Source organism: Bufo gargarizans, chromosome 3, assembly GCF_014858855.1.
Source record: "Bufo gargarizans isolate SCDJY-AF-19 chromosome 3, ASM1485885v1, whole genome shotgun sequence".
Lineage (NCBI taxonomy): Eukaryota > Metazoa > Chordata > Amphibia > Anura > Bufonidae > Bufo > Bufo gargarizans.
Window position 1 is genome coordinate 412,292,727 of NC_058082.1, and position 144,179 is coordinate 412,436,905.

The 144,179-nt window shown below is 43.6% G+C and overlaps 1 protein-coding gene across 1 annotated transcript; it reads left to right on the forward strand.

Moving 5' to 3' along the window:
* The first annotated feature begins 2,264 nt into the window (after positions 1–2,264).
* Positions 2,265–104,852, forward strand: LOC122933397 (polymeric immunoglobulin receptor-like). The gene is made up of 11 exons (XM_044288367.1): positions 2,265–2,362; positions 45,199–45,298; positions 48,350–48,694; positions 70,237–70,569; positions 71,053–71,379; positions 71,488–71,805; positions 72,324–72,402; positions 79,846–79,955; positions 85,628–85,747; positions 90,741–90,763; positions 103,812–104,852. The coding sequence occupies exons 2-11, from the start codon at positions 45,244–45,246 to the stop codon at positions 103,887–103,889; spliced, it is 1,788 nt and encodes a 595-aa protein (XP_044144302.1). The 5' UTR covers positions 2,265–2,362; positions 45,199–45,243; the 3' UTR covers positions 103,890–104,852.
* The last annotated feature ends 39,327 nt before the right edge of the window (positions 104,853–144,179 follow it).

Here is a 144,179-nt window from a genome sequence, read left to right on the forward strand (position 1 = left end):
GGTGCCAGCGCCATATTGTAATGGCTTCACTATTCAAGAATGATATCCACATCTCTATCAGCTATAGCGCCAAAGGCTGTTGTTAGCGCATTCATAGAGTATTGCTCATAGAAACCCTCTGCTCCTTCTAAAGTGATGGTGATTACAACTGAAAAACTGGTGGAATAAATCCTGTGTAGCAAAATAATTTACTGTTATTGTTTTTCTGAGGATTTACAGCCTTGAAAAAAATCCTTATGATAGGAAAATTGCTTGTTTTTTATAGCAACAGCACAATTCACACAGCACAAAATAATGCAAATTTAAAGGGCCACCCATACTGACACCCTCATGATAAGCTGTTTTAGGCAACCTGTTGGCACAAGAATCCTGTCAGTAGATGGAGCAGGAAGCTTACTGTGTGTTCATGTGAATGGGAGGTGAGCTGCAGAACCCTGCCACTCAGCCTTTTCACAATGGAAGGAGCCTTCTGCTTCTGGCACTCATGGCTGGTGTAGACAACTGGTTGGTGGGGATGCGGGAATTGGTTCCCCCACAATCAGGTATTAGTGATCTATTCTGAGGATAGGTCATCATAATATACAAGGTGGAAAACCCTTGATCTCCTTCCTGAGGTGGCCATTTTATGTTTTTTTTTTTTATTATTATTTCTTTTTTACTCCCTGCATTCTAGAAGCCATAACTTTTTAAATTTTTCAGCTTACATAGCCATTTGAGGGCTTTTTTTTAGGACAAGTTGTACTTTTTAATGGCACCATTTAATATTGCATACAATGTAGTGAGAAGTTGGAAAAAAAAGGAATTCCACCATAGTTTATGGGTTTTGTTTTTACAACGTTCCATATGTGGTAAAACTGATTAAAGAGCTGTACTAATGTATTGCTATTATCCATATTGCCATTATTTTTTATCACATTATACACGGATCGTTACCGGGGTTATAACCACCGATGCGCCATAAATATGAGGTGGCCCATGCAAGAGCTGCTGCGCATGCGTGTTGCTTTCACGGTTCCGACCACCAGAGAAACCAGAGCTTATTCCTATAGTGTGCAAACACGACAACTGCTGCTGGATTGAAGGGTAGTCGTCACCCGTGGAAACGTCATGTATAATGTCGTGGAGAAATGAATTGAGTCAGCAAAGGAGGCAATATGAATAATCTCAATACATTAGTAAGTGCTTTCTAATTTTCTCTACATGATAAATGTAATTTGCTGAAGTGAGACAAACCCTTCAAGCCTTTAATGCAATGAGGGTGTCACCATTTCACCATGCAGTGACAAAACAGTGAGAGGGGCTGGCCACAGAAAGTGACATGTGACAGTGTTATCTCTCTTATCTTGTGACAAAGGCCATTGAAATCAATTGAAAAAAATCAGTTAACAGTTTCTTGCCATGTTTGCTTAACACTTTAACCATCAAGTTTAGCTCAGCTGCATCTGTATGTGTCTATGCAGTTTCATAGGGAGGTTGCTGGTGATTCCCTTTAACATGCAATCGTCTAATTGCTTTCTCCATAAACTGCAGTGATTTATCATTTCAGTCTATGGGAGAATCAGAGTGATCTTATTAAGCTCTGTCACAAGCTATGGCAGGCCTGAAAGCCTTCAGATGGTCTGAGGCTGCCATAGTAGCCTTGGTTGTTCTGTAACAGAATGCATAGCCCACAGGTGGTCACCCTGGAGTTCTCATAAGCACACAAATGAAAAAAAAGGTGGTAGCACTCCAGTCCCTCCCGGTAGGGAGAGTAACATAGTAGCAAGAGCTAGCCTTGGACCCTAAATCTTTTGGTTATGTACTTTCTAGAGAGGATCAGTTGGCAGGGATGCAGGGGGTGCATAGGTGGCACGCGCCCCAAAACTCTTGAGTTTGAGGATCCAAAAGGCCCTCTGCCATATAAGAAGCCACCAGTATTGTAAATTGCTCATAGAAGTTGTGATGCCCCGTTGCTTGATTTTTGCCATGGGGCCCATGAGCTTCTGGTCAGCTGGAGGACTGGCAGGGGACTTTGTGTTTCCCTTACTTTTCCTCTAAACTAATAAAGTAGAATTCAATCTGGTGACAATAGCCTGTGGGATCTCAGCTGACCAACTTTAATGCAGAATGGAAATTCTGTGTGCAGCATCCCAAATATTACTACACACACAAACCAAAACCCAAATCTACAGTTGTGGTGTTGGGTGAAGGACAAAGGAAGTGGTTAAGGTTTGTTATACCTGTGAGTGGCATCATGAGGAAGGCGTACCTGGGCACACAAAAAAAAAAAAGGGCTTGATGCACTTTCACTTCTCAGAACAGACAGGGCAGAGGAGTGCAATAGTCATTTTGTTCTCCTGGGAAGCAGAAGCAAGTGTCCCTTGTAAGTAAATCTGTAGCTTTACAGTGTTCTTATGTAATGTTCACTATCTGCAATGTAATACTTTTTATTTACTGCCAGTATCATTCCTTATGACCTGTGTTTCTTTGTATTACCAAATGTCGAACTAAGAGCAGAAACTTTCTCTAAATCTAGATGTCCCAAACAGTGCCACATTTTGGAAACAATTTAAAGCAAAATTTAAGGGCGCCCCATAGTGTTTAAAGGATTTTTTTGCAAAACCCTTTTTTGTTGGGTAATGTTTTTCAGAAGTTTTATCTATAACATGCAGGGGTATATCAAACCCAGTGCCACCTAAAAAGACAGCAGTGTAATAAATGGCACTTGGCAGGTGGGAGCCCTATTATGTATTTGGCATTAATAAATATTCAGTATGTATATATATATATACATATACATACATACACACAGAGTATATCTCTCTCTCTCTCTCTCTATATATATATAAATATATATATATATATATATATATATATATATTGTTACTGTTGGAATATAGCCAGAGTATATTGTTACCATCTTTGCCACGTTTTCTGTAGGTAAGAATATATACAGGTCCTTCTCAAAAAATTAGCATATTGTGATAAAGTTCATTATTTTCTGTAATGTACTGATAAACATTAGACTTTCATATATTTTAGATTCATTACACACCAACTGAAGTAGTTCAAGCCTTTTATTGTTTTAATATTGATGATTTTGGCATACAGCTCATGAAAACCCAAAATTCCTATCTCAAAAAATTAGCATATCATGAAAAGGTTCTCTAAACGAGCTATTAACCTAATCATCTGAATCAACAAATTAACTCTAAACACCTGCAAAAGATTCCTGAGGCTTTTAAAAACTCCCAGCCTGGTTCATTACTCAAAACCGCAATCATGGGTAAGACTGCCGACCTGACTGCTGTCCAGAAGGCCATCATTGACATCCTCAAGCAAGAGGGTGAGACACAGAAAGACATTTCTGAAGGAATAGGCTGTTCCCAGAGTACTGTATCAAGGCACCTCAGTGGGAAGTCTGTGGGAAGGAAAAAGTGTGGCAGAAAACGCTGCACAACGAGAAGAGGTGACCGGACCCTGAGGAAGATTGTGGAGAAGGACCGATTCCAGACCTTGGGGGACCTGCGGAAGCAGTGGACTGAGTCTGGAATAGAAACATCCAGAGCCACTGTGTACAGGTGTGTGCAGGAAATGGGCTACAGGTGCCGCATTCCCCAGAAACAGCGGCAGAAGCGCCTGACCTGGGCTACAGAGAAGCAGCACTGGACTGTTGCTCAGTGGTCCAAAGTACTTTTTTCGGATGAAAGCAAATTTTGCATGTCATTCGGAAATCAAGGTGCCAGAGTCTGGAGGAAGACTGGGGAGAGGGAAATGCCAAAATGCCTGAAGTCCAGTGTCAAGTACCCACAGTCAGTGATGGTCTGGGGTGCCATGTCAGCTGCTGGTGTTGGTCCACTGTGTTTTATCAAGAGCAGGGTCAATGCAGCTATCTATCAGGAGATTTTGGAGCACTTCATGCTTCCATCTGCTGAAAAGCTTTATGGAGATGAAGATTTCATTTTTCAGCATGACCTGGCACCTGCTCACAGTGCCAAAACCACTGGTAAATGGTTTACTGACCATCGTATTACTGTGCTCAATTGGCCTGCCAACTCTCCTGACCTGAACCCCATAGAGAATCTGTGGGATATTGGGAAGAGAAAGTTGAGAGACGCAAGACCCAACACTCTGGATGAGCTTAAGGCCGCTATCGAAGCATCCTGGGCCTCCATAATACCTCAGCAGTGCCACAGGCTGATTGCCTCCATGCCACGCCGCATTGAAGCAGTCATTTCTGCAAAAGGATTCCCGACCAAGTATTGAGTGCATAACTGAACATAATTATTTGAAGGTTGACTTTTTTTTGTATTAAAAACACTTTTCTTTTATTGGTCGGATGAAATATGCTAATTTTTTGAGATAGGAAATTTGGGTTTTTGTGCACTGTATGCCAAAATCATCAATATTAAAACAATAAAAGGCTTGAACTACTTCAGTTGGTGTGTAATGAATCTAAAATATATGAAAGTCTAATGTTTATCAGTACATTACAGAAAATAATGAACTTTATTACAATATGCTAATTTTTTGAGAAGGACCTGTAGACTTTGAGGGAGATTTACTAGGACTGGCATTACAAATGCCAGTTTTGGTATAAAATCTGTAGGTACAGAATGCATAAACTTTAATAAGAAGTACATTCCTCAAAACATTTTAAAGCACGTTCAGAATTAAACTGATGATGACGACTATGAGCTGACTTAGATTTGACGTCAGTTTCAGGCATAAATGATAGTAAATTTGTCAAGCTGACGAGGACCATGTCCCTCCTGCTAAGCACGTCCATTTGTCTCACCACTGGTAAAAGAAATGAAAGGTTGCAAATTACAGTGTAAATATGGTGTCTTTTTTTACACCACAATAGAGGCGTAAGCTATTTGATAAATGTCCCTTACTGTTTTCTTGCTAGTTCTACCTGAATCTGTATTTAGTAAAGGAATCCTTGGGTACTTTGCTGTAAAGTGCCATATAGTGTGAGGGTAGTGGTATGAATGGTGGTAGTCAGGGAAGCACCCAGGAATTTTGTCTAGAGGGGGTCCGAAAGGCAAAAAATCTGGCGCGTGCAGCGCGCTGTGCCAATTCTTTTGCCCACCCATTTTTCAAAGCCCCCTTCATATTTAAAAATGCGGCGCACGTAGTGTGTTGCGCTGATTTTGCCTAGCCATTTCTAAAAGCTCCGTAGGAGAGGAAAAATGCGGCGCGCGCAGCACAACATTTTTAGCGCCGCCCATTATTAAAAGCCCTTCCTACATATAATAGGCCACTCCCAACAAACACTGTACAGCTGAAATTCTACTGAGGCCTGTCTCTATACATCATACGGAGAGGGGAGGCCTGCCCTGGCTGCACTGCCTGCTTCACATTATACAATAAACAGCAGGCTACAGCCAGGAAGCTCCTCCGCTCTCCTCCCTCCCCAGATCCTACTCAAGTCCTGTGGTTCCCCCCACCATCTGCCACCTGCCCGTGGCCTGCTGCCACCTTTGGCCGTCCTCACGCAGCTCTGAATCTTCCTTCTTCAAATGGCATGGGGAGAAGCCGGAGCATCTCCTCTCCTACATAGCGCCACATACCTCTTATATCCAGTGATGTCACCTTTGTTGTAGACGTTCTATTTCCTCATCTTCTCCATTAAGATCAGACAGCCATGATGATTTTTCAGCCATCTTCCATCTCTGGAGAGATTGACAAACAGACATTAGTTTCCCACATTTCCATCATCTTCACATCTTCTGAACACCCTTTCCTGCCACCCCCATTACTATACAGCAGAAACAGCCCCCCTGGAAATACTAATTCCACACAGATAGTGCCCCCTTCAACAATTATTGGCACACAGTGCTCTAAAAAAATAACAGCGCCCAGATACTAATAGTATAAACCTAACGTCCCCCAAAAATAATTGTGCTAAGCTGATACTGTGCCAGGGTGCCCCCCAAAGTTACAGTCCTCCCCAAAATCCCACCAATAGAAATAATTCTCTGCCAGAGCACACTTAGTAGTAATAATGCCCCTATAGTGCCCATACTAGTGATCATGTTCCTCATAGCCCCCCAGTAGTAGTAAAGCTCCCCAGAATACCCCCTAGTAGTAATAGTTCTCCTTATAATATGATACATGGTACATGAAATACCCCCGCTTAGTGCCCGCAGTTGATCTAATGTCTCCATAAGTATGCCAGTATAAAATACCCCTATATAGTGCCCCAGTAAATGCTCTCATAGTGCTCTTTTCCCACTTCCCCATAATGTCCCCCATAATATGCCAGTTAAAAAATGCACCTTCTTAGTGCCCCCCAGCAGATGCCCTTATAGTGCTCCTCTCTCCCATAATGTGCCAGTAAAAAAATGCCCCTTCTTAGTGCCACCAGATGCCCCAATAGTGCTCCACTCCCCCATAGTGCCCCCAAATAATGCCTTAGTGCTGCTCTCCCCTATAGTGCCTCCAATAATGTGCCAGTAAAAAAAATGCACTCTTAGTGCCACCAGATGCCATAGTGCCCCCATAATGTGCCAATAAGAAAAAAGGCCCCTTTAGAGCCCCCACTTCCCCATAGTGACCTCAAATAATGCCCCTATAGTGCCACCAGATGCTCCATAGTGCCGCTCTCCCATATAATGCCCCCCATAATGTGCCCATAACAAAAGCCCCCTTAGAGCCCCCATAGTGTTCCTCTCTCCCATGGTGCCCCCCCATAATGTGCCAGTAAGAAATGCCCCCATAGTGCCCCCCCAAAATGGGCAAGAAATAAATTCCCCCAGAGTGCCACCCCCAAAAAAATGGGGCTGTAAGAAATGCCAGATGCCCCTATAGTGCCAGCTTTCCACCCCCCCCCCCCCCCAAAAAAAACAAAAAACACTATTACCTTCATCAGCAGTGATGCAATGCAGGCTTCTTTCGGCCTGTGTCCCTGCCTGCTGTGTGCTGCCTGGTTTAGGCGGCGCAATGATAATGACATCATTGCCCCGCTCGAGCCGGCCTCTGATAGGCCGCAGGCATTTGTTCCTGCGGCCTATCAGAAGAACAGGGAAGAGAGACTCCTCTCCCTCCCCTGCCCTTCTGGGCCGCTGAAGCACAGTCATTTGTATCGTTGTCCTGAGGACGGCGATACAAATTAATATGTAGATGAGCACTTCCACAATGGAAGCGCTCATATCCCACTGCCCCCCACCACCACCGCCGGCAAATAGAACCAGGGCCGCGCTGCGTGTGGTAAGCGGCCCTGAGGGATGAAAAAAAAAAATATTTGCTGGTTGTATCCTCTTCCCTTGCTCCCAGGTCTAGCATAGTGGTGAGGGGGCTGCAGATAGGAGTAACACTTGTTTCCCTCTGGTGAACAACCTGGTTGGAGTCTCCTGCCATTGGTGTTGCTGAGCATGTAAAGGACTGGAGAAGTTCCAACTGAACAAGGTGTCTTTACTGAAGTACAAAGCTACCAATGCTTCCAGATATGATGGAGGGACAACAGTTCCAGCTAAACCATGGGTTGTCTCCAGTTCCCTCTGAGATGCAATTTCTCACATACCAGTCTAGATGAGGAGTGCACTTAAATTCAATTTCTTCCACAAAGTCTGCAATTCTTAAAGGGGTTGTCCGGGTACAGAGCTGAACCCGAACATACCCATAATTTCACCCAGGCAGCCCCCCCTGACTTGAGCATCAGAGCAGTTCATGCTCCGATGCTCTCCCTTGCCCTGCGTAGGATCGCACAGAGCAAGGGCTCTTTTATTTACTATAACACACTGCCAAATGGATGCTTCCGCCTAGCAGTTTGTTTGGTGACGTCACCGGCTCTGATGGGCAGGCTTCAGCACTTCCCTAGCTGTTTTACAGGCTGGGGCAGCACTAAATCCAACCCATCAGTGCCGGTGACATCATGGCCCATTGACCGTCTAATATACCTCCGGCCACAATCACTTGATCATTTATGTACGTTGAATGCATAATTTTTGGGGACTGTAATCTAACTGGCCAACAGTAAAATTGTTATACGGTGACCGCCTAATGTACCTCCATCCACATTATCAATTGTTCTTTTCTGTCCGGTGAATGCCTAATGTTTGGGGCCTGTACTACACTGGCCTGCAGTAAAATTGATATTGAATGACCTTCTAATATACCTGCAGCCACATAATTACTTGTTCTTTTCTGTTCGGTGAATGCCTAATGTTTGGGACCTCAGGGGAATTCAACACCTGTGACAACCATGTGTTATCGAATTTCAACTATTATCTTTTTTTTTTTTTTTCAAGAGGGGGGATTTCGTTAGCCATGTTTTTAATCCAATTTTATATTTTTAGTTCTTTTAAACATATGTATTTGACATCTATTTGTACTGACCTGTAGTAAAATTGATATCTAATGACCGTCTAATATACCTCCAGCCACATAATTACTTGTTCTTTTCTGTCTGGTGAATGCCTAATGTTTGGGGCCTGTACTCCACTGGCCTACAGTAAAATTGTTATTCACTGACCGCCTAATATACCTCCAGCCACATAATCATTTCTTTTCTGTCAGGTGAATGCATAATTTTAGGGGCCTGTACTCCACTGGCCTACAGTAAAATTGTTGTCCAGTGACATAATCACAATGCCTAATTTTTGGGGTCTGTACTCCAGTTGCCTAAAATAAAAAATTTCTAGGCTCCAGCTGGGCACATTTTTGAGTTTCCCTTTAAAACGCATAAAAATAGCCCCGGATTAAAATACATATTTTTTTGTGTGAATTTTTGTCATTGATCCCCCTCTGGTATGTCACTGTCCATGTTGTGGGACTATTTGTGCACTTCCAGTTAGTATTTGGTGGCTGAAAATATGACCTGAAGGTTTTTCAAGTTCACCTGCTATTAAAGTGAATGGGGCCCGCCGTGAACGCGCGTTCGCGAAACGTCCCGGACGATGTTCGTCCATCACTAATTATTACACTACAGAAATACATCCAGGCCCCTCTTGAACTCTTTTAGCACATTCACCATCACTACCTCCTCAGCCAGAGAGTTTCACAGTCTCACTGGTAAAGAAACTTCTTCTATGCTCATGGAGAAACCTTCTTTCCTCTAGCTGTAGTTGATGTCTCCCTCTCACGGTCACAGTCCTGGGTATAAATAGATCATAGAAGAGTTGTTGGTATTGACCCTTTATACACGGTTATAATATTCCCCATATACTGTATTTCTGACTGAGTTTTTCTGCTATAACATAATATAAAAGTCAGCAGTGTCAGCGCTACATTTTTATTTATTTTTACTTAAAGGGGTATTCACATCACAGACAATGGGGGCTTATAGCTAGGATATGCCCCCGTTATCCAATAGGTGCGAGGTCCCAGACAAAACACAAAGAATGGAGCGGGGAAGGTGGTGGAGGGCGCACTGCGCATGCACTGGCTTGGCTATTTCCGTCGGCGCCATAGAAATTATGGGAGCGGTGGTCACACAAGGGCGGTGCATTCCAATTTACTTGTTTAGGGAATGCACTTGGCGGTGGCCAGACCACAGGAAAACCCACCACCACTCTCCCTGATCTGTTCTCGGCCACCTCTGGGACCCACATCTATCAGACAATGGGGGAATATTCTAGCGATATTCCACCATTGTCTGTGATGGGAATACCCCTTTAGGGAGGACCTGTCGTTAGATTTTACAATACAAATTGAATACTTTGTTAAATAGACATCTTAGACCTGATGAGGCTGGTGTGCTTAGTTTGGCAATCCATATCAAAATGGCTGAATATATATATACAGTTGCCAGAAAAAGTATGTGAACCCTTTGGAATGATATGGATTTCTGCACAAATTGGTCATAAAAAGTGATCTGATCTTCATCTTTGCGAGTGCCGGTCTTTCTTCCTTTATTGCAAGTTTTGGGACGCCACCCCATCGACTCGTGCACCGCTCACATCTAAAGCAGTGCCGACCCTTTTCTACAAAAAATAAAAGTAAAAAATTATCTTCATCTAAGTCACAACAATAGACAATCACAGTCTGCTTACACTAATAACACACAAAGAATTAAATGTTACCATGTTTTTATTGAACACACCATGTAAACATTCACAGTGCATGTGGAAAAAGTATGTGAACCCCTAGACTAATCACATCTCCAAGAGCCAATTGAAGTGAGTTGTCAGCTAACTGGAGTCTAATCAATGAGATGAGATTGGAGGTGTTTGTTACAGCTGCCCTGCCCTATAAAAAACACACACCAGTTCTGGGTTTGCTTTTCACAAGAAGCATTGCCTGATGTGAATAGTGCCTCGCACAAAAGAGCTCTCAGAAGACCTACGATTAAGAATTGTTGACTTGCATGAAGCTGGAAAGGGTTATGAAAGTATCTCCAAAAGCCTTGCTGTTCATCAGTCCACGATAAGACAAATTGTCTATAAATGGAGAAATTTCAGCACTGCTGCTACTCTCCCTAGGAGTGGCCGTCCTGTCAAGATGACTGCAAGAGCACAGCGCAGACTGCTCAATGAGGTGAAGAAGAATCCTAGAGTGTCATCTAAAGACTTACAAAAGTCTCTGGCATATACTAACATCCCTGTTAGCAAATCTACGATATGTAAAACACTAAACAAGAATTGATTTCATGGGAGGATACCACAGAGGAAGCCACTGCTGTCCAAAAAAAAATTGCTGCACGTTTACAGTTTGCCCAAGAGCACCTGAATGTTCCACAGCAGTACTGGCAAAATATTCTGTGGACAGATGAAACCAAAGTTGAATTGTTTGGAAGGAACACACAACACTATGTGTGGAGAAAAAGAGGCACAGCACACCAACATCAAAACCTCATCCCAACTGTGAAGTATGGTGGTGGGGGCATCATGGTTTGGGGCTGCTATGCTGCGTCAGGGCCTGGACGGATTGCTATCATCGGAGGAAAAATGAATTCCCAAGTTTATCAAGACATATTGCAGGAGAACTGAAGGCCATCTGTCCACCAGCTGAAGCTCAACAGAAGATGGGTGTTGCATCAGGACAATGACCTAAAGCATAGAAGTAAATCAACAACAGAATGGCTTAAACAGAAGAAAATACACCTTCTGGAGTGGCCCAGTCAGAGTCCTGACCTCAACCCGATTGAGATGCTGTGGTATGACCTCAAGAAAGCGATTCACACCGGACATCCCAAGAATATTGCTGAACTGAAACAGTTCTGTAAAGAGGAATGGTCAAGAATTACTCCCGACCGTTGTGCACGTCTGATCTGCAACTACAGGAAATGATTGGTTGAAGTGATTGCTGCCAAAGGAGGTTCAACCAGTTATTAAATCCAAGGGTTCACATACTTTTCCCACCTGCACTGTGAATGTTTACATGGTGTGTTCAATAAAAACATGGTAACATTTAATTCTTTGTGTGTTATTAGTTTAAGCAGACTGTGATTGTCTATTGTGGTGACTTAGATGAAGATCAGATCACATTTTATGACTCATTTGTGCAGAAATCCATATTATTCCAAAGGGTTCACATACTTTTTCTTGCAACTGTATATATATATATATATATATATATATATATATATATATATATATATATATTTTTTTTTTTATCCTGCCTAAAGGTAAAATGGGCATTTTATGGGCCCAACTAGACTGTCAGAGCTAATTAGTCAAAGTATATTTGTGAGGTAAAGCTATTCTCCACCCCACTAGCCTTACTCCCTGCAGGTTGTATTGAGCAGTGTGAGTTTTGTGCAGCAGAAGCAGGGAAGGAGGTACACTGAAAAGAGCCTGTCAGTCAGGCTAGTTGAGAGGAGAGTAAGTTTACCTGGTGAATACATCAGACTCATAAGGTCTCTTACTCTCAGGATGGACTCATAATATATTGCTTTTAATGACAGCTGGCAAAACTTTCCAAAAGCTTATACAGCTATTCTGACATGGATTTCTAAAGTAAGTACACCAGCTTCATCAGTTTTAAGATATCTAATTGAACCTTTGTATTGTGAAGTATTGTGACAGATCCTCTCTAAAAGAGAAATAGTGCTCAGAGTTGGAGTAACACCTTAGTTATGATTTTTATGAAAATATATTTAGAGAGCATCTTTTGAAAACCCAAAAAATTCCCAGACAGCAAAATGAGAATTAACTTTTAATTAAGAGTGATAACAGGAAAAACAGCTAAACTGAATGTAATTCTTGGTACGTTGTGCGACTTGGTGATGGTGATATTTGGTCACATTTAGAGATGAGCGAATTGCATATTTTGAAATTCGTTCATGCTTCGTTTACTAGTAAAAGGCGAATTGCGTTATGGATTCCGTTACCACAGACCATAACGCAATTCCATGACGGAATGCATAACGGAATGCCATTAGAGGCATTCCGTCATAATAGAAGTCTATGGGCTGCAAAACTGATCCGTCCCATTTCCGTTATGTAGGGGAATCCTCTCCTGCATAACAGAAACGGGACGGATCCGTTTTGCAGCCCATAGACTTCTATTATGATGGAATAAATAACGGAATGCCTCTAAAGGTAACGGAATGCCTCTAAATGGTTATACATTCTGTCATAGAATTGCGTTATGGTCCGTGGTTACGGAATCCATAATGCAATTCACTTTTTACCAGTAAACGAAGCGTGAATGAATTCCATAACCTGAAATTCGCTCATCTCTAGTCTCTTTACATCTCAAGCGAATGTCTGGAATTCTGTGACTAAATCACCTCTTATTACAATATTATCATTTCAAGTTTTAAGTCTTCAAGGTTATGTTTGCCAATCACCATATCAACAACCTATTTGGACATATCTGTGAAGATATGGCTTTGCTAGGGCTGCAAAACAAAATATTGCTGCAATCCAACAGACGCCAGTTATAAAGTTGTTTGCTTAAATCTTTTTGGCTGGCCTACATATTTACAGGGAAACCAGGAAGAAGATGCTGCCAATGCAAATTTATATTGCACCCAGATATGGACTGGATTTAATGTGTATACGGAGGAACATCAAAGTAGTTTACTTGGCTGAAATGAAACCTTTAAACACAGTGTAAGCACATTACAGGATGTTAAGTAACATTACAAAACTTGCACTATACCTATGTAGTTATACAATACTTTGTTAGATGTACCTTGTCCTGTTTCTGCATTCATTAACACAACTACAAAGAGATAACAAACCATTTGGCCATGTAACCCTAGACTAAATGCCAGGGCAAAATTGCAGATATGTATTATTTGTATTGACCTTTAGCCACACATTACTAAGGGGCTTCTTACACAGGCTAAACATCATGCAAGTAACACCTCTCCTGACAAGTCTGTCTTAGAAACCAATTGCATTCTCCATGTAATAACAAGAGCATCTATTCTTATGACTCTATGTTGCGCCATTCTGCAGTTATGACCAGTGGCGTCTCTAGCTTTAAAGTTTATGGGGGGCACACTGGGGGCCAGGACAAAAGTAGGGGGGGGGGCAGCTATAACAATGATACATTTACACAAGTATGCTTAGAAATGCTGCGATACTTTACCCAATACCTAAAACCGCAACAGGGAAGAAAAGTCCTGCTGTCTGTGGTTTAAAAAAAAAAATTTCAACATGTCCTAGTTGCCTGTGGATGACACTGTTATAGGGAGGGGGATCTGTGGATGACACAGTTGTAGGGAGGGGGATCTGTGGATGACACTGCTATGGGGGGGGAACTGTGGATGACACTGTTATGGAGGGGGATCTGTGGATGACACATACGGTATATAGCCTCTTATGCTATATGTGTCATCCACAGATCCCCCGCATAACAGTGTCATCCACAGATCCCCCTCTCTATAACGGTATATAGATAAAAAGAAAGAGACAGGAGGCAGCGCCTCGTGTGTAAAACCGTATGATATTTTTTATAAAAACACCAATGCATTGATTACGCTTACCGTATCGGGTTGTGATGAGTCACAACTCCTATGAATCACTTATGCTGGTAAAAGGCCCATCCAGCTTGCGGGGGTGACTGCTGCTGCCCAAGTTCTTACTCGTAGCCGTGGGGTACGGTGTCTGGGTATAGGTAATGGTAGATAGAGGTAAAAAAATTGAACCTTATATAAAGCGGCGCTGCTGCAGAAGACCGCTATTTATTTGCAGCAGCGCCGCTTTATATAAGGTTCAATTTTTTTACCTCTATCTACCCTCTCTATAACAGTGTCATCCACAGATCCCCCTCCCTATAACAGTGTCATCCACAAATCTCCCCTCACCGCCGCTCACAGGAGGGTACATTTGACATTTCTAAACTGTAATCCATATACTGCAGTAACTTTAACTTTAAATCAAGATTCAGCAGCCGCTCATCTCTACTAGTACCATAACCTTACACCACTCAGCTATCTTCGGTAACAGGGCCAGGCTACAGCCTACAGGCACTGCCTGTTAGTTGTTACCGAGTGAGCGCTGTCACTATCTTCTCCCCCCTCCCTCCCTTGTCACTCTCTTCTCCCCCCTCCCTCCCTTGTCACTCTCTTCTCCCCCCTCCCTCCCTTGTCACCCTCTTCTCCCCCCCCCTCTTGTCACACTCTTCTCCCCCCCTCTTGTCACACTCTTCTCCCCCCTTGTCACCCTCTTCTCCCCCTCCCTCCCTTGTCACCCTCTTCTCCCCCCTCCCTTGTCACCCTCTTCTCCCCCTTCCCTTGTCCCTCTCTTCTCCCCCCTCCCTTGTCACTCTCTTCTCCCCCCTCTCTTGTCACTCTCTTCTACCCCCTCTCTTGTCACTCTCTTCTACCCCCTCCCTTGTCACTCTCTTCTACCCCCTCCCTTGTCACACTCTTCTCCCCCCTTGTCACACTCTTCTTCCCCCTTGTCACACTCTTCTTCCCCCTCCCTTGTCACTCTCTTCTTCTCCCCCCTCCCTTGTCACTCTCTTCTCCCCCCTCCCTTGGTCACTCTCTTCTCTCCCCTCCCTCCCTTGTCACTCTCTTCTCCCCCTCCCTCCCTTGTCACTCTCTTTTCCCCCCTCCCTCCTTGTCACTCTCTTCTCCTTCCTCCCTCCTTGTCACTCTTCTCCTTCCTCCCCCCCTTGTCACACTCTTCTCCCCCCTTGTCACACTCTTCTCCCCCCTTGTCACACTCTTTCCCCCCCCTTGTCACACTCTTCTCTCCCCCCCCTTGTCACACTCTTCTCCCCCTCCTCCTTTGTCACTCTCTTCTCCCCCTCCCTCCTTTGTCACTCTCTTCTCCCCCCTCCCTCCCTTGTCACTCTCTTCTTCCCCCCTTCCTCCCTTGTCACTCTCTTCTCCTTCCCTCCTTCCTCCCCTTGTCACTCTCTTCTCCTTCCTCCCTCCCTTGTCACTCTCTTCTCCTTCCTCCCTCCCTTGTCACTCTCTTCTCCTTCCTCCCTCCCTTGTCACTCTCTTATCCTTCCTCCCTCCCTTGTCACTCTCTTCTCCTTCCTCCCTCCCTTGTCACTCTCTTCTCCTTCCTCCCCCTTGTCACTCTCTTCTCCTTCCTCCCTCCCTTGTCACTCTCTTCTCCTTCCTCCTCCCTTGTCACTCTCTTCCTCCTTCCTCCCTCCCTTGTCACTCTCTTCTCCTTCCACCCCTCCCTTGTCACGCTCTTCTCCTTCCTCCCTCCCTCCCTTGTCCTCTCTTCTCCTAGCCCTCCCTTGGCCACCACGTTTTTCCCCCCTCCCTCCCTCGTCACTCTCTTATCCCCCTCCCTTTGCACTCTCTTCTCCCCTCCCTTGTCACTCTCTTCTCCCCCTCCTTTTCCTCTCTTCTCCCCCCTCCCTTTTCACTCTCTTCTCCCCCCTCCCTTGTCACTCTCTTCTTCCCCCTTGTCACTCTCTTCTTCCTCCCTTGTCACTCTCTTCTCCCCCCCTTGTCACACTCTTCTCCCAAAGCGGCGCTGCTGCAGAAGACCGCTATTTATTTGCAGCAGCGCCGCTTTATATAAGGTTCAATTTTTTTACCTCTATCTACCCTCTCTATAATCAGTGTCATCCACAGATCCCCCTCCCTATAACAGTGTCATCCACAAATCTCCCCTCACCGCCGCTCACAGGAGGGTACATTTGACATTTCTAAACTGTAATCCATTTACTGCAGTAACTTTAACTTTAAATCAAGATTCAGCAGCCGCTCATGTCTACTAGTACCATAACCTTACACCACTCAGCTATCTTCGGTAACAGGGCCAGGCTACAGCCTACAGGCACTGCCTGTTAGTTGTTACCGAGTGAGCGCTGTCACTATCTTCTCCCCCCTCCCTCCCTTGTCACTCTCTTCTCCCCCCTCCCTCCCTTGTCACCCTCTTCTCCCCCCCCTCTTGTCACATTCTTCTCCCCCCCTTGTCACCCTCTTCTCCCCCTCCCTCCCTTGTCACCCTCTTCTTCCCCTCCCTTGTCACCCTCTTCTCCCCCTTCCCTTGTCCCTCTCTTCTCCCCCCCTCCCTTGTCACTCTCTTCTCCCCCCTCTCTTGTCACTCTCTTCTACCCCCTCTCTTGTCACTCTCTTCTACCCCCTCCCTTGTCACTCTCTTCTACCCCCTCCCTTGTCACACTCTTCTCCCCCCCTTGTCACACTCTTCTTCCCCCTCCCTTGTCAATCTCTTCTCCCCCCTCCCTTGTCACTCTCTTCTCTCTCCTCCCTTGTCACTCTCTTCTCCCCCCTCCCTCCCTTGTCACTCTCTTCTCCCCCCTCCCTCCTTGTCACTCTCTTCTCCCCCCTCTCTTGTCACTCTCTTCTACCCCCTCTCTTGTCACTCTCTTCTACCCCCTCCTGTCACGAGGGTGTCAAGAGCCACGCCTGACTCTGTTGTACCCGGGGTCAGGAGGTCGCAGCGGTTGGCTGCACGCTCTATGTCAGATAGGGAAGTTTCCTTATTGTAGCTTTCTGGGTTTGCTTTACAAACCCTTTTGGCTCACTCAGGGATCCGTAGCTCCTTCTCTCAGCTGTTCCTTGTCCAGCACTCCCAATCCTCCTTATATTCCCCTCTCACACTTCTCTGGTTGCCAGATATAGAGCTTCCTGCCTGGACATCTATTCTGACCCACTGGAGCTGTGTTGCTGCGTTCTCTGAGTGTTGCCTTAGAACGCTACCCTCCGGATCCCTGTTGGACCTTTGTGGACAATTGTTGCCGTCCACCTGGGTGTTTGTGTTTGTCTGTGTTTGTCTGTCCTCTCCCTGGTGTTTCCCTCTTAGTGCAGTGGTGAGGACTAGCGATCCCACCGGCCCGTTCATTATCTAGGGCTCATTTCAGGGAAAGCCAGGGTTTAGGCACGTGATCGCCGCACGGGTGAGGAACCCGTCTAGGGACGACAGGGCAGGCAGGTACCAGCTGCAAGGTGAGTTAGGGGTCACCACCTTTCCCTCTCCCTTGTGCAGGGCTTTCCCTGTTTTCCTCCCTGTGTGTGTTGCCGGTCATTACACCTCCCTTGTCACTCTCTTCTACCCCCTCCCTTGTCACACTCTTCTCCCCCCCTTGTCACACTCTTTTTCCCCCTCCCTTGTCAATCTCTTCTCCCCCCTCCCTTGTCACTCTCTTCTCTCTCCTCCCTTGTCACTCTCTTCTCCCCCCTCCCTCCCTTGTCACTCTCTTCTCCCCCCTCCCTCCTTGTCACTCTCTTCTCCTTCCTCCCTCCTTGTCACTCTTCTCCTTCCTCCCCCCCTTGTCACACTCTTCTCCCCCCCTTGTCACACTCTTCTCCCCCCCTTGTCACACTCTTCCCCCCCCCCTTGTCACACTCTTCTCCCCCCCCTTGTCACACTCTTTTCCCCCCTCCCTCCTTTGTCACTCTCTTCTCCCCCCTCCCTCCTTTGTCACTCTCTTCTCCCCCCTCCCTCCCTTGTCACTCTCTTCTTCCCCCTTCCTCCCTTGTCACTCTCTTCTCCTTCCTCCCTCCCTTGTCACTCTCTTCTCCTTCCTTCCTCCCTCCCTTGTCACTCTCTTCTCCTTCCTCCCTCCCTTGTCACTCTCTTATCCTTCCTCCCTCCCTTGTCACTCTCTTCTCCTTCCTCCCTCCCTTGTCACTCTCTTATCCTTCCTCCCTCCCTTGTCACTCTCTTCTCCTTCCTCCCTCCCTTGTCACTCTCTTCTCCTTCCTCCCTCCCTTGTCACTCTCTTCTCCTTCCTCCCTCTCTTGTCACTCTCTTCTCCTTCCTCCCTCCCTTGTCACTCTCTTCTCCTTCCTCCCTCCCTTGTCACTCTCTTCTCCTTCCTCCCTCCCTTGTCACTCTCTTCTCCTTCCTCCCTCCCTTGTCACTCTCTTCTCCTTCCTCCCTCCCTTGTCACTCTCTTCTCCTTCCTCCCTCTCTTGTCACTCTCTTCTCCTTCCCCCCTCCCTTGTCACGCTCTTCTCCTTCCTCCCTCCCTCCCTTGTCACTCTCTTCTCCTTCCTCCCTCCCTTGTCACACACTTTTCCCCCCTCCCTCCCTTGTCACTCTCCTATCCCCCTCCCTCGTCACTCTCTTATCCCCCTCCCTTGTCACTCTCTTCTCCCCCCTCCCTTGTCACTCTCTTCTCCCCCCTCCCTTGTCACTCTCTTCTTCCCCCCTTGTCACTCTCTTCTTCCCCCTTGTCACTCTCTTCTCCCCCCTTGTCACACTCTTCTCCCACCTCCCTCTCTTGTCACTCTCTTCTCCCCCCTCCTAAAATGCCCATTCATAGTGCCCCCGTAGATGACCCCATAGTACTCCTCTCCCCCTTCTCCATCGTACCCACCATAATGTGTCCCAGTATAAAATGCTACTGTACAGAGCCCACCATATAAAATACCCCTTCTTTGTGGCCTCAGTAGATGCCCCTACAGTGCCCACCAAAATTGTGCCAGTAGTAAGTGCCCCCAATAACGTGCCAGTAATAAGTGCCCCCAATCATGTGCCAGTAACAAGAGCCCCCATCACGTACCAGTAACACAAGCCCCCCATCATGTGCCAGTAATAAGAGCCCCCCATCACGTGCCAGTAATAAGATCCCCCATCACGTGCCAGTAATAAGAGCCCCCCATCATGTGCTAGTAACATGAGACCCCCATTATGTGCCAGTAATAAGCCCCCCATCATATGCCACTAATAAGCCCCCCATCATGTGCCAGTAGTATGCCCCCCATCATGTGCCAGTAACAAGAGCCCCCATCATGTGCCAGTACCAAGATCCACTCCATGTGACAGTAACAATAGACCCCCATGTGCCAGTAAGCGCCCCCATCATGTGCTAGTAACAAGAGCCCCCATGTGCCAGTAAGATCCCCCATCATCTGCCAGTAACAAGAGCCCCCCGTCATGTGCCAGTAATAAGCCCCCCATTGTGTGCCAGTAATAAGAGCCCCCCATTGTGCCAGTAACAAGAGCCTCCATCATGTGCCAGTAATAAGAGCCCCCCATCACGTGCCAGTAATAAGATCCCCCATCACGTGCCAGTAATAAGAGCCCCCCATCATGTGCTAGTAACAAGAGACCCCCATTATGTGCCAGTAATAAGCCCCCCATCATATGCCACTAATAAGCCCCCCATCATGTGCCAGTAGTATGCCCCCCATCATGTGCCAGTAACAAGAGCCCCCATCATGTGCCAGTACCAAGATCCACTCCATGTGACAGTAACAATAGACCCCCATGTGCCAGTAAGCGCCCCCATCATGTGCTAGTAACAAGAGCCCCCCATGTGCCAGTAAGATCCCCCATCATCTGCCAGTAAAAGAGCCCCCCGTCATGTGCCAGTAATAAGCCCTCCATCGTGTGCCAGTAATAAGAGCCCCCCCATTGTGCCAGTAACAAGAGCCTCCATCATGTGCCAGTAATAAGCCCTCCATCATGTGCCAGTAACAAGAGCCCCCCATCATGTGCCAGTAATAAGCCCCCCATCATGTGCCAGTAACAAGAGTCCCCCTAATTTGCCAATAACAAAAGCCCCCCTACATGTGCCAGTAATAAGCCCTCCCATCAAGTGCCAGTAATAAGCCCTGCATCATGTGCCAGTAATAAGCCCCCCATCATGTGCCAGTAACAAGAGCCCCCCAATTTGCCAGTAACAAAAGCCCCCATCATGTGCCAGTAATAATCCCTCCCATCAAGTGCCAGTAATAAGCCCTGCATCATGTGCCAGTAAAAAGCCCCCCATCGTGTGCCAGTAATAAGAGCCCCCCATTGTGTCAGTAACAAGAGCCTCCATCATGTGCCAGTAATAAGCCCCCCATCATGTGCCAGTAACAAGAGTCCCCATCATGTGCCATTAATAAGCCCCCCATCGTGTGCCAGTAATAATAGCCCCCCAATGTGCCATTAACAAGAGCCCCCCCATCATGTGCCAGTAATAAGCCCCCCATTATGTGTCAGTAACAAGAACCCACAATGTGCCAGTAAGAGCCCCCCATCATGTGCCAGTAACAAGAGCCCCCATCATGTGCCAGTAACAAGAGCCCCCACAATTTGCCAGTAACCAAAGCCCCCCCATCATGTGCCAGTAACAAGAGCCCCCCATGTGCCAGCAAGAGCCCATCATGTGCCAGTAACAAGAACCCCCATCATGTGCCAGTAATAAGAGCCTCCCCAATGTGCCAGTAACAAAAGCCACCCCCATCATGTGCCAGTAATAAGCCCCCCATCATGTGCCAGTAACAAGGACCCCGCATCATGTGCCAGTAACAAGAGCCCCTCCATGTGCCAGTAATAGCCCCCCATAATGTGCCAGTAAGAGCTCCCCCATCATGTGCCAGTAACAAGAGCCATCATGTGCCAGTAACAAGAGCCCCCTAATGTGCCTGTAAAACTATTGAACATATACAAAAAAACAAAAAAACACTTATACTTACCTCCATGTCAGCGATGCGATGCAGGCCTCTTCCGGCCTGTGTCCCGTTCTGTATGCCTCAGGCGGCGCGATGACGGCACTAGGCCGGCAGCCTATCAGAATAAGGGGAAGGGACACGCCTCTCCCTCCCCTGCCCCTCCGTACTAGCTCAGGCATCTGTATCGCTGTCCTGAGGACGGCGATACAGATTACTATGGAGATGAACGCAATGGAAGCGCTCATCTCCCTGTGCCCTGCGGCTGCCCACTCCCCCGAGCTGCTCAGTTGGGGGGCACATGGGGGGCACAGCATGATGTAGGGGGGCCGTGGCCCCCTCTGGCCCCCCTTGGTGACGCCACTGGTTATGACTTTTAGAAGCAGCAGTATGCAAGAAATGATCAACGGGGTGTTACCAGTGCATGTGTGTGTGTGTGGGGGGGGGGGGGTGTCCCTGCACAGTCTGATATTATCAGACTGTACAGGGACAAACTCCCAACAGGTAACACCCAGATGGACCTTTATTGCACATACCTGGCAATTCATTCATAAACTTCTAGTAGGGATAATAGAGTGGTCTAACAGATTTATATGAAAATATGCCCCAGAATTGGTATTAGATTGGAAATTCAATTACAGTAGTTATTAAAACAGACATGTCAGGAGATGTGACTGGTCTTCTTTAAAGTGAATCTGTCACCTGGTTTGAGCATATTAAGGTGTTACTACTGCCATGTACAATAAAATACCTTATTTCTTGCTGTAGTCTTCATTTTTTGTTTCATGGTTTCATTAGCGATAAAATCCACTTTTTATGTTATGCAAATGAGTGTCCAAGGTGCCCAGAGGGGCGTTATTATCCTAATCTGGAGCCCAGGAACTCCCCCATACAGTGCCCAGCCTGCCTTACTTTAGAGCCCAAACATGCCTCTTCCAGCATAAGTAACTGCCTAAACCCGAACTCTTTACCACCGCCCCCCTCCACTATGTGAAATCACATGCAGGCGCAGTATCGTGGACTGTCTGCGCAATGTAGAAGCTCCTGATGGCAACAGTTTCAATTGTGTCACTAGGCATGCGCCGAACCTAGTGATAAATTTAAAGCTATTGCCCTAAGGAGCTTCTACATCGCTCAGGCACAGGCAGTCCATGGTACTGTGCATGCGTGAGATTTCACATAGTGGAGGGGGGCGGCAGCAAAGAGTTCGGGTTTAGGCAGTTACTTATGCTGGAAGAGGCATGTTTGGGCTCTAAAGGAAGGCAGGCTGGGCACTGTATGGGGGGGTTCCTGGGCTCCAGATTAGGATAATAACGCCCCTCTGGGCACCTTGGACACTCATTTGCACAACATAAAAAGTGGATTTTATTGCTAATGAAACCATGAAACAAAAAATGAAGACTACAGCAAGAAATAAGGTATTTTATTGTACATGGCAGTAGTAACACCTTAATATGCTCAAACCAGGTGACAGATTCCCTTTAATAACTAAACCAGGATATTGAAACCTCAAAGGGCGGATCCATCAGTTGTGAAATGTACATGGCACTGAGACACTAGGATATTTCATGGTAACTGATGGACATGGTGCCAGGATGAGCTTATTCAATAATCCCCATTTATATTGTTTTACACTTAGGCTGGAGCTGGGCAGCGACTTTAGCTGTGAAACACAATACATGGCCCAAGAAGCCTGGCTGCATCACAAAAACAAGCTTTGACATTTTTAAGTTATCACAATTTGACTGTCACAAGAAATAGAGACCTTTTAGATTCCTTGCGACTGTCAGTTGTTACTGCGGCAACTTGCAGATCGTAACATGACCCAATTCATTTTCCGTATGTTGCAATGCCGCATGCTACACTGCTCTTTGGTTGTGTAATGTGCATCAAGGCCAAAGTTGCCATGCAGCCAGAGTCTTAGATTTAACTCTTATTTAGATTACATAGTTAATGCGGTTGAAATAAGACATAAGTCCATCCCAGAAGGAAATGAGACTCAGATTTCTACACATTTTCATAAGCATTAATGATGTTTACTTTTAAGAATTAATCTAAACCCTTTTTAAAACTGCCCACTGTTCCTGCTGTGACCACATCCTGAGGTAGACTATCCCACAGCTTCACCGTTCTTACAGTAAAGAAGCTTTGACGCTCCTAGAGACTGAACTTTTTCTTCTCCAGTCACAGAGATTATTACTACCAAGATGCATAACTTTACATTTATCCACATTGAACCGCATTTGCCAAGTTGATGCCCAATCACTCAAAGTCAGCTTGTATTTTTAGGAAATTCAACCAGAGTTTACTGCACAGCACAGTGAGGTAAACTTATTAATTCTGGTGTTCTTTCCCTTATAACTGATGCACTAAATAATACAGAAAAATATACACTATATTAGGGTAGGATTGTAACAAGTAACCATGGGGCCTAAAGTAAAATCCAAAACTTGGCCCAAATCTACCTTGAGTTCATAGCATGAAATATTATGATTATTCTGATTCTATTGGTATTTTCTTTATGCACAAAGTAAAAAGAATGCTCCAGCACCAGAACGAACGTAATGAAAATTCCCGTGAACCTTATTTCAGCCCTCAACATGTCAGACGCCTTAGATCATGACTAAGAACACCATCGTTCGAAACGCGTAGATCTTGGGGATAAAGTGGGAGTCAGTATCACTGTTTGCTGTGTCCACCTGTATCTTGGTGATGAAAAAAGACCGGGAATTTTCATTACGTTCGTTCTGGTGCTGGAGCATTCTTTTTACTTTGTGCATTACTTCTGAGGACTGGCTTGAGTCCGCCCCGTGCACCGCCATACAGGACAAGAAGGTGAGCTGGCTGTAACTTTTCTACTACGTATTTTCTTTATGTACAAGTATAATGTGCAGTACAACTGATGCACATAGAGCAGTTAGCATGCTTCACTTGGTAATGTTGTAATAAGTGGATGATTAATTCAGTGAAGTTACACACACAGGACTAGTGTTGATCGAGCACTGTAGTCCTCGGGTGCTCAGGCCGAACACAGAGATGTTCGAGTGCTCGGTATAATAGAAGTCAATGGGGGAACCCGAGCATTAAACCAGGTACCCCCTGCTCTGAAGAGGGGAGGGTGCCTGGTTCATAGGAAAAGGTCAGAAATTGATGGAAACACCACCGAAATGGTTCTGGAACAGCATGGGGAGGATGTCTGGATGCATCTTGTACCCTCAGGTCGCTGCTGGGAATGACGTTGTCCGAATAGTACGCCACTTTTATAGACTGAGAATAATACGCACAAAACCGAAGAAAAAATCTATTTTAGTGGAAAATTTGATAGGAAACATTCTTTCCTGTATATTTTAATAAGCAAGCGCTGCCAAAAATTACAAGGAAGAGGCACTCTGATACAACCTGCATATCACATAAAGGAGGGCCTCATTCACATTGTGGTACAATTGTTCAGGTAGTGGGACTCCTACACTCATAAAGCCTATGAACTAAGTGAAAGGACTGCCAAAAATTACAAGGAACCGACACTCCAATGCACTCTTTATTACACATAAAGGAGGGCATCATACACACACTTGAAAAATTATGGTTGATGGCCTGCTGGTGACCCTCAAAAACATTTGGCGCAAGGGCCTTATGATCTGACCATCTAAAACATTATGGGCGAGGGCCTGCTGCCGCTTTGGTGATTCTAGATAACCTGGGGACAATCGCACGTCCCCCATGACGGCAACGATCCATTCAGATATCTGCTCTATCAACTTTCGATGTTATTTGCAGCCCAAACCACAAAGACCATGGGTAACGTGGGAATCATGGTTCGATTCCGGAGAGGGAGCCTGAGAAACAGCTGCGGCTACCACATCCAAGCAAGGCATGTGCGCAAATTACCTATTAAGTATAATTAGGTGAGGGCCTGCACGTGGCCTGACCCTGTAAAATATTTTGGATGCAGGCCTGCAGGTGAGCTGACCCTGTAAAAGATTTTAGGTGCGGGCCTGCTGGTGAGCTGACCCTGTGAAAGATGGCAGCAGGCACTGTTTCTCCGCGCCCAGGGCCACGGACTCTGAGTGCACCATCAGCATCACGGCCACTTCTCCGTCCCTTACTGCTCACCTTCTTCATTTTAAATGTGATATATGCTTGAAAGTACAGTATGTCACACGTACAGTAGCATAGGATTTGGAAGTGTATGTGCAAAAAAATTTACAAAGGTATTTGTGACGAGGAAACGTTATACAGGACAGGTACCACAGGTATTGTCACAGTTCGCAGTGTCTACGGATAAAGTGTACTGGATGTCAGTGATATTTTAGGGATGTGCACACTTTAAACAGGAGACGTGGCGCAGATAAATTAAGTGTCTGCAGCGGACACCGTCTACGGAAAAAGTGCACTGGATGTCACTGATATTTTAGGGATGCGCACACTTTAAACAGGAGATGTGGCGCAGATAAATTTACTGTCCGCAGGGGACACCGTCTATGAAAAAAGTGTACTGGATGTGCATTAGATATTCAAGTGACCTTTAATATACATATTTATAATGCACTTTAATCAATAATTGTACCAGATTGATATGGTGATAGCCCGATTTAACCACAGGCAGCTATCACACATAGGTTCCTGAATTGACATGGGGATAGCCCGGTTTAACCACATGCAGCTATCACACATAGGTGTCTGGGGATATGAACTGTAGTCAATAGAAATGATCCAGTACTTTACCCTTCCTAGACTACAGTAGTATCCATATTTATCCCCGGTCTGTCTCTTCTTTCATACACCTCGACACTCACAATAAACGTAGAAACACGGTGTGTTCTACTTATATATATCGTAGCAAACAGCGGCTGCACCCACCTATCGGTTTTGGAACGAGGTGCTCACCTCTAGAGGCCTCACCCCACCCCAGGGTCTGGAGCATTCAGAAGAGAGGATGGTGTGCGACAATTACCTGTCTAAGAAATAGCCTAAGCCCAGCCAGGACCTCCGGCAAGAAAAGTCAGCTGACCGACAAGGAGAGTTACTTCCGCATCACGTGACATACCGCGCCGACGCCGGCTTCGTCACCACGTGGGACGCTGCGTAAAGGGCGAGAAGCGGGACAGAGGAGGACGCCGTGAAGCGGGAGGCCGGTAAGAGACGCCAACTACCAGGAGGCGGGCAAGGGGCACACCAGAGAGTCCGGTAAGAGAAATCTATATCTCATAGCGCACTTTACAGCCGGCTGGCTGACACATTCAGCGCAATAGATTTACGGACCCAGGTAACCCCCATGTTGATACAAACACAACTGGATCACCACACATCGGGGGCTGCATTGAATGTCTGCACCCCAAATGACATTGTTGCACTTTAAGGAAATTTGGATATCAACTACTACTCCTTGAAATATAGCACAGCAATCTGTATTCAAGGACATAAATATTCCTGACAAGGAATGATATATATATATATATATATATATACATATATACTAACAGTGGACTAATTTGATATTTGTCTTCCATAAGTTCAACTGCATTTTATAGTGTGTTATTGATTGATGTGGTTTTATTACTTTGTGTGCAGATATTTTACTATTTTAATATTTTAGGGATTGCATATTCTTTGTTATTATTCTGCAGTGTAGTTATTAAATTTATCATAATTAAACCATATGGTCCATGTGTGATCCCTTATGTAGAGAGTGCCCCTCTTAATTTTATACACATCGTTTTTTCTCTACTTATATATAGTTATCTCTAAGATATTCAGGGACTATAGTGTGGGGTGTGAAGTTTTGATTAAGTTTTCTAGATACATTACCCTATATTGCTCTGTACTCAGTGAATTTCGAAGTGGTCATTAACCCTATCAACACTGAATCAAGAGAAATCAAGGAGACTGTTCGATTCCTCCACCAGTCTCCCTGATCTCCTGACATCAGTCACCTGAGGGACCGTGAAAGTACCCCCCCTTCTACGGGTGACCTTTGGGCACCCAGGACCGACCTCATGAGGATGGGCTCTGTGAAAGGTCTTCACCAGACGATTCACATTAACGCCGGATGCTGGAACCCACATCCTCTCCTCTGGTCTGTAACCCTTCCAGTGGATGAGATACTGGAGGGATCTACGGAGAACTCAGAAGTCAACAATCCTGCCAAATTGAAATTCTAAATTACCGTCCACCATGACAGGACAGGAGTGGGAGGCAAGGAGGATGGCTCAACAGGCTCAACACATTTCTTCAACAACGACTTATGAAATACGTTATGAATTTTAAAAGCCTGAGGAAGTTCAAGATGGAAGGCTACAAGGTTAACAATGGCAGTGATCTTATATGGACCAATAAATCTTGGGCCCAACTTTCAAGAAGGTACCTTAAGTTTAATGTTTCTTGTGGATAGCCACACAGAATCACCCACTCTCAGGTCCGGACCATTCATACGTCTCCTGTCAGCCACACGCTTATACCTTTTGCCCATCTTTTTCAGGTTATTTAGAATTTTCCGCCAAATCGAAGACCATGAAGAGGAACATTGTTCCTCCTCAGGAATACCGGAAGTTTGAGAACCAGAAAATGTGCCAAACTGCAGGTGGAATCCATATGCCCCAAAAAACTGTGGCTTATTAGTGGACTCCTGTCTACGGTTATTAATGGCAAACTCAGCTAATGACAAGAATGAAGACCACTCCTCCTGGTTCCCAAAACAAAACATATCAAGTAAGTCTCCAGATTTTGATTGGTGCGCTCTGTCTGTCCGTTCAACTGAGGATGAATAGCCGAAGAAAAGGACAATTGTACCCCAAGTACAGAACTCTTTCCAGAATCTAGAAACAAACCCCGCGATCAGACACCACATCAGAGGGAATGCCATGCAGTTTCACCATATTAGTCGACAAACACCTGTGCAAGAGTTTTGGCATTAGGTAGAGCAGGCAATGCTATAAAATGCGCCATTTTGCTAAACCGATTAACTACCACCAGGATCACAGTTTTTCCCGAAGAATTCGGTAAATCTGTGATAAAGTCCATGGACAAATGCGTCCAAGGTCTGGACGGGATGTGTAACAGAAGAAGTGATCCAGAAGGCCGAGTATGTGTCACCTTAGCACGGGCACAGGTACAACAGGCTGACACATAGTCAACACACTTACGTAGCCCCGGCCACCAAAATCTGTGCGAGATGAGATCGACAGTGGATCTATTCCCAGGGTATCCAGCCAAGACAGTACAGTGATGTTCCTCAAATACCTTGTGACGTAAGTCTGAGGGAACAAATAATTTCCCTGGAGGACAAGAGTCAGGTGCATCCTCTTGGGCCTCCAACACCTTAGCCTTAGATCAGGATATAGGGCAGATATGACTACCTCTTCAGACAAAATAGGATCTTTAGAATCAACCCCCCCCCCCAGGAAACCTATGTGACAAAGCATCCGCCTTGACGTTCTTAACCCCAGGGCAGTAGGTGACTATGAAGTTAAATCTGGTGAAAACCAACGACCATCTGGCCTGCCTTGGATTCAGTCGTTTAGCCGATGCCATTCTTCAAAAGCCAACTTAATGGCCAGCAGTTCCCTATTACCCATAGGGTAAGTCATAATTTCTTTCAGCAGTCGAGAGTTTTTTTTAGAGAAAAAAGCACGTGGGCCCCATTTACTAGGTGAAGGACCTTGCGACAAAACTGCTCTCGCCTCTGCCTCAGCTGCGTCAACCTCTACAGTGAATGGCTGAGACACGTCCGGTTGCACCAGAATAGGGGCTGAAGCAAAACATTCCTTCACAGCAGAAAAGGCTTGTAATGCCGCCTCAGACCAAACAGAGAAATCAACCCCCTTCCTAGTCATGTCTATTAAAGGCTTAACCACAGTTCAAGATAAATTTATGGTAGTAGTTGGTGGATCCCAAAAAACGCATAAGCGCTTTCAGATCTTCGGGTCGATCCCAGTCCAACACCGCACTGACTTTCTCGGGATCCATACGAAAACCTGAGGATGAGAGCAGGTAACTCAGGAATTGCACTTTCTGAGCAGCAAAAACAAATTTTTCCATCTTCGCACACAATTTATTCTCTCTTAGGATCTGTAACACCTGTCTCACATAAACCTGATGAGTCTCCATGTCTGGAGAATAAATTAGTATGTCATCCAGATATGCAACCAGAGGCGTATCTATCACGAGGCAAACAAGGCATTTGCCTAGGGCGGCAAAATGCCTTGTTTGCCTAGTGATAGTTAACTTACACAAAATGTGCCAAACTTTTTTCCCCTTTGTCCGATGTTTGCCGATCTGAATCTGATCCTTAACTATGCGAGCAGCATTGCCGGCGCCGCATAGTGAAGGAGTGACCCTCCTCCCGAGTCCTCCTGACTTCCTCCCAACCTCAGGTGTTCCGTTATTTTCACATACCAGGAATTTTTGGCTACCCACGTCACTTCCGTTAGTGACGTGGGTGGTGTGTCTCTCACCTCGGCTCCTGATTGGCTCTGCCGGGGGTTTGTCGGCGCAGGCGTGGAGGACTCCCCCGTGGTGTGAACATGCCGAAGGTAGAAGAATATTGTGGGCCACTGCGCATGCGCGAAAAAAGACAGCTCGGACCAGGCACAGTAGGAGCCAAAGGTAGCAGAAAATTCCGGCCCACTGCGCGTGCGCGAAGCCGGAATTTTCTGCTACCTTCGGCTCCTACTGCGCCTGGGCCGAGCCATCTTTTTTTGCGCATGCGCAGTGGGCCGGAATATTCACAACACAAACGGCAGCCACGGAAAAAGTCTCTCCAGACCTCCCTCCTCACACGGTCACAAAACAGAGTTGGCCACTTCGCCTGACTCCTGCCCTGCACGGAGTGTCCATGTCCAGTCCAGGCAGAGGAACAGGAGTGAGTGAGACGAGAGTTAAAAAGCAAATAGTGCACTGTGAGAGTGAGAGAGAGAGAGACTCATAAATAAAGGTGGTATGTAGGACTGTCTATGGTGGCCCTGGCCTCTCCTTGAGGCTGGTTCATACAGACTGTATGGGGCAGACTCAAGGCGAGTCCAGGGCCACCATAGACAGTCTGACACACATGCCACCTTTATTTATGACACAGTGCAGATTGCACTATTTGCTTGTGGCAGCCCCCATACAGTTTAGTGTCTCCTTGTGGCTGCCCCCAGCCCCTGCCCCCATACAGTATAACGTCTCCTTGAGGCTGCTCCATACAGTATAACGTCTCCTTGAGGCTGCTCCATACAGTATAATGTCTCCTTGAGGCTGCCCCCATACAGTATAACGTCTTCTTGAGGCTGCCCCCATACAGTATAACGTCTCCTTGAGGCTGCCCCCATACAGTATAACGTCTTCTTGAGGCTGCCCCCATACAGTATAACGTCTCCTTGAGGCTGCCCCCATACAGTATAACGTCTCCTTGAGGCTGCCCCCATACAGTATAACATCTCCTTGAGGCTGCCCCATACAGTATAACGTCTCATTGAGGCTGCCCCCATACAGCACAACATCTCCTTGAGGCTGCCCCATACAGTATAACGTCTCGTTGAGGCTGCCCCCATACAGTATAACGTCTCCTTGAGGCTGCCCCCATACAGTATAATGTCTCCTTGAGGCTGCCCCCATACAGTATAACGTCTCCTTGAGGCTGCCCCCATACAGTATAACATCTCGTTGAGGCTGCCCCCATACAGTATAACGTCTTCTTGAGGCTGCCCCATACAGTATAACGTCTCCTTGTGTTTTTTTCTTTTAAATGGGTATTTATTGCGATATATATCGTTATCGCGATACATTTCTTAATATCGTTATGCACTTTTAAATACAGAAAAGAATATGTGAAGCTCTAACAGGAAAGGGTGGAGCCTAAAGAGGAAGGGGTGGGGTTTACATAGGAAGGGGTTTGGCCATGACAGGAAGGGGTGGGTCAAATTTATATTAGGGGGGTGCTAGAGTTTAGTCTCGCCTAGGGCAGCACAAAACCAAGATACACCACTGTATACAACAACAAATCTCCCCACCAGATGATGAAAGATGTCATTGACAAAGTGTTGAAAAACCGCTGGAGCATTGGTTAACCCAAAAGGCATTACCAGATTCTCAAAAAGACTCTCGGGGGTATTAAAGGCCATCTTCCATTCGCCCCCCTCTTTGATCCTTACAAAATTATATGCCCCCTTCAGATCCAATTTAGAGAACATCTTGGCACCGACAATTTGATTAAACAAATCCGGAATCAAAGAAAGGGGGTAAGGATCATGGACAGTAATACGGTTTCAAAGAAAAACCCAGCAGCCACTGGGGATTTGGATGGTCTGTTATATCCCTTGGCCAAGCTCTCGGTGATATACTCGCAGCCTTTCTTTCAGGCTCCAAAAGATTATACAACCGAGATTTGGGCAGTTTAGCTCCAGGAATAAGATTGACGGGACAATCATACTCCCGATGCGGGGGTAACCCTTGGTTACCACTCTAAGAAAACACATCAGAAAATTCAGAAATGAATGAGGGTACAGTTTTAGTGGTGACCACAGAGAAAGACCTATTAAGACAGTTGTCCATGCAGAAATCACTCCAATCGAGAATATGTCTCGCTTGCCAGTCGGTGGTAGGGTTATTTTTGCTTAACCATGGTAAGCCCAAAACCATCGGAGCAGGCAGACCCTCCAACACATAACAGGAGATAGATTCCTGATGGAGATCACCCACTCTTAAATGGATGCAATTTACTACCTGCGACAGGCATTTTTGGGTAAGAGGTGCAAAATCAATTGCAAAGACAGAAATACTTTTCTCTAGTGCACTAGTAGTCTACCCATGAATACAAACAAACTGTCCATCAATCAGGTTAACCCCTGCCCCACTGTCGATAAATACCTCAATTTCCACAGTTTTGGACTCTAGCGCCACCTCGACAGACAGGAGAAATCGGGTACTACCAGTAAATGACAAAAGTAAGTTTTATTGCTCCCCACCCACACCACCATTAGTAATTTGGGGATTAGGCTTTTTTTTTTTCTTTGTTTGCACTTTGACGCTGAATGTGCGGACAAATATTCACGATATTCATGTCCCTTTTTTCCACAACAAAACAGACTCCCTTCATATGACCAGAGCTCTTACCAGCAGTCCCAGGAGTAGCTCCCCCAACTGCATAGGCTCATCACAAGGCATAACCACAGGTGTCTCTTTACCATAAGTGTCAAAGGAAGCCGCCACCTTATTTGACAGTACATCCTGAGGGTGAAGACCCTTAGATCTCCCCCTCAGGCATTTATCCAGATATACAGCAAGGGACATAGCCGCTTCCAATGACTCAGGATTTTCATGAAAGGTCAAGGCGTCCTTTAGCCTCTCAAATAGACCCTGACAGAACTGGCTACGGAGAGCAGGATCATTCCACTCCGTATCCATAGCCCATCTACTAAATTCAGAGCAATATAGATTTCCGCAGAGCGCTCTCCCTGCCGTAAACCATGCAACTTGGTCTCAGCCTGAGAGATCTGGGCCATCATAAATAAGATCCAAGGCTCTAAAAAATTAATCTACCAACTGGAGGGACGGTGATCCGGTTGGCAGAAAAAAAGCCCAAGAAAGTGCATCTTCCTTAAGCAAAGAAACGATCATACCCACACGTTGACACTCATCCCCAGAAGAGTATGGACGCGGCTTCAAGTACAACTTACACGATTCCCTGAACCGAATGAAATTGTCACTACCCCCAGAAAATCTGTCCGGGAGGGCAACCTTAGGTTCAGGACAGGCTGTACCCACCATCGGAACAAGCCGCCTGTGGTCTCTGAATCCATAAGACTATCGCACGAAAGGCCGCTACCTCCAATGACAGTTCCTGCAGCTGATCGACCAGTGCAGACATAGAATCCATAGCTGCACTGACCTGAACGAAAATAGTGTTTTTTGGGGCGGTAGATAATGTCACGGAGTGGTGTGGGAGGGGAACTCCACACCAAACACAAGAGGGAGGGAAAATGTACCAGGCATGCAAACTATGGAAAGGGGAAAGGTCACCAGCTAATAAAATCCCAACCTGAACCCTGACTGCTAACAGAATTGACAGACCCCGATGGTAGGACTGTTCATCCGCAGAAACCTAAGCCTGGCTCACCCTAGAAGGCCCTGAAGATAGTGATTGGGCCACAGATGACCTGTTCCTTCCAGCTGAAGTAACAAGAGTATGCCTTAGGTCTGGTACCAAGAGACAAGGAAATAAACACAATACAAAAAAGAAAAGACACCTAACTTTGGGTAAATGGAAAGCAGGAACTCAGCTAAGATCCAGACACCAAACGATCCACAATCAGAATGAGCTATCTACCGCATAGTCAGAAGGGTGGGCTCAGACTATAAAGGGTAGAAGTGATGACCACTGAGTGACAGCTGAGACAAGGGAAGTGGTCATTAACCTTATCAACACTGAATCAATAGAAATCAAGGAGACTGTTAGATTCCTCCATGCTCAGCCAGTCTCCCTGATCTCCTGACATAAGTCAGCTGAGGGACCGTGACACTGTCCCTTCCTATGTTCAGTTCTACCTGACTTAGAATGAGACGAACACGCATCATCGGGTGCTATATAGCACCCGATGACGCGTTTCGGCCAGCCAATCACTGTAATGCCAGTAGCCAACATGGCTGGCATTACGGTGAGGGCAGTACTTACCTGCTCATTTATTTGCTGCTTAGCAGCCGCAAAACATGCGGGGAGGAAACTCGAGTATTGCTCTCTAGCACATGCGGTACTTGACCAAGTACCGCCATGTGCCGAGCATACACGTGTAGCGATGCTCGAGCTGAACTGGTATTCAGCCGAGCATGCCCACTCAACACTACACAGGACCACCAGAGCCCAACACATTTGTAATAGCTTATACGAGAAAGCTGTCATAAACTATAACTGAAATCTCGACTGGCTAATACCTGGCACCTGGACAGCAAAAGAAGCAACAAAATTATAAGATCTGTGACCCTTATTTTACTGCATCTTACTCTCATAGACCTTTTACTATAACTAGTGTTGAGCGAATCGAAGTCAAAAAATTTTACTTCAATCCAAATTTCTGGAAAAATGTGATTTGCCGCAGAGCCAAATCTCCTCACACTTCGTGGTAACTAATCAATTTCCCCAGAAATGGGGGTAAAAAAATACATGCTCATCTCACCTTTTTGCGTGTGAAGAGGCAATTGAGGCCATCTTGATTGCAGAAACCGTGCAAATGGATAACTTATTTTTTTATTTTTATCCTGATTAACTACTGAAAGGCCTAAATTGTAACCTCAGATGCCGAAATCATCCATGAATGCAGCATCTGAGGGGTTCAATGACAGGGGGCGGTGTGATCGCTGTTCCCAGTCATTGTGCCCGCTACATACAAAGAAATGCGCTTCGTGACAAAGTAATCAAATTTCTTTGTGAAATTCGGCAAAGCAGCTGAATCAAATTTTTCATAATTTTGCTCATTTCTAACTAAAATTGGAAACTCCAGTTTAGTAAATGAGCCCCTGTGAGTCCAGATGGACATATTGTAACAGACTGGCACAGAGCATCACCTAACTGGATACAGTTACATCCACTTCTCAGCTGAGAGGAGGACTAGCTATGTACAGGTTTTCAGGCTCTGGATACAAACAAAACTGTTCTTATTCACTGATAGCTAGCAAATGTCTTAAAATGGTGAGGACACAAAGGAGGTCATTTATCAAGGCCGTTTTCATATCCCCCTGCACCAATGCTGGATGTGATTCATTTATAATGCGGAACATGCCTTATCGGGATGGATAAAAAAATATCTGATTGGTGGTGGCCCCTCTGCCCCTATAGCAGTAAGCTGTTTCATGGGGCCAAAGCTCTTAGGTGAGGTCTGCAACATCTTCATACTAGACCAACCACCTTGTTTTGCATAGTAGCTGTGCTTGGTACTGCAGTACTGGCCCATTCACTAGGATGGAACTGAGCTCCACAAACACCATGTGACTGAAGGACATGACGTCACAGGTCTAGGAAGAGACCACAGACCTTGTCCGAGCACTGCGACCTCTTCAAACAACTGATATGCAAGTGTCCCAGCAGTAGCCCCCCCTATGATCAATATTCAAATCCTGGAAAACTTCTTTAACACAACAGATTAACCTAAAATGTCTATATGCCATAAAATGTTGCAACATTAGATTATTAGAATGCAGCATCACTCTATAAAATTGCTAGGTTCTAAGAATGAATTAAAATTAATATTTACAAGTGAATGAAGCAATATGGATCCTCCATCTTGTATATGCTCATGTGAAATAACTCAAAGTGCCCATTCATCCAGTCATCTTCCATTCTGCCTCTCTTCGTGATCATCTTACCCTCCTGCATGTGCTGGTAACGTGTTCCCACCAGTGTCTACAGATAAAATGCTTCACAAAGACTTACGGGACCCAACCCAAAAAAAGGTAGAAAGGTGGAGAGAATGACAGCATTTAGATTTCTGTAAGCTTTCTGTACATGAAACAAGCCAGAACTTGTACACAGACCTAATACCGAAAATGAATGAATAATCAACAGCCACTTATCAGGAGCAAATCAGTGCATATTTAATAGTGTTGTATGTAAATACGTTAATTTCTGATTGGTTGGGGTCCAGTTGTCAGATGCCGAGCAAACCTCAAAATGAGTGGTGCTGCAGCACTAGTTTAACCGCTACCTCCTACAAAACAAAGCTCCAAGCCACTAGATATATAGGGAAATTCATCACAACTCTGCTCACTTGGAATGAAGCTGTGCTGTGTCGGGTGAGGGAGCGCATCGAGTCCCCCCGCTGCTGTGGCGGGGACTCGATGTGTCAGAAGGCAGCCTGATGCCGTGCAGAGGCTGCTCAATGCCTTGCATGGCATCAGGACCTGCCTTCTATGAGTGCCGAGGAGATCCAACCTCAGGCTAGGTGTCCTAGGCAACCTGTTCCTGTACTACTCACTGTAGTACACGAACAGGCAATGCATTACAATACAGATGTATTGTAATGCATTGCAGAGGGGATCAGACCCCCAAAAGTGAGCATCAGAAATAAACTAAAGGAAAAAAAAGTGTTTTTACTAAAATGAATAAAGTAAGAAAATTAATAAAGTAAAAAAAAACGAAAAAAAGAACGCCCCTTTCCTCTTATTTTATAATAAAAAACTGAAAAACAAAAACACACACAAATTAGGTATCGCCGCGTCTGTAATGTTCGGCTCTATAAATATATCACATGATCCACCCTGTCCGATAACCACCATAAAAAAATAAATAAAAAATAAACACTGTAAAAAAAAAAGCAATTTTTGTCACCTTACTTCACAAAAAGTGCAACACCAAGCGATCAAAAAGGCGTATGTCCCACAAAATGGTATCAATAAAACCATCACCTCATCCCGCAGACAATGAGCCCCTACCTTAGATAATCTCCCAAAATTAAAAAAAGCTATCACTCTCAGACAATGGAGACACTAAAATATGATTATTTTTTGTTTCAAAACTGCTATTATTGTGCTTAAGTGAAGTATACATATTAGGTATCACCACGTCTGTAACAACCAGCTTTATAAAAATATCAGCTGACCTAACCACTCAGGTGAACAACGTAAAAAAAAAAAAAACTGTAAAAAAAAGACATTTACATTTACATAAAAAAAATTGCAACAGCAAGTGATCAAAAAAAGGTATGCCCCCAAAAATAGTACTAATCAAACCGTCACCTCATCTCACAAAAAATGAGACCCTACTTAAGACAATCGGTCAAAAAATAAAAAAGCTATCACTCTCAGACAATGGAGACACTAAAATATGATTATTTTTTGCTTCAAACTGCTATTATTGTGCTAAAGTGAAATAAAAAAGTAAACATATTAGGTATCGCCATGTCCGTAACAACATATAACATATAAAAATAGCGCATGATCTAACCTGTCAGATGAATGTTGTTAAAAATAAAAACAGTGCCAAAGCATCAATTTTTTAGTTACTGTGCCTCACAAAAAGCATAATATAGAGCAATACAAAATCATATGTACCCCAAAATAGTACTGTAGTTATATCATAGTTTCCAAAATGTGGTCACTTTTTTGAGTTTCTACTGTAGGGGTGCATCACGGGGGCTTCAAATGGGACATGGCATCTAAAAACCAGTTCAGCTAAATCTGCCTTCCAAAAACCATATGGCGTTCTTTTCCTACTGCGCCCTGCAGTGTGCCAGAACAGTATGCCAGTGTGCCAGTATCACATGTGGGGTGTTTCTGTAAACCACAGAATCAGGGTAATAAATATTGAGTTGTATTTGGCTGTTCACCCTTGCTTTGCTACTGAAAAGAAATTGATTAAAATGTAAAATCTGCCCAAAAAGTGAAATTCTGAAATTTCATCTCCATTTTCCATTAATTCTTGTGGAACACCTAAAGGGTTAACAAAGTTTGTAAAATCAGTTTTGCATACCTTGAGGGGTGTAGTTTCTAAAATGGGTTCATTTTTGGGTGGTTTCTATTCTGTAAGCCTCACAAAGTGACTTCAGACCTGAACTGGTCCTTAAAAAGTGGGTTTTGGACATTTTCTGAAAAATTTCAAGATTTGCCTCCAAACTTCTAAGCCTTCTAACGTCCCTAAAACATAAAATGTCATTTTCAAAATGATCCAAACATGAAGTAGACATATGGAAAATGTAAAGTAATAACTATTATATGAGGTATCACTATCTATTATAAAAGTAGAGAAATTGAAATCTGAAAATTTGGGAATTTTTCAAATAATTTGGAAAATTTGGGATTTTTTCACAAATAAAGGTGAAATATATTGACTCAAGTTTATGACTATCATGAAGTACAATGTGTCACAAGAAAATTATCTCAGAATGGCTTGGATAAGTAAAAGCATTCTAAAGCTATTACCACATAAAGTGACACATGTCAGATTTGCAAAAAATGGCCTGGGTAGGTGAAAACAGGCCCGGGTTTGAAGGGGTTAAGTAACATATGTTTATAGGTTGGAATACTGTACTCCTACATATGCATTGGTTAGGCCTCTGTGCAGGCTTTATTAAATTCACCTAATCACGCCTTTATTGACCTTGCCTTATGCACTGTGGTAAAATCATTCTGAAAAGGGCCTTCACCAAACAAAAAAAACAGGCCTTTTCCAAACTGTTCCAACAAATCTGGATGCATACAATTATCAAAAATGTCTTGCTTTGCTAATTACTGAAGCATTAAGATTTTCCTTCACCATAACATAGAAGCCTAGCCCCACCCCTGAAAAACAACCCCATAGCCTTGTACTTCCTCCACCAAACTTCACAGTTGGTACAATGCAGTCAGACAGGTTCTTCTCCTAGCATTCCCCAAACCAATCCGTCAGGCTTACAGAGAAGTGTGATTCACCACTCCACAGAACATGTTTCCACTGCTCCAGCGTCCAGTGGTGGCATGCTTTACACCACTCCAGCCTGATGTCCACCAATCTGTAGTTGCCAACCTGGCATTGTGCTTGGTAATGTAAGGCTTGCATTTAGCTGTTCAGCCAAGGAAACTCATGCCATAAAGCTCTATCTCATAAAGCACAAAGCAGTGTTTCAAAGCAGTGTTGATTGAAACGAAGTTAACAAAGCGCAATTCAATCAGAATTTCTTGAAAAATTAGATTTGCCACAAATCCAAATTTCTTGGCCATCTTGATTGAAGAAAAGGCGCTAATTCTCTTGCATGATGACTTGTGACATCACAACATCATCACGACAGGCAGACGCGGTGACATCATGGCCGCACAGCGTGAGGAGATAGTGATGTCTTCATGTCAGCGCGCCCAAGAATTGGCACATTCTTCAATAAAGATGGCCATGACAGCCTTTCCGCAATCCAATGTATATATGTTACCACAAAGCACCAAGAAATTTGGATTTGTTCATGTTCATTGTTCATTAATCCATGATTAAATGGATTCGGTGAGTATGTATTTTAGGATAGACTAATAACCCTTAAATGGCTGAATGTGACTCTCAGATGCTGCAATCATTATTGAATGTGGCATCTGACCGGTTAAATGATAGGGGGCAGCGCAATCACCATTTCCCTTTATTGCGCCTGCTCCATACAATGGAATACGATTCGTTATTAAGTAATTCGTAATTAATAATATTTCTTGTTGAAGTTCGGTGAAGCAGCCAAATTTAATTTTAGGAAACTCGCTCATCTCTGATGTTAATGCCAGAGAAGGTTTGGAACTCTGCAATTATTGAGTTAGCAGAGCACTGGTGAGCCTCAGCACTCTGCAATCGCTTACGTGATCTGTCACTTTGTGGCTTAGTTGCTGAGGTTCCTAAACACTTCCACGTTGCAACAATAGCATTCACAGTTAATCATGGAATATCTAGGAAGGAAGAAATTTCACAAACTGACTTGTTGCAATGGTGGCATCCTATCCCAGTACCACACTCAACCACACCACACCAGCTAGGAGCTGGACTTTATGCAGCTGTGGAAGTGGGAGAAAATAAAACACCAGAATTCAGTGATTAAGAGGTATGTCCCAGTAATGTTGTCTATATAGGGTATATAAATTATATTTTTTGTTTTATATACAGACGTGGACAAAATTGTTGGTACCCTTTGGTCAATGAAAGAAAAAGTCACAATGGTCACAGAAATAACTTTAATCTGACAAAAGTAATAATAAATTAAAATTCTATAAATGTTAACCAATGAAAGTCAGACATTGTTTTTCAACCATGCTTCAACAGAATTATGTAAAAAAATAAACTCATGAAACAGGCATGGACAAAAATGATGGTACCCCTAACTTAATATTTTGTTGCGCAACCTTTTGAGGCAATCACTGCAATCAAACGCTTCCTGTAACTGTCAATGAGACATCTGCACCTCTCAGCAGGTATTTTGGCCCACTCCTCATGAGCAAACTGCTCCAGTTGTGTCCGGTTTGAAGGGTGCCTTTTCCAGACTGCATGTTTCAGCTCCTTCCAAAGATGCTCAATAGGATTGAGGTCAGGGCTCATAGAAGGCCACTTTAGAATAGTCCAATTTTTTCCTCTTAGCCATTCTTGGGTGTTTTTAGCGGTGTGTTTTGGGTCATTGTCCTGTTGCAAGACCCATGACCTGCGACTGAGACCAAGCTTTCTGACACTGGCTAGTACATTTCTCTCTAGAATTCCTTGATAGTCTTGAGATTTCATTGTACCCTGCACAGATTCAAGACACCCTGTGCCAGACGCAGCAAAGCAGCCCCAGAACATAACAGAGCCTCCTCCATGTTTCACAGTAGGGACAGTGTTCTTTTCTTGATATGCTTCATTTTTTCATCTGTGAACATACAGCTGATGTGCCTTGGCAAAAACTTCGATTTTTGTCTCATCTGTCCACAGGACATTCTCCCAGAAGCTTTGTGGCTTGTCAACATGTAGTTTGGCATATTCCAGTCTTGCTTTTTTATGATTCGTTTTCAACAATGGTGTCCTCCTTGGTCGTCTCCCATGTAGTCCACTTTGGCTCAAACAACGACGGATGGTGCGATCTGACACTGATGTTCCTTGAGCATGAAGTTCACCTTGAATCTCTTTAGAAGTCTTTCTAGGCTCTTTTGTTACCATTCGGATTATCCGTCTCTTAGATTTGTCATCAATTTTCCTCCTGCGGCCACGTCCAGGGAGGTTGGCTACAGTCCCATGGATCTTAAACTTATGAATAATATGTGCAACTGTACTCACAGGAACATCTAGTTGCTTGGAGATGGTCTTATAGCCTTTACCTTTAACATGCTTGTCTATAATTTTCTTTCTGATCTCTTGAGACAGCTCTTTCCTTTGCTTCCTCTGGTCCATGTCGAGTGTGGTACACACCATATCACCAAACAACACAGTGATTACCTGGAGCCATATATATAGGCCCAATGGCTGATTACAAGGTTGTAGACACCTGTGATGCTAATTAGTGGACACACCTTGAATTAACATGTCCCTTTGGTCACATTATGTTCTGTGTTTTCTAGGGGTACCATCATTTTTGTCCATGCCTGTTTCATGAGTTTATTTTTTTACATAATTCTGTTGAAGCATGGTTGAAAAACAATGTCTGACTTTCATTGGTTAACATTTATAGAATTTTAATTTATTATTACTTTTGTCAGATTAAAGTTATTTCTGTGACCATTGTGACTTTTTCTTTCATTGACCAAAGGGTACCAACAATTTTGTCCACGTCTGTATATGCAGTTGCAAGAAAAGTATGTGAACCCTTTGGAATTATATGGATTTCTGCACAAATTGGTCATAAAATGTGATCTGATCTTCATCTAAGTCACAACAATAGACAATCACAGTCTGCTTAAACTAATAACACACAAAGAATTAAATGTTACCATGTTTTTATTGAACACACCATGTAAACATTTACAGTGCAGGTGGAAAAAGTATGTGAACCCCTAGACCACGGGTGTCAAACACAAGGCCCGCGGGCCGAATCCGGCCCGCCAGACCTCGTCATGTGGCCCGCGTAGCCGCCGCCGGCCGCCAGCCTTCACCTTTTATTCTCACATTATTTTTTTTTGACACAAGAAAGCCGCCTCTTCAGAGCATGCGTGGCAGCCATAGGCAGTAATAGGAGCGGTCATATGCTAGCCGCGAGCTGACCGCTCCTACATCTATGTCAGCCTGTCCCTGCATCGTGCATATCACTTCCTGCAGGCGGCCCCCGCACCTCCCGGCTCCTGTATCGAAGTCTCCGCCCACCTGCCAGCACAGGAGCGCACAGTAAGTCAGCACACCGTCTCCAGAGACTGAGTAATTGCAGGCCAAGATGGGAGAAGAGGAGTGAGAGACCCCACGGCCCCCTGCAGATGAGCGTTCCTCCCGGAGCCTGTCCACATCGCAGCTCCCGGCCTGACCTGCAAGCGCTGACTGGGGTCACATAGCATTATACTGATTTATGATGCTATGTAACCCTTACAGTTCTGGAATGTGTTGGATAACACTGACAGCATTATGTCAGTGTTATCCAACACATTCCAGAACTGTAAGGGTTACATAGCATCATAAATCAGTATAATGCTATGTGACCCCAGTCAGCGCTTGCAGGTCAGGCCGGGAGCTGCGATGTGGACAGGCTCTGGGAGGAACGCTCATCTGCAGGGGTGTCAGAAATAAAGGTTGTGCTGTCTGTCTTCTGAGGCTCTGGCCCTGCCTGCAATCTGCACTGCACGTGGCACTTGATAAACTATAATGTCTCCCTGTTGCCCCTGCCCCCATACAGTATACAACCGTATACATCCTACAGATACAACCGGCCCTTTGAGGGTGACCAAACTGCTGATGCGGCCCCCGATGAATTTGAGTTTGACACCCCTGCCCTAGACTAATGATATCTCCAAGAGCTAATTGGAGTGAGGTGTCAGCCAACTGGAGTCCAATCAATGAGATTGGAGGTGTTGGTTACAGTTGCCCTGTCCTATATAAAAACACACACCAGTTCTGGTTTGTTTTTCACAAGAAGCATTGCCTAATGTGAATGATGCCTCACACAAAAGAGCTCTCGGAAGACCTACAATTAAAAATGGTTGACTTGCATAAAGCTGGAAAGGGTTATAAAAGTATCTCCAAAAGCCTTGCTGTTCATTAGTCCACGGTAAGACAAATTGTCTATAAAAGCAAACCTAGAACTGGTGTGTGTTTTTTATAGTGCAGGGCAGCTGTAACCAACACCTCCAATCTTATCTCATTAATTGGACTCCTAGCAATTCATTCAGAACTTCTAGTAGAAATAATAGAGAAATTGGACAACATACAGACATAAGAATAGATGCTCCAGAATTGTTATTACATGGGGAAAGCATGAAGCTATTAAAATAGACATCTCAGGAGTGGTGAAAGGTCCTCTTTAAAGTTGCAATCCTACACATGAGGATGCCCACACCTTATTTTTTTTAAATCAGGTTCCAATCAGGTTCCTTACTTCTTAGGCGTTTTCAGAGAAGATGGCTAGTATGCATAATATATGGGAAATAAAGATTTGTCACAGGAAATCTGTTCACAGACAGGTGAAATAAGTAATATTATTCATCCTGTTACAATGGTACCTGTCAAGTAGATGGTTATATTAGGCAGCAAGCTAAAGTCAGTTCTTGTAATTGATGTATTGGAAGCCAGAAAAATGGGCACGCATAAGAACCGACTATGACAAGGCCAAAAATAGGGTCCTGGTATGCAGTGGTTAGTATCTATTAAAAGTGGTCCAAGGAAGGACAACCAGTGAACCAGTGACAGAGTTATGGTTACCCAAGGCTAACTGATGTGCATTGGGAGCGAAAGTAAGCCCATCTTGTCCAATCTTGCAAAAGAGATACAGTAGCACAGATTGCTGAACACGTTAAAGGGGCTTTCTGAGAATTTCATACTGATGACCTGTCCTCAGTAGTGTTGAGTGAACTTGTGGTTTCAAGTTCAGCGTACAAGGTTTGGGTTATCTAAGAATTTTGTTATGGATTCCGCTACCACGTAACCATACCATAAGTTATGGTCTGTGGTAGTGGAATAAAAAACAGAATTCTTAGATAACCTGAACTTTGTACGCCAAACTTGAAACCACATGTTCACTCAACAGTCCTTAGAATAAGTCATCCGTACCTCATCTGTGGGGGGCTGACACCCGGGACCCCCCTCCCTCCAACCAGCTTTTTGAGAAGGCACTGGCTCTCTTGTGAACGCCATGGCCTTCCCCGTGCTCACCAAGCACAGCACCGTACACTGTATAGCGGCTGTGTTTGGTATCGCACTCATCCCCATATAAGTGAATGTGACTGAGCATAATGCCAAGCACAGCCGCTATACAATAGGATTTGCTAGTAATATCAGAAGAAGCTGTAGGAGAGCAAGGGGCACATATAACTTTATTTTAAGGTGGCCTACCACTGTCCACTATTATATACATATATAGAGAAGGAAAGTGAGAGATGTGTGCAAAAGCATAACTGAGCATGTTTTTTGGGGCAATTTGACATAAAAGATTAGAATTCACAATCAGATATCTGTATTTTTATTCATTGATCATAGCCGGAAAAACATGCGAAGGCAATGTGCTGCATAATTTATTGCATCATCTATTATCCACATCTGACCCCATTAAGACATCAATGTGTGGTAAAAAAAAAAAAAAACGAATAAAAAGGATGCAGTGTTAATAGGCAGACATTGAACAAGGAAATAAAATGTTCCAGGGAATTACCTGACAAAAAAATTACTGAGAAACCGCAAGTTGTTTGCATTGTTCTATTGGCTTGGATTCTGCACCGTTCTCATACTAGTTCATATCTGGGTCACTGACTTGTGTAATTATTAACATATGACAAAATCCACTCTATTTAGCTAAATTCAATGTTAATATGAAAACATTTACTTAGTCCATGACATTCACTGTTATGTTCAATGGTGTGAAATAAGAAAAACTCCAGTTTCAGACCATTTCCCATTTTAAACATACAGTAAAGTTTCTGAAACTTTGTATTCTTACAGAACTGCATGTAAAACTATGAGCCTCATTTATCAAAACTGCCTAAGATTAAAACAGTCTTAGTTGCCCATAGCAACCAGTTGAAGCTCAGCTTTCATCTTTTTCAGAGCTCTTTATTAAATGAAAGCTGAGCTCTGATTGGTTGCCATGGGCAACTAAGACTGTTTTACCAAAAGTTTTGATAAATGACTTTATTATAGATGCAATATGCTGACAAAAAGAGCTTAGACCCCATTCACACGGCCATATTTTTGCTCCGTATCTGATCCACATTTTTTGGGGGGATAGGATGCGGGCCCATTTACTTAAATGGGTCCGCAAAACATGCAGACAGAGCACTGCGTGTCCGTTCTGCAGCCCTGCAAAAAAGATAGAACATGTCCTATTCGTGTCCATTACAATAGATCCGCAAAAAAAAAAAAATGGGTGCAAAACGAACGTAATATGGACGCCCTTCGTATTTTTTGCTGATCTGCGTTTTGCGGACTGCACAATACATACGGTCGTGTCAATGCACCCTTATCATGAGTTTCAGTTTGAAAAATTCATAAGTGACAAGTGAGTAACAGCAAGTAAAGCAATTTGACTGGTGTGAGTTTAAAGGGCCTCTTACAAACTGCATGGGGACAAACTATCATTAGTATTTTTGTCCTCCATACAGTTCACATATTGTCGGCAGCACATCACAATATCTACCAAGTCTCTAAAGATTATTTTTAAAGAGCCAATTGTCTGTTTGTCAACTGATCAGGAGGGTGTTTAGACGGCCAGATGTTTGGCCAAATGAACATTTGTACGAATGTAACCATCTTCTGCCAATGTGGTAGTGTCTTAAAAATGGTCGCTTGATAGAAAATACAGTAGATGGACAAATACTAACCTCCATGTGAAGACTTGTTTGCACAAGGATAATTAATTTTATGGAATGTCTTGTGCTAGGCCAACAACACCCAACTTGTCACTTACCATAAATACATTTTGTTATTATTGCAGATTTCATTTGAAGGAGGGGAAGGAACACATATCTGCCTTTGCACAATGACTCCTGGTTTGTTTTTATTTGGCCTAGCTTGTGCCTTAATCCAAAATGTTGGTAAGTCATCCAAAATAACCAAACCAAAGGAAATGTTCCAAGAAGAAATTATCAATGCATGGCATTGTGCAACACAAAATAATACTAACTACTGAGAGCTACTTCACTAAACTTGGCTTACGCAAAGGTGGCAGTGGTACCGGAGGATTACACCATCAGACATTCAATATCAGGATAGTAAACCTTTTGTAACAAGTGTTTTGTAGGGCAAAATGACACCTAATAATTCTGTATATGTATCTTTGCATTATGTTGTTAATAAGTTACTTCAAAGGAGTTATCAGGTTTAGGAAATCCATTGTCAAGTACTCTATTAGGAGAGTATTTCAATACCACCGTCTTAGGCAGGGTAGGGAATCTCCTTAAAGAAGCCAGTCCTGTATGGAGACTTAGTGGCAATCCTCCATGGAAAACAAATATGCAAAGAGGTATTTCCTGAAAAAGTGAGCCATCTCGCCAGTGCCACCTATGAGTCATGATTTGACTTTCCAACAAGCCTTGGGATTTGGCAAGGAAATATAGCCAAGCCAGATATCTATCCATAGAGAGCTGTTTTGGGGTGCTTATCCCTCATCAGTATGGAGGAGGATTCTGGCTTGCTCAGTGCAATATCTTGGAAGCAGCTTAGGCAAGGTGCTGAGACCAGTCTGGAGACCTACAGAAAGTACTCCATGGTATGGAGACTTGAAAAAGAGCTATCTCACCAGCACCACCTTTTGAAACTGGCTCTTCATAAGTCAAGATCCAACTTTCCAACAAGCCCTGTTCTCTTTCTTGGGAGATAACCATTTCCGATGGAGCATTACCAATAGTGCTCCATACCATGGAGTACTACTAGTAAGTCTCCATACAGTACTGATCTTCATACAGGACTGAAATTCAGCACCCGGCCTAAGCTGCTTTCAAGGCATTGCACTGAGTCAGTCAGAATCCTACGCATTACTGATGTCGGGGCACACAATATTATTACTGTTTGGGGCAAAAAGGGCATTAGTATTATTAATAATTATTAATGATACTCCCTTTCTGCCCCAAAACAGTAGCAACAACTTTTGTTCCACATAATAAAAATGACGATCTGACCCAATTTGAACTGAAGGCCTTTTCTTGCCTGTAAGTTAGCGTGACCACATTCAAGTGACCTTAGTGCATTGAAGATATTGCTTCTCTTGTACTGGGCTGCTGACATCCTTCGCCCATTCATTGGGATTTGGTGGTCTGGGAAATGCCCCGTTTCCCCTCAATGCCTTGTTGAGGTAAAAGTGTCTAATAACTTTTTTTTACAGAGGCTGTTTAGGCTTAGATCAAAGGGTCTGACTCTCTGGAAATTGTACCATATCACCGGCACTAACGGGTGGTCTTTAGCGTTCTCTCAGCCTGTAAAATGCTCCAATGTTCCACTCAGAGGGGCTGCCTGGGTGAAAAAGGGGATATGTCAGGGTTCAGCTCTGAACCTGGACAATCCCTTTAAATAAGGATGAGGTGCTATACCGGACACAGCCCACAATGAGCCCATTGATACAAACATGCCACAATGTTAGAGTATATAGTGAAAATAACAATATGGAAAATACTGATGGGCATTCACTCAGACAAATTCCATTCAAGAAGTCCATCCAGTCCTCTGCAAAACCATATATTTTGGCATCACAATGTGCTGTACCAAATTATAAACACAACTTTATTGCATTGACAAATATAACTCTGCTACATCTGCACACTTACTGTATATATACCCTTAACACAAATTTGTTTACTGCAGTTTACTGACATCACTAACATTAAAGGGACACAAAATCATTTTTTTTTTTTCAATGGACTAGAATTGGTTAAAATAGAAAAAATAAGCACTGTTCCACCTCTGCTGATCTACACTTTCTGGTCCCCACTTGACACACAGAAGATTTGTGGCGAGCATTTCCAGCCATCTTCTGTGTGTCTATGTGGCACCAGGAATTCGACAGCAGCAGGGACTAGAATAGTGTTGAAATAGCAGTGGCGGGGGATTGGTGAGGGGCATTTTGCTTATCTTTTACTTTTATCCCCTTCACACACCACTCAATCAGAATTGTATTAAAATATGATGTGTTGCATTTCTTATTAAGCAGGCCTCTTATGGCAGTATGTGCATCAGAAAAGCAAATCTACTCTAGCTATGAGCTGGCATAGAATTGCCCTAAAAGTTATGCCAGTTTCTGGTATAAATTATAGTAAACTATAGTAAACCTAAAATTCACTCCTTTTTTGAAAAGTGTCATAAAACTGAAAAAAGTCACACATTTTTTATGTAGACATTATCACCCTAATACTATATGTGTGTGTGTATGTGTTGCTAAACCAAATAGCTACACTCACTATGTACACTATGTAGTCAAAAAGTATTGCATGCAGCCTAAACCCTGCCTCCTTCTCCTAAACTAGGGTGCTTCCATGCACTAGTTTTAGAGGGAAGAAAACATGGATGCCTCCTATGAGAAGTATATAGGAGCACATTTATTAGGACCAACATTTAGACACCGGTCTTATTAAGCCCCTAAATGGCGGTGGATCACCGAAGTGTTGTAGAGGCGCCAGTAGAGTATATCTGTTCTTAAATTATCCCCATAGTTGTTGTTGTTTTTATTTGGGGTATAGAACAAATGCAAACAAGAAAGAGCCATTATGCCTGGTTTTATATTTTGCAATTCTTTAGATGGGTTGTCCAGATAAAAAAAATAAAAAATGTATTACCTTGAATTCTAAACCAAAAGTGGGGTCCCTGTTCAGGACCAGGGTCAACAAGTTTCCCTCCTTATGGCAGACCTGTCCTCTCCTGCACTACACAGATATCCCATTAATTTGAATTGGCATTGTGTAATGCATTATTTGCCGTGTAGTGGTGCTGCAGGGAAATTAAATACTAGGTTTCCTCACATTGTTGAAGGTCCCAGTAGGAGGACATTTTATGATCAACTTATTATGAAGGGATCTTCTAACAGGGAGGGATTGAACCCCTATCTCTCTTCTAAAATACAATATAACATTATGTTCTTGTATTCTCTTAAAATACAGAGTCTGATACATTTGTCTGCCCAAAAGAGGTGACTGGAAAATTGGAAGGGTCAGTATCCATCACTTGCGCATACTCAACTATTACGAAGGCCAATAAGCATAGCCGCAAGTTTGTTTGCCAAGAACGAGGAAGGTCTGGAAAATGTCAATATACAATCGCCTCTACGAATAACTATGTACACCAGAACTTTTTCGGCCGTGTTTCAATTGAAGACAATAAAAACGACGGCTTGGTCACCATTACTTTGTCTAACTTAAGGAAAACCGATGAAGGCACTTACATTTGTGGCTTGGGCACAGATGTGAATGGGATTAAAGCTATGTTCACTTTGGCTGTCACTGAAGGTAACTATAAAAAGTTAAATTCAGAAATGTTACTACATAATCATTTCAATTATAACTTATGAGTTCTATGATAGTCCAAACATTCTAAGTCTACTGTTGCTGTCTATCATACACAAAAATGATGGTGCAGTAAGTAACATTTCAACAGAGGGCTGTCACTTACATTCATTTACATGCTACATTTACATAGCTGGGCAAAATATATGTGCATGTCCTTATTCTACATGAGTGGATTCTATGGGTCTATGCATGGATTGACTTATATATGTTATGCTATTGTACCTAGACAGTTACAGTACTGTATTTGCATTACTTTTCACTATTTTGATCCATACAAGGGAATTACCCAGACACAGAAAATGACAACCCTGGTCATAGCAACAATTAATCAGGGTAGTAGCACCCAAATATTACTATAGTACTCTGGTCATAGCAACAATTAATCAGGGTAGTAGCACCCAAATATTACTATAGTACTATAGTGAGGACTAAATGGTGTATCTAGATTTAAAAAAATGTTAATATTGCCATAGCTCAGACAATGGGAAAAAAAACCTTAATACATTACAATATGTGTTTTTTAAATAAATATATGTATATATATATATATATATATATATATATATATAACACAGAAAATCTGCGGCACTCCTTGAAGTAAAAAATGTGCAATTTATTCACACATGTCAGAAAAGACAACGTTTCGGTTCTCTCACAGAACCTTTTTCAAGTCAGGTGACTTGAAAAAGGTTCTGTGAGAGAACCGAAACGTTGTCTTTTCTGACATGTGTGAATAAATTGCACATTTTTTACTTCAAGGAGTGCCGCAGATTTTCTGTGTTATTTATCCGGTCCTGCATCGAGGGATCACTGCGGGCACCGCTACAGCTGCATATTGAGGAGTGCTGCCTGACCTTTTTTTATGGATCTATATATAAATATATATATATTTTTTTTTTATTAAAGGGGTTATCCAAGGGTATAAAATGCTCCCCCATATGCCCAGGCCCCTCACATTGAATATATCTACCTGGCTCCCCGCGCCTCTCCTGGTCCCCGCACCACAGCTGCTGCTTCTCCCCGTGTCCAGATGAAAACATCCGGTGTTTAGTACTGATAACCTATCCTCAGGATAGGTCATCAGTATCTGATCTGTAGGGGTCTGACACTATGGACCTCTGCCCATCAGCAGTTTTAGAAGGCACTGCCGCCCCTGTGAGCACCGCTGCCTTCTCGCAGCTCACCAAGCACAGTGCTGTACATTGTATAGCAGCTGTGTTTGGCATTGCAGCTCAGCTACATTCACTTCTATAGCCACATGACCAATGAACGTGTCCTCACTGGCCTAGGAAAAGCTGGAGAAGGTCGTGGCTCTCAAACAGCTGATCAGCAGGCGTCCCGGGTGGACCCCCACTGATCAGATACTGTTGACCTGTCCTGAGGATAGGTCTTCAGTATTAAAATGTCAGAAAACCCTTTTAAAAAGAAGTGGGGGAGAAGGGTAAAATAAACATACAGTAAGAAGACAGAAAAGTGTTTGATCTACTGAGTAGTAAGCACAGTTAGAATACAGCATTATGAGAGCATAATATAGACACATACGGAAAAGAAAAAATGGAAATAATCATATTGCGAGTGTCTGTATTTCAAAGAGTATTGTAACAGAAATAAAAACATTCATCTGATTTATTATGCCTTCAAACCAGAATTCTGGCTTCAAAAAGTTTAAAAAAATTGTGCTTTTGCGACTTTTTGCATTTTTACACCACTCACTCCAGTTTTGTAATGTGATTGGGGAAGTGGGTGCAGCTAGCATTGTTAGGCTACTTTCACACTAGCGTTTCTATTTTCCGGTATTTAGAGCCGGTATAGGGGCTCAATACCGGAACAAAACACTTCCATTTTGTCTCCATTCATTGTCAATGAGGACAAAACGTAACTAAAACAGAATGGAATGCTCCAAAATGCATTCCGTTCCATTTTGTAGCGTTCCCATACCGGAGAGAAAACCACAGCAAGCTGTGGTTTTCTTTAAGTCATGGGATGCGGAGCAAAATGGATCCATCATGACCCACAATGCAAGTCAGTGGGGACAGATCTGTTTAACTCTGACGCAATCTGGCACATGGTGTTCATGACGGATCAGTCTTGGCTATGTTAAACATAATACACCCAGATCCGATCATAACGGATGCAGATGGTTGTATGATCAGTAATGGAAGCGTTTTTCCTGAGCCCTGCCAGATCCAGTAAAGATGCTAGTGTGAAAGTGGCCTTAATGAGTTTCACTCCAGATTTATCATTGAGACTTTAAAAAAATGTCATTACTCACTGGAGTAGTTTTTGTAGACAAAAGCGTTAAGAATAATACAAATTTATCAAACAGCATGTGACATTTGATTTTATATATATATATATATATATATATATATATATACACACACAGTACAGACCAAAAGTTTGGACACACCTTCTCATTCAAAGAGTTTTCTTTATTTTCATGACTATGAAAATTGTAGATTCACACTGAAGGCATCAAAACTATAAATAAACACATGTGGAATTATATACATAACAAAAAAGTGTGAAACAACTGAAAATATGTCATATTCTAGGTTCTTCAAAGTAGCCACCTTTTGCTTTGATTACTGCTTTGCACACTCTTGGCATTCTCTTGATGAGCTTCAAGAGGTAGTCACCTGAAATGGTTTTCACTTCACAGGTGTGCCCTGTCAGGTTTAATAAGTGGGATTTCTTGCCTATAAATGGGGTTGGGACCATCAGTTGCGTTGTGGAGGTCAGGTGTATACACAGCTGATAGTCCTACTGAATAGACTATTAGAATTTGTATTATGGAAAGAAAAAAGCAGCTAAGTAAAGAAAAACGAGTGGCCATCATTACTTTAAGAAATGAAGGTCAGTCAGTCCGAAAAATTGGGAAAACTTTGAAAGTGTCCCCAAGTGCAATCACAAAAACCATCAAGCGCTACAAAGAAACTGGCTCACATGCGGACGGCCCCAGGAAAGGAAGACCAAGAGTCACCTCTGCTGCGGAGGATAAGTTCATCCGAGTCACCAGCCTCAGAAATCGCAGGTTAACAGCAGCTCAGATTAGAGACCAGGTCAATGCCACACAGAGTTCTAGCCGCAGACACATCTCTAAAACAACTGTTAAGAGGAGACTGTGTGAATCAGGCCTTCATGGTAAACTTATATGCTAGGAAACTACTGCTAAGGACAGGCAACAAGCAGAAGAGACTTGTTTGGGCTAAAGAACACAAGGAATGGACATTAGACCAGTGGAAATCTGTGCTTTGGTCTGATGAGTCCAAATTTAAGATCTTTAGTTCCAACCACCGTGTCTTTGTGCGACGCAGAAAAGGTGAACGGATGGACTCTACATGCCTGGTTCCCACCGTGAAGCATGGAGGAGGAGGTGTGATGGTGTGGGGGTGCTTTGCTGGTGACACTGTTGGGGATTTATTCAAAATTGAAGACATACTGAACCAGCATGGCTACCACAGCATCTTGCAGCAGCATGCTATTTCATCCGGTTTGCGTTTAGTTGGACCATCATTTATTTTTCAACAGGACAATGACCTCAAACACACCTCCAGGCTGTGTAAGGGCTATTTGACCATGAAGGAGAGTGATGGGGTGCTGCGCCAGATGACCTGGCCTCCACAGTCACCGGACCTGAACCTAATCGAGATGGTTTGGGGTGAGCTGGACCGCAGAGTGACGGTAAAAGGGCCAACAAGTGCTTAGCATCTCTGGGAACTCCTTCAAGACTGTTGGAAGACCATTTCAGGTGACTACCTCTTGAAGCTCATCAAGAGAATGCCAAGAGTGTGCAAAGCAGTTATCAAAGCAAAAGGTGGCTACTTTGAAGAACCTAGAATATGACATATTTTCAGTTGCTTCACACTTTTTTGTTATGTATATAATTCCACATGTGTTAATTCATAGTTTTGATGCCTTCAGTGTGAATCTACAATTTTCATAGTCATGAAAATAAAGAAAACTTTTTGAATTAGAAGGTGTGTCCAAACTTTTGGTCTGTACTGTGTATATATATATATATATATATATACATATATATATATATATATGGATGTATTTATGTATCTGTGTATGTTTCGCGATCACTCAAAAACGCAACCATCGATTTCAACTAAACTTGGTATACACATCCCTTGCTAACTGGATAGAAATCTTGTTGAGGTCTCAGCTCTCTAGGATGTACTGTTCCTGAGATAGTCCCAAAAAATTACCTTCATTAGCCAATACAAGCCTGCAAGTCTTTCTCTTCATATCCCAACTGCCATATACATGGTCACATGTCCCTTATCAGCCAATAGAAGCTCGCAGGCCCTTAGTCTCCACATACATACAGTTTTACTCCAGGTTTCCATAACAACCCAGCCATTTTTCTTTACTGCTGTAGGTTAGCTTTAGGCTAGGGCTACACGGCGATAATAAGTCGCACAACTACACTGCTACATGTGTCGCACCAATATCGCACAACAATTTTTATAATGATAGTCTATGGTGTTGCACTGTGACGTGACATTCTGCGACTGTGACGTGAAAGTCACAGAAAAATCCATCTTGGATGGATTTTTTGCAACTGTCGTGTCGTAGTCGCAGCATGTCACATGTCACAGTGCGACACCATAGTCTATCATTATAAAAATTGTTGAGACTAAATTTTGCACGAGATGTCGTCGTGTAGCCCTAGCATTAAAGAGGCAGGTGCTGTGGAGGTCACTGTTAAGGGGGCTAGGGCCACTATTAAAGGGGCAGCTGCTGTGGAGGTCACTGTTAAGGCAGCAAAGTACTGTGAGGTCACTGTTAAGGCAGCAGGGTACTGTGGAGGTCACTGTTGAAGGGGCGGACCCCTGAGGAGGTCACTGTCAAGGGAGTGGGGTGCTGTAAAACTCACTGTTAGGGCTCATGCACACGACAGTATTTTGCGTTCAGTATACTGGCCGTTTTTTTAGTTCAGTATGCGGTACATATACTGAACCATTCATTTCAATGGTTCAGCAAAAAAAAAAAAAAAACAGAAGTGTCTCCATGTGCATTCCGTTTCAGTATTTCCATACTGTGAAAAGATAGAACATGTCCTATTCTTGTCTGCAAATCACGGTGCTTAGCTCCATTCAAGTCAATGGTTCTGCAAAAAAAAGGAACACATACGGAAATGCATCTGTATGTCTTCCGTATCCGTTCTTGCTGAAAAATCTATTGAAAATGTTATGCCCAGCCCAATTTTTTTTATGTAATTACTGTATACTGTATGTGGCATACGGAAAAACGGAACGGAAAAACGGAAAGGAAACAAAAAACGGAACAACAGATCCGTAAAAAACGGACCACAAAACACTTTAAAAGCCATATGGTTGTGTGCATGAACCCTTAAAGGGGAGGGCTGCTGTGGAGGTCCCATTTTAAAATGGTGGGGCACTGCGGTGGGGTCAGTGTTAAGGGGCAGGGTTCTGTAGAGATCATTGTTATGGGGGATACTGTCGACATCTTTTAACGACACACATAAACATTAAATGAAATTGATTAAATATACCCGTGCGGGTCCTTCCGCTAGTGTGACATAAAGTACGCCAACGCAGACTCAAACTAAATGGACTTCAGATATTCCTCTCATGATAAATTCCCCCTCCCCCCAATATTTCTTTACCACTATTGATTTTCCTCTTGGGTCCATCTTTTTTATTCAAAGGATTTAATCCTGTGGATATAGTTTAATCATTTGAGAATTGTAGGTGTAATGCCCTGGAGTAGGGGTACTGTGAAGTCTGGACATTTGTGGACATTTAGATCAAACCAGCCACCATAACCAATCTAACATGTTATGAGTGAGGACCGCTACTTTAAACAGTTATACAACACCAAAAGCAATCCATAGCCTTAATGTTCCCATAAAAATGTATTTTATTAAGTACAGTTAAAAATACCAAATAGAATTAATATAAAAAAAATTCAAATTCCTACCCTCGGACATCCAGCAAATTACTATTCATGGAGCATAAATGTGAACAATATATGTTTTTAGTGGCCTGAATCTGCTGCATCTAAATGCTTGCTAAGCTAAGTAGTAGTAACATGTCCTATTTATAGCACTATCAAATTATATAACATCACATGAGTATAGAGATATAACACTATACATATAATATGCTATGCACAGGGCTAGTAAAGGACAATCAACATTGGTAGTTACTCAATTCATTGACACTGTAGCACGATATCAGTTGCCTGCTGTGACACTGCACGATGCACGCCGGCGGAATGTCTGGGCTCCTCTACGTGTGTTTCGCGTGAGCTTCATCAGGAGGTGATGTAGGATTGATTGATTATTGATTATAAAAAGAGGAGACTCTGTAGGTAAGATCTAAAATCCACCACTCAACTATTAATAGAACTTCTCAATTTTGTCTATTTCTTTTTTTCTTTTTATCTTTGTCTTTGTCTTTATTTTTCTTCTTTTTTTCTTTTTTGATCTTGTCTTTCCATATTCCTCGGATTTGAGATGCTCCCGACCTCTTCTCATTGGTTTTTCTGATTCCCTCTCTATCAATTTTTGGCAGGATGTGGCAATCGTGCCCTGTCGGTTGGGTGCTCTAGTTGTGGGGTCCCACCCCCGTAGCAAGCAATAATGAAATGAACTTAGGCACTCCTTAGGAATTGCGTGAAGTATCTTGTTGATCTTTATTTGGTTTTCATATGCAAGGCAACTTATTTGTGTACATGTGACATTTCGGTCCTACACGTACCTTTTTCAAACACTAGTTGCCATAGGAATAGAGGATGAAAAGGTGGTTTGAGGAAGGTGATTTATCAACATATGGTCTCCTAGCTGGTGATTAGTCATCGTCGTCAAACTACCTTTCCATCCTCTATTCCTATGGCAAGTAGTGTTTGAAAAAGGTCCATGTAGGACCAAAACGTCACATGTACACGAATAAGTTGCCTTGCATATGAAAACCAAATAAAGATCAACACGATACTTCACGCAATTCCTAAGGAGTGCCTACATTTATTTCATTTTTGTTCCCTCTCTATCCACCCATCCAGCCTCTTCGTCAGATCTCCACCCCTCGATCCCAGATGCACTTGATAAATACCTCTTTAAGTAATTTTGAGTTACAATTATGGTAGATTTTAAAATGCTTTGGGATTGTTTTCAAACTAGCAATGCCATATATAACCTTTGCCTTTTTCACTGTCTCTGACATGTTCCCTAATTCTAAATTCTCTTGTTGTAAGTCCGACATAGATAATTATAATTCTGAAAATCCGTAGTTCTTTCTATATTTTGGCATACTTTACAGATTTCACAAGGGAAGCACCCACCTCTACTTTTAATTTCGCCAAATGGGGTCTTAATTTGAGGTATATATTAACTATGCACTAACATATCCTGCAAATTTTTTGTTCGTCTTGCTGTTATTTTGGGATATTCAGACATATGGTATGTCTACTCAAGAGTGGGTTCATTTTCAAAATGTCCCAATGTTTATGGAAGATGTTTATCACCTCTTTCCATTCTGCATGATATTCATTTATGAATCTAATCTCTAATCTACCTTCCGTCTGTCCTGTCTTTATTAACACGCTTACCCTATCCTACATCACCTCCTGAGGAAGCTCACGCGAAACGCGCGTAGAGCAACCCGAACATCCTGCCGGCATGCATCATGCAGTGTCACAGCAGGCAAGTGATACAGTGTTAATGAATTGAGTAACTACCAATGTTGATTGCCCTTTACTAGCCCTGTGCATAGCATATTATATGGATAGTGCTATATCGCTATACTCATGTGATGTTATATAATTTGATAGTGCTATAAATAGGACTTGTTACTAGTACTTAGCTTAGCAAGCATTTATATGTAGCAGATTCGGGCCACTAAAAACATATATTGTTCACATATATGCTCCATGAACAGTAATTTGCTGGATGTCCGAGCAAATTTTGATTTACCCCCATTTACCCCCATCCTATTAATTGTATTTGGTATTTTTAACTGTACTTAATAAAATACATTGTTATGGGAACATTAAGGCTATGAATCTCTTTTGGTGTTGTATATTTGTGGACATTTGCCAGTTTTCCCTATGCAAAGTCATAAACTTCTTACATTATTTCACTTGAAAGGGTTAACGTGCACTGTTTAACCCCTTAAGGACGCAGGGCGTATCGGTACGCCCTATTTCCCGAGTCCTTAAGGACTCAGGGCGTACCGGTACGTCCTAACTTTAAATCGGCATTCCGGCGCCGCGGGGGTTAATCGGAACGGGATGCCGGCTGAAATCATTCAGCCGGCATCCCGTAACAACGCAGGGGGGGGGGTCATTTGACCCCCCCGTATCGGCGATCGCAGAAAACCGCAGGTCAATTCAGACCTGCGGTTTTCTGCGTTTCCGGTCCATTCGGGTGTCCTGTGACCCGATGAACCGGAAAAAGACTGCGATCGGTGGCGTAATTATACACCACCAATCGCAGTCCGAGGATTTGGAGAGGCGGTGCTGGCCCTGGTGCTGAACACTGCTGTCCAGGGTGCTGATTGGTGCAGGGGAGAGAGGCGCGAGATTCAAACTTCCTGCGCTCCTCTCTCCCCTCCTCTTCCTGTTCTGCACGAGCACCCGGCAGCATCGTCCAGCACCAGCTCCTGTGTCCCCCTAATCGCCATCCATCACCCTCCTGCACCCATCGCCACCCAGGTAGGTTAGGGTCAGTGAGGGAGAGGCACCGTTAGGCAGGGAAAGAAGGGAAAAGTTAGTTAGAAAAAAAAAAAAAACTTTTATTCCTAACTTTTTTTTGATCCATCTATCAGACCCCAGCCTCCCCCCTGCCACTTGCCGCCCTGGGGTTCGTACTGGTTTCCCGGCCCACCAAATAAGTTCACCGGAGCCCCCTGCCGATGAACTTAGCTGGTGTCCCCCAGTGGACTTTGAGCCTGAGATTCCGGATTTTGCTGGCAATCCTGGAATCCAGATTCCCACAGTGGGGTTTACTGAAATTGACTATTTTAGTTTTTTTTTCAGTAAGCCACTGGTGAATCTGATGGTGGAGCAGACGAATCTGTACGCCCAACAGTTCGTCGCTCAAAACCCAGGCTCATTTTTGTCTAGACCCGGTGGCTGGACGCCGGTCAGTGCAGCCGAAATGAGGACATTTTGGGGCCTCGTGCTGCATATGGGTCTAGTCCAAAAACCCAGTGTCAGGCAATACTGGAGTGGGGACGTCCTATACCAGACCCCACTGTACAGTATGGTCATGACACGTCCCCGGTTTGAGGCCATCCGGAAATGTCTGCATTATTCCGATAATGCAGCATGTCCACCCCGAGGTGATCCTGCCTATGACCGTCTGTATAAGATACGGCCGGTCATCGATCACTTTGGGGCCACATTTCAGCAGGCCTACGTACCTGGAAGGGAGGTCGCAGTTGATGAGTCTCTCGTTGCGTTCAAGGGGAGACTCAGTTTCCGCCAATATATTCCCACAAAGCGGGCGAGGTATGGCGTGAAGCTATACAAAATTTGTGAGAGTACCTCAGGGTACACTTACAAATTTCGTGTGTACGAGGGGCGAGATTCCCGTATTCAACCCCAGAATGTCCCCCCACTCTGGGTGTTAGTGGGAAACTCGTGTGGGACCTTATGTACCCACTGCTGGATAACGGTTACCACTTGTACGTGGATAACTTTTATACCAGCATTCCCTTGTTCAGGTCCCTTGCCGCCAGATCCACGTTCGCTTGTGGGACCGTGCGGAAAAATCAACGCGGCCTCCCTGCCTACCCCCTCCAGGTACCTATCCCCAGGGGTGAGACCCGTACACTTACCTGTGGAAACCTGTTGCTGGTCAGGTATAAGGACAAGAGGGATGTCCTTATGCTGTCCACAATCCACGGTAACAGCACCACCCCAGTCTCTGTGCAAGGTACCACGGCAACGGTCCTCAAGCCCGATTGTATCGTCGACTACAATCGGTATATGGGAGGAGTTGATCTCTCTGATCAAGTCCTCAAGCCATATAACGCCATGCGCAAAACCCGGGCATGGTACAAAAAAGTTGCGGTCTACTTGGTGCAGGTTGCCATGTACAACTCTTTTGTACTATCCCGAAGCGCTGGCAGCACAGGGACATTCCTCCAGTTCTATGAGGCAGTCCTCAAGGCCCTGATCTTTTCGGACCGGGAAAGAGCAGGCCGGAGTACCTCGGGAATTGGAGGCGCCCGGATCGTCCCTGGCCAACACTTTCCAGGTGTGGTCCCCCATACTGGAAAGAAGGGACAAACCCAAAAAAAGTGCAGAGTGTGTCGCAGGAGGGGGATACGGAAGGACACCACCACTCAGTGCGACACGTGCCCCGATCATCCGGGCCTCTGCATTATCGATTGCTTCAGGGAGTATCACACTTCCATGGAGTAGTAAATTTTTATAATCCCCAACAGTCCACTAGAGACCATAAAAAAAACTATGGCTCTCAGCCTTTGGAGACATGAAAACAATTTTTTTTCCCAAAAAAAATATTAGTTTTAGTGCAGGCATCCTCAAACTGCGGCCCTCCAGATGTTGTAAAACTATAACTCCCAGCATGCCCAGAAAAACCTACAGCCATCAGCAGGGCATGGTGGGAATTGTAGTTTTACAACATCTGGTGGGCCGCAGTTTTAGGATGCCTGCTTAGTGTCTCCAAAGTCTGAGAGCCATACATATTGGGCATCGTCGCGTGCGTAAAAGTCGTTGCTATAAAAATAACTTTTGACCAAACGCCTCGGATGAACGGTGTTAAAAATATTTAAAAAAACGGTGCCAAAACAACAATTTTTGGGCAAAATTTCCATTTGAATCCTATTTGCCGGTAATAAAGCAAGGGTTAACAGCCAAACAAAACTCAATATTTATTGCCCCGATTCTGTAGTTTGCAGAAACACCCCATATGTGGTCGTAAATGGCTATATAGCCGCACGGCAGGGCATAGAACGAAGGGAACTCCATACGGTTTCTGGAAGGCAGATTTTGATGGACAGGTTTTTTTTTACACCATGTCCCATTAGAAGCCCCCCCCTGATGTAGCCTAGACTAGAAACTCCAAAAAAGTGACCCCATCTAAGAAACTACACCCCTCAAGGTATTCAAAAGTTACTTTACAAACTATGTTAACCCTTTAGGTGTTCCACAAAACTAAATAGCGAATGTAGAAACAATTTTAGAATTACATTTTTTTGTTACATTGCCTCAAAAAATAGTAATATAGAGCAACCAAAAATCATATTTACCCCTAAAATAGTCCCAAAACAACAACCCCCTTATCCCGTGGTTTTCTAGATGGGGTCACTTTTATGGAGTTTCTACTCTAGGGGTGCATCAGGGGGCTTGAAAGGGTACATGGTGTAAATAAACCAGTCCTGCAAAATCTGCCTTCCAAAAACCATATGACGTTCCCCTTCTTCTATGTCCTGCCGTTCGGCCAAACAGTAGTTTACGACCACATATGGGGTGTTTCTGCAAACTACAGAATCAGGGCAACTCATTTTGAGTTTTGTTTGGCTGTTAACCCATTTTTCCCAGTAATAAAGTAAGGGTTAAATTGGAAAATCTTCCAAAAAATAGAAATTTCAAAATTGTTTCTCCATCTGCCATTAACTCTTGTGGAACACCTAAAGGGTTAACAAAGTTTGTAAACGCAGTTTTAAATACCTTGAGGGGTGTACTTTCTTAGATGGAGTCACTTTTTTGAAATTTCTATTCTAGGGGTGCAACAGGGGGCTTGAAATGGGACATGGTATAAACAAAACCAGTCCTGCAAAATCTGCCTTCCAAAACCCATATGGTGTTCCCCTCCTTCTATGTGCTCCTGTTCGGCCAAACAGTAGTTTACGACCACATATGGGGTGTTTCTGCAAACTACAGAATCAGGGCAACCCATTTTGAGTTTTGTTTGGCAGTTAACCCTTGTTTTACTCCTGGAAAAAATTGATTATATTGGAAATTTTTCAAAAAAATAGAAATTTCGAAATTATTTCTCCATCTGCCATTAACTCTTGTGGAACACCTAAAGGGTTAACAAAGTTTGTATACCCAGTTTTGAATACCTTGAGAGGTGTACTTTCTTAGATGGAGTCACATTTTTGAAATTTCTATTCTAGGGGTGCAACAGGGGGCTTGAAATGGGACATGGTATAAACAAAACCAGTCCTGCAAAATCTGCCTTCCAAAACCCATATGGTGTTCCCCTCCTTCTATGTGCTCCTGTTCGGCCAAACAGTAGTTTACGACCACATATGGGGTGTTTCTGCAAACTACAGAATCAGGGCAACCCATTTTGAGTTTTGTTTGGCAGTTAACCCTTGTTTTACTCCTGGAAAAAATTGATTATATTGGAAAATTTTCCAAAAAATTGAAATTTCGAAATTGTTTCTCCATCTGCCATTAACTCTTGTGGAACACCTAAAGGGTTAACAAAGTTTGTAAACCCAGTTTTGAATATCTTGAAGGGTGTACTTTCTTAGATGGAGTCACTTTTTTGAAATTTCTATTCTAGGGGTGCAACAGGGGGCTTGAAATGGGACATGGTATAAACAAAACCAGTCCTGAAAAATCTGCCTTCCAAAACCCATATGGTGTTCCCCTCCTTCTATGTGCTCCTGTTCGGCCAAACAGTAGTTTACGACCACATATGGGGTGTTTCTGCAAACTACAGAATCAGGGCAACCCATTTTGAGTTTTGTTTGGCAGTTAACTCTTGTTTTACTCCTGGAAAAAATTGATTATATTGGAAAATTTTCCAAAAAATAGAAATTTCGAAATTGTTTCTCCATCTGCCATTAACTCTTGTGGAACACCTAAAGGGTTAACAAAGTTTGTAAATGCAGTTTTGAATACCTTGAGGGGTGTACTTTCTTAGATGGAGTCACTTTTTTGAAATTTCTATTCTAGGGGTGCAACAGGGGGCTTGAAATGGGACATGGTATAAACAAAACCAGTCCTGCAAAATCTGCCTTCCAAAACCCATATGGTGTTCCCCTCCTTCTATGTGCTCCTGTTCGGCCAAACAGTAGTTTACGACCACATATGGGGTGTTTCTGCAAACTACAGAATCAGGGCAACCCATTTTGAGTTTTGTTTGGCAGTTAACCCTTGTTTTACTCCTGGAAAAAATTGATTATATTGGAAAATTTTCCAAAAAATAGAAATTTCGAAATTGTTTCTCCATCTGCCATTAACTCTTGTGGAACACCTAAAGGGTTAACAAAGTTTGTAATACCCAGTTTTGAATACCTTGAGGGGTGTACTTTCTTAGATGGAGTCACTTTTTTGAAATTTCTATTCTAGGGGTGCAACAGGGGGCTTGAAATGGGACATGGTATAAACAAAACCAGTCCTGCAAAATCTGCCTTCCAAAACCCATATGGTGTTCCCCTCCTTCTATGTGCTCCTGTTCGGCCAAACAGTAGTTTACGACCACATATGGGGTGTTTCTGCAAACTACAGAATCAGGGCAACCCATTTTGAGTTTTGTTTGGCAGTTAACCCTTGTTTTACTCCTGGAAAAAATTGATTATATTGGAAAATTTTCCAAAAAATAGAAATTTCGAAATTGTTTCTCCATCTGCCATTAACTCTTGTGGAACACCTAAAGGGTTAACAAAGTTTGTAAACCCAGTTTTGAATACCTTGAGGGGTGTACTTTCTTAGATGGAGTCACTTTTTTGAAATTTCTATTCTAGGGGTGCAACAGGGGGCTTGAAATGGGACATGGTATAAACAAAACCAGTCCTGCAAAATCTGCCTTCCAAAACCCATATGGTGTTCCCCCCTTCTATGTGCTCCTGTTCGGCCAAACAGTAGTTTACGACCACATATGGGGTGTTTCTGCAAACTACAGAATCAGGGCAACCCATTTTGAGTTTTGTTTGGCAGTTAACCCTTGTTTTACTCCTGGAAAAAATTGATTATATTGGAAAATTTTCCAAAAATTCGAAATTTCGAAATTGTTTCTCCATCTGCCATTAACTCTTGTGGAACACCTAAAGGGTTAATAAAGTTTGAAAAAATAGTTTTGAATACCTTGAGGGGTGTAGTTTCTGGGAGGTTTCTATTATCTAAGCCCCACAATATGACTTCAAACCTGAACTGGTCCATAAAAAGTGGGATTTTGAAGATTTCTGAAAAATTTCAAAATTTGCTTCTAAACTTCTAAGCCTTGTAACATCCCCAAAAAATAAAATATCATTCCCAAAATGCTACAAACATGAAGTAGTCATATGGGGAATGTAAAATCATCACAATTTTTGGGGGTATTACTATGTATTACAGAAGTATAGAAACTGAAACTTTGAAATTTGCTAATTTTTCAAAATTTTTGGTAAAAATTGTATTTTTTTATGCAAAAAAATTTACTTTTTTGACCCAATTTTAGCAGTGTCATGAAGTACAATATGTGATGAAAAAACTATCTCAGAACGGCCTGGGTAAGTCAAAGCGTTTTAAAGTTATGAGCACTTAAAGTGACACTGGTCAGATTTGCAAAAAATGGCCAAGTCCTTAAGGTGAAATAGGGCTGAGTCCTTAAGGGGTTAATACTGTTCACTTGCATTGTATTTGCAAGGCTCTGTGAAAAGGATTAATAAATACTGAGAGACTTTTGGGACTTTGAATAAGAAGCTGGTAATTTTCCATAGCTTGCCATAGGGTTTAAAGAAGAGCATGTTTTGGAGGGAAAAAGCCTTGTTTACAACCAAAACCAGACAAACTGACCTTTTGAATCTTTTTATGTCTGGAAACTTGTTTTTGTCTCGAAAAACAGTTGTGTCAGTGAGCATCATTTAAGCTTTAATGTAAGTCTATGGAAAAGTGTTACAATGTAGTTTTTTGTGCTGAATTACTCCACTCCACCCATCCTAATAGAAGGTTCCAGTCTAGCTAGAAATGGTATATAAGGAGAGCAGTCAGAGCCCCTAGTGTGCTGCAGTTAGGGACCAGTGCTTGGAGGGGAAGACTCATGCCAGCCTGCATGAGTGACCAGAAGACGCAGAGACACTGCCTCACACCCTGGATCACCAGACTTTGAACAGGGTACCAGCCTTCTGAAGACAGAGAGGGGCAGCTAGATCAGGCCTTTCCTTAGCATCAAACCCTTCTTCTGCCAGGGAGGAGACTGGAGAAGCCAGCCCTATGCCTCGTCTGTATTGTTTTGCACCTGAATTCCTCTAGTAAAGAAGCACCCTGGTTTACTGCAGACCCTGACTCTCTGGAATTATTTCCCTTGGGGTGCACCACACCTTAACATCCCTTCCAGAAAGCCGCAACATGTGGTGACACCTCAACAGTGTCCGGGGAACCCATCATAGTGTTGGAGCCATCCCAAACCCGGCCATATCCTTCCAACGATTTGCTATAGTTTAGCAAGCTGAGATGAGCAAAATACTTGAAATTTGTTTTGGATCAGATTCCAACAAATTGGTCAAAAGATTTGATTTGGGTCTGAATCGATTCTACCCAAATCAAATTGGCCTGAAAATTGTTACTCTGACATCTCCTATCCTGGCTGAAAAGGACTTTAGGGAAGCTCAAACATAACGGTTTATTCACAGTTGTTCTTGTACAAAGAAGCACAGCCATTATGCAAACCTTATTTGAAAGCTCAGGATTCTCAGGAACGCTTTAAAATTTCCCTTCACTGGAATTAAGGGGCCTAGGCCAACCCCTGAAAAACAACCCCGTTACATTATCCCTCATCCACCAAACATTTCAATTGGCACAATGCAGTCAGGCAGGTAACATTCTCCTGGCATTTACCAAACATAGACTTGTCCATCAGACTGCTAGATAGAGAATCGTGATTCGTCACCCCACAGAACATGATTTCACTAATCTCTGGAGTCCTTGGTGATGTAAGACTTGCATGCAGCTGCCATGCCATTAAGCTCCCAGTAAAGAGTTTTGGTACTCTTAATGCCAGATGGGGTTTGGAACTCTGCAGATATTGAGTCAGCAGAGTGTATTTTATGTACTATACACCTCAGCACTCAGCGACCCCGCTCTGTACTTAAACACGGTTTACCACTTCATGACAGAGTTGGTGTGATTCCTAAATGCTTCCTCTTTGCAATAATATCACTCACAGTTGGTCATGAAATATCTAGGACAGAAGAACTTTCACAAACTGACTTGTAATGGTGACATCCTATTACAGTACCATACTGGAATTAAGTGAGATCTTTATATAACAACCCATTCTTTCACAAATGTTTGTAAAGGCAACTACATGGCTAGGGGCTGGATTTTATACACCCGTGGTTATGGGATTGAATAAAAAACACCTAAATTCAATTATTAAGAGGTGTGTCCTAATATGTATGTCCTTATAGTATATGTGTAAAAGTTGTTTCAATTATTTGAATCGTTTTGGTTGCAAATTGAGGAACATCCTGTATATACAAACTGAAAAAATGGCATGGTGGTAAACAGGCAGGAAGTGGTCAAACCCATATGCAGTTGTGCATGTATTTACAGGGGTGCAAATCCTACACTTGTGGCCCGTTGCTAATGGCGATCTCCAGTTGACATGCATACAGTGGAGGATGCCCGCAGTGGACCACAAGTACCACAATAAACATCCTACACAAGGTAGCAATTATGTGGATGTGATAACCAATATAACAATATAATAATATTTGCAAAGACAGGTGCACTCTGCGGTCTTATTAAACCCTCAAATTGATGTTAAAATTGAGAGATTAGCCAACATATGCTACTGTGGAGGACATGTCTGAGCCAGAGCACCGTGCCAAGGTTTCTCAAATAGCACAGCAGCATTTTGGTGTCCGTCTCAAAAGCGGAATGGAGACCGAACTGATGAAAACTGATGCATTCTGAACAGATCCTTTTCCATTCAGAATGCATTACAATGCAAACTTATCCATTTTGGACCACTTTTGAGAGCCCTAAACGGATCTCACAAACGGAAAGCCAAAACGCGAGTATGAAAGTAGACTTAGTTTGACAAGATCGATCCCTCATGAAGCCATGCTGATATGGCATTACCTGTATTTTTCGCCCCATAAGACAGACTTTTTCTTCCCCCAAAACGGGGGAGAAATGCCCCTGCGTCTTATGGGGCGAATGCTTGCCGTTTTACATCGCAAGCTGCGATGTAGATGCGAGCGGGGACTCGGGGAGGGACTGGGAGGAGGAGCTGGGGCCGGCAATAGCGGCGGGGCGGTGCAGTCAGTGTAGTATCCCCACCCCGCCGCTCCGGTATAGTAATATAAGATGTCATATTCATTTATTGGTTATTAAACATGCCCCCTCAGTCCTATTACTACCTTATATCCTAATCGCATCTGTAGAATTTATGCAGGCCGGGCGGGCAGCAGCAAGTCTTGTCATGTGCCTGCGCCGCCTACTTTATGAATGAAGCAGGCGGCGCAGGCAAGTGACGTCACTGAGGGACGCGCTGGCCGCCCGCCTGGCCTGCCTGAATTCTACACAAGCGATTAGGATGTAAGGTAGTAATAGGACTGAGGGGGCATGTTTAAGAACCAATAAATGAATATAACATCTTATATTTGTATACTGGCGGCGGCGGCAGGGGGGGGGGGGCGGCTGCGATCTGTGGATGGCACAGTTATGGGCTGGGGGGGTCTGTGGATGTCACTGTTATGGGCTGGGGGGGTCTGTGGATGTCACTGTTATGGGCTGGGGGGGGTCTGTGGATGGCACATATATAACAGTGCCACCCACAGATCCCCCCAGCCCATAACAGTGCCAGCCACAGATCCCCCCCCCTGTAACAGTGCCAGCCACAGATCCCCCTGTAACAGTGTCCGTCATCCACAGATCCCCCCCATAACAGTGTCCGTCATCCACAGATCCCCCCCCCATAACAGTGTCCGTCATCCACAGATCCCCCCCATAACAGTGTCCGTCATCCACAGATCCCCCCCCATAACAGTGTCCGTCATCCACAGATCCTCCCCCATAACAGTGTTCGTCATCCACAGATCCCCCCCATAACAGTGTCCGTCATCCACAGATCCCCCCCATAACAGTGTCCGTCATCCACAGATCCCCCCCATAACAGTGTCCGTCATCCACAGATCCCCCCATAACAGTGTCCGTCATCCACAGATCCCCCCATAACAGTGTCCGTCATCCACAGATCCCCAGTAATAGTGCTATCCACAGACCACCATTAGTTCCAAACCCACCAAACACACAGCACACCTTTTTGGTTAAAAATATTTTTTTTCTTATTTTCCTCCCCAAAAACCCAGGTGCGTCTTATGGGCCGGTGCGTCTTATAGGGCGAAAAATACGGTATTTGCTTATTTTCTTTGAGGTACTCCAAGATGGCATATCTTAGAAAACCTTCAAACAGTTTACCCACGACAGATGTTAAACTTACTGGCCTATAGTTTCCGGGCTCTGTTTTTGGACACTTTTTGAATATTGGCACCACATTTGCTATGCGCCAATCCTGTGGAACATTCCCTGTCAGCATAGAGTCCTTAAATATCAGAAATAAGGGTCTTAATTCTTTCAGGATACAGACAACTGGTCCTGGCGATTTGTCTATTTTAATCTTTTTAAGGCGCTGCTGTACTTCTTCCTGGGTCAGACAGGAAGGTTTGTAAAGCCTTTCTCTTCAAAACATAATTGCTTTTGCTATAGACCTCTATTTCCTAATTAAAATCTTCAGGTCCCTGCCATTTTTCACCTTAAAGACCAGGCCGTTTTTTTGGAAACTTGACGTGTAACTTTAAGTGGTGATAACTTTGGAATGCTTTTACTTATCCAAACCATTATGAGATTGTTTTCTAGTGATACACTGTATTTCACGATAGTGAAAAATTTTAGTCAATATAATTCACCTTTATTTATAAAAAAAAATCCAAAGTTTACAGAAAATCTGCTTTTAAGGCAGATAGTGAAACATCATAAGAGAGAGTATTTACCTTACAGTCCCCATATGTCCACTTTCATCTTTGCATCATTTTGCAAATATAACTTTATTTTTTAGGATCTTATAAGGCTTTGAATTTTAGAAGCAAATTTTAAAATTTTTAAGAAAATTCCGGAAACCTATTTTTTTAAGGACCACTTCAGAAACCACCCATAAATGACCCCATTATAGAAACTACACCGCTCAAGTTATTCAAAACCAAGTTTACAAACTTTTTTTAACCCTTTAGGCTACTTTCACACTGGCGTTTCTGGGTCCGCTTGTCAGATCTATTTCAGGGCTCTCACAAGCAGCCCAAAAAGGATCAGTTTAGCCCCAATGCATTCTGAATGGATAGGGATTTGTTCAGAATGCACCAGTTTGCCTCCGTTCAGTCTCCATTCCGCTCTGGAGGTGGATACCAAAACGCTGCTTGCAGCATTTTGGTGTCCGTCTGACAAAACTGAGCCAAACAGATCCGTCCTGACACACAATGTAAGTCAATAGGGATGGATCCGTTGTCACTGACACAATATGTGCAATTGAAAAAGGATCCGCCCCCCATTGACTTTCAGTGTAAGTCAAAACTGATCCATTTGCATTTTTCCTTTTTTCTGTTTTTCATGGTAATGCAAACGGATCCGTTCTGAACGGATACAAGCATTTGCATTATCAGTGCGGATCCGTCTGTGCAGATACAAGTCGGATCCGCAACTAACGCAGGTGTGAAGGTAGCCTTAGATGTTTCACAAGAATTAAAGGAAAAAGGAGATGCACTTTTTTGGCAGATTCTCCATTTTAATTCATTTTTTCCTGCAACACATCAAGGGTTAACAGCCAAATAAAACTCTATATTTATTACCCTTATTCTGCAGTTTAGAGAAACACCCCATATGTGGTAGTAAACTGCTGTAAAGGCACACAGCAAGGCACAGAAGGAAAGGAAAGCCATATTGATTTTGGAGGGCAGATTTCACTGGGATAATTTTAATTTGCCATATGACATTTAAAGACCCCCTGAGGCCCCCCTACAGCAGAAACTCCCAAAAAGTTACCACATTTTGGAAATTATAGGATAAGGTGGCACTTTTATTGGTAATATTTTGTGGTATACAGTATATGATTTTTGATAGCTTTTTTTGTCTCTCCTTTTTCTGAAAGCCATATTATTTTTATTTTTTGAGTGATTATCTTATGTAGAGGTTCCAGTTTTTGTGGCATGAGGTGATAGTTTGGTACTATTTTGCGGTACATACCAAGCTATCAAGAAGTAGTATTACATTTTTTGTGATGTATGGTGACACACAATTTCTATTTTTTGGCATGGTTTTTATTTTTTTACGATGTTCACCAGATGGATTAGCTCATGTGATATTTTTAAAGAGCAGGTTGTTATGGATGTGGCTATACCTAATATGTTTGTATTGTTTTAATTTACTTTGGTTTTAAACAATTATAGAATTTTTAAAACAAAGAAAATTATGTTTTTATGTCTCCATTTTATGAAGGCCATATCTTTTTTATTTTTTGGTCGATTGTCTTATGTAGGATCTCGTTTTTTGCAAGATGAGATGGCAGTTTGATTGGTATTATGTTTGCGTACATATGACTTTTTGATCACTTGTTATTACACATTTTGTAATGAAAGGTGACAAAAAATACCTTTTTTTAGCAAAGTTTTATTTTTTATTTTAAAGGGTGTTCTAAAGCAGGTTATACCTAATATGTGTGGTTTTTTTTTTTTTTTCTATTTTTTACAATTTTATTTTTTTATGGGGAAGGGGCTTTTTTTTCTAATTGAAACTTTATTTTTTAATTGTTAAAAACACCTTTATTTCACTTATATATTTTTTTATTTTGGTCCTACTATGGGACATCAACATTTCAGGGTCTGTTCCGCTGACAGTTGCCTAGGAGACCCAGCCCTGGGGCTGGATCTCCTGGGCTTCCGTAGCTGGCAGTCCCGATAGGGATGTACAAGCTGCCGCAAACCCTCTGTATGCTGCAGTCAGCGTAAACGCGGCATAAAGGGTGTTTCACCGATGCTGGCCGATAGAGCAGGGGCCCAGCTGTCAGTATCAACCGGGCCCCTGCTGCTCATCGCAGCAGCGTGTGTGGGGAAGATGGCTAACCCTAGGACGAGAATGCTCATCCTAAGGCGTTAAGTACTGGCAAGTTAGGATGAGCATTCTTGTCCTAGGTCGGCAACCTGTTAAGAGGTTGACACATTGCAGATACCATGGAATTTCAACATGGCCACTTATTTAGATACTTACTAGAGTACATTACACTTGCTAATCTTACTTTCTTCATTATCCTACAAAATCAGTGCCAACGCTGCATCTGCACAGGTCACATGTTCCTAAAGGACATAGTTACACTGTTCACATATTATAACTCTGGATTTCATTAGCATGCTGCGGTGTATAAAAGTTTTTTTATAATTGATCTTGGAAGGTAGACCTTAAAGGGGTTGTCTCACTTCAGCAAATAGTATTTATCATGTTAATGAAGTTAATACAAGGCACTTACTAATGCATTCAGTTTATTTCTTTGGCAGACTCAGTCATTCCAAATGAGGCAGAACTTCTCTATGGTCAGTTGAGGGGTGCAGTGAAGTTCCATTGTGAATTTGGAGATCAACATGCTGAACTCAGGAAATATCTGTGCAAAATAGAAAAACATGGCTGCAAGAATGTTATTGATAGTTCAGGAGCAATTGATACTGCATACCAAGGAAGAATCATTCTCCAAAGAGATGAAAAGAGGCCAGCAAGTTTTACTGTCAAAATAATACAATTGAGAACTGAAGATTCTGGATGGTTTTCCTGTGGTGTGGGTAACTATGGAGGTGAAGGAGACACTACAGAGTTTGATTTGAGGATCAATGAAGGTGAGCAGAAGATAAATTGTACCTGGCATGTGTTTGCTTCATAATTAGAATTAATGAATGTCTGACAGTTCCTATTGGCCATTCTCACAATTATGCAGTGTGATGTTTGTCTTCTAATGCAAAAGTGTGATATAATAAGATAGTAATGAAGTACATGCATGTTTCATATTCAGTAATCAGGGGCGTAGCTATTGGGGGTGCAGAGGTAGCAGTTGCTACCGGGCCCAGGAGCCTGAGGGGCCCCAAAGACTGGTATTATAGAAAGTGCATTGCCGGTCAAGTTGCTCCTCTGGCTGGAAGGAAGGGGTTAGGTCAAGAATTTGGCATTGAGGTGTGGGGGGGGGGGGGGTGTCTGTCGTTAGGCAGCATGAAGGCTGAAGGAAAGGGGTCCCAAGCTGAACTCTTGCACCCGGGCCCATGAGCCCTTAGCTACGCCCCTGTCAGTAATAATTGTCCTGTAATATTGATATTTGTCTTTAACAGAGACTGATATACCCCAAGGATCTAAACTATTGTCAACCAGATTGGGTGGATCAGTGTCTGCCCAGTGCCACTACAATCCTAAAAAGAACTACACTGTAAAATTTTGGTGTAAATTGGAAGATTCGAGCTGTGAGCCACTCATTAAAACAGATGGCTATATCAAGGATGTTTTTGAGGGAAGACTGCTTATTCATGATAACACTACAAATGGAACTATGCAGGTCCTCATGAACCAGATCACTAAAATAGATGAAGGCTGGTATTGGTGTGTGTTGACTGATGGAAAACATGACCAAACCTCAACTGTACAAATCAAGATTTCTGAAGGTACAAGAACTAAACATAGTATCAACATATTATGACTTTCCATTATGCGATGGATGTTTTCACAAGCTTTCAATCATACAATTGTGTTACTGTTATTTATTTTTTTAGAAAATCATGAAGGATTGACTGCTGGCACAATAGTGCAGGTTAAGAATGGGGAAACAGCTAAAATCACATGTTCCTATCCATGCAAGTACAAATCCTATAAGAAATATTGGTGCAAATGGAATAACAATGATTGCAAAGAAGTAGCCTTTGAAATCGATGGTGGTGAAGATGGTCTGAGTGTATCGTGTGAGAATCAGGAACTGGTCCTTACCATTCAATCAATATCTGAAAAAGACAGCGGATGGTATTGGTGTGGAGTCCAAAAATCCGGAAGATATGGAGAAACTATAGCAGTGCAAGTGCATGTAATAGCGGAAGGTCGGTCTTTATTACAGAGGAACGACTGTTAAGCACATTTTGAGTATTTTCAGTAGTTATATAAAGTTGTCAACACAGCCACATAGGACTTTGACTTTTTTGACTTATTTACTCAAAAACTGAGGTATTTTATATTTTTACTCCACTCACTCCAGTTTTAAACAGTGGGTTGGAACTTGTGCTTCCACACAATCAGTGTTTGATAAGTGATTTCCATCAGTGACTGAGTCACAACCAGAAGTGAAGGCTACACAGAGATAAGGTATAATGGAAAGAACTGCACCTGCTTTAGTCCCACAATCACTGATGAAAGCACTGACCAAACACTGACTGTGTGAAAGTGACCTTATACTTAAAGATGCATCAAATTTACATTGTGTGACAATTGATAAATTCATCCCAAATTATAGCAATACAGACTCCTGCAAGACTCATCATAATAAATTTCCCCCACTATATTCTTGCAAGACTGTACTCTTAAAATATATATTCAAATATTTTTGTTTTTGTTTTACTAGAAGCAACAAGTGATGTTTCTGATTCTAAGATCAATTTACGTGCTAAAGGTGTGGAAAATGAAATTGTTGACTCTCTCAGGTTAGTATTCAATAGTAGAAATTGTACTCTTTATCAGTATGAATGTAAAATGTTCTACAATTTTGATTTATTGTGTCACATGATATCATTTTGTATTTATTTCCTTAAGAAATACAACAAAACCTGCTCACTTCTAGCACATAACTACACAACAAGTAAACAAATCTGCATTCTAGGAGAAGGGACACAGCCATGTAAATTGTTTCTTTATGCTCATCATTGTATAGTACTTCCCCAAGAATTATTCTTCACTCCTGATGTTTTCCCCTCTGAAGCATTTATGAATGGATTTCTATTGACTGAATAAATACTTATAGTGAGGTTACACTGAGTGAAACCTATAGCTAAATAACAAGGTGTACGATCCCAGTGGTACTAGCTTTTGTAGGTGTGGACCTCCAAGTTGCTAACCACATGGTTAAAGTCATCTAGTGATATGGATGGACCTTATGATGTTCTGCTAACTACACAGTAACATAATAACACAGACATCTTTCCATCCAGTTCAGCCTTGTATCCTGCAAGTTGATCCAGAGGAAGGCAAAAAAAAACACCTGTGAGGTAGAAGCCAATTTTCCCCACTTATGGGGGAAAAAAAACTCCTTCCCGACTCCAATCAGGCAATCGGAATAACTCACTGGATCAACAACTCATCCCTAGTAACTATAACCTGTAATATTATTACACTCCAGAATAACCCTAATTTTGATAATCTTTCTAGGCGCCGTAGTCCACTCATTCCAGTTATTACTTTAGTTTCCCTCTTCTGAACCCTCTCCAGCTCTGCTATGTCTGCATTGTTCACAGGAGCCCAGAACTGTACACAGTACTCCATGTGTGATCTGACTAGTGATTTGTAAAGTGGTAGGACTATGTTCTCATCAAGGGCATCTATGCCCCTTTTGATGCACCCCATTACCTCTATTGGCCTTGGCACAGCTGCCTGACACTGGTTTTTACAGCTTAGTTTACTGTCCACCAAAATACCTAGGTCCTTTTTCATGTCACTGTTACCCAGTATTTTACCATTTAGTATGTACTGGTGACTTACATTATTCCTTCCCATGTGCATAACTTTACATTTTTCAGTGTTAAACCTGATATGCCACTTCTCTGCCCAAGCCTCCAATCTATCCAGATTCATCTGCAGCTGTATACTGTCCTTTTCCATGTAATTACTTTACATAGTTTACTGTGCAAGCCTTCTACAAGATCATTAATAAATACAGTATCTAACAAAAGTTAGTTCATTTTTGTAAATATTTTATTATATATTTTAATGGGACAACACTAAGGATATGACAGTTTGATACAATATAAAGTAGTAAAGTAAAGTAGTCAGTCTACAGCTTGTATAACAGTTTAAATTTGGTGTGCCCTCAAAATAACTCAACACACAGCCATTATTTATCTAAATGACTGGCAAAGAAAGTGAGTACACCCCTAAGTAAAAATTGCCAAATTGTGCCCATTTAGCTATTTTCCTTCCCCGATGTCATGTGACTTGTTAGTGTTACAAGGGAGCAGGTGTGAATGGGGAGCAGGTCTGTTAAATATGGTGTTATCACACTCACACTCTCTCATACTGGTCACTGGAAGTTCAACATGGCACCTCATAGCAAAAAGCTCCTCTCTGAGGATTTGAAAAAAAAGAATTGTTGCTCTAAATAAAGATGGCCTAGGCCACTGATGGCTAACCTCCGGCGCTCCAGCTGTGGTGAAACTACGACTCCCAACATGCTCCATACATTTCTATGGAGTTTTGAGAAAAGCTAAGCAAGTTTGCAGCTTGGGAGTTGTAGTTTTACCACAGCTGGACTGCTGGAAGTTAGCCATCACAGGCCTAGGCTATAAGAAGGTTGCCAACACCCTGAAACTGCAGCTGCAGCCCAGTGGCCAAGACCATACAGCAGTTTAGCAAGACAGGTTCCACTCAGAACAGGCCTTGCCATGGTTGACCAAAGAAGTTGAGTGCACGTGCTCAGTGTCATATCCAGAGGTTGTCTTCAAAATAGACGTATGAGTACCGTGCTACAGAGGTTAAAGGTGGTGGGGAGTCATCCTGTCAGTGCTGAGATTATATGCCGCACACTGCACCAAGTTGATGCACAAAGTGCATGGCTGTTGTCCCTGAAGGAAGATAATGCACAAGGAAGCTAAGATAAACGTATTTGGTTCAAATGGTGTTAAGCGTGTGTGGCTGAAACCAGGTGAGGAGAACAAAGACAAGTGTGTCTTGCCTACAGTCATGCATGGTGGTGGCAGTGTCATGGTTTGGAGCTGCATGAGTTCTGCCGGCTGTGGGGAGCTAGTTTATTGAAGGAGCCATGAATGCCAACATGTACTGTGACATACTGAAGCAGAGCATGATCCCCTCCCTCAGAAACTGGGCTGCAGGGCAGTATTCCAACATGATAATGACCCCAAACAAACCTCCAAAATTACCATTGCTTTGCTAAAGAAACTGAGGGTAAAGGTGCTGGACTGGCCAAGCATGACCTAAACCCTTTTGAACATCTGTGGGGCATCCTCAAATGGAAGGTGGAAGAGCTCAAGGTCTCTAATATTGATCAGCAACATGATTTCGTCATGGAGGAGTGGAAGAGGATTCCAGTGGCAACCTGTGAAGTTCTAGTGAACTTCCTGCCTAAGTGAGTTAAGGCAATGCTGGAAAATAATAGTGGCCCCACAAAATTTCACAAACATTTTCACTTAGGGGTGTATTAACTTTTGCTGCCAGCGGTTTAGCTAATAATAGCTGTGTATTGAGTTATTTTGAGGGCACACCAACTTTACACTGTTATACAAGCTGTACACCGACTACTTTCCATTGTATCAAAGTGTCAGATCTTCAGTGTTGTCCCATGAAGAGATATAATAAAATATTTACAAAAATGTGAGGGGCGTACTCACTTTTGTGAGATACTATATATTGAAGAGAATAGGGCCCAATACTGACCCCCAAGGTACCCCACTAGTGACAGTGACACAATCTGAGTGTGTACCATTAAGCCAGTTACTTACCCACATACAGACATTTTCTCCCAGTCCAAACATTCTCATTTTATATACTAACCTTTTATGCGGTACAGTGTCAAATGCTTTGGAGAAGTCCAGATATACGACATCCATTGATTCGCCACTGTCAAGTCTAGAACTTACCTCCTCATAGAAACTGATTAAATTAGTTTGACTATAAGTAAAGAAAAAAGATGCTTTAAAGGGCTTCTGTCACCCCACTAAACTCATATCTTTTTTTTTTTTGTGTACTTATAATCCCTATCCTGCGATATTACCATACATTATGTTATTAATAATTTTCGTTCAGTAGATTTAGCAAAAAACGAACGTACTTTTAAGATATGCTAATTACCTGTCTACCAGCAAGTAGGGCGTCTACTTGCTGGTAGCAGCCGAACTCCCTCAGTGCGCCTGCGCCGATGATGTCTTCTCTTTCGGTGACGTCATCGGCGCAGGCGCACTGAGGGAGTGCTGAGGAGGCGAGCCTCCTTATCTTAGAGCGCATGCGCCGAATCAACACAGGCGTGCGATTTTTGAAATGCAGACAGGGCCGGTCGGAGGAGGAGATCGCGGCTGGCCCTGTCAATCAACAGAAGGAGGGGGCAGTTTTTTGCGGCTGCTACCAGCAAGTAGACGCCCTACTTGCTGGTAGACAGGTAATTAGCATATCTTAAAAGTACGTTTTTTGCTAAATCTACTGAACGAAAATTATTAACAACATAATGTATGGCAATATCGCAGGATAGGGATTATAAGTACACAAAAAAAAAAAAATGAGTTTAGTGGGGTGACAGAAGCCCTTTAACTACAGTCATTGCAAATCAGACAGAGGCAGGGCAATTAAAGGTTATGTTCTTTTTTGTATTATTGAATTTGACTAATTTTGGGTTAAAGGGAACCTGTCACCCAAAAATCGCCTATTAAGCTGTTTACAGTACCTTATAGTGCTGTATAGTCGTTTCCTGATGCACTTTTTGTTAGTTTTGCAGCATGTATGCTCAGTCAGAAATCGATGTTATATTCAGCTGCTGCCCCGTGCTTCAAGTCAGGCTTGAAGTCACGGGGGCAGCGGCCTCGGCGTCTTACATGGCCCTCTCCCCGCCCCCTGCCTCTGTGACTGACAGCCGAAATCCGATTCCGGGACCGCGCTCAACGGCCGCATGCGCAGTAAAGGGCGGCAGGAGCGCGGTCCCGGCTGCCGCGCGTACTACGCGCCGTCTTACTTTCGCCGCACTGCGCATGCGCCCGACATCCTGTATCAAACGCGCCCGCGCCCGGCATCTGGGCGCGGGCGCGTTTGATACAGGATGTCGGGCGCATGCGCAGTGCGGCGAAAGTAAGACGGCGCGTAGTACGCGCGGCAGCCGGGACCGCGCTCCTGCCGCCCTTTACTGCGCATGCGGCCGTTGAGCGCGGTCCCGGAATCGGATTTCGGCTGTCAGTCACAGAGGCAGGGGGCGGGGAGAGGGCCATGTAAGACGCCGAGGCCGCTGCCCCCGTGACTTCAAGCCTGACTTGAAGCACGGGGCAGCAGCTGAATATAACATCGATTTCTGACTGAGCATACATGCTGCAAAACTAACAAAAAGTGCATCAGGAAACGACTATACAGCACTATAAGGTACTGTAAACAGCTTAATAGGCGATTTTTGGGTGACAGGTTCCCTTTAAAGATCATTTTTACTTCGGTTATGCAAATGTTCAGCAATTTCTGAGTTTCAAGGGTTAAAAATCACTGTATGAAAGCTGTGACTTTCTCTTTTCTTTGAATCCCATCATCTGAGGGCTCATGTAGAGCTCTTATCTCTGATCTCCTGACCTCATAAACACTCATGAGAGCTCAATTATTATCAAACTGATAAGAATGGGGCTTGAATAAGTGTTTATGATGTCAAGAGATCCAAAAAAGGAGTTCTACATGATAGCCTTGTATCTCAGAAATGGTTGAACATTTTTATGCAAAAAATAAATAAAAAATATTCCCTTTAAGGTGTACACAGCCTTTAATAACAGCCTACAGGGACATATTGTGGGTCAATGTCATCCTGTGACTGTGCTCATTGGGACTCCAAAAAGACACCTCAGAGAAGCCGTAGTTATCTGTAAATGCTCCCCTTTGGGTAGTCTCATCCTCCTTGGGTTCCTCTGCAATCACTGGACACAAGCCCTTCCTCTGATCTCATCCCAAGCAATGTGTATGGATAGCATTTTTCTGAATGACCAGTGAATTTACCCTTTTATGGAATGTAGTTTTTGTGTTGACACTGGCATTGTGACTGAATTATATTTTATGTCTGTCTTCTCTTCTTCATTCTTGCCATCCTCACAGCACCACAATTTTTCTCTGCCAAGAATAAGCTGTTCCAAGGTCAAAGCACATCATACTGTAAATCAAATATGCATATTTTTTGAGATTATCAGCACCAATGAAATTCAGATCTTTCAAAATTCAACTGATCACTGATATATATAAAAGTGTAAAAAGTAGTTAAATTTCTGCTCATTCTCCGGCTTTAAAACAAACCTAACTACAGTAAGAACGGCAATAAAAACTGCTAAGTGTTAACTTCCCCCATAGCAAAAATAAAAAACAGATAATACCGATCTGATGTAAAAAAAACAGAACAGTATCTCTGGGAACACAGGCTTCAGAAGCATTTGTAGAATACTTATGCAGGTCCATTATAGTTTAGCACTGGCATGCTCAACCGGTGGCCCTCTAGCTGTTGCAAAACTACAACTCCCAGCATTCTCTAATAGCTGTAGGCTGTCCAGGCTTACTGGGAGTAGTAGTTTTGCAACAGCTGGAGAGCCGCAGGTTGGGCATCCCTGGTTTAGCATGTTCCAATTCATCCCAAAAGTATTTGATAGGGTTGTAGTCAGTGTTCTGTGCTGGTCACTTAATTTTGTGCACATCAAACTCATTAATCCATGTTTTTAAATATCTGACTCTGTGTACAAAGGCACATGCTGGACCAGGCTTCCTCCAAACTGTTGCCACAAAGTGGAAGCATACTGTACAATTGCTGTAACATTAATATTATCCTTCACTGGAACAATAACAATGTTACTTCAGAACACCGAGGTAAAGAGCTGCCTCATCCTCCCCTCTGCTCTACTTGTCTGGGATTATGATCCCTGACAATACCGCTGATAAAATCTTCAGTTGAATATCTGTAGGAATGGAGTTCATGAGGAGACAGGTAAAGTAAAGAGAGGATGGACAGGACACACTTTGGTAATGGAGACTGCATACATGTGCTACTGCTCATTAGCCACATCCCCACCTCCTCTCTGTACTTCATGTCTCCTCATGATCTTCAGTCCTACAGAGATTCAGCTGAAGATCATATTAAACTGTATTCAAGATTATAATCCCTGACAAGTAGAGCAGAGAGGAGGCTGTTGCAGCTCTTTAGCTCAGTGTTGTCAAGTAACCTTTCCTCCTGTGTGATCAGGACAAGTTTTGTGTGTACTAATACAACAGCAACCATTTTATTTCTCCTGGTGATTGCTCCATAGACAATAAGAAACCATCATAACTAATGAAAGGTATTTGGGAATATATGTATAGTAAAGGAATGAGTATTTTCATTTATTTAATTCCCGGAGAACTTTCTTAAGGACTCCAGTTTCTCATGAAACAAATGTGACACGATATTGTGATGTGCTATCAAATCCCTTTGCTGGTTGCACTTCAGAACACAGTACCTAGGTGGGCGCACATGGCTATACATAGGAGAGCCATCGCAAAACCATGATGTTCTATAAAGTTGGAAATATTATGCCACATATTGGCATGTCCTATATTTTTGCGGAACAGCTGGATCGCGGACCCCTTAAAGTGAAGAGGTCCGCGATCCACTGCGGCTGCCCCACGGTCAATGTTCGTATATTGAGGCCCGCAATTTGTGGGGCCACGGGGCGCACGTTCTTAAGCTGCTCTATTATTTTTCACATGCTGTTCACTTATTTTACTGTGTTTGAGGGGTTCTTTGACAGAGGAGTACTCTTCTCTACCATTGTTCATTCCAAGGCTGGCAATAAACAAGAACTAAGAAAGATGTTGGCAAAATGATCTTTTGGTTAGCTGCTATCCTCCCCTCCTTCCCCATTAAAATCTGCTCATACAGTATAACATGTTTAAACAGACATCCACTTTCTCCATTTGGTAAAAGATACATTAGATTATGCAAATACAAAATGGCTGCCACTGACACGAGCAGTCGATGGTTCCTCTCAAAATTCCAACAATGTCTGTATAGGCTATCCTAGGACTACTGACTGACAGTTATATTCTGTGTTCTTTATAAGGTGAAAGCATATGCCATTTGGCTGTTATGTACTATATAATGTTATTATTTTAAATCATAAAAAAAAAAATAGACTACAAAATACATTTTTATCTCCTTTGTGCAACAGTGAGAACAAACAAAACAGTGTGCTTCCTGCGGTTCTGTCCGTTTGTGCTGCAGGCCTGGTGGCTGCTGCTGTTTTCTTCATCATTAGATACAAAAGAAAGAGGAATTCAGGCAAGTATGGAAAAAGTATTAATTTGATAGCGATGGCTTTTTAAATATTAATATCAATATAAAACACTTTGTTCAGATATTTCACAATCCGGAAACTGATTGTTTTTGTTCCTCATTACAGTAACAAGAACCACTTTATTTGCCCACTAATTTACAAGGATGGGGATTAACAAAGCTCTAGACTAGAGTTATGGAGTGTATTAAAAAGAGTTTTTTTGGATGCAATTTTAAAAATACACTCATTGACAAAAAACACACCAAGAAGGAGTTGTTGGAATAGAATGAAACTTTCTATGTATACATGTAATGATGATATACAGGTCCTTCTAAAAAAATTAGCATATTGTGATAAAGTTCATTATTATCTGTAATGTACTGATAAACATTAGACTTTCATATATTTTAGATTCATTACACACAACTGAAGTAGTTCAAGCCTTTTATTGTTTTAATATTGATGATTTTGGCATACAGCTCATGAAAACCCAAAATTCCTATCTAAAAAAATTAGCATATTTCATCCGACCAATAAAAGAAAAGTGTTTTTAATACAAAAAAAGTCAACCTTCAAATAATTATGTTCAGTTATGCACTCAATACTTGGTCGGGAATCCTTTTGCAGAAATGACTGCTTCAATGCGGCGTGGCATGGAGGCAATCAGCCTGTGGCACTGCTGAGGTGTTATGGAGGCCCAGGATGCTTCGATAGCGGCCTTAAGCTCATCCAGAGTGTTGGGTCTTGCGTCTCTCAACTTTCTCTTCCCAATATCCCACAGATTCTCTATGGGGTTCAGGTCAGGAGAGTTGGCAGGCCAATTGAGCACAGTAATACCATGGTCAGTAAACCATTTACCAGTGGTTTTGGCACTGTGAGCAGGTGCCAGGTCATGCTGAAAAATGCAATCTTCATCTCCATAAAGCTTTTCAGCAGATGGAAGCATGAAGTGCTCCAAAATCTCCTGATAGCTAGCTGCATTGACCCTGCCCTTGATAAAACACGGTGGACCCACACTAGCAGCTCACATGGCACCTCACATGGCACAGCTCACATGGCACCCGTTCAGACCATCACTGATTGTGGGTACTTGACACTGGACTTCAGGCATTTTGGCATTTCCCTCTCCCCAGTCTTCCTCCAGACTCTGGCACCTTGATTTCCGAATGACATGCAAAATTTGCTTTCATCCGAAAAAAGTCCTTTGGACCACTGAGCAACAGTCCAGTGCTGCTTCTCTGTAGCCCAGATCAGGCGCTTCTACCGCTGTTTCTGGTGTAAAAATGGCTTGACCTGGGGAATGCGGCACCTGTAGCCCATTTCCTGCACACGCCTGTACACGGTGGCTCTGGATGTTTCTACTCCAGACTCAGTCCACTGCTTCCGCAGGTCCCCCAAGGTCTGGAATCGATCCTTCTCCACAATCTTCCTCAGGGTCCGGTCACCTCTTCTCGTTGTGCAGTGTTTTCTGCCACACTTTTTCCTTCCCACAGACTTCCCACTGAGGTGCCTTGATACAGCACTCTGGAAACAGCCTATTCGTTCAGAAATTTCTTTCTGTGTCTTAGCCTCTTGCTTGAGGGTGTCAATAATGGCCTTCTGGACAGCAGTCAGGTCAGCAGTCTTACCCATGATTGCGGTTTTGAGTAATGAACCAGGCTGGGAGTTTTTAAAAGCCTCAGGAATCTTTTGCAGGTGTTTAGAGTTAATTAGTTGATTCAGATGATTAGGTTAATAGCTCGTTTAGAGAACCTTTTCATGATATGCTAATTTTTTTAGATAGGAATTTGGGGTTTTCATGAGCTGTATGCCAAAATCATCAATATTAAAACAATAAAAGGCTTGAACTACTTCAGTTGTGTGTAATGAATCTAAAATATATGAAAGTCTAATGTTTATCAGTACATTACAGAAAATAATGAACTTTATCACAATATGCAATTTTTTTTAGAAGGCTCTACAGGTCCTTCTCAAAAAATTAGCATATTGTGATAAAGTTCATTATTTTCTGTAATGTACTGATAAACATTAGACTTTCATATATTTTAGATTCATTACACACCAACTGAAGTAGTTCAAGCCTTTTATTGTTTTAATATTGATGATTTTGGCATACAGCTCATGAAAACCCAAATTTCCTATCTCAAAAAATTAGCATATTTCATCCGACCAATAAAAGAAAAGTGTTTTTAATACAAAAAAAGTCAACCTTCAAATAATTATGTTCAGTTATGCACTCAATACTTGGTCGGGAATCCTTTTGCAGAAATGACTGCTTCAATGCGGCGTGGCATGGAGGCAATCAGCCTGTGGCACTGCTGAGGTGTTATGGAGGCCCAGGATGCTTCGATAGCGGCCTTAAGCTCATCCAGAGTGTTGGGTCTTGCGACTCTCAACTTTCTCTTCCCAATATCCCACAGATTCTCTATGGGGTTCAGGTCAGGAGAGTTGGCAGGCCAATTGAGCACAGTAATACCATGGTCAGTAAACCATTTACCAGTGGTTTTGGCACTGTGAGCAGGTGCCAGGTCGTGCTGAAAAATGAAATCTTCATCTCCATAAAGCTTTTCAGCAGATGGAAGCATGAAGTGCTCCAAAATCTCCTGATAGCTAGCTGCATTGACCCTGCCCTTGATAAAACACAGTGGACCAACACCAGCAGCTGACATGGCACCCCAGACCATCACTGACTGTGGGTACTTGACACTGGACTTCAGGCATTTTGGCATTTCCCTCTCCCCAGTCTTCCTCCAGACTCTGGCACCTTGATTTCTGAATGACATGCAAAATTTGCTTTTATCCGAAAAAATTACTTTGGACCACTGAGCAACAGTCCAGTGCTGCTTCTCTGTAGCCCAGATCAGGCGCTTCTGCCACTGTTTCTGGTTCAAAAGTGGCTTGACCTGGGGAATGCGGCACCTGTAGCCCATTTCCTGCACACGCCTGTACACGGTGGCTCTGGATGTTTCTACTCCAGACTCAGTCCACTGCTTCCGCAGGTCCCCCAAGGTCTGGAATCGGTCCTTCTCCACAATCTTCCTCAGGGTCTGGTCACCTCTTCTCGTTGTGCAGTGTTTTCTGCCACACTTTTTCCTTCCCACAGACTTCCCACTGAGGTGCCTTGATACAGCACTCTGGGAACAGCCTATTCGTTCAGAAATTTCTTTCTGTGTCTTACCCTCTTGCTTGAGGGTGTCAATGATGGCCTTCTGGACAGCAGTCAGGTCGGTAGTCTTACCCATGATTGCGGTTTTGAGTAATGAACCAGGCTGGGAGTTTTTAAAAGCCTCAGGAATCTTTTGCAGGTGTTTAGAGTTAATTAGTTGATTAAGATGATTAGGTTAATAGCTCGTTTAGAGAACCTTTTCATGATATGCTAATTTTTTGAGATAGGAATTTTGGGTTTTCATGAGCTGTATGCCAAAATCAGCAATATTAAAACAATAAAAGGCTTGAACTACTTCAGTTGGTGTCTAATGAATCTAAAATATATGAAAGTCTAATGTTTATCAGTACATTACAGAAAATAATGAACTTTATCACAATATGCTAATTTTTTGAGAAGGACCTGTATATGTGAACCCTTGGATTTAATAACTGGTTGAACCTTCTTTGGCAGCAATAACTTCAACCAAACGTTTCCTGTAGTTGCAGATCAGATGTGCAGAATGGTCAGGAGTAATTCTTGACCATTCCTCTTTACAGAACTGTTTCAGAACAATATTCTTGGGATGTCTGGTGTGAATCGCTTTCTTGAGGTCATGCCACAGCATCTCAATTGGGTTGAGGTCAGGACTCTGACTGGGCCACTCCAGAAGGTGTATTTTCTTCTGTTTATGCCATTCTATTGTTGATTTACTTCTATGCTTTTGGTCGTTGTCCTGTTGAAACATCAATCTGATGTTGAGCTTCAGCTGGTGGACAGATGGCCTCAAGTTCTCCTGAAAAATGTCTTGATAATCTTGGGAATTCATTTTTCCTTCGATGATAGCAATCCGTCCAGGCACTGATGCAGCAAAGCAGCCCCAAACCATGATGCCCCCACCACCATACTTCACAGTGGGGATGAGGTTTTGATGTTGGTGTGCTGTGCCTCTTTTTCTTCACATATAGTGTTGTGTGTTCCTTCCAAACGACTCAACTTTGGTTTCATCTGTCCACAGAATATTTTGCCAGTACTGCTGTGTTTTTTGGACAACAGTGGCTTCCTCTGTGGTATCATCCCATGAAATCCATTCTTGTTAAGTGTTTTATGTATCGTAGATTCGCTAACAGGGATGTTAGCATATGCCAGAGACTTTTGTAAGTCTTTAGCTGACACTCTTGGATTCTTCTTCACCTCATTGAGCAGTCTGCGCTGTGCTCTTGCATTCATCTTTACAGGACGGCCACTCCTAGGAAGAGTAGCAGCAGTAGTGCTGAACTTTCTCCATTTATAGACAATTTGTCTTACCATGGACTGATGAACAGCAAGGCTTTTGGAGATACTTTTATAACCCTTTCCAGCTTTATGCAAGACAACAATTCTTAATTGTAGGTCTTCTGAGAGCTCTTTTGTGCGAGGCATTATTCACATCAGGCAATGCTTCTTGCGAAAAGCAAACCCAGAACTAGTGTGTGTTTTTTATAGGGCAGGGCAGCTGTAACCAACACCTCCAATCTCCTCTCATTTATTGGACTCCAGTTGGCTGACACCTCACTCCAATTAGCTCTTGGAGATGTTATTAGTCTAGGGGTTCACATACTTTTTCCACCTGCACTGTGAATGTTTACATGGTGTGTTCAATAAAAACATGGTAATATTTAATTATTTGTGTGTTATTAGTTTAGGCAGACTGCGATTGTCTATTGTTGTGACTTAGATGAAGATCAGATCACATTTTATGACCAATTTGTGCGGCAATCCATATCATTCCAAAGGGTTCACATACTTTTTCTTGCAACTGTATGTATGGACAGCAGAACCCATCACACTACCTAACACCCTGCACTGGAACCTATCAGCTACACTATATCACTATCTAACCTACACTGATGATTTCCCACTAACTATCTGTATTATATACAAAGTATATGAGTTAACTAACTATCCATCCAATATAATCAGTGGGAAGCACAGAGCCCAGATGACACTACTTCTCACTCAGAACATTAAAAAACTGTAGAAAATGGCTGCCGGAGAGGTTCTTATATAGTAAGGGGTAGGCAACTTTCCTATTGGTTGCTAGGGATGTTGCTAAGCTCAGACAAAGACATTGCAGCCTTCTCATTGGCCCACAAGCAAGAAGCAGTGAGGGATCATGGGTTCAGATGGGGGGAAAAAATCCAGAATATTCGAAAATACTAATATACAGTCAGGTCCATAAATATTGGGACATCGACACAATTCTAACATGTCTATACAATTCTATGCACCACCACAATGGATTTGAAATTAAGCGAACAAGATGTGATCTAACTGCAGACTGTCAGCTTTAATTTGAGGGTATTTACATCCAAATCAGGTCAACGGTGTAGGAATTACAATAGTTTGCATATGTGCCTCCCACTTGTTAAGGAACCAAAAGTAATGGGACAATTGGCTTAATTCTAACTGTGAAATATGTGAAGTTGCTAAGGATGATTGCATTTGGAGTTTACTATCATTGATTTATGTTTTTTTTTCCACATAATGCAGATTTGGTTTCTATTGGAAGCTACAGGACTAACATAAGCATGACTGACCTGGATAATGGTATAGGCAAGGACAACCCTGCTGTAATTGATACGCAGGAAACTGATATCAGCAACTCAAAAGGTAAGAATTAAAGAATTTAGGCAAAGTTCATAACTACAAACCAAACAAGTGGAATGTTGTATCAAAAGATGTCATTTATTATAAAATGTAAAAAATGGAGAACAACGGGATGTTGTAATACAGTACACGGAGAAGCACAGGGTAAGTCAACTCAAAAAAAACACCATGGAACTGCACAGAGTAATGCACAGATAGGTACGATCAAGAGGTAAGGCTAAAGCTAAGGCTCTGGGAAACCAAAGAAATATCGCATATAGTGGTCTCCCCAATAGGGGTATGGTACACACGGCACCACAGACAAAATGTGGTAAACCCAAAGTCGTAGCTAGCATACACTGATTAGTATAGGTGTCACAATCAGCCCAATACAATAATGAAAAAAATTACTTGGCTGGGATCAGAATCATACAGTTAGTATACGCCTAAGTGCAAGGGGCCCGGCGTGGACACATACAAGGGTACCCCACACACAATCAAAACCGTGCTACATACGAACCGTACCTGAGGACATGATGGCAAATTGAATGACAAGCCCTGGGCGCGGGACCTCGACGCGCGTTTCACCTCACGGCTTCGTCAGGAGGTACTATACAATGGATAGGCAGGGTATATATAGGACATGGTAGGGGTGGGGCGATGGACGGAAATTACCTGGATTCGGCACATCTGCGGACCACACAAGCGGGCGCGGGAAGCTCCATGATGCGCGGCGCCATCACTCAGCGCATCCACGTCTACACACCGCGCATGTGCGGCGACTTTTGCAGACGTCACGGAGCACTTCGAGATGGCGTCACCCAGCGCATGCGCACCCCGCGACCCCCGTGGAACGCAGGTGAACCGCAATCCATGGCTCCAACAGAGACTAAAGGATGGAATATAATCACACGGTTGCCACAATGCCGCGAATACATACCTGTCGCATCCCCACTGGGCCATGCTCACAGGAAATGTCCTATAAAAAAGGGACCATCAATGGGCACATGATATGAGTCGGGGGATAATAAATAATGACATAATCACAAATGTAACAAATAATGACGTGACTTCCTGATATGCACATATAATAAAAAAAAGTGACATGTAAGGGATCCATATAAATAGAACCATAATAATAGCAACTATAGCATAACCCTATAGCTCATACACTGTGATGAGTACTAATGACGTACAAATGTGCTAGGGATCCGTAACAATGGAACCACAATATCAACATGGTGATCATACAATTGATCTAGTGGTATAGTGAATAGAAGAAAAAATCTTATCAATAAAAACATATATAAAAAAGTGATGTCAGTAATATACATATAATCATTAATGTGCATAATCCAGAATATGTCCAATCAGGTCATGTGGGTCAACATTACCATCTAAACCGTAATTCACCCATAGTAAAATACAATCTTCGTCTCCTTATCAGGTATGCATGATGATATAGTCTCTCAAATTACGAGAGAATAGTCAAGGAGACAAAAACGTAAAGAACATGTAAGTCTAAACGATGGGTGTGATAGAACAGTTCATACGAATAGGGACAATCATCCCATTATATTCTTAAAAAAAAGGAATGATACTATGTAAAAAGTTTATATAATATAGACCCACTGTGATAGTGGTAGAGGGTGGGGGCGAACAGGGCGACATCCCGGGCAGCAGAAGGCAGCCCGCGGGGTCACCCTGCGCACACCCAACCGACCACCCAGCAAAAACAACAAGAGGGTACACAAAAGTCCTGAAACGGAAGGGGGTGACCGGGGTGACACCACCGGCAGCAGAGGCCGCCGGCGGGGTCAACCGAGACACCCCCCATGTAGCACCAGGCACATCCAATATCTAACAAGTCCTCCCCAAAAATATAACAATATCACAACAAAGATCTCGTTCACGGAGCACAATATAGTGCCCTGCCGTGTATATATATACTAAAAATAGTAAATATCATATAAATATGTTGCTAGGAGGTCTTGACGAACATCCTCTCTTGTGGCGGCCATGTCATCCCAATGGGTAGCTCCGTCCATCGTCACCAACTCCGCACAGAAATGAATAGCATGATCTCAAAAGGAAAAAGATAACAGTATTATAGAAAATACAATATAAAAAGAAAAAATAATATATAACCTGCAATAAAATTCGCACAATTTTCATAGAAAGGAAGCAAAACTATTGGATTCATTGAGGCCGTATGGGGTGACGGTATCAAGGTTGACAATCCACCTTGTCTCTCTACGGAGTAGAGCCACTTTGATATTACCGCCTCTAGACCCCAGATGGATTCTGTCAATACCCTTTACCGTCAACCCCCCTGGATCGGACCCGTGAAACCTGCGGAAATGTCGTGGGACCGTCTGCAGTGACTCCCAATCCTTCTCAGGGGTTTCCGCCACTGCTCGAATCCTACAGACATGTTCCAGAACCCGTGTCTTCAGGGCTCTCTTTGTCATACCAACATAAAAAAGGTTACATGGGCATGTGATGAGATATATCACAGCCACAGTGTTACAATTTATGTTGTGTACGATCTTAAAATCTTTTCGGCCTGAGGAGTCACTGAAGGCGGTGGAACGAATCATATACCTGCAGGCAGCACACGCTCCACAGGAGAAGGACCCCCACTTGGGACCTTTACTGCCAAAAATACCCCCCCTGGGTGTGGGGACATAATGACTTTTTGTGAGGATGTCACGTAAATTACGTGACCGCCTCCACGTAATCTGAGGATATGTGGGAAGACATACCGCCAGATCACCGTCTGTGTGAAGAACCGACCAATGTCTCCTCAGAATGTTCTGAATATACCTCCATTTCGAATTGAAAGGGGTAATAAATCTCACACATGTGTCCCGGTTATCCCTTTTCTGGACTCTACTCACCAACAAGGAGTCTCTAGATGTTTTTTTAGCTCTTTCATAGCCCCGCTGTATGGTATTGTATTGATACCCTCTTTCGAGGAATCGTTGTGTCAGCACGCCAGCTTGTTGTTCGAACTGCTTATCACTGGAGCAGATCCTGCGAGTTCTTAGGAACTGCCCTGTAGGTATTGCCCGAATCGTGTTGGGTGGTGAGCAGAGGAGGCGTGGAGAAGGGCATTGACGGCAGTGGACTTCCTGAAAAGATCAGTGGACAAATGACCGTCAGATCCCTTAGTGATCATTATATCCAAGAATTCGACATTGGTGAGACTGTATTTCCAGGTAAGTCTGATATTACGTGTGTTCTGGTTGAGACGAGCCAAAAAGTTTTCCAAGGCCGGAATGGTATCTTGCCATAGGAAAAACACATCGTCTATATACCTAAACCATAGGAGTGCGGCATCATATCCAGGTGTTTCCTGGACGATCTCTCTCTCCCACAGCCCCAGGAACAAGTTGGCATATGAGGGGGCACACGATGCCCCCATAGCTGTCCCCTGGAGCTGTAGGAAGAGGCGGTCCTTAAATAAAAAGTAATTATGCGTGAGCATAAATTCTAACAATGTCAGAATGAACTCAATCATACCATTGTCATAATCTGACATGGTCAAAAAGGATCTGGATGCCCGCACTCCCTGGTCATAGTATATAGACGTGTATAACGACTCAATGTCGCATGTAACAAGGACCACATCTGGATCGACATGAATCCCGTTTAGTCGTCTCAGCATATCGGTGGTATCCTTAACAAAAGAAGGGAGGGTTTCTACGCTTTTCTGGAGAAAAAAATCGATAAACTTTCCCACATTGGTGCACAAGCTGCCGATCCCCGAAACGATCGGACGCCCGGGAGGATGGGTACGGCTCTTGTGCACCTTGGGGAGCAGATATAGGGTGGATTTGACCGGGAAGTCAACTCTCAACCCTTCCATCATTTTAGTAGTGATAATACCCTGATCACAGGCTTCTGCAAGAATATCATCCAACTCGTTCTTATAAAGTGTAGTGGGGTCTCTCTCAATTCTACGGTAGCATTCCTTATTATTGAGCTGCCTATAAACCTCTCTTTCGTACATCTGCACAGGCCATATCACGACATTTCCCCCCTTGTCGGCAGGTTTAATCACCACATCTCTCAATTCCTGTAGCTCCCGAAGTGCCTGTCTCTGTGGACGAGTCAGGTTGTCTTTACCAATGTGTACATGGTCTATATTTAAATCTTGTTTTACTAATTTTACAAAGACATCCACCGCGGGGCACAGTGTTTTAGGGGGGAATGTACGTGAGCGCCTGTGCAGATGTACAACATAGTAGTTACTGTCTGTTCTGTTAAAGGGGTTGTCCAGTTTTCTCATCGGGAAGGGTGGTTGGTGCCGTGAGTCGGACTCCTGCAGATCTGATAATGATGACTTATCCTGAGGTTAGGTCATCAGTATCAGAAACCAGACAACCCCTTTAAAGAGCAGAGAAAAAAATGTGTCTGCTATTATCACCATTGATTTCAATGGTGTAATATAAGCATCTGTTATGCTCAGTTTGACTTTATTCGATCATGTCTCTGTTATCTTTATCTGTCTACAGAACTTTTTATCCCATCCAAAATAACGGAAACAACAGAGTTTTCTTTTTTTGTCATCGAAGTCAATGGATGATGGATTTTTATACATTATTCGACTCATTTAACAGACCCGTTTTTTCAGTTTTCCTGGATGTGAGCTTAGCAGTACGCTAGTTTCACATCTGCGGCAGCTATTCCGGCAGAGAAATAGCCTCCCAGAATTCTCCGGATATGGCGTTACCGGATGGTCCACTGGCCCTGTTAACTATAATGGGGTCCGGCAGAGATCCAGCTGTATTCCAGCAAAAATATCAAGAATTGACCGGACAGAAGCCACTGCACGCTGCGGTTTCCGCCCAGCCGAATTCCAATATTCTCTGTTGGAACTGACGTCCCGATGGAAATGTCACAGATGTGAAAGTAGCCTTAGCTGAGTTCCTAAAAATGACATATTGTATTTTTTTTTTGTTATTAATATCAAATATTTTCTTTATTAATGCCGAGATTGTTTATATTCTAGATGGAGCAAAGACCAAGAAAAAGGTAAATTACATAAACTCCAACATTTCAGTAAACATTTAATATACCGTAAACCAGGCCTCTAAGATGTAAATAGCCTTCCTTATTCCATGCATATGCTATGTGTACGTGCTTTCGTTACTATTTAACCACTTCAGCCCCGCTAGGTGAAACCCCCTTCATGACCAGGCCACTTTTTACACTTCGGCACTACACTTTTACCTCCTTTTCTTCTCACTAATAGAGCTTTCATTTGGTGGTATTTTATTGCTGCTGACATTTTTACTTTTTTTGTTATTAATCAAAATGTAACGATTTTTTTGCAAAAAAATGACATTTTTCACTTTCAGCTGTGAAATTTTGCAAAAAAAACGACATCCATATATAAATTTTTCGCTAAATTTATAGTTCTACATGTCTTTGATAAAAAAAAAATGTTTGGGCACAAAAAAAAAATGGTTTGGGTAAAAGTTATAGCGTTTACAAACTATGGTACAAAAATGTGAATTTCCGCTTTTTGAAACGGCTCTGATTTTCTGAGCACCTGTCATGTTTCCTGAGGTTCTACAATGCCCAAACAGTAGAAAAACCCCACAAATGACCCCATTTCGGAAAGTAGACACCCTAAGGTATTCGCTGATGGGCATAGTGAGTTCATAGAACTTTTTATTTTTTGTCACAAGTTAGCGGAAAATGATGATGATTTTTTTTTTTTTTTTTTCTTACAAAGTCTCATATTGCACTAACTTGCGACAAAAACTAAAAAATTCTAGGAACTCACCATGCCCCTCACAGAATACCTTGGGGTGTCTTCTTTCCAAAATGGGGTCACTTGTGGGGTAGTTATACTGCCCTGGCAATTTAGGGGCCCAAATGTGTGAGAAGAACTTTGCAATCAAAATGTGTAAAAAATGACCGGTGAAATCCGAAAGGTGCACTTTGGAATATGTGCCCCTTTGCCCACCTTGGCTGCAAAAAAGTGTCACACATCTGGTATCGCCGTACTCAGGAGAAGTTGGGGAATGTGTTTTGGGGTGTCATTTTACATATACCCATGCTGGGTGAGAGAAATATGTTGGCAAAAGACAACTTTTCCCATTTTTTTATACAAAGTTGGCATTTGACCAAGATATTTTTCTCACCCAGCATGGGTATATGTAAAATGACACCCCAAAACACATTCCCCAACTTCTCCTGAGTACGGCGATACCACATGTGTGACACTTTATTGCAGCCTAGGTGGGCAAAGGGGCACATATTCCAAAGTGCACCTTTCGGGTTTCGCCGGTCATTTTTTACACATTTTGATTGCAAGGTACTTCTCACACATTTGGGCCCCTAAATTGCCAGGGCAGTATAACTACCCCACAAGTGACCCAATTTTGGAAAGAAGACACCCCAAGGTATTTTGTGAGGGGCACTGCGAGTTCCTAGATTTTTTATTTTTTTTTGTCACAAGTTAGCGGAAAATGATGATTTTTTTTTCTTCTCTTTTTTCCTTACAAAGTCTCATATTCCACTAACTTGCGACAAAAAATACAAAATTCTAGGAACTCGCCATGCCCCTCTCGGAATACCTTGGGGTGTCTTCTTTCCAAAATGGGGTCACTTGTGGCGTAGTTATACTGCCCTGGCAATTTAGGGGCCCATGTGTGTGAGAAGTACTTTGCAATCAAAATCTGTAAAAAATGACCGGTGAAATCCGAAAGGTGCACTTTGGAATATGCGCCCCTTTGCCCACCTTGGCATCAAAAAAGTGTCACACATCTGGTATCGCCGTACTCAGGAGAAGTTGGGGAATGTGTTTTGGGGTGTCATTTTACATATACCCATGCTGGGTGAGAGAAATATCTTGGCAAACGACAACTTTTCCCATTTTTTTATACAAAGTTGGCATTTGACCAAGATATTTTTCTCACCCAGCATGGGTATATGTAAAATGACACCCCAAAACACATTCCCCAACTTCTCCTGAGTACGGCGATACCAGATGTGTCACACTTTTTTGCTGCCAAGTTGGGCAAAGGGGCACATATTCCAAAGTGCACCTTTCGGATTTTGCAGGCCATTTTTTACACATTTTGATTGCAAAGTTCTTCTCACACATTTGGGCCCCTAAATTGCCAGGGCAGTATAACTACGCCACAAGTGACCCCATTTTGGAAAGAAGACACCCTAAGGTATTCCGTGAGGGGCACTGCGAGTTCCTAGAATTTTATTTTTTTTGTCACAAGTTAGCGGAAAATGATGATGTTTTTTTTTTTTTTTTTTCTTACAAAGTCTCATATTGCACTAACTTGCGACAAAAACTAAAAAATTCTAGGAACTCGCCATGCCCCTCACAGAATACCTTGGGGTGTCTTCTTTCCAAAATGGGGTCACTTGTGGGGTAGTTATACTGCCCTGGCAATTTAGGGGCCCAAATGTGTGAGAAGAACTTTGCAATCAAAATGTGTAAAAAATGACCGGTGAAATCCGAAAGGTGCACTTTGGAATATGTGCCCCTTTGCCCACCTTGGCTGCAAAAAAGTGTCACACATCTGGTATCGCCGTACTCAGGAGAAGTTGGGGAATGTGTTTTGGGGTGTCATTTTACATATACCCATGCTGGGTGAGAGAAATATGTTGGCAAAAGACAACTTTTCCCATTTTTTTATACAAAGTTGGCATTTGACCAAGATATTTTTCTCACCCAGCATGGGTATATGTAAAATGACACCCCAAAACACATTCCCCAACTTCTCCTGAGTACGGCGATACCACATGTGTGACACTTTATTGCAGCCTAGGTGGGCAAAGGGGCACATATTCCAAAGTGCACCTTTCGGGTTTCGCCGGTCATTTTTTACACATTTTGATTGCAAGGTACTTCTCACACATTTGGGCCCCTAAATTGCCAGGGCAGTATAACTACCCCACAAGTGACCCCATTTTGGAAAGAAGACACCCCAAGGTATTCTGTGAGGGGCACTGCGAGTTCCTAGATTTTTTTTTTTTTGTCACAAGTTAGCGGAAAATGATGATTTTTTTTTTCTCTTTTTTCCTTACAAAGTCTCATATTCCACTAACTTGCGACAAAAAATAAAAAATTCTAGGAACTCGCCATGCCCCTCTCGGAATACCTTGGGGTGTCTTCTTTCCAAAATGGGGTCACTTGTGGCGTAGTTATACTGCCCTGGCAATTTAGGGGCCCATGTGTGTGAGAAGTACTTTGCAATCAAAATCTGTAAAAAATGACCGGTGAAATCCGAAAGGTGCACTTTGGAATATGCGCCCCTTTGCCCACCTTGGCATCAAAAAAGTGTCACACATCTGGTATCACCGTACTCAGGAGAAGTTGGGGAATGTGTTTTGGGGTGCCATTTTACATATACCCATGCTGGGTGAGAGAAATATGTTGGCAAAAGACAACTTTTCCCATTTTTTTATACAAAGTTGGCATTTGACCAAGATATTTTTCTCACCCAGCATGGGTATATGTAAAATGACACCCCAAAACACATTCCCCAACTTCTCCTGAGTACGGCGATACCAGATGTGTGACACTTTTTTGATGCCAAGGTGGGCAAAGGGGCGCATATTCCAAAGTGCACCTTTCGGATTTCACCGGTCATTTTTTACAGATTTTGATTGCAAAGTACTTCTCACACACATGGGCCCCTAAATTGCCAGGGCAGTATAACTACGCCACAAGTGACCCCATTTTGGAAAGAAGACACCCTAAGGTATTCCGTGAGGGGCACTGCGAGTTCCTAGAATTTTTTTTTTTTTTCACAAGTTAGCGGAAAATGATGATTTTTTTTTTTTTTTTTTTTTCTTACAAAGTCTCATATTGCACTAACTTGCGACAAAAAATAAAAAATTCTAGGAACTCACCATGCCCCTCACAGAATACCTTGGGGTGTCTTCTTTCCAAAATGGGGTTACTTGTGGGGTAGTTATACTGCCCTGGCAATTTAGGGGCCCAAATGTGTGAGAAGTACTTTGCAATCAAAATGTGTAAAAAATGGCCTGCAAAATCCGAAAGGTGCACTTTGGAATATGTGCCCCTTTGCCCACCTTGGCATCAAAAAAGTGTCACACATCTGGTATCACCGTACTCAGGAGAAGTTGGGGAATGTGTTTTGGGGTGCCATTTTACATATACCCATGCTGGGTGAGAGAAATATGTTGGCAAAAGACAACTTTTCCCATTTTTTTATACAAAGTTGGCATTTGACCAAGATATTTATCTCACCCAGCATGGGTATATGTAAAATGACACCCCAAAACACATTCCCCAACTTCTTCTGAGTACGGCGATACCAGATGTGTCACACTTTTTTGCAGCCTAGATGCGCAAAGGTGCCCAAATTCCTTTTAGGAGGGCATTTTTAGACATTTGGATCCCAGACTTCTTCTCACGCTTTAGGGCCCCTAAAAAGCCAGGGCAGTATAAATACCCCACATGTGACCCCAGTTTGGAATGAAGACACCCCAAGGTATCCAATGAGGGGCCTGGCGAGTTCATAGAAATTTTTTTTTTCGCATAAGTTAGCGGAAATTGATTTTTTTTTGTTTTTTCTCACAAAGTCTCACTTTCCGCTAACTTAGGACAAAAATTTAAATCTTTCATGGACTCAATATGCCCCTCAGCAAATACCTTGGGGTGTCTTCTTTCCAAAATGGGGTCAGTTGTGGGGTGTTTGTACTGCCCTGGCATTTGAGGGTCTCTGCAATCATTACATGTATGGCCAGCATTAGGAGTTTCTGCTATTATCCTTATACTGAGCATACAGGTAATGAGATTTTTTTTTCCGTTCAGCCTCTGGGCTGAAAGAAAAAAATGAACGGCACAGATTTCTTCATTCGCATCGATCAATGTGGATGAAAAAATCTCTGCCAAAAAAAAAAAATGGAGGGGAAAGGCGTCTGCCAGGACATAGGAGCTCCGCCCTACATCCATACCCACTTAGCTCGTATGCCCTGGCAAACCAGATTTCTCCATTCGCATCAATCGATGTGGATGAATAAATCATTGCCGGGATTTTTTTTTTTATATATATATATATACAAAGTGTTTGCCAAAGCATAGGAACGCCGCCTCCTCCTCAGCTCGTATGCCTCGGCAAACGTATCTGTCACTGCAGAGGAGAAAATCCCGTCTTGCAGCGCCGCATACACTGACTTGCGTGTAATCTGACAGCAGCGCAATGCTTCTGTCAGAATGCACATCGGTGCTGCAGCTAGTAGATCGGTTGGTCCACCTGGAAGGTAAAAAAAAAAAAGAAAAAACTAGGCCACAACGCAATAATTTTATTAACTTTGGAACAGAACCTGTAAACTTTAACTTTTGGAACTAAACATTAACCTGTTTGCTTACTGGTGTTTTTTATTTTTTTTTTTTTTTTTTTTTTTTATTTACCTTTATAGAACAAACCTCTCCTTCCCCATGGGTCAATGTGCAAAGCGCAAATCGCCCAAAGATGTGGCGAAGTGCGTTAGGCACTTTGTCCCATGTGAAAGGAGACGTTTGCAGCAGCTGTGAGTGAATGGGCCCTAATAGCCCTGTGTGCCTATCCTGGTGAGATGATCCCTATGCTAGGTGTACCTGTGTGTGGTACTTTCGGAAACACTCCCCTAAGCATAGGGCAGGGTGGTCTGGACAGTCAGGACAGAAATAGCGGGTGTCACGCCTTATTCCACTCCTGCTACAGACACGACATTTTTTTCGGGGTGGCGGTCGGTTTGAGGTACCAGCAACGACACTGGAGAAGTGTCGCTCGTGTAGACGTCTAACTACACTGGTGGATGGGGCCACGGAACCTCCTGGATACAGGAGGTTCGCGATGATCTCTTCCTGAAATTTGAGGAAGGATCCAGTTCTCCCAGCCTTACTGTAGAGAACAAAACTATTGTACAGAGCAAATTGAATTAAATATACAGACACCTTCTTATACCAGCGTCTGGTTCTGCGGGAAACTAAATACGGAGACAACATCTGGTCATTGAAGTCCACCCCTCCCATGTGGAGGTTATAGTCGTGGACTGAGAGGGGCTTTTCAATGACACGGGTTGCTCGCTCAATTTGTATTGTCGTGTCTGCGTGAATGGAGGAGAGCATGTAAACGTCACGCTTGTCTCTCCATTTCACCGCGAGCAGTTCTTCGTTACACAGTGCGGCCCTCTGCCCCCTTGCAAGACGGGTGCTAACGAGCCGTTGGGGGAAGCCCCGCGCGACTAGTTCGCGCGGTACCACAGGCGCCAATCCGTTCTAGAAACAAATGCCTAAAGAGGGCCACACTTGTGTAGAAATTGTCCACATAAAGATGGTACCCCTTGCCGAATAAGGATGACACCAAGTCCCAAACTGTCTTCCCACTGCTCCCCAGGTAGTCAGGGCAACCGACCGGCTCCAGGGTCTGATCTTTTCCCTCATAGACCCGAAATTTGTGGGTATAGCCTGTGGCCCTTTCACAGAGCTTATACAATTTGACCCCATAGCGGGCGCGCTTGCTTGGGATGTATTGTTTGAAGCCAAGGCGCCCGGTAAAATGTATTAGGGACTCGTCTATGCAGATGTTTTGCTCAGGGGTATACAAATCTGCAAATTTCAGGTTGAAATGGTCTATGAGGGGCCGAATTTTGTGGAGCCGGTCAAAAGCAGGGTGGCCCCTGGGACGGGAGGCGGTATTGTCACTAAAGTGCAGGAAACGCAGGATGGTCTCAAATCGTGTCCTGGACATAGCAGCAGAGAACATGGGCATGTGATGAATCGGGTTCGTGGACCAATATGACCGCAATTCATGCTTTTTTGTCAGGCCCATGTTGAGGAGGAGGCCCAGAAAAGTTTTAAGTTCGGAAACTTGGACTGGTTTCCACCGGAAAGGCTGGGCATAAAAGCTTCCCGGGTTAGCGGTGATAAATTGTGTGGCATACCGGTTTGTCTCTGCCACGACTAAGTCTAAAAGCTCCGCAGTCAAGAACAGCTCAAAAAATCCCAGGGCCGAATCGATCTGAGCTGTCTCAACCCGAACTCCAGACTGGGCGGTGAAAGGGAAAACTACAGGTGCGGCTGAAGTTGGGGACTGCCAATCAGGGTTTGCCAGCACCTCAGGGACTCTAGGGGCTCTACGGGCACGTCTTTGCGGTGGCTGCGACGGGGTCACTACTGCACGTGCCACCGTACCAGCTTCAACTGCCCTTCTGGTGCTCGCTACTTCACCAGGTTGTACGGCAGTGCTGGTACTAGGTCCAGGAAGGGCTGCGCTGCTGGTGTATGCCTCACCACGTAATCCGACAGCACCAGCCCCACTCTGCTGCTCTTGAAGCGGATCCTGCGCAACCTGCGGTCTAGCGACACGGGGCCGGGTACGCCTGGAGGTATCAGGGACCTCAGCCTCCTCGTCCGAACTTTGGGTCAGAGAGCCACTGCTTTCTACAGGTTCGTATTCTGACCCGCTGGATTCATCAGATGAGGGTTCCCACTCCTCATCCGACTGGGTCAGAAGCCTGTAGGCCTCTTCAGAGGAATACCCCCTGTTAGACATGTGGGCAACTAAATTTAGGGGTATTCCCTGAGACTACCCAAGAAAAAAAAAGCAAGCCTGTCTTACAAATGGGAGGCTAGCGAAGTACCGGAGGCCGCTGCGGTTGATAAAAAAATATCAACACTGATTTTTTTATCGCCGCAGTGTGTGTAAAGTGAATGTGCAGCGATCAAAAAAAAACATTTTTTTTTGTCACTGCGGTGGGGCGGGCGTGGGTGTACGCACGTGTGGGCGACCGATCAGGCCTGATCGGGCAAACACTGCGTTTTGGGTGGAGGGAGAACTAAAGTGACACTAGTACTATTATAGATCTGACCGTGATTAGTTTTGATCACTTCCAGATACTATAAAAGTACAAATGCTGATTAGCGATACGCTAATCAGCGAATAACGGACTGCGGTGCGGTGGGCTGGGCGCTAACCGATCCCTAAACTACCTAACCAAGGGGCCTAAACTATACTGAAACCTAACGGTCAATACCAGTGGAAAAAAAAAGTGACAGTTTGCACTGATCACTTTTTTCCTTTCACTAGTGATTGACAGGGGCGATCAAAGGGGTGATCAAAGGGTTAATTGGGGTGATCTGGGGTCTAAGTGTGGTGTAGTGGGTACTCACAGTGATGATGTGCTCCTCTGCTCCTCTGCTGGAACCAACCGACCAAAAGAAGGAGCAGAGGAGCACAGCAGCCATATAACCCCATCATATTTACTAATATGTGGGGTTAAATGGCTGCTGATTGGATTTTTAAAAAATCAGCAACCTGCCAGCCAATGATCGTGGCCGGCAGGCTGCTGACGAAATACTGTGCTGCGAAAAGCCGGCCCGCGATGCGCATGCGCGGGCCGGCTGTGACGTAATCTCGCGTCTCGTGAGATGACGCGCCGATGCGTCCAGGAGGAACAAATCAACCACCTCCCGGACGCATCGGTGCGTACAGCGGTCGGGAGGTGGTTAGGAAATTCCTGAAATATCACATGAAGACACCTGAGAGTCTTGTGTAATACCTTCCTATTATGGAATCATGTTACAATAGATCAGAGAATTGCTTTTTAAAGGGAATGTGTCATCAGAAAATGACATTGTTTAAATCAAGTTTTACTGTTAAAAATAATTCTAAAGAATTTTTGGTGGTTATTTTTAATTTTCCATGTCACTATATTAAAAAGATCCTGCAGTTTTAGCACTGGCCACTAAGCCTAATAATAGGTGCCACTTCTTGGTCTGTACAGATTTCTTTTTTACTTTTCAGCAGTCATCTCATCATCACATGCAGAATTGCATATCACCTATATGTAGAAATAAGAAAGGATTCACAATAGGTGAATAGCATGCCTAGAAAACTCTCCCATAGAAGTTAGTAAGTCACCATTGTCTCTATGTCCTATGGTAGCTGCTGTAGAGTATATCTCTAAATGCTGTCAGCCACACCTCAGGCAAGATGGCTGCTGCTATAATCATGTTCGGGAAATAGAATAAAAAAATTGCAATGTGAAAATAGAAACAGATTCGAAATTAGAATATATTACACTACCAGACACTATCTGGTTTTAACTTGCAGAAAACAAAGAATAGGTGACACATTCTCTCTAAAAAAAAATGTTACTAGAAAGTAGAATATAAAAGATTTAACCTGATAATGACCATTTCCCATTTCCCATGTATGTATAGAGCATGGTCCTGAGCTTTAAACCAGTGCCATTATAAATATACAGCACACAGTGGGTTTAAAGCTCCTGTAATCTAGTAGCAGCTGGTCTGGGTAACCTATTGTTAGAGACAACTGACAACTGTTTTTTCTTTCCTGATCTGTTCCGTTTTTTGTGTGCTGTCCATTTCCGTTGTTCAGTTCCGCATGTCAGTTTAAATATAAAACATGTCCTATTCTTTTCCGCAAAATTCGGATCCTGGTACAATACAAAGTCAATGGATCCGCAAAAAACGGAAGACATTCGGATGCCATTCCGTATGTCATCCGTTTTATGCGGAATCCGTTCCTGGAAACACATAACAAATGTTATTTATTTATTTTTTCAATTTTTTTTCTAAGAAATCCAAACAACTTTATTTGATTATTGAAATTTATACATGTTTCTGTTTTTTGCGGATCCGCAAAAAACGGATGACATACGGAAGCATTTTCAGGAACAACGGATCCGCAAAAAACGGACCGAAAATCAGGATATAGGAAAATACTGACGTGTGAATGTAGCCTAAGTCTTATCTATTGCAGCTTACACAGCACTCAATGAGTAAGTAAGTGAGTAGTGCCAGTGGCAATGCTGCTGCAACTGGACCCGATACCTATATGATCGTCATGTACATAATTACAAATATCACTACTGGGACTATTTTCACCTGTAATTGGGGCTCCTATGTATACCTCTGAGGAGAAGACAGTAAAAGTTTATTATTGCTTCTGTCTTCTATATTGCACCTTACCCAGCACTATACACACTACCCATTCTACTACTTTAGTGTAAATGTGCAAATAAAGAGCTATAAATGTATAAAAGAAATAAAAAGCTAGGGCCCTACCCTAAGTACAAACTTAATTTAGGACTCCTTAACGCAAAATAATGTACATGTACTGTATGTGTAGCTAGCATGGGGATGCCAGTAGTGTTGCCCTCAGACTGGCCTAATGGTCCAGCCCAGCCAATGCCACATATACAACTATCCCTTTTAATGACATTATAGTGCCCATCTACAATATAATGCAGTACAAGATCTTTAGATCGTCTCCCATTATCTCCAATGCGGCTCACTGTGGCAGGCGCAGCACTATGAAGTACCTTTTGCACTGTGGCATTAGAAGAATTTTGATATCTGACTTTTAGTCTAACCAGACTGTCTATTATTCTGTAATTCCTCTTGCGCCATTCTATGGAAACAGTAGGTTTAAGCACACCAAATGCTTGAAATAACTTCTTTACTAAGTTCAACTTTTCTTCATATATAACATGGCTGCCTCCGCAGCAGATAGTCCATGTACAAAACATGTGTTAAATAAAGTTTAACAAAATGGCGGTATGCACAAGATGGTGGTTCAACTGTTCAATTTTGTCATTCAACATAAAATGGATATATTTCTCTCTTGAGTATCTGTACTCTCACTTTAAGTTATTTAAGCAATTTATGATCTCTCTGAGAGGTATGTCTAAGGTCTAACTAATAGTTCACTTGCTGAATTTGGTCGCAATTTGCAGTATGCAGTTAGCAGTAACTATTTGCAGATTGATTGAGTATGATCTGGTATGGTTGTATGCAATTTGGATTGCAATATGGAATTTGAATTTGGATTGTGAACTTTGTAGTTTGCAATTGGTGAAACTGTAAGTAAACACACATATAACTGTTTCAGTATACAGTTCTAATCACTATATTAACAGTAGGAACATTATATAACTGTTAAATACCTATTTTGGCCTCTCTGCTCCCATAAAACACAGCTCTTAGTGGAGTGAATGTCTGTTCAGCGTCTCTCCTCTAGTGAAATGATTCTAGCAGCTCCTGCTAGGGGGATTTCGCACACAGTCTGTGTGTGAGGCTGGTTGTGATTGGTCAAAACTCCTGCTGTGTGTGAGGCTGGCTGTGATTGGTCAAGACTCCTGCCCAGCAACAATAGTTTAACTCTATGCTTTCTGTTGTTTCTGCTGTGTCATTGAGCTTAACTTCAATTATATAATGAATCTTAAAGGCATATTATCATTTCTGCTTCTGTGAACACAAAATATAACAGTTATATGACATCCAAACATAAAGTCACTGTAAATAACTCTGCTTTTGTCTTTAACACACAAACATAGGAACTGTATTAAGGTTATTGGCAGGTCTAGCTGTATAAACACACAAGCTATATTAGCAACCTAGGACAGGTCTTAGCTGGCCAGCTACACCCACCTGCAATGTCCATTGAATGGATATTCCAAGGAAATATGGCTTCCTCAGAGTAGCAATATTTTGTTGCAGTCTGCCTGCAAAATTTCCGACCAGTATTCAGCACACAGGGCATTTCACTGACATTGGTACAGTATCTTTTTAATGTACCTTCACTGATGTTCCCCAATGGGACCCACGTTAGCACAGTATGCTGCACATAAAATTGTATATCAACATAGATGCTGGTTACATGACATTCAATAAACATACGATAATATTGTGTATATATATATATATATATATATATATATATATTCAACTCCTTTACAATTTGTCCATTGAACTGAATGGAATATGTGGTGGATGGGAACTGGCAAACGGGGGGTATACCCTTTTAATCTTTGTTGTTTTCATTGCAAACAGACAGGGTATATCATCAATAAGGTCTAAAAGAGGTACAGGTCTAATATTCAGGTCTAAAAGGTCTCATATTAGTAAGTTAACTTACTGAAAAAATCCCAGCAGCAAATGGTAGCTATAGCATAAGCTCCAATTGGGGTGGCTTTTTTTCGACATTAGGAGCCCAATATTATACCTAGGCCCTCCAGAGGATCTTCTGATACTCTGGTACAGTAGGCCACTCTGGCCCTGACTGGATGCCCCTTTGGACATGTTGTCAAGTTTTTGTGGATGAAAAAAAAAAAAGTAATTTCCAAGAAGGAAACAGGGTTAGGCTACTTTCACACTGGCGTTTTGGCTTTCCATTTGTGAGATCCGTTCAGGGCTCTTACAAGCGGTCCAAAACAGATCAGTTTTCCCCTAATGTATTCTAAATGGAAAAGGATCCGCTCAGAATGCATCAATTTGCCTCAGTTTGCCTCCATTCCACTTGCAGCGTTTTGGTATCCATATGACGAAACTGAGCCAAACGGATCCATCCTGGCACACAATGTAAGTCAATGGGGATGGATCCGTTGTCACTGACACAATATGTGCAATTGAAAAAGGATCCGTCCCCCATTGACTTTCAGTGTAAGTCAAAACTGATCCGTTTGCATTTTTCCTTTTTTCTTTTTTTCATGGTAATGCAAACGGATCCGTTCTGAACGGATACAAGCATTTGCATTATCAGTGCGGATCGGACACAATCTGGCACAATAGAAAACGGATCCGTCCTCCATTGACTTTCAATGGTATTCAAGACGGATCCGTCTTGGCTATGTTAAAGATAATACAAACTGATCCGTTCTGAACAGATGCAGATGGTTGTATTATCTGAACGGATCCGTCTGTGCAGATCCATGACGGATCTGCACCAAACGCGAGTGTGAAAGTAGCCTTAGACCCCTTTTTTGTTCACGTAGGATTTCTACTACTGTTGCAAGTATAGCTGATAGCAAATAAGTAGCAGGTGTTTTATTTGTGTGTTTTTTACATGAGTAATTATTGAATAATTTCACTGATCAGTTGGACAGACACATCCATTATTCTACATAAATGTATGGTACAACAATAATACAAGCAGGGTTACTCTAAACACGATGGGTATGACCAAGTAGTACTATTTAATAATTGCGCATACTAAGGCTTAAATTAGGTGTACAAAATAATATAGGAATGAAACAAATCAGTTTTTCACAACAGTGTTTTGTGTTTCTATAGGGGTCTCAAGAAGATCTTGCTTATTCCAGCTTCCTTATCCATCACAACGGCTCGCCAAATGAAGAAAATGCTGCTTAAATTTACCTTGGGAATTCCAAACAAGTCACATACACAAATCACGCAATAACCTATCTATGCACATTCAATCATTAATCATTGCAGCTACAGCTAAATGCCTGTGTCTTTATTGCATATCTTATATGTGAAACTGTATATTTACTTACATAACACAAATACTTATAATGCATCGACAGAAGAATGTACAACACGTGAGAAATTTACATCCAGCATGATTCAAAGAACCACAGGGGTGCTAACAGTGAGACACTGTACATTTGGCACTAAAGTGAGAATCTCAGAGCCAGAGATTGAATGGCTCATACAAATATTTGATGGCATTAGATTAATCATTCTTTTATAGAAGGAAAACTCCCACACGGGAGATAAATATTGGTATTAACGTATTATCATTAAAACTGAGGTTTAGAGGACTTGTCCAACCTCTACAATTACAGATGTGAGCAGACGCGCTCGGTGACCTGCACATCCTCATAACCATCCTGGCACCTGCTAAACTACTTTTATTCAGCCTCCCTGTATTCTTTGAGTCTTAGGATCGTACAGTGGTGAAGATTGGCCCCAGACTCTGGGCCACTTTGCACAGAAGCAGGCTCAAAGTGGCTCCAAACCTGGAAGGTCAGCTCCAGACAGTTCATCAGATTCACAGAAAGTTGCCTCGCCTGCTAAACAGCCAGAGCTAACACTTCAACGGGTCTCCTCACAACTTCTGACCACCATTACAACCTGTCAGGTTACTCTCATGGGCAAAATTGAAGAAGTGTGGGTGGATTTGGTACTCCTCAGACATGATATGTGCTGTGTGAGAAGCTTACTGAGGTGGAGAACCGAGTACCTAAAATAAAGGATTGGGTGAGCCCCATTACTCACTGTTTGAAAGATATAGAGACGGAAGTCTCTTCCAGGTGTGTGAAAGATGACGACCAGGAGAATAACCTCCATTATAATAATGTCCAAATGGTGGGCCTCACGGAAAAAACAGAGGGCTGTAACCCTGAAAAGTTTGCTGAAAGATTGCTGTGAGAACTGTTTGGGGATTTTTGCTTTCTCCCTTGCTTTTATTGTGCCAGGGTGGCCCACGAAAAAGTAGCCTGCCTCCAATATCTCCAAATCAAACTGCCTATTAGTAAATTTGGCTTAGTTGTCAATAGCAACCAATCAGCTCAGCTTAAATTTTTTCAGAGATCTGTAGGAGACCTTTGCCAACAAATACATAGGGACAAAACCACCAGCTAAATATTGTATTCAGAGTCGGAAAATGGCATAAAACTGGCTCCGTTTCAAACATGAAGACTGAGACCTCCATCGATCAGGACGGCTGAAGTTGTGCATGAAATTAAGCAGTGGATTGCCAGTAGCCCCCAAAAAACTAGAAGACTGTCTCAGCAAAATGTAAAGTCCTGATCAAAAGTTTAAGACCACTTGAAAAATGGCAAAAAAATCATATTTTACATTGTTGGATCTTAACAAGGTTCCAAGTAGAGCTTCAACATGCAACAAGAAGAAATGAGAGTGAGACAAAATATTTTTTGACCATTCAATTAATTGAAAATAACGATTAAACTGAAACAGGCTGTTTTTCAGCTGATCCAAATTTTAGGACCACATGCCTTTAAAAGGCCAAATCTGTGCAAAGATGTGGATTCATTGTAATTTTCTGTCAGGTAGTCACACGTTGTGATGGCAAAGGCAAAAAAACTCTCCCTTTTTTAATGTGGTCGGGTTGTTGAACTGCATAAGCAGGGTCTCTCACAGCGCGCCATTGCTGCTGAGGTGGGACGCAGTAAGACCGTCATTTGGAATTTCTTAAATGATCCTGAGGGTTATGTAACAGAAAAGTCAAGTGGAAGACCCAAAAAAATGTCATCAGCACTGAGCCGGAGGATCCAATTGGCTGTCCGTCAAGACACTGGACGATCCTCGACCCAAATGAAGGCTCTTACTGGTGCTGACAGCTGCCCAATAACCATCAGACGGCATCTGAGACTGAAGGGCTTCAAAAACAAAAAACTTCTTCAAAGACCTTGTTTCCTTCAACGCCACGGAACTGCTCATTTGGACTTTGCAAGAGAGCACCAAACATAGGACATCTAAAGGTGGATGTCCTATGAAGCTCTACTTGGAACCTTCTTAAGATCCAGTCATGCTAAATATGATTTTTTGCCATTTTTCAAGTGGTCTTAAACTTTTGATCAAGACTGTATCACAAACGACATGCCAGCGAGTGCTGAAATCTCTGAACCTGAAACCGTACTGAATGACGTGTGTGCAGGAACTGAAAGAGTCTGACTATGATTGCTGACAGACATTTGGACCCATTGCTGTACTTCATGATGGACGAAGTTAATTTATCAGGTCACGTAAATTCCCAGAATATGAGGTACTGGTCCTCTGAAAATCCCCATTTGACTCACGAAACACCATTTCTTGACCACAAAATTGGGATTTGGTGCGCAGTGTCAGGAACACAAATAGTGGGGCCAATTTTCTTCAAATCAACTGTGAATACCTCAATTTACCTGGACATCTTTGAACAGTTTTGCAAACAACTAACACTGGGAGAAAAATTTTCCTACTTTTTCCAACAAAATGGAGCAACGTGCCAAACCTCAAGGAGCTCACTGGCACAGGTTCATGAACTGTTTATGGAGGAGCAAACTGAGAGCAAGGGGTTATGGCCACCATTTTCCCCAGTCTTGTCCACATTATCTATGGGCAAATCTAAAACAGAAAGTGTCCACTAACAATCCACATCCCCTGGATGAACTCAAGGAAAGCATCACAAACATGATCCCCAGCATCACTGGAGAAGAGCTGCAAGCAGAATCAACCAACATAATCCGAGGTGCCCAAAGATGCATAGACATGAACGGGGACAATTTTCAGCATTTTTTGTGACTTGTGAGTAATAAAAAAAAAAATCCACTTTCTCGTTCATCTTGTCATACTATTGCTGGAGGCTGGTTTCTTTTTCGTGGGCCATCCTATAGAAAGCACCCATAGAGTTCCCACCAGGACTTTACTTTCATGTGTACCACCAAGGCTTTCCTTCAAGAGACTGCTCAACATCAAAGACGAGATTAAATCCTGGCTCTGGCCCGCACTAAAAGGTGAGATTAAAGGGGTTGTCTCATCATGGAAAATGGGGCATATCTCTAAGATATGCCCCATTGTCTTATAGGTGTGGGTCCTAACGCTGGGGCCCGCACCTATATCAAAAACAGGGCCCCACAATTGAAGGAGGGCACACTGCGCATGCGCAGATACCCTTCATTCATTTTCTATGAGGCTGGCGCGAGTCCCACCCCAGGTTCATATTCCTATCCCCTGAATTGGGCCCCTGACATTAACAAAGTGCACATTGCGCATTGTTAGACACCATCAATTCACCGCTATGGTACTTCCAAAGATAGCCAAGCACACCTGCTCTGCTATTTCAGGAAGTCCCATTTTGGAGATAAGAGTGGGTCTCAGAGGTGGGACCTGCACATATCTGACATTTATGCTATATATGGAAGCAATATGCCATAGATGTTCAGATGGGACAACCTCTTTAATATTGTGAGAAATAATAGAATTGTAACCTTTTAAATGTACAAAAGCAGACCAACTACATTTATTGGTGCAAGTCACATTTGTTAAGTAAGGGTTGATTTTCTTTATGCATCTTTTTATACATGGGTTTTCAATACGTAAGCCATACAAAATCAATAGTAGCTCTTATTTTCAAGGCATTGTTTATGATGATCATATCTGTATCTCCAGCTAGCTTAACATAACATAACATAACAACATGGGAAATTAGTTTAATCTACAAGATAACATGATAATCATATCCTAGATTTGTTCCAACCAAGAACAGAATCAGCCTTTGGCCTCATGCACACGACAGTATTTTTTCACGGTCTGCAAAACGAGGTTCCGTTGTTCTGTGATCCATGTCCGTTTTTCTTCCGTGTGTCTTCCTTGATTTTTGGAGGATCACCAGACCAGAAAAGTGAAAAAAAATCTAAGTCAAGTTTGCCTTAAAAATGATAGGAAAAAAACGGCCACGGATCACGGACGTGGATGACAATCTCGTGTGCCTCCGTGTTTTTTCACGGACGCATTGACTTGAATGGTTTGCGCAAACTGTGGTCCGTCCAAAAAATAGGACAGGTCCTATTTTTTTGACAGACAGGAAACACGGATCACGGACGCGGATGACAAACGGTGCATTTTCCGAGTTTTCAACGGACCCATTGAAAGTCAAATCACGGAAAACGGAACAACGGACACGGATGAGGCCTAAGCCCATTCTAACAAATACCTTGGTTGTAGCTCTGATCTTAACACATTTACTTTTTCAAGTCTTTCAGTTTCTCCTCAATTTCTTATTGTTAATCTTGCTATCAAGCATGAGCTCTTTACAAATTTAAGAATGACTGTAAAATCGTGTTTAGGTTTTACTATGAGTAAATTAAATTAACCTCTATACAGTATATCAAGTGAATTGTGAGCAGTGATTTTAAACCAAATCATGTTGACTTATGGAATTAAAGGGGTTTTCCAGGTTCCTGATACTGATGAGCTAAACTCAAAATATGCCTACAATATCTCATCCGTGGGGGTCTGACACCCCTCCCCCTCCCCACACACTAATTAGATGTTAACTGCAGCTGCTAGTACTTTGACTCTAGCCGGAATTGCAGCCCCATTCAAAGTGTAGTGGTCAGGGGCAGATTGGGAATTCAAAGTGGAAAAAAGGTAAAAGTGGCCCCATGTTGTAGGTGGAGAGAAACTGGCAGAAAGCATGGCCAAGTCAAGTAGCCAAAGTCAGAAAAATGTTAGGCCCCTTGCAGACGAGCGTTCCTCCTGCAGCGAGTCCGCAACGCAGCTCCTGGCCTGACATTCCAGCGCTGCCGGGGGGGTCACATAGCATCATAAATCAATATATTGCTATGTGAATCCCATCAGTACTGGGAGGTCAGGCCTAGTGCTGTGATGTGGACTCGCTGCGGGAGGAACGCTCGTCTGCAAGAGGCCTTAGGCCAGCTACAAATACAGCCTTGTATATTATTGAGTAGCAGACTTTCATTCTAAATTCTTACACAGATCCCATATTAGGCTGAGATCACCGTTTTTTTTTTTTCCATTCTCCTCATCCATCAAAAAAACTGGAAAATAAAAAAATAAATAAATGAATCCTATAAAAACAAAACATCCTGAAATCAGTTATGCAAATTTGGCATCTGTTTGAGCCATTTCTGCCTAAGATCTGTTATTTTAGAAAAAAAAAGCACTGCATCAGAAGAATGGAAAAAAACGGTGATGTCAACGCAGCCTTAGGGCTCACAGATGGATCAGCAAAACATGGATAATGGCCGTGTGCGCTACTCATTTTGTGGAATGGATCATCTGGCCCCTAGTTAAACAGTCCTATCCTTGTCCGTAGTGCAAAGATGGGACAAGTCTAGGGATGAGCGGACGCGTGGATGTTCGGGTTCACCGGTTCGGCTAAACTTCGGGTCAAAGTTCGGGTTCGGGACCCGAACTTGACCCAAACTTGAACCTGAACCCCATTGAAGTCAATGGGGACCTGAACTTTGGTGCACTAAAATGGCTGTAAAATAGTCGTTGTAAGGGCTAGAGGACTGCAAAAGGAAGCACAATGGGAGTAAGAGCAGGACAATTGCCCTGCAAACAAATGTGGATAGGGAAATGACTTAAAATAACAGAGAATAGAAAAAAATAATAATAATAATCTTGAACTAGGAGGCGGAGCTCAAAGTGGAGTAGGAGGTTGAGGAGGCGGTGGACGTGGTGGTGTAGGTGGAAGCGGTGGTGGAGGAGGAGGAGGTAGCCAACACAGTTTTTTTGTTTTCTTTGTTTTCCTTTTTTTTTTATAAATTTGACCCAAAAACATTGGTAAATATAAAAGAAAATGCACAGACAAGGTGCACTGGAGTATAACAATGGCTGGGTGCGGCCGGTATACTTGTCTACTCAGCACAAGTCCTGTGGGATCCATGCCTGGTTTATTTTAATGAATGGCTGCACAACATTTCACATACAAACAATAGAGCTGAGAAATGAGGATCATTCTAAATTAAAGTGGTATTATACCTGCTATAAATGGAAAAATAGAAGTTGTTTGCACACATTTGTGATCGGGCTCATCTACCAGGTGTCAAGGTGGCTTCCGCAGATGGGTACCACACACTAATATACCGCCTCTCTTGGACTTACCTAAGCCTACAATTTTCGTGCAGTGTAGGAACCAGCTACAGTTATACTCTGCTCAGAAGCCCCAGGTAGATGGGCGTTGCTCAGTTTAAAACAGGCGCTACCCTGAATATATACTACAAGAAAATTTAGACTAGCACATTCATATTCATAGTCACGGGTGCATATCCATCAAGCAAACATGGCTGATAAAAAAAATGACTGTACAACATTTCACATTCAAACAATAGAGCTGAGAAATGGAGATCATTCTAAATTAAAGTGGTATTATACCTATTATAAATGGAAAAATAGAAGCTCTGTGCGCACATTTCTTCTGAGCAGAGTATAACCCGTGCTTTCACACCTGAGCGTTTGTAAACGCGCGTTTGACGCGCGTTTGTGTCATTGACTGCAGTGTCCTATGGCCACAAACGCGCGTCAAAACGCCCCAAAGAAGCTCAAGTACTTGTTTGAGCGTCGGGCGTTTTACAGCGCGATCGTACGCGCTGTAAAACGCCCAGGTGAGAACCATTCCCATAGGGAAGCATTGGTTTTCATGTGTTGAACGTTTTACAGCGCGTTTGAACGCGCTGTAAAACGCTCAGGTGTGAACTTAGGGTAAATGTAGCTGGTTTCTACACTGCCCTGAGAATTGTAGGCTTAGGTAAGTCCAAGAGAGGCGGTATATTAGTGTTAGGTACCCATCTGCAGAAGCCACTTTGACGCCTGATAGATGGACCCGACACACGTTTGATCAAAAATGTGCACAAAGAGCTTCTAGTTTTTCATTTACAGTAGGTATAATACCACATTAATTAAGAATGGTCCTCATTTCTCAGCTCTGTTGTTTGTATGTGAAATGTTGTGCAGCCATTTTTTTATCAGCCATGTTTGCTTGATAGATATGCATCTGTGACTATGAATATGAATGTGCTAGCCTAAATTTTCTTGTATTATTTTAATGAACGTGAGCTTGTCCACGTTGGCTGTGGACAGGCAGTTGCACTTGTCTGTAATTACCCCCCTGCCATCAGCTGGTGGTGCTGGTTGTTGTGGCGTGCTGACAAAGCTTTTCGACATTTTGGCCATGCTAACCCTGCCTTCTGAGGTACTGGCGGTGCCCCAGCTGCGTTGCCGACTTCTTCCTCGTCCTCTGCCTTCGCCTTGTGCTTCCACTGTGCCCCAGCTGTCAGGTGGGAATGCCATCAGCAGCGCATCTACCAGCATGCGCTTGTACTCGAGCATCTTCCGATAACGCTCCAGTGGCGGAATTAAGGACAGCACGTTGTCCTTGTAGAGGGGATCCAGCAGGGTGGCCACCCAATAATTAGCACTGGTTAACTTATTAGAATGTAGGAAACTCAGCGGTCGTTGCGCAGGCACTGCAGCATGTAGTCGCTCATGTGTGCCAGGCTGCCCAGAGGCAACGACAAGCTGTCCTCTGTGGGAGGTATATCGTCTATGTCCTCTGTATCCCCCCCAGCCACACTCTATTGATGCCCATGAGCTGCTTTGGGTGCCACCCTGCTGTGAACACGGTTCCTCCTCCTCATCATCCTCCTCATCTTGTAGAACTGTGCCCTGGCTGGACAGTTGTGTACCTGGCCTCTGTTGGTGAATGAACCCACCTTCCAAGCCACTTGTGAATGACTGGCCTGATAACTGTGGAAATGATTCCTCTTCCTCCTCCTCTTCCTCCTGTGCCACATCCTCTTTCATCATCACCCAAAGTGTTTTTTCAAGGAGACATAGAAGTGGGATAGTAACATTAAGGACTGCATCATTGGCACTGGCCATGTTGGTGGAGTACTCGAAACAGCGCAACACAGCACACACGTCCTGCATAGAGGCCCTCTCGTTAGTGGTGAAGTGGTGCTGTTCCACAAAGCGACTCACCCGTGTGTGCTTGAGCTGAAACTCCACTATCGCCTGGCCACTGGCCAGCATGTGCAAGGTGGAGTTCACAGACGGCCCGCACTTTCTTTAGCAGTTCTGACATATCAGAGTAATTTTTCAGGAGCCCCTGCACCACCAAATTCAGCAGATGTGCCAAGCAAGGGATGTGCATCAAACTGGCTAGTCCCAGAGCTGCTACGAGATTTCGCCCATTATCACACAGCACCAGGCCGGGCTTGAGACTCAGCAGCACCAACCACTCATCAGTCTGTTGTTCCATGCTCATCCACAGCCCCGGCGCAGTGTGCAGTTAGGGAGATATAACATAACATCCCTGCCAGTGCTTACTGGTCCACGTATCGGTAGTTATGTGGACCTTGCCACAGATGGCGTTGCACAGTGCACAACTGATTTTGTCCGCCACTTGGTTGTGCAGGGCATGGATAGTTCACCTGGAAAAGAAGTGGCGGCTGGGAACCATGTACTGTGGGACAGCCACCGCCATAACTTTTTTAAAAGTCTGTCTTCACCAGACAAAATGACAGCATTTCATAGGCCAGGAATTTTGAAATGCCGGCATTCAGGGCCAGGGATCATGGGTGGGTAGGGGGGGTACTTCCTCTTCCTCTCCAGCGTTTAAGGATGGACAGCTGAATGCTTCCGTGGCACAGTGTGGACATGCTGGGTGACAGTGGTGCAGGTGGCTGTGTTGCCACATCCTCTGTTTGCAGGGTGGCAGGTGCCACTGTCACTCCAGAGGGGGAGAAAGAGGCCGAGACCACAGCAGAAGACGGAGCAAGAGGAGCCTGAGATCTTTTGTGGTTTCTCAGGTGTGTACTCCACTGCAGCTTGTGTTTTACATTTAGATGCCTGGTCATGCAGGTGGTGCTCAGGTTTAGAACATTGATGTCTCGCTTCATTCTCTGATTGCACAGAGTGCAAACCACTCACGTCTTGTCAACAGCACATTGTCTGAAGAACTGCCACGCCAGGGAACTCCTTGGAGCTGGTTTTGATGTGCTCAGTCCCTGGGTGCGGTGGGCAGTAACAGGCATACTGGCTAGGGGACGGCCACTCTGCTTTTGCACAATGCTCCCTCTTTTGCTGTGTGACTGGCGCTGTGTGACCACCACCTCTTCCTCCGAACTGCACACATCACTCGCATGACCTTGATTCCATGTGGGATCTAGGCAGGGCAGGCTCCAGGTTCATGTGGGCCCTTAGGCGATAAATCTTAGTGGGCCCCCTTGTGGCATTTGTCAAGCATCTGAGAGTGTTAAAAAACGGAAGCGCAGGCTTCCTGCTCAGACACGCTTACAACTAGCGGAGATCAGGGAAAGCACCCTGTTCTAAAAATGTACTAGGCTTCTAGGCTCATTGTTAGTGTAACCCAGTTCAGGCCACTAGGTGGCAGCACTAAACTGTGTGGGGATGTGCTTGTGGTAGGCAACGGTAGCGGCGACAGTATTGAGGCAATCACAGACAGTCTTTGTGATACACCATGACTTTATTCACACCAAAGGCATAACAGGCAATGTGCAGACCGCACAGGTGCATATCCACATAGTGCATAGAACAAAAGTCCTTCCATAGAAAATAAACAGCAGGTTTCAGTCACCTTGTTTTTGGACAGACCACAGCGGTCCTGCAGGCTTCTAGGCTACCGGCCTTTGTCTCCCTTAGGCCAGAGACCCTTTGGCTAGTAGCACCACAGGTTCCCAGGGCTATCCTTCAATGTGTGCTGCACCCATACTCTACTTCACCAGCACTGACTCTGTCTGTGGAAATCTCCAGTACAGCAAGACATACCCCACACCCATCTTCAGCAGGCTGGGTTCTTTAAAGGCCCAGCTCCACCAAACACCTGGACTGGCCGTGGGGAACAGGCACCCACTTAGCTCTTTACCTGTTCCCAGTAAGGACCGGCCCAGACACGCTGCAACAGCAGCATTCGCCGCTGTAACCACAATGATCCAGTTCTTACTCCACCGAGGCCAGGACCTCTGGTGGCACGTATCGTCCGTCCATTATTATCCTGGGGACTCTCCTACATATTCCCCTCCCCTTTTGTTCACCCCTGAGGGCTTGAACATACTGTTCAAGCCTGAGGGGGTAAACACATGCATAGCAGTGTACCCGGGACAGGGCATCTGCATTCCCCTGTAAGCGGCTGGCCCTGTGCTCAACAGTGAACTTAAAGTTCTGGAGGAACAAGAACCACCTGGTAACCCGAGCGCTCCCCTCCTTAGCCCTACTCATCCACTGGAGAGGGGAGTGGTCGGTCACCAGACGGAACCTTCTCACTAAAAGGTAATATCTGAGAGACTTGAGTGCCCACTTGATGGCGAGGCACTCTCTCTCCACGATGCTATACCAGGTTTCTGCTGGGGTAAGCTTGCGGCTTAGAAAAACCACGGGATGCTCTTCCCCGTTGAGCTCCTGGGAAAGCACAGCCCCTAGTCCTACTCCCAAGGCACCTGTTTGAACTACAAACTCCCGCTTGAAGTCGGGCGTCACCAAAACCGGGGACTCACATAGGGCCGACTTCAAACGGGAGAACGCCTCCTCCTCCTGCTCCCCCAGCGAACCATCACCAACTTTCTACACTTCAAGAATCCGGTTAACGGGGCTGCCAAGGTGGCAAAATGGGGAATGAACCTCATGTAATACCCAATCAGGCCCAAAAATCACTGTACTTGCTTGGACGCACGAGACCTGGGCCAATTCCGGATTGCTTCAACTTTATTCACTTGGGGCCTAATGACTCCGCGTCCAATCACATACCCCAAATAGCGAGCTTCCTCTAGTCCCACCGAGCATTTTTTTGGGTTGGCGGTCAACCCGCCTTCCTGAGAGAATCTATCACTGCCTGAAGTTTTGACAAATGACCCTCCCAGTCCGGGCTGAACACGACTATATCATCCAGATACGCAGAGGTATACTGGTTATGGGGCTTGAGGACGACATCCATCAGACACTGGAACGTAGCCGGAGCGCCATGCAACCCAAAAGGCAACACCCTATACTGAAAAAGCCCCTCCGGGGTTACAAAGGCCGTCTTCTCCTTTGCCGCCTCGGTTAGAGGTACCTGCCAGTAGCCTTTCGTGAGATCTAGGATCGAAAAATACCTAGGTTTTCCCAGCAGCTCTATCAACTCGTCCACCTGAGGCATGGGATAGGCATCAAATTTTGATACCACATTTAATTTCCTAAAATCATTACAGAACCGTAATGAACCATCCGGTTTGGTAATAAGGACAATCGGGCTAGCCCACTCGCTCTTTGACTCTTCTATGACCCCTAGATGTAGCATCGATCTTACCTCCTGCGAAATGTCCTGTCGCCGAGCCTCCGGTACTCGGTATGGTCTTAGGCGGACTTTAACCTGGGGCTTGGTGACAATTTCATGCTCGATCAAGGTGGTACGTCCAGGAAGGTCAGAGAATACGTCCCTATTCCGACTAACAAATTCTCTCACCTCTTGTGCCTGTTTGGTCGACAGTCCATCCCCTATCGTCACCCCAATGGCGTTGTCCGGAACCCCTGGTGACCCCAGGTCACTCCCTGCCGTCCAGACAGATGGCGGGCTGTCTTCAAACAAATTCTCTCTGTATCTCCAAGGTTTTAGTAGATTCACATGATATACCTGTTCGGGCTTCCGTCATCCTGGCTGGTATAGCCTGTAATCAACTAGGCCCACTTTCTCCTTAACTTCACAGGGTCCTTGCCACCGGGCCAAGAATTTACTCTTGACCGTGGGCACGAGTACAAGAACTCGGTCACCCGGGTGAAATATCCTTACCCGGGCAGATCGGTTATATAGCCGACTCTGGGCCAGTTGTGCCGCTTCCATGTGCTCACGGACAATCGGCAACACGATGTCATGGAACCATGAACCAGACGTACAACAAGAGATAAGTGGAAAATAAGAAGGTTTTATTGAAAAGCAAGCCGTAAGCAAAAGTCCAAACGGATGGCTAAAACGAAGCAGGGTCTTGCGGAGACAGAGGTCAGGAACCAGAAGGGTAGTCAGACGAAGCCAGGATCAGGAACCAACGGGGTAGTCAGACGAAGCCAGGATCAGGAACCAACGGGGTAGTCAGACGAGGCCAGGATCAGGAACCAGAAGCAGCAGCAGTCTTAGAACCATGTGAACACAGGAGGACCAAGCAAGGAACTGAAGCCACAGACCTCCTATATATATGAGCTAGGCATCCAGCTCATCCCAGTGGGAAGGAGAAGCCGCAGGGTGGGAGGCTACAAGAAACCCAGAAACCAAGATGGCCGCCAGCACATGTCAAACGAAGGAGAGTAGTAAGAAGGTAAGACCATGACACACGACCCCTATTCGGTCCTTCATTTTTCCTATGTGCTCTATCACACTTTTATGAGGCGTAGGCTGTTGCTCCCATGCCTCCTTAGCGATATCCAGTAGCCCACGGGGATGTCGCCCATATAACAACTCGAAAGGCGGGAACCCCGTGGACGCCTAGGGCACTTCCCGTACCCCAAACAAAACATAGGGCAACAATAAGTCCCAATCTCTCCTGTCCTTAGCCACGACTCTTTTTAGCATGGACTTCAGGGTCTTATTAAACCGTTCTACTAACCCATCGGTTTGGGGATGGTAGACGGACGTGTGCAGGTGTTTAATATTTAATAGCTTACACAATTCCTTTGTTATTTTGGACATAAAGGGTGTCCCCTGGTCCGTCAGAATCTCCTTTGGTATCCACACCCGGGCGAACATATTCATGAGCTCTTTAGCTATTACCTTGGCCGACGTATGGCGCAATGGGACAGCCTCCGGATACCGCGTGGCATAGTCTAACACTACCAGGATGTGTTGGTGACCTCGCTGATTTAATAATGGGGCCTACCAGATCCATGGCGATCCTTTCGAAGGGCACCTCTATAATAGGCATAGGTACCAGTGGACTGTGATACTGAGGTTGAGGGCTAGTCACCTGACACACTGGACAGGACTGTCAGAACCTCCAGACTTCCTCATATATCCCAGGCCAATAGAACCGTTGTAGAATTCCCTCCAGCGTTTTCTTAACCCCCATATGCCCTCCCAACACATGCCATGCGCTAAATCCCAGACCATTCACCGGTAAGGCTGGGGCACCACCAGTTGTTTCACCACCTCCTGCCTTACCTTGTCTACCCTGTATAACAGGTCCTGGTTATAGGCCAGGTAAAGAAATACGGTATCCGCGCCGGGACGCTAAGCAACACCATTAATCACCGACACACATTCTCTAGCCCGCAATAACGTCAAATCCTGGAGCTGTGCAGTCCCGAAGGTTTCTCGGGGTACCTCCAGATCCAGGATGGACGAAATTTCTACTGTCTCACCCGCCAATACTTCTAGGGGAAAACGGTCAGGGTTACACTCTACCTCCCCTACGGTGACCCCTACAGCAGGGGCCCCCTTTTTCTTCCCCACAGGTAAGCAACCCGTTCCTCCAAAGTCCAGAACAGGGGAAAGTCCCTCCCAATATTGCAGCATAAGGGAGCCGTCTCCCCACTCCAACGACATGTGGTACCTCCTTCCCACACACCGCCAGGGTAAACTTAGTGGTGGGATACTCCCGGCGATCCCCATGTATACAGACAATGGTAAGGGTTCGCCTTTCTGGGAGTTTTTCCGTTACCAGCGACTCATGGACCAGAGTTACCAGGCTCCCAGAGTCAAGCAGGGCCTGCACGGAGTGTCCATTAACAACGACATCACACACCGGAGGGGTGTCCGCAGCCAGCAGGGGGTCAGCTATATACACCGGTTGGGCATAAAAAGAGGACCGGCGAGTGAACCCGCAGTCCATGGGTTCGGATACCCTAGGGCAGTTGGCTGCCACATGTCCCCAGTCCTGACAGCGCCAACATCTGATCCCTGCAGCCTCCCTCCTCCCCAGGGTATTCCTCCCACGGACTGGAGATCCACTCTCCCCCCCCTTATGAGGTGGGATCCCTTTTTCAGGATCCCGGGTTGGCAACGGGGGCTGATGTGACTTTGGTAGTACCGCTAAGTCCCGCACCAAATCCTGAGTGGCCATATACCTCTCCACCAGGATAACCAGTTGTTCCAGGTTGCCTGGATCTCCTTGTCCCACCCAGCGCTGTATGGCTCTCGGGAGGGTACGCACAAACCTGTCGACCATGACCCATTCAACCATCTGAGAAGGGCTCAACATTTCAGGCTGAAGCCGTTTTTTTACTAGGAGAAGTAAGTCATAGGCTTGTGACCGGGCGGGTCGGGACTCGGCAAACACCCACTGATACACCCTGTGCACTCGCACATCGGTATTTACCCCCAACCTGGCCAACACCTCACCTTTTAGCCTCTCATAGTCCTTGGCCTCATCACGGCTGTGGTAAAAATAAGCCTTTTGTGCGTCCCCCACCAGAAAAGGCGCCACCACCTCAGCCCACTGCTCCAATGGCAGCCTCTCTTGCTCCGCGGTTCTTTCGAACACCGTCAGGAATGCCTCTATATCATCTTCTGGACCCATTTTTCTCAGGGCGGATCAGACTTTGTCCCTGGTGGTAACACAGTCGGGGTTGTTGCGGTTGAAACTCCTTGCAGGGATGTTCACACCGACTCTTGCATGGCTACCAGCTGCTGCATTAGGAGATTGTTCGTCTGCTGCTGTGCACACATAGCCTCCTCATGTCTTTTTTTCTGTAGCTCATTACTTTCTCTCTGAGCCTGCAAAGCCTGCTGCTGCTGTAAATTACTCTATTCAGGTGCTTAATGGCCTCCTCCATCTTATCAGGAACCATGAAACTTGCAGGCCTGATATATGACATGTAGTCCAACACAACTTTTGCCTCAGGCCTGCCTCTCTGCAGGATTGCCCGCTTCAAGCCACCAATTGTGGGGACATGCTCATGGTAGGCAACGGTAGCGACGGCAGTATTGAGGCAATCACAGACAGTCTTTGTAATACACCATGACTTTATTCACACCAAAGGCATAACAGGCAATGTGCAGACCACACAGGTGCATATCCACATAGTGCATAGAACAAAAGTCCTTCCATAGAAAATAAACAGCAGGTTTGAGTCACCTTGTTTTTGGACAGACCACAGCGGTCCTGCAGGCTTCTAGGCTACCTGCCTTTGTCTCCCTCAGGCCAGAGCCCCTTCAGCTAGTAGCACCACAGGTTCCAGGGCTATCCTTCAATGTGTGCTGCGCCCAGACTCTCCTTCACCAGCACTGTCTGTGGAAATCTCCAGTACAGCAAGACACACCCCACACCCATCTTCAGCAGGCTGGGTTCTTTAAAGGCCCAGCTCCACCAAACACCTGGGCTGGCCGTGGGGAACAGGCACCCACCCAGCTCTTTACCTGTTCCCAGTAAGAACCTGCACGGACACGCTGCGCCAGCAGCATTCGCCGCTGTAACCGCAATGATCCGGTTCTTACTCCACCGAGGCCAGGACCTCTGGTGGCACGTATCGTCCGTCCATTATTATCCTGGGGACTCTCCTACAACTGTGATATAGTGATTTCTATAGAGAATAATGGAGCAATTCCTATTATTCTGTATAAGTTGCAATCTGATGAAAAGTAATTTAAAAAAAAAGTAAAAAAAAAGTTTGGAAAATATAAAAAAAAACTTAAAATGTTAAATCACCCCTCTTTCCCCAAAAATAAACAAAAAAAGAATACAATTTTGGGCATCGTCACATGCGAAAACACCCATACTATTAAAATATTTTAAAAAAAAACAGTTAGCCAATATGGTGAAGAATGTAACAGAAAAAAAAAAAATAGGCTGATTTGCCATTTTTTCATCACTTTATCTCCCAAAAAAATTAAATAATAAGTGATCAAGTCATACACCCCCCAAAATGGTATTGTATAAAAATCAGATTTCCCTCAAACGAGCCCCCACACATCTCTGTAGACATAACTATAAAAAAAGTTATGGGGAACATAGCCATATATGTAGTCAGAGCAGGGACTCCTAAGGCTAGTTTCACACTCGTGTTTTGGCTTTCCATTTGCAAGACCCATTCGGGGCTCTCACAAGCGGTCCAAAACTGATCAGTTTTGCCCTAATGCACTCTAAATGGAAAAGGATCCGCTCAGAATGCATCAGTTTGCCTCTGCTCAGTCTCAATTCTGCTCTGGAGGCTGACACCAAAACGCTGCCTGCAGCATGACACAATCTGGCACAATAGAAAACGGATCCGTCTCCCATTGACTTTCAATGGAGTTCATAACAGATCCGTCTTGGCTATGTTATAGATAATGCAAACGGATCCGTTCATGACGGATGCACGCGGTTGTATTATTGTAACGCAAGTGTGAAAGTAGCCCAAAACACGAGTGTGAAAGTAGCCTAAGCCGGGAGTCCTGACTGTTCAGTAACACTGGGGGATCCCCCGTACAGCAATCTTCAGCAAAGACCTGAGTGGGCCCCCTAGGAGCAGTGGGCTCCGGGGTTTGCCGGGTGCTGACACCGGCCCTGGGTCTAGGACCTCATCATCCTCCACATCATCTTCCACCCACTCTTCACCCCTGCCCTCCTTGCCGGTCTACAAAAAGCTGCAGCAGTTGGTACCTGCGTTTCGTCATCATCATCAGAGATGGATGTGGTGGTCCTCCACTGTCCACATCCTGAAACATAAGCAGTTGGGCATCTCTTCCACTTCTGGGGCAGGGCTAGGTGGATGGCCCACGGAAACCCCGCCAGCAGAGTCATCAAAAAGCATAAGAGACTGCTGCATGATTTGGGGCTCAGACTGTTTGGCTGATTTGCAAGGGGGTGAGGTGAAAGACAGATGCCCATGGGCTGCAGGTGCCAACTCTGTGGTTTCAGCAGGGGACCGGGTGGGAGACAATGTGAAGGAACTGGAGGCACTGTCAGCCATCCAATCTACTACCACCTCTACCTGTTCTGGCCTCACCATTCGTACACTGGTATTCAGGCCTACAAAATGATGCTGAACGTCCTGTCGACTATTGCACCTGATGTAGGTGTTTCATTTGGGCGTATAACTGGCACAGATCGACCACGTTCTCCCCCTGCAACAGGAGCTCCACCAGCAGCACCACGACCAGGGCCACGTCCCTTATTTGGTGCTCTCCTCATTCTTTGAGGTCACCCATTGAACTAACAGTCAGATTAACTATATTAATTTCCCTGCCACATATGCAATGCACGTGTGTCTCACACCAAAAATGGGTATATGTCACCGGCCGAACTAACAGTTAAATTTGTGTTTTTACATTAACAGTTAAATTAACTATATTAATTTCCCTGTCATGTACAAAGTGCACGTGTATCTCACACGAAATATGGGAATATGTCACCCACCGAACTAACAGACAATTAACTATATTAATTTTTTCCTGTCATGTATGCAGTGCAGGTGTACTTCACCTCAAAAATGGGAATATGTCACCGGCCGAACTAACAGTCAGATTAACTATATTCATTTCCCTGTCGCATAAGCAGTGCACATATATCTCACACCAAAAATGGGCATATGTCACCAGCCGAACTAACAGTCAGATTAACTATATTTATTTCCCTATCACATATGCAGTGCACATGCATCTCACACTAAAAATGGGTATATGTCACCAGCCGAACTAACAGTCAGATTAACTATATTGATTTCCCTGTCACATATAAAGTACACGTGTATTGAAGCATATTCATTTGATCAGGGGGATATGTGTATAGAAATTGATACTGTATCAAGATCAACTACTGATCTATTTAAGGATTTAGAACGATTGCTATATAGACAATTGCGACAGCGCTGGGAAATTAAATCTCTATATAACCACCTAGAAAATAATATTGCACCAAAAGGACTCCAGATTAGTAAGGCCCCGCTCAGGACCTCATTATTGAGGAATTCAAAAACCAATGGGACTGTTTTTTGAAAAACCAGTCCCTAATCTTAATGCAGATGGTTATAAAAAGAAGGCAACAAATTTTAGATCATTTTTTTTATCATACAGATCAGAAAACTTAAAGAAATAATTGATTCCCTCCCACATGATAAACTCTTTAATAAATGGCAAGATGAAATATGTAAAGGTCTAAATGCATTAGAAAAGGAAATAATTAATAAAAGGACAGAAAAAAAAACTAATCAATCAGAAAAACTGAATTTGCATATGGGAGAGGATACAGATAAACATTCTTCTAAAAACAATGCAGCCTCTAAAAACAATGTATCATCTCAAGAATTACACAGTCATTATAACACTAGTCATTAGAACAATATAACCAATATAATATCCTAATATCCAATCGGTTTGAAGCCCTCAATTAACCACATTTTTTAGATCAAACTCCAAATTTTTTAGATCAAACCCCACCTCACCACAGAGCAAAACAGCGGAATTCACTAACACCGGAGAGGAATCAGACACGTACATACACGAGAAACCACGAATACAATCTCAGACAGAGACCTCAACCAACAACAAAGAAAGAGCACATTCACTGAAAAACCCATACGAACATCACCAACAAATAGACAACAAAGACAGACATCAACACAATCGATCACAACTACACAGACACACAAGAAGCCCCTACAAACATCACAAGACAAGCCCCTAAGCAATGATAATATTGTAAATTTAAGCTAAGTCACGATAACAGAAGCTCAAACGTCACTTTTAAATAAGGGCCTAAAGTTCGCACCGACCACACAATTGGACAAATTTACAACCTACATTGGGATTGAAAAATTTATTTGTAAACTCTGTTTAAAAAAATATTTCAAAAAAAATAAATATATTGACTACAACAAAAGGCACAGCCAACCCTGAATACGTACATACAAATTTAAAAGAAATATCTAAACGTTACCCTAGGCAAGAAATTGGAGCAGAACTATCCACATTTTGTAAAAAAAATGAGGAAAAAAATTGAGAAAAATTTAAAAAACACTTAAAAACCAATTTAACTAAAAAAGAAATACAAGCTATCAAATAACTTCAACATACTCATAATATTAGCATCAGACCACCTGATAAAAGGGGGGGCCATAGTAATCCAAGATATTGATTCATGTGAACAAGAATGTACACGTCAGTTATCAGATCAAATAACCTATGCCAAATTAAAAGCAGACCCTACAGATATTTATTACAAACAACTGGTTGAATTTTGCCAAGAAGATTTAGATAAGGGAATCTTAAATACACAATAATTCAAATTCATAATAAATACACAGAAAAGACTCCCAGTTTTTTACTGCATTCCCAAAATCCATAAAAGCCAACATCAACCACCAGGAAGACTAATAATTTCGGGAATTCAGTCCATCACTTCAAATCTATCCAAATACATTGACACAATAATGAAGCCGATAGTTAAAAAACTCCTTCTCATGTTAAAGACACTACAGAAATTATTAGTATAGTGGAAAATTTAAAATCTGAAGAAGATTGGATATTGGGCACCATTGATGTAAATTCATTGTATACTGTTATTGAACACTCACATGGGGTAGATGCTTTACAGAGACAGTTAGCGAAAGATAATGCACGTCATCAGGACCAAATTACTTTTATTTAAGAAGGAGTGAATTTCATCCTCTCATAATTATTTTTATTACAATTCAGATTATTATCTTCAAACGAGGGGCACAGCCATGGGTACCAGATTCGCCCCTAATTATGCAAATTTATTTATGGCTCAGTGGGAGGAGGATATAATTCATCCCAAACTGGGGGCGAATCTGGTACTATGGCATCACTACATCGATGATGTCCTCTTTATTTGGCATGGCCTCGAACAAGAACTATCGTTATTTTTACAAGAAATAGGCAAGAATAATAGAAACTTAAAATTTACAAGTACAGTAAGCAGATCTCAAGTAGAATTTCTTGACTTGACCATAAAAACAGCAAACAATAAGCTTATACACGTATGTCAGACATATTATAAGTCCACAATGAAAAACAGCTTCATTTTATTTTCTAGCTGCCATCTACACAGGTGGCTGATTAACATTCCTACAAGCCAATTTAGAGGAATTAAACGGAACTGCACTGAAAATACACAGTTTGAAATAGAAGCTATAAAACTCACACAACAGTGTACTGAAAAATACTATCCAGTTGGATCAATGGAAAGGTCAGATTTCTTTATAAAACAACATAAGGAGGAACATACCTATGAGAATATGAGAATCATATTACCATTTTAAGCACAGCATAGAAAATAGAGAAAATTATTAACTAGAGCTGAAATGATTACTCGATTGAATCGAGTAATTCTACACAAAAAAATCATTGATGCAAATTTTTTGCATCAAGGATTCGTTTGTGTCATGTGACAGCGAGAGTGAAGCGCTTGCTATTACTTACCGTTCCGTGGTCACCTGCCATCCCTTACCACGCTGCACTGGTTCCTGACACATCGTCAGGTCATAGTGCAAGTAAAAGCGCACTATGGCCCGACGCTGTGTGACGTCAGGATCCAGTGCAGTGCGCGGAGAAGAAGAAGGAGCTGTGGAACGGCGCCCCTACAAGAAAGGTAAGTATTTTATTTCACTGGCGCTGGGGACATGGCACTGAAGGGAGACAGCCGGCAATGGATGGCATGGAGGGGAAGATGGGAGTGGGGGACATGGAGGGGCTGACTGATGGCAGTAGGGGACATGGAGGGGCTGATCTGATGGCACTGGGGGACATGGAGGGGCTGATCCGATGGCACTGGGGGACATGGAGGGGCTGATCTGATAGCACTGGGGGACATGGAGGGGCTGATCCGATGGCACTGGTGGACATGGAGGGGCTGATCCAATGGCACTGGGGGACATGGAGGGGCTGATCCGGTGGCACTGGGGGACATTGAGGGGCTGATCTGATGGCACTGGGGGACATGAAGAGGCTGATCTGATGGCACTGGGAGAGTGGGGGACATAAAGGGGCTGATATGATAGCACTGGAGGGCATGGAGGGGCTGATCTGATGCACTGGGAGAGTGGGGGACATGGCAATGGATGGCATGGAGCTGCTGATAGCACTGAGGCAGTGCAGCTGAAGGCACTAGGGTGGGGGACAGCTGAAGGCACTGGGGCAATGGAGCTGATGGCACTGGGGTGGGGGCTGATGGCACTGGGGGAACTGATGCACTTGGGCTGATCGCACTGGGGGGAACAAAGGGTGTTGGGGACTGATGGCAGGGGGTCTGATGAGTTTTTATAAAGGAAAACAGTCTATTATTTTATTTTTTCTTATTAGAGTACTCGATTAATCATAAAAAATAATCAGATAGAATAGAATACTCGATTATTAAAATAATCGTTTACTGCAGCCCTATTATTAACAATCAATGGCACTACTTGTTAAACGATAAAATAATTGGACCAACATTAATGTCCAAACCAAATATTACTTACACTAGAGCCTCAAATTTGGGCATGAAAACTTGCCCCATTATTCAAACTAAAAACAAAATGTATAAAACAAAGCAAAACTGGTTATCCCTCAAAGGTTTTTTTCGATGTGGTACCTGTAGTAACTGCAGAGTTACCAATTTTCCCCCAAAAACATTACAATTTCCTTTACTCATAATACATATCATTTTGAAATCAAAGAACAATTATCTTGTTCATCCTCTGGTGCAGCTCGATGAAATCATATCAGAAGAGTACTTGCAACCATCTCTGTTACAGGGGTAGCGTCACGGGTATCAAGATAGAGCGGCCACCCGGTCCCCTGTCCCTGCCTACTTGCACCAACCGCCCTAAGTGACGGGGCGCAACTTGGCAACAGTCCCTGACCTGTGTAAGTGCAAGCAGAGAGATTGAGACAACAGGGAAGCGGACAGCCAATAAGAGGTAGCACTTAAGCGGACAGATTGGTGAAACAAGCAAGGTACCACCAAAAACGGAAGAGCGAGGCGGGTCAACTAGCCGAGGTCAGTCCAGGAGGTCACGTCAGTACTAGGGAGGAGACAGAGACAGATCCGTGTAGGCTATATGTGTATAACATAAACATACTCCACATTAAAACTTACAATTACTTGGCTTGGCTCTTGAGGATCTCGGACACCACTTCAACACTTTGGCTGCGGGCTCGGTGGAGCTGATGTTGTGCTTTATCCAAATAAGAAAGATTTCATAATAAGGATTTGGAGAGAGGGCAGAGGGATAGCAGAGCAGGGAGAGGCTGGTACTGCTACTAGGGGGTCATACCATGGGGGAGTAATAAAGCCCACCATAATGCCCCCCCCCCGTAGAAATAATTCTCCTTATAATGTGCAAAACATACCCCCTTGTAATGCCTCCAGTTGAGCTAATGTTCCCATAATGTGCCAATATAAAATACCCCTTCTCAGTGCCCCAATAGATGCCCCCTAATCATGTGCCAGTAAGATGCGCCCCCATAGATGCCCCTAATCATGTGCCAGTAATAAGAGCCCCCATAGATGCCCCCTAATCATGTGCCAGTAATAGGAGCCCCCCACCATCATGTGCCAGTAGCCAGAGTGCCCCCCCTATCATGTGCCAGTATCCCCCTTATGTGCCAGTCACCCCCCTATCATGTGCCAGTAGCCCCCCTTATGTGCCAGTAGCCTCTTATCATGTGCCAGAAGCCCCCCTTATGTGCCAGTAGTCCCCCTTATGTGCCAGTAGTCCCCCTTATGTGCCAGTAGCCCCCCTTATGTGCCAGTAGTTCCCCCCTATCATGTGCCAGTAGCCCCCCTTATGTGCCATCAGCCCCCCTTATGTGCCTGTATTGTAATTTGCACATATATTTATATAAAAAAACAAAAAACTTATACTTACCCCCTCCAGGGATGCGATGTAGGCCTCTTCTGGCCTGTGTACCTCGCTGGCTCAGGCGGAGCGATGACGTCTTTGCGCCGCCTGCACCGGCCTCTGATAGGTATATGTCACCCACTGAACTAACAGACAAATTAATTATATTAATTTCCCTGTCACATATGCAGTGCACGTGTACTTCACGCAATAAATGGGTATACACTCACCTAAAGTATTATTAGGAACACCTGTTCTATTTCTCATTAATGCAATTATCTAGTCAACCAATACCATGGCAGTTGCTTCAATGCATGTAGGGTTGTGGTCCTGGTCAAGACAATCTCCTGAACTCCAAACTGAATGTCAGAATGGGAAAGAAAGGTGATTTAAGCAATTTTGAGCGTGGCATGGTTGTTGGTGCCAGACGGGCCGGTCTGAGTATTTCCCAATCTGCTCAGTTACTGGGATTTTCACACACAAACATTTCTAGGGTTTACAAAGAATGGTGTGAAAAGGGAAAAACATCCAGTATGCGGCAGTCGTGTGGGCGAAAATGCCTTGTTGATGCTAGGGGTCAGAGGAAAATGGGCCTACTGATTCAAGCTGATAGAAGAGCAACGTTGACTGAAATAACCACTCGTTACAACCGAGGTATGCAGCAAAGCATTTGTGAAGCCACAACACGCACAACCTTGAGGCGGATGGGCTGCAACAGCAGAAGACCCCACAGGGTACCACTCATCTCCACTACAAATAGGAAAAAGAGGCTACAATTTGCACAAGCTCACCAAAATTGGACTGTTGAAGACTGGAAAAATGTTGCCTGGTCTGATGAGTCTCGATTTCAGTTGAGACATTCAAATGGTAGAGTCCGAATTTGGCGTAAACAGAATGAGACAACAACATGTATCCATCATGCCTTGTTACCACTGTGCAGGCTGGTGGTGGTGGTGTAATGGTGTGGGGGATGTTTTCTTGGCATACTTTAGGCCCCTTAGTGCCAATTGGCCATCGTTTAAATGCCACGGGCTACCTGAGCATTGTTTCTGACCATGTCCATCCCTTCATAACCACCATGAACCCATCCTCTGATGGCTACTTCCAGCAGGATAATGCACCATGTCACAAAGCTCAAATCAATTCAAATTGTTTTTTTGAACATGACAATGAGTTCACTGTACTAAAATGGCCCCCACAGTCACCAGATCTCAACCCAATAGAGCATCTTTGGGATGTGGTGGAACGGGAGCTTCGTGCCCTGGATGTGCATCCCTCAAATCTCCATCAACTGCAAGATGCTATCCTATCAATATGGGCCAACATTTCTAAAGAATGCTATCAGCACCTTGTTGAATCAATGCCATGTAGAATTAAGGCAGTTCTGAAGGCAAAAGGGGGTCCAACACCGTATTAGTATGGTGTTCCTAATAATTCTTTAGGTGAGTGTATGTCACCCACTGAACTAACAGACGGATTAGCTCTATTAATTTCCCTGTCAGGTATGCAGTGCAGGTGTACCTCACACAAAAATTGGGTATATTTCACCCACCGAACTAACAGACGAATTAACTATATCAATTTCACTGTCACTATGCAATGCAGGTGTACGTCAGACAAATACTGTGAATATGTCACCAGCCGAACTAACAGACGGATTAACTATATTAATTTCCCTGACACATATGCATTGCAGGTGTACCTCACATACCTCACACCAAAAATGGGTATATGTCACCCATCGAACTAACAGACGGATTAACTATTATATTTTTGTGTCAGGGGTACAAAAATTGTGTATTGCACCCACAAAAAATCATATAGGTCATCCACAAAACAAATAGCCAGATTCCTAACACTCTCCCTTGCTTCAGCTACTTGCTTCCTGTCCTTGCACTACTCAGAGCTGATGGGAAGTGCTACACGTGATCAACCCTGTATAGAGGCTGGGTCACATGATGCACTGGCCAATCACAGCCATGCCATTACTAGGACATGGAATGCACGTGGAGTCATTTCCGTATTTTGCGGCCCCTTGAAGTCAATGGTTCCACATACAGGATGCAAAAAAAGGGACATGGAACAAAAATAAGTTTGTGTGCATGAGCCCTTAGATGTTACTTGACTTTGTATTTTTATGATTTTGTATTTTTATATTTAACATATTTAGTTTTTATATTTTTACTTTCTTTTTTTTTAATCTTTATGGATTTAAATACTGTCCTTTTGAAAAACATTTTTTTTTAATTGGCGGAACATAGATACATGTATTTGTCCATACACACTGCAAGACTAGATAGATAGAGATACACTGCAGTACATATCTATTACTAGGGGTAGTCATGGGATAGATAGATATATATATATATATATATATATATATATATATGTACAGTACAGACCAAAAGTTTGGACACACCTTCTCATTCAAAGAGTTTTCTTTATTTTAATCACTATGAAAATTGTAGATTCACACTGAAGGCATCAAAACTATGAATTAACACATGTGGAATTATATACATAACAAAAAAAAAGTGTGAAACAACTGAAAATATGTCATATTCTAGGTTCTTCAAAGTAGCCACCTTTTGCTTTGATTACTGCTTTGCACATTCTTGGCATTCTCTTGATGAGCTTCAAGAGGTAGTCACTAGAGATGAGCGAACTCGAACTGTATAGTTCGGGTTCGTACCGAATTTTGGGGTGTCCGTGACATGGACCCGAACCCGGACATTTTCGTAAAAGTCCGGGTTCGGGTTCGGTGTTCGTCGCTTTCTTGGCGCTTTTGTGACGCTTTCTTGGCGCTTTTTGAAAGGCTGCAAAGCAGCCAATCAACAAGCGTCATACTACTTGCCCCAAGAGGCCATCACAGCCATGCCTACTATTGGCATGGCTGTAATTGGCCAGAGCACCATGTGACCCAGCCTCTATTTAAGCTGGAGTCACATAGCGCCGCCCGTCACTCTGCTCTGATTAGCGTAGGGAGAGGTTGCGGCTGCGACAGTAGGGCGAGATTAGGCAGATTAACTCCTCCAAAGGACTTGATTAACTGATCGATCTGCAGCTGTGGATCATTGAGCTGCTGATCCTCAATTGCTCACTGTTTTTAGGCTGCCCAGACCGTTTGTCAGTCACATTTTTCTGGGGTGATCGGCGGCCATTTTGTGTCTTGTGGTGCGCCAGCACAAGCTGCGACCAAGTGTATTTAACCCTCAATGGTGTGGTTGTTTTTTGGCTAAAGCCTACATCAGGGTGAAGCTGTCACACCAAGTGCATTTAACCAGCAATAGTCTGTTTATTTTTTGGCCATATACTACATCAGGGGCAAGCTGCGCCTGTCACCAAGTGCATTTAACCCTCAATGGTGCGTTTGTTTTTTGGCTAAAGCCTACATCAGGGTGAAGCTGTCACACCAAGTGCATTTAACCAGCAATAGTCTGTTTATTTTTTGGCCATATACTACATCAGGGGCAAGCTGCGCCTGTCACCAAGTGCATTTAACCCTCAATGGTGCGTTTGTTTTTTGGCTAAAGCCTACATCAGGGTGAAGCTGTCACACCAAGTGCATTTAACCAGCAATAGTCTGTTTATTTTTTGGCCATATACTACATCAGGGGCAAGCTGCGCCCGTCACCAAGTGCATTTAACCCTCAGTAGTGTGGTTGGTCAAGCTATCACACCAAGTGCATTTAACCAGCAATAGTCTGTTCATTTTTTGGCCATATACTAAATCAGGGGCAAGCTGCGCCCGTCACCAAGTGCATTTAACCAGCAATAGTCTGTTCATTTTTTGGCCATATACTACATCAGGGGCAAGCTGCGCCCGTCACCAAGTGCATTTAACCCTCAGTAGTGTGGTTGGTCAAGCTATCACACCAAGTGCATTTAACCAGCAATAGTCTGTTCATTTTTTGGCCATATACTACATCAGGGGCAAGCTGCGCCCGTCACCAAGTGCATTTAACCAGCAATAGTGTGGTTATTTTTTGGCCATATCCCAGTCTAATTCTGTCACTAAATCCATACCGGTCACCCAGCGCCTAAATACTCGGCCTCAAATTTATATCCCGCTAAATCTCTCGTTACCGCTGTCCTGTTGTGGCTGGGAAAGTTATTTAGTGTCCGTCAAAGCACATTTTTTGTTCTGGGTTGAAATACAATTCCCAATTTAGCAATTTAAAAATTTAGTGGTTTCTGCTATATCAGAGCTATTTGAAATCTATTCCCTAAAAGGGTATATAATATTCAAGGTGCACATAGGGTCATTCAGAATAACTTCACACACACACGCTACTGTGCATATCCCAGTCTAATTCTGTCACTAAATCCATACCGGTCACCCAGCGCCTAAATACTAGGCCTCAAATTTATATCCCGCTAAATCTCTCGTTACCGCTGTCCTGTTGTGGCTGGGAAAGTTATTTAGTGTCCGTCAAAGCACATTTTTTGTTCTGGGTTGAAATACAATTCTCAATTTAGCAATTTAAAAATTTAGTGGTTTCTGCTATATCAGAGCTATTTGAAATCTATCCCTAAAAGGGTATATAATATTCAAGGTGCACATAGGGTCATTCAGAATAACTTCACACACACACACGCTACTGTGCATATCCCAGTCTAATTCTGTCACTAAATCCATACCGGTCACCCAGCGCCTAAATACTAGGCCTCAAATTTATATCCCGCTAAATCTCTCGTTACCGCTGTCCTGTTGTGGCTGGGAAAGTTATTTAGTGTCCGTCAAAGCACATTTTTTGTTCTGGGTTGAAATACAATTCCCAATTTAGCAATTTAAAAATTTAGTGGTTTCTGCTATATCAGCGCTATTTGAAATCTATCCCTAAAAGGGTATATAATATTCAAGGTGCACATAGGGTCATTCAGAATAACTTCACACACACACGCTACTGTGCATATCCCAGTCTAATTCTGTCACTAAATCCATACCGGTCACCCAGCGCCTAAATACTAGGCCTCAAATTTATATCCCGCTAAATCTCTCGTTACCACTGTCCTGTTGTGGCTGGGAAAGTTATTTAGTGTCCGTCAAAGCACATTTTTTGTTCTGGGTTGAAATACAATTCCCAATTTAGCAATTTAAAAATTTAGTAGGTTTCTGCTATATCAGAGCTATTTGAAATCTATCCCTAAAAGGGTATATAATATTCAAGGTGCACATAGGGTCATTCAGAATAACTTCACACACACACACGCTACTGTGCATATCCCAGTCTAATTCTGTCACTAAATCCATACCGGTCACCCAGCGCCTAAATACTAGGCCTCAAATTTATATCCCGCTAAATCTCTCGTTACCGCTGTCCTGTTGTGGCTGGGAAAGTTATTTAGTGTCCGTCAAAGCACATTTTTTGTTCTGGGTTGAAATACAATTCCCAATTTAGCAATTTAAAAATTTAGTGGTTTCTGCTATATCAGCGCTATTTGAAATCTATCCCTAAAAGGGTATATAATATTCAAGGTGCACATAGGGTCATTCAGAATAACTTCACACACACGCTACTGTGCATTTCCAAGTCTAATTCTGTCACTAAATCCATACCGGTCACCCAGCGCCTAAATACTAGGCCTCAAATTTATATCCCGCTGAATTTGAATACAATACATTGGGCCAAATAATATTTTTGTTGTTGTGGTGAACGATAACAATGAGGAAAACATCTAGTAAGGGACGCGGACGTGGACATGGTCGTGGTGGTGTGAGTGGACCATCTGGTGCTGGGAGAGGACGTGGCCGTTCTGCCACATCCACACGTCCTAGTGTACCAACTACCTCAGGTCCCAGTAGCCGCCAGAATTTACAGCGATATATGGTGGGGCCCAATGCCGTTCTAAGGATGGTAAGGCCTGAGCAGGTACAGGCATTAGTCAATTGGGTGGCCGACAGTGGATCCAGCACGTTCACATTATCTCCCACCCAGTCTTCTGCAGAAAGCGCACAGATGGCGCCTGAAAACCAACCCCATCAGTCTGTCACATCACCCCCATGCATACCAGGGAAACTGTCTCAGCCTCAAGTTATGCAGCAGTCTCTTATGCTGTTTGAAGACTCCGCTGGCAGGGTTTCCCAAGGGCATCCACCTAGCCCTTCCCCAGCGGTGAAAGACATAGAATGCACTGACGCACAACCACTTATGTTTCCTGATGATGAGGACATGGGAATACCACCTCAGCATGTCTCTGATGATGACGAAACACAGGTGCCAACTGCTGCGTCTTTCTGCAGTATGCAGACTGAACAGGAGGTCAGGGATCAAGACTGGGTGGAAGACGATGCAGGGGACGATGAGGTCCTAGACCCCACATGGAATGAAGGTCGTGCCACTGACTTTCACAGTTCGGAGGAAGAGGCAGTGGTGAGACCGAGCCAACAGCGTAGCAAAAGAGGGAGCAGTGGGCAAAAGCAGAACACCCGCCGCCAAGAGACTCCGCCTGCTACTGACCGCCGCCATCTGGGACCGAGCACCCCAAAGGCAGCTTCAAGGAGTTCCCTGGCATGGCACTTCTTCAAACAATGTGCTGACGACAAGACCAGAGTGGTTTGCACGCTGTGCCATCAGAGCCTGAAGCGAGGCATTAACGTTCTGAACCTGAGCACAACCTGCATGACCAGGCACCTGCATGCAAAGCATGAACTGCAGTGGAGTAAACACCTTAAAACCAAGGAAGTCACTCAGGCTCCCCCTGCTGCCTCTTCTGCTGCTGCCGCCTCGGCCTCTTCCTCCGCCTCTGGAGGAACGTTGGCACCTGCCGCCCAGCAAACAGGGGATGTACCACCAACACCACCACCACCACCTCCGTCACCAAGTGTCTCAACCATGTCACACGCCAGCGTTCAGCTCTCCATCTCACAAACATTTGAGAGAAAGCGTAAATTCCCACCTAGCCACCCTCGATCCCTGGCCCTGAATGCCAGCATTTCTAAACTACTGGCCTATGAAATGCTGTCATTTAGGCTGGTGGACACAGACAGCTTCAAACAGCTCATGTCGCTTGCTGTCCCACAGTATGGAGCGAACCACTGTGCATAACTTGTGGGGAGCCATGATGTCATGGCAACCTACAAGTTATGGCTTTAAACTTATTGTTTCTTACCTGTTTATATGAGTTTGGTTTAATCCCTGGGTCTGTTGATCTCGGGGTCTTCTTGTCAGCTGATTGGACGGCTTCTCAACGGTCTTTCTGAGCCTATAAAAGAAGAAACCCTCATTACTGGCGCATTCACGTAAGTTTTTCCACCAGACAAACACCTGCGCTGTTTCTATCCATGGAGGAATTACTCAAACAACTCATTTTGAAGGCTGAAGGCAACGGAGGTGAAGAGTGGTTACAGCAATGTCTGCGCTTACCGTCCGGACAGGAAGAAATGATCCCTGCTACTCCTGATGCTGATTTCGTCTGCCCAGTCCGCAGCGCGAGCCCTAATCTAATCGATTTAACCTCCGTCACTGGCGCGCGCATGCGCAGTGAACCGGAGGTTATTTCGCCTGCAAAGAAACGCAACCGCAAAGAAAAGAGGGCATATTCTCCATCCCAATATGCGCCTCCTTCTTCAAAAAAGAGATCCGCACAGCAGTCATCATCCAGTAAAGGTGCCTCTCACCATAGACGCACTTCTTCAGCAACTGTCACTTCTCAGTCAGCTTCGGTTATGCAGCCCAACCGTCAACTGGAGCAGCAATTAAGTGGTGAGAAAAATACTGACATCTATCTAAGTGACTGCAAATTGCAGGGCACTTCTGCCCAAGATATTCCTAATACTATAATTAACTCATCTTTTAAGTTGCAATTATTCAACGAATTTATGCAATTTCTTAACAATCAATCCGTTACATCAGGCAATGTTTGGTCTGAGCCTGTCATTTCTAACCCATCCAATATTGCCTCCGATGTAACGGATTGTAATCCAAATGTTTCTATTTCTAATTCTATTAAAAAATCTTCCGATCTCTTTGTTCCGGAACTAGAAAATAGTTCTGGAATTAGACAATCAGTAGTTAAGGAAGTTATGGCTTGCCAAATTTCTCCCTTAGGATTTCATCTTCCTCAGGCCATTAAGGAAAAAATCTGGAGGAAGGATTACATCGATTTATTTTCATTATTGCCCTCTTCAAATGAAATTTTAAAAAATGAATCTGTTAAGGATAAAAAATCCGATTCTGATGAGAAAAAGAAACCGGTACAAAAAACTTTTCTTAATTGGATTCAGGCTTTTTGTATCTATTCCGCAGTTTTAGGGGAAAAACACCCATCTTTATGTACCGGTCTCTTTTATCACATAGATTCCATATTAGAGGCATATAGGAACTTTGGAGGTATGGGCTGGTGCTCGTATGACGAATCTTTTCGTCAAAAGATTGCAGTCTATCCGAATTTAAACTGGGGTAACAAAGACGTAGGACTTTGGTTGAGCCTTATGCTCCCTAATAAAAATTATCTTTTTCGCCAACAATCAAGTCCCAGTAATCTCAAAAAAGGTATTTGTTTCGCCTTTAACGAGGCTTTCTGCAGATGGCAATCCAACTGCAGATATCGCCACGAATGTTCCTTCTGTTCAGGTCCTCACCCAGTTATCAAATGTTTTAAGAAGCAAGGAATTCATTTCCCAAATTCCATCAGAGAATTTCATGCAAATAAGTCAGGTGACACCTCTGAATTTGCGAAGATTACTGCAGTGGGTAAAACTTTATCCAAACACACAGATGGCTAATTTACTGTTTAAAAGTTTTTCTGAAGGTTTTTACGTACCTCAATTTGAAGGTCCGGGTTGTGTTATTGCGGAAAACGCATATTCTGTTAAGAAAAATTTAGACATTGTTAAGGAAAAAATTTTGTCGGAGATGTCCGCAGGTAGAATAGCTGGTCCTTTTGATTCTCCTCCCTTTATTAATTTTCGTGTTTCTCCTCTAGCTATTGTCCCTAAGAAAGAGTGTAATTCTTATCGTCTCATTCATAATTTATCTTTTCCAAAATATTCTTCCCTAAACGATGAAATTGATAAGAATAAAGCTAGTGTAAAATATTCTTCCTTTGATCAAGCTCTGGATTTTCTTCGGAAAGCTGGTAGACACTCTCTTTTAGCTAAAGCAGATATAAAATCTGCATTCAGATTATTACCAATACATCCTACAGGTTATAATTCTCTTGGGTTTAAATTTTTGGATAAGTTCTTTTATGACATGGCCTTACCCATGGGTTTTACTCTTTCATGCTTCTATTTCGAAGCTTTTTCCACTTTTTTACATTGGTTAGTAGAAATTCATTCTTATTCTGGATTTATCTTACATTACCTAGATGATTTTTTATTCATAGGTCGTATGGATACTCCAGAATGTTTGAATCTTCTTAATAAATTTATAGCAGTAGCGGATTATTTCAACATACCGTTGGCTGTGGAAAAAACTGTTTTTCCTACTACTACTTTAAAATTTGTAGGTATTTGCATCAATACGGTTACTATGGAATTCAGTATTCCTATGGTTAAAATTTCTGAAACCACTCAGCTATTATCTTCTATGGCAAGCAAGGAAAAAACTACTCTGAAACAATTACAGTCATTACTTGGATCCCTAAATTTTATCACTAGAGTTATTCCCATGGGTAGGGTATTTTCTAAAAGACTTTACGCAGCAACAGCAGGTAAGTCCTCTCATTATTCTCACATTAGATTAACAAGGGAATTAAAAAGTGATATTAACATATGGTTACATTTTATGAAAGACTTCAATGGACATACAATTTGGCAGGAAGAATTTATAGACTCCGACTCTCTATCTTTTTACACTGATGCTTCGGGTGCCATTGGTTATGGAGCATTCTTCAACAATAACTGGTCTGCTGAAAAATGGCCTCAATCTTGGCTAGAAAACAAATATTATTCAAAAAATTTAGTTTTTCTTGAACTCTTCCCTGTTTTGGTTTCTCTATTAATCTGGCAAGAGGAATTTAAAAACAGGCGCATTTTATTATGTTCCGACAACATGGGTGTGGTTTTTGCCATAAATTGTTTGTCATCCAAGTCTCCTCTTGTATCTTCTTTATTACGTAAATTGGTTTTACATTGTCTTAAATTTAACATTTGGTTAAAAGCAAAATTTATTCCAGGTAAAAGTAACATTATTGCTGATGCTTTATCTCGTCAGCAGTTTTCGAAATTTTTCACAATGGCACCCCAAGCATCTTTGAAAGGAATACCGTGTCCAGATCAGTTATGGAGTCTTACAGAAGAATAAATAACGAATTATTAATTTATTCGTTAGCTGAAAATACATGGGCAGCCTATTCTGCTGCATGGTTCGATTGGAAGGAGTTTTGCGGATTGGGTCGATTATCAGCCACGGAATTTAATCTGGAGAATTTCAATGCTTTCATAATTTATTTATGGAAAAAAGGTTTAGCAGCTGAATCTATCTCAAAAAGATTATCTGCTATTTCTTTCTTTTTTAAATTGAATGGTCATAATTCAATATTAAATAATTTCAGAATTAAACAATTAATTAAAGGTATCAAAAAATCTTCGATTCCGAGGGAAAAAACCAATCCATTGTCCGTTCCCCAATTGGCTGGAATTTTAAATCTATTATCTAAAGTTTGTTCTTCGGCTTACGAAGAGTGTTTGTTTTCTGCAGCTTTTTCTTTAACTTTTTTTGCCGCCCTTCGAATTGGAGAGATTGCAGCAGAAAATAAGTATTCCGATCCTCCTCTGGTCATTTCTGACTTATTAATTGTTAATGAACAAGTCCAATTGTTCATAAAAAAATCTAAGACCGATCAAATGGGAAAAGGTATTTGGCTTACTCTTAATAAATTCTCTTATAAAGGTATATGCCCATATGAACTTATGTCAAAGTGGTTAAGTATGAGAGAGAAATCTTTTTCAGCTTTATTCACTCATGTGGATGGCTCATATTTAACGAAATACCAATTTAACTTTGTTTTACATAAATGTTTACATAATTTAGGTCATTCTAATCAAAAAATTTCAGCGCATTCTTTTCGAATAGGTGCAGCAACATTTGCGGCAAAAATAGGTTTGGATTCTTCCATTATAAAACGCATTGGAAGATGGAATTCCAACTGTTACAAGCGTTATATTAGACCTAATCTACTTGTTCATTAATTGCAGGAACCAAACTGAATATTTGGATAATTGGTGACGAATTAATTAGATGTGTAATGGACTGTTCCAATATCAGAAAATCCACAAAAAATTTAGGTTTTTCGGAGGAATTTTGTATCCAGTGGAAAGCATTTCCTAACCTCCGGATCTCAAATGTTCTTTTTGAAGTTGACTATTTGTTCTCGAAAGGTTACATTCCTGAATTAGTAATTTTACATGTTGGGTCTTTTGATATAGGTAAGATAAAAACTCATTTGTTGATCTACGAACTACAGGAATTGATTTGCAAGATAAGACAAATATTACTGAATTCTGTTCTTATACTCTCGGATATTATTCCTAAATTTTCTTGGTCCAGTCCTGAATTGTCATTTTTGGACAAAATAAGAAAAAGAGTCAATAATAAAATGGAGAAGTTTATGCAAAGTATTGGTCAATTCTCTTACAGACATGTAGAGCTTGAAGGTTTTTTAAAAGGAATGTATTGTCCTGGTTCGGATCCACTTTCAGAAATTGGTTGTGATATCTTCATTTCTGACCTTCAAAATATGATTGAGAAATATGCTACTTAATTGATTGCGATGCTTTGTTGGCCACTTCGTTTCCGATTTGGCGCTTTGGGGGTTAAGTCACTCTCTGAGTGGACTGACGGCTAATTATTATTTTGATTAATTTGATTGGTTGATGATTAATTGGTTTTATGTTGGTTATACATCAATAATTTATTGGTAAACGTAATAAGCATCGCGGCCATTTAAGTACCATAAATTTAAATAAATTTCAATTGATTTACTTTGATTACGTGTGATTGTCTTTTTTCTAAGGTAATGGTTGCCTATGACATCATGTTGTTCCCAGCCGCCACTACTTCTCCAAGAGAGCCGTGCCTTCCCTGCAAAACCAAGTATCCGATAAAATCAAGTGTGCACTGCGCAACGCCATCTGTGGCAAGGTCCACCTAACCACAGATACGTGGACCAGTAAGCACGGCCAGGGACGCTATATCTCCCTAACTGCACACTTGGTAAATGTAGTGGCAGCTGGGCCCCAGGCAGAGAGCTGTTTGGCGCACGTCCTTCCGCCGCCAAGGATCGCAGGGCAACATTCTTTGCCTCCTGTTGCCACCTCCTCCTTCTCGGCTTCCTCCTCCTCTTCTTCCACCTGCTCATCCAGTCAGCCACACACCTTCACCACCAACTTCAGCACAGCCCGGGGTAAACGTCAGCAGGCCATTCTGAAACTCATATGTTTGGGGGACAGGCCCCACACCGCACAGGAGTTGTGGCGGGGTATTGAACAACAGACCGACGAGTGGTTGCTGCCGGTGAGCCTCAAGCCCGGCCTGGTGGTGTGTGATAATGGGCGAAATCTCGTTGCAGCTCTGGGACTAGCCAATTTGACGCACATCCCTTGCTTGGCGCATGTGCTGAATTTGGTGGTGCAGAAGTTCATTCACAACTACCCCGACATGTCAGAGCTGCTGCATAAAGTGCGGGCCGTCTGTTCGCGCTTCCGGCGTTCACATCCTGCTGCTGCTCGCCTGTCTGCGCTACAGCGTAACTTCGGCCTTCCCGCTCACCGCCTCATATGCGACGTGCCCACCAGGTGGAACTCCACCTTGCACATGCTGGACAGACTGTGCGAGCAGCAGCAGGCCATAGTGGAGTTTCAGCTGCAGCACGCATGGGTCAGTCGCACTACAGAACAGCACCACTTCACCACCAATGACTGGGCCTCCATGCGAGACCTGTGTGCCCTGTTGCGCTGTTTCGAGTACTCCACCAACATGGCCAGTGGCGATGACGCCGTTATCAGCGTTACAATACCACTTCTATGTCTCCTTGAGAAAACACTTAGGGCGATGATGCAAGAGGAGGTGGCCCAGGAGGAGGAGGAGGAGGAGGAGGAGGAAGAGGGGTCATTTTTAGCAATTTCAGGCCAGTCTCTTCGAAGTGACTCAGAGGGAGGTTTTTGGCAACAGCAGAGGCCAGGTACAAATGTGGCCAGACAGGGCCCACTACTGGAGGACGAGGAGGACGAGGATGAGGAGGAGGTGGAGGAGGATGAGGATGAAGCATGGTCACAGCGGGGTGGCACCCAACGCAGCTCGGGTCCATCACTGGTGCGTGGCTGGGGGGAAAGGCAGGACGATGACGATACGCCTCCCACAGAGGACAGCTTGTCCTTACCCCTGGGCAGCCTGGCACACATGAGCGACTACATGCTGCAGTGCCTGCGCAACGACAGCAGAGTTGCCCACATTTTAACCTGTGCGGACTACTGGGTTGCCACCCTGCTGGATCCACGCTACAAAGACAATGTGCCCACCTTACTTCCTGCACTGGAGCGTGATAGGAAGATGCGCGAGTACAAGCGCACGTTGGTAGACGCGCTACTGAGAGCATTCCCAAATGTCACAGGGGAACAAGTGGAAGCCCAAGGCCAAGGCAGAGGAGGAGCAAGAGGTCGCCAAGGCAGCTGTGTCAATGCCAGCTCCTTTGAGGGCAGGGTTAGCATGGCAGAGATGTGGAAAACTTTTGTCAACACGCCACAGCTAACTGCACCACCACCTGATACGCAACGTGTTAGCAGGAGGCAACATTTCACTAACATGGTGGAAGAGTACATGTGCACACCCCTCCACGTACTGACTGATGGTTCGGCCCCATTCAACACGCCACAGCTAACTGCACCACCACCTGATACGCAACGTGTTAGCAGGAGGCAACATTTCACTAACATGGTGGAAGAGTACATGTGCACACCCCTCCACGTACTGACTGATGGTTCGGCCCCATTCAACTTCTGGGTCTCTAAATTGTCCACGTGGCCAGAGCTAGCCTTTTATGCCTTGGAGGTGCTGGCCTGCCCGGCGGCCAGCGTTTTGTCTGAACGTGTATTCAGCACGGCAGGGGGCGTCATTACAGACAAACGCAGCCGCCTGTCTACAGCCAATGTGGACAAGCTGACGTTCATAAAAATGAACCAGGCATGGATCCCACAGGATCTGTCCGTCCCTTGTCCAGATTAGACATTAACTACCTCCCCTTAACCATATATTATTGGACTCCAGGGCACTTCCTCATTCAATCCTATTTTTATTTTCATTTTACCATTATATTGCGAGGCTACCCAAAGTTGAATGAACCTCTCCTCTGTCTGGGTGCCGGGGCCTAAATATATGCCAATGGACTGTTCCAATGTTGGGTGACGTGAAGCCTGATTCTCTGCTATGACATGCAGACTGATTCTCTGCTGACATGAAGCCAGATTGTCTGTTACGGGACCTCTCTCCTCTGCCTGTGTGCTGGGCCTAAATATATGCCAATGGACTGTTGCAGTGGTGGCTGACGTGAAGCCTCATTCTCTGCTATGACATGAAGACTGATTCTCTGCTGACATGAAGCCAGATTGTCTGTTACGGGACCTCTCTCCTCTGCCTGGGTGCTGGGCCTAAATTTATGAAAATGGACTCTTACAGTGGTGGGTGACGTGAAGCCTGATTCTCTGCTATGATATGAAGACTGATTCTCTGCTGACATGAAGCCAGATTGTCTGTTACGGGACCTCTCTCCTCTGCCTGTGTGCTGGGCCTAAATATATGCCAATGGACTGTTGCAGTGGTGGCTGACGTGAAGCCTCATTCTCTGCTATGACATGCAGACTAATTCTCTGCTGACATGAAGCCAGATTGTCTGTTACGGGACCTCTCTCCTCTGCCTGGGTGCTGGGCCTAAATTTATGAAAATGGACTCTTACAGTGGTGGGTGACGTGAAGCCTGATTCTCTGCTATGATATGAAGACTGATTCTCTGCTGACATGAAGCCAGATTGTCTGTTACGGGACCTCTCTCCTCTGCCTGTGTGCTGGGCCTAAATATATGCCAATGGACTGTTGCAGTGGTGGCTGACGTGAAGCCTCATTCTCTGCTATGACATGCAGACTAATTCTCTGCTGACATGAAGCCAGATTGTCTGTTACGGGACCTCTCTCCTCTGCCTGGGTGCTGGGCCTAAATTTATGAAAATGGACTCTTACAGTGGTGGGTGACGTGAAGCCTGATTCTCTGCTATGATATGAAGACTGATTCTCTGCTGACATGAAGCCAGATTGTCTGTTACGGGACCTCTCTCCTCTGCCTGGGTGCTGGGCCTAAATTTATGAAAATGGACTCTTACAGTGGTGGGTGACGTGAAGCCTGATTCTCTGCTATGATATGAAGACTGATTCTCTGCTGACATGAAGCCAGATTGTCTGTTACGGGACCTCTCTCCTCTGCCTGGGTGCTGGGCCTAAATATATGCCAATGGACTGTTGCAGTGGTGGCTGACGTGAAGCCTCATTCTCTGCTATGACATGCAGACTAATTCTCTGCTGACATGAAGCCAGATCGTCTGTTACGGGACCTCTCTCCTCTGCCTGTGTGCTGGGCCTAAATATATGCCAATGGACTGTTGCAGTGGTGGCTGACGTGAAGCCTCATTCTCTGCTATGACATGCAGACTAATTCTCTGCTGACATGAAGCCAGATTGTCTGTTACGGGACCTCTCTCCTCTGCCTGGGTGCTGGGCCTAAATATATGCCAATGGACTGTTGCAGTGGTGGCTGACGTGAAGCCTCATTCTCTGCTATGACATGCAGACTAATTCTCTGCTGACATGATGCCAGATTGTCTGTTACGGGACCTCTCTCCTCTGCCTGTGTGCTGGGCCTAAATATATGCCAATGGACTGTTGCAGTGGTGGCTGACGTGAAGCCTCATTCTCTGCTATGACATGCAGACTAATTCTCTGCTGACATGAAGCCAGATTGTCTGTTACGGGACCTCTCTCCTCTGCCTGGGTGCTGGGCCTAAATATATGCCAATGGACTGTTGCAGTGGTGGCTGACGTGAAGCCTGATTCTCTGCTATGACATGAAGACTGATTCTCTGCTGACATGAAGCCAGATTGTCTGTTACGGGACCTCTCTCCTCTGCCTGTGTGCTGGGCCTAAATATATGCCAATGGACTGTTGCAGTGGTGGCTGACGTGAAGCCTCATTCTCTGCTATGACATGCAGACTAATTCTCTGCTGACATGAAGCCAGATTCTCTGTTACGGGACCTCTCTCCTCTGCCTGGGTTCCGGGGCCTAAATATCTGAGAATGGACTGTTCCAGTGGTGGGTGACGGGAAGCCAGATTCTCTGCTATGGGACCTCTCTCCAATTGATTTTGGTTAATTTTTATTTATTTAATTTTTATTTTAATTCATTTCCCTATCCACATTTGTTTGCAGGGGATTTACCTACATGTTGCTGCCTTTTGCAGCCCTCTAGCCCTTTCCTGGGCTGTTTTACAGCCTTTTTAGTGCCGAAAAGTTCGGGTCCCCATTGACTTCAATGGGGTTCGGGTTCGGGACGAAGTTCGGATCGGGTTCGGATCCCGAACCCGAACATTTCCGGGAAGTTCGGCCGAACTTCTCGAACCCGAACATCCAGGTGTTCGCTCAACTCTAGTAGTCACCTAAAATGGTTTTCAATTCACAGGTGTGCCCTGTCAGGTTTAATAAGTGGGATTTATTGCCTTATAAATGGGGTTGGGACCATCAGTTGCTTTGTGGAGAAGTCAGGTGGATACACAGCTGATAGTCCTACTGAATAGACTGTTAGAATTTGTATTATGGCAAGAAAAAAGCAGCTAAGTAAGTAAAGAAAAATGAGTGGCCATCATTACTTTAAGAAATGAAGGTCAGTCAGTCTGAAAAATTGGGAAAACTTTGAAAGTGTCCCCAAGTGCAGTCACAAAAACCATCAAGCGCTACAAAGAAACTGGCTCACATGCAGACCGCCCCAGGAAAGGAAGACCAAGAGTCACCTCTGCTGCGGAGGATAAGTTCATCCGAGTCACCAGCCTCAGAAATCGCAGGTTAACAGCAGCTCAGATTAGAGACCAGATCAATGCCACACAGAGTTCTAGCAGCAGACACATCTCCAGAACAACTGTTAAGAGGAGACTGTGTGAATCAGACCTTCATGGTAGAATATCTGCTAGGAAACCACTGCTAAGAACAGGCAACAAGTAGAAGAGACTTGTTTGGGCTAAAGAACACAAGGAATGGACATTAGACCAGTGGAAATCTGTGCTTTGGTCTGATGAGTCCAAATTTGAGATCTTTGGTTCCAACCACCGTGTCTTTGTGCAATGCAGAACAGGTGAACGGATGGACTCTACATGCCTGGTTCCCACCGTGAAGCATGGAGGAGGTGTGATGGTGTGGGGGTGCTTTGCTGGTGACACTGTTGGGGA

Excerpts from the sequence above, each read along its gene's own strand:
- LOC122933397 (XM_044288367.1), top strand. The coding sequence starts at position 45,244 with ATGACTCCTGGTTTGTTTTTATTTGGCCTAGCTTGTGCCTTAATCCAA. Across the intron at positions 70,570-71,052 it reads TGATTTGAGGATCAATGAAG|AGACTGATATACCCCAAGGA; the intron begins GTGAGCAGAAGA and ends TGTCTTTAACAG. Across the intron at positions 79,956-85,627 it reads CAAAAGAAAGAGGAATTCAG|ATTTGGTTTCTATTGGAAGC; the intron begins GCAAGTATGGAA and ends CACATAATGCAG.